The following is a 144,179-nucleotide window of genomic DNA, read 5'->3' as shown; positions in this document are numbered from 1 at the left end:
GATACTCCCTGCTATATCTCAGCCTATGATGTGTGATACTCCCTGCTGTATCTCAGCCTATGATGTGTGATACTCCCTGCTGTATCTCAGCCTATGATGTGTGATACTCCCTGCTGTATCTCAGCCTATGATGTGTGATACTCCCTGCTGTATCTCAGCCTATGATGTGTGATACTCCCTGCTGTATCTCAGCCTATGATGTGTGATACGCTCTCACACACTTGGATGCCTCCGCCCTTCATTCTTTTGATCGTGTGATGTCCGTTATTTGCAGCAGCGTGTTGCTATGACAACGCAGTGACCGCTGCGGCCAGTGATTTCCCTCTTCAAGTCGATGATTTCTCGCCTGGATAATTTTGGAGGATCGATCCCCGCTGTCAGCTCCTGGGGTCAGTCACAGTGCAGCGCACACAACGGCCACCAGAGGCGCCAGAGCAGAGGAGCCAACATACAGATATTCCCCCTTCTACAGCCGCTTCCCTCCTTTCCTCCCCCATTATTCCCCCTTCTACAGCCGCTTCCCTCCTTTTCTTCCCCATTATTCCTCCTTCTACAGCCACTTCCCTCCTTTCCTCCCCCATTATTCCTCCTTCTACAGCTGCTTCCCTCCTTTTCTCCCCATTATTCCTCCTTCTACAGCTGCTTCCCTCCTTTTCTCCCCATTATTCCTCCTTCTACAGCCGCTTCCCTCCTTTTCTCCCGTTATTCCTCCTTCTACAGCCGCTTCCCTCCTTTTCTTCCCCATTATTCCTCCTTCTACAGCCGCTTCCCTCCTTTTCTCCCCCATTATTCCTCCTTCTACAGCTGCTTCCCTAGTTTTCTCCCCATTATTCCTCCTTCTACAGCCGCTTCCCTCCTTTTCTCCCCCATTATTCCTCCTTCTACAGCTGCTTCCCTCCTTTTCTCCCCATTATTCCTCCTTCTGCAGCCGCTTCCCTCCTTTTCTCCCGTTATTCCTCCTTCTACAGCTGCTTCCCTCCTTTTCTCCCCATTATTCCTCCTTCTACAGCCGCTTCCCTCCTTTTCTTCCCCATTATTCCTCCTTCTACAGCCGCTTCCCTCCTTTTCTTCCCCATTATTCCCCCTTCTACAGCTGCTTCCCTCCTTTTCTTCCCCATTATTCCTCCTTCTACAGCCACTTCCCTCCTTTCCTCCCCCATTATTCCTCCTTCTACAGCTGCTTCCCTCCTTTTCTCCCCATTATTCCTCCTTCTACAGCTGCTTCCCTCCTTTTCTCCCCATTATTCCTCCTTCTACAGCCGCTTCCCTCCTTTTCTCCCGTTATTCCTCCTTCTACAGCCGCTTCCCTCCTTTTCTTCCCCATTATTCCTCCTTCTACAGCCGCTTCCCTCCTTTTCTCCCCCATTATTCCTCCTTCTACAGCTGCTTCCCTAGTTTTCTCCCCATTATTCCTCCTTCTACAGCCGCTTCCCTCCTTTTCTCCCCCATTATTCCTCCTTCTACAGCTGCTTCCCTCCTTTTCTCCCCATTATTCCTCCTTCTGCAGCCGCTTCCCTCCTTTTCTCCCGTTATTCCTCCTTCTACAGCTGCTTCCCTCCTTTTCTCCCCATTATTCCTCCTTCTACAGCCGCTTCCCTCCTTTTCTTCCCCATTATTCCTCCTTCTACAGCCGCTTCCCTCCTTTTCTTCCCCATTATTCCCCCTTCTACAGCTGCTTTCGTCCTTTTCTTCCCCATTATTCCTCCTTCTGCAGCCGCTTCCCTCCTTTTCTTCCCCATTATTCCTCCTTCTACAGCAGCTTCCCTCCTTTTCTTCCCCATTATTCCTCCTTCTACAGCCGCTTCCCTCCTTTTCTTCCCCATTATTCCCCCTTCTACAGCTGCTTTCCTCCTTTTCTTCCCCATTATTCCTCCTTCTACAGCCGCTTCCCTCCTTTTCTCCCCCATTATTCCCCCTTCTACAGCCGCTTCCCTCCTTTTCTTCCCCATTATTCCCCCTTCTACAGCTGCTTCCCTCCTTCTCTTCCCCATTATTCCTCCTTCTACAGCCGCTTCCCTCCTTTTCTTCCCCATTATTCCTCCTTCTACAGCTGCTTCCCTCCTTTTCTTCCCCATTATTCCCCCTTCTACAGCTGCTTCCCTCCTTTTCTTCCCCATTATTCCTCCTTCTACAGCTGCTTCCCTCCTTTTCTTCCCCATTATTCCTCGTTCTACAGCTGCTTCCCTCCTTTTCTTCCCCATTATTCCTCCTTCTACAGCCGCTTCCCTCCTTTTCTTCCCCATTATTCCTCCTTCTACAGCCGCTTCCCTCCTTTTCTTACCCATTATTCCTCCTTCTACAGCTGCTTCCCTCCTTTTCTTCCCCATTATTCCCCCTTCTACAGCTACTTCCCTCCTTTTCTTCCCCATTATTCCTCCTTCTACAGCCGCTTCCCTCCTTTTCTTCCCCATTATTCCTCCTTCTACAGCTGCTTCCCTCCTTTTCTTCCCCATTATTCCCCCTTCTACAGCCGCTTCCCTCCTTTTCTTCCCAATTATTCCCCCTTCTACAGCTGCTTCCCTCCTTTTCTTCCCCATTATTCCTCCTTCTATAGCCGCTTCCCTCCTTTTCTTCCCCATTATTCCTCCTTCTACAGCTGCTTCCCTCCTTTTCTTCCCCATTATTCCCCCTTCTACAGCCGCTTCCCTCCTTTTCTTCCCCATTATTCCTCCTTCTACAGCTGCTTTCGTCCTTTTCTTCCCCATTATTCCTCCTTCTGCAGCCGCTTCCCTCCTTTTCTTCCCCATTATTCCCCCTTCTACAGCAGCTTCCCTCCTTTTCTTCCCCATTATTCCTCCTTCTACAGCTGCTTCCCTCCTTTTCTTCCCCATTATTCCCCCTTCTACAGCTGCTTCCCTCCTTTTCTTCCCCATTATTCCTCCTTCTACAGCTGCTTCCCTCCTTTTCTTCCCCATTATTCCTCCTTCTACAGCCGCTTCCCTCCTTTTCTTCCCCATTATTCCTCCTTCTACAGCTGCTTCCCTCCTTTTCTTCCCCATTATTCCCCCTTCTACAGCTGCTTCCCTCCTTTTCTTCCCCATTATTCCTCCTTCTACAGCCGCTTCCCTCCTTTTCTTCCCCATTATTCCTCCTTCTACAGCTGCTTCCCTCCTTTTCTTCCCCATTATTCCCCCTTCTACAGCCGCTTCCCTCCTTTTCTTCCCCATTATTCCCCCTTCTACAGCTGCTTCCCTCCTTTTCTTCCCCATTATTCCTCCTTCTATAGCCGCTTCCCTCCTTTTCTTCCCCATTATTCCTCCTTCTACAGCTGCTTCCCTCCTTTTCTTCCCCATTATTCCCCCTTCTACAGCCGCTTCCCTCCTTTTCTTCCCCATTATTCCTCCTTCTACAGCTGCTTTCGTCCTTTTCTTCCCCATTATTCCTCCTTCTGCAGCCGCTTCCCTCCTTTTCTTCCCCATTATTCCCCCTTCTACAGCAGCTTCCCTCCCTTTCTTCCCCATTATTCCTCCTTCTACAGCCGCTTCCCTCCTTTTCTTCCCCATTATTCCCCCTTCTACAGCTGCTTCCCTCCTTTTCTTCCCCATTATTCCTCCTTCTACAGCTGCTTCCCTCCTTTTCTTCCCCATTATTCCCCCTTCTACAGCTGCTTCCTTCCTTTTCTTCCCCATTATTCCTCCTTCTACAGCCGCTTCCCTCCTTTTCTTCCCCATTATTCCTCCTTCTACAGCTGCTTCCCTCCTTTTCTTCCCCATTATTCCTCCTTCTACAGCCGCTTCCCTCCTTTTCTTCCCCATTATTCCTCTTTCTACAGCAGCTTCCCTCCTTTTCTTCCCCATTATTCCTCCTTCTACAGCCGCTTCTCTCCTTTTCTTCCCCATTATTCCTCCTTCTACAGCCACTTCCCTCCTTTTCTTCCCCATTATTCCCCCTTCTACAGCTGCTTCCCTCCTTTTCTTCCCCATTATTCCTCCTTCTACAGCCGCTTCCCTCCTTTTCTTCCCCATTATTCCTCCTTCTACAGCTGCTTCCCTCCTTTTCTTCCCCATTATTCCCCCTTCAACAGCTGCTTCCCTCCTTTTCTTCCCCATTATTCCTCCTTCTACAGCCGCTTCCCTCCTTTTCTTCCCCATTATTCCTCCTTCTACAGCTGCTTCCCTCCTTTTCTTCCCCATTATTCCTCCTTCTACAGCCGCTTCCCTCCTTTTCTTCCCCATTATTCCTCCTTCTACAGCTGCTTCCCTCCTTTTCTTCCCCATTATTCCCCCTTCTACAGCTGCTTCCCTCCTTTTCTTCCCCATTATTCCTCCTTCTACAGCTGCTTCCCTCCTTTTCTTCCCCATTATTCCCCCTTCTACAGCCGCTTCCCTCCTTTTCTTCCCCATTATTCCCCCTTCTACAGCTGCTTCCCTCCTTTTCTTCCCCATTATTCCTCCTTCTACAGCCGCTTCCCTCCTTTCTTCCCCATTATTCCTCCTTCTACAGCTGCTTCCCTCCTTTTCTTCCCCATTATTCCCCCTTCTACAGCCGCTTCCCTCCTTTTCTTCCCCATTATTCCTCCTTCTACAGCCGCTTCCCTCCTTTTCTCCCCCATTATTCCCCCTTCTACAGCAGCTTCCCTCCTTTTCTTCCCCATTATTCCTCCTTCTACAGCCGCTTCCCTCCTTTTCTTCCCCATTATTCCCCCTTCTACAGCTGCTTTCCTCCTTTTCTTCCCCATTATTCCTCCTTCTACAGCCGCTTCCCTCCTTTTCTCCCCCATTATTCCCCCTTCTACAGCCGCTTCCCTCCTTTTCTTCCCCATTATTCCCCCTTCTACAGCTGCTTCCCTCCTTTTCTTCCCCATTATTCCTCCTTCTACAGCCGCTTCCCTCCTTTTCTTCCCCATTATTCCTCCTTCTACAGCTGCTTCCCTCCTTTTCTTCACCATTATTCCCCCTTCTACAGCTGCTTCCCTCCTTTTCTTCCCCATTATTCCTCCTTCTACAGCTGCTTCCCTCCTTTTCTTCCCCATTATTCCTCGTTCTACAGCTGCTTCCCTCCTTTTCTTCCCCATTATTCCTCCTTCTACAGCCGCTTCCCTCCTTTTCTTCCCCATTATTCCTCCTTCTACAGCCGCTTCCCTCCTTTTCTTACCCATTATTCCTCCTTCTACAGCTGCTTCCCTCCTTTTCTTCCCCATTATTCCCCCTTCTACAGCTACTTCCCTCCTTTTCTTCCCCATTATTCCTCCTTCTACAGCCGCTTCCCTCCTTTTCTTCCCCATTATTCCTCCTTCTACAGCTGCTTCCCTCCTTTTCTTCCCCATTATTCCCCCTTCTACAGCCGCTTCCCTCCTTTTCTTCCCCATTATTCCCCCTTCTACAGCTGCTTCCCTCCTTTTCTTCCCCATTATTCCTCCTTCTATAGCCGCTTCCCTCCTTTTCTTCCCCATTATTCCTCCTTCTACAGCTGCTTCCCTCCTTTTCTTCCCCATTATTCCCCCTTCTACAGCCGCTTCCCTCCTTTTCTTCCCCATTATTCCTCCTTCTACAGCTGCTTTCGTCCTTTTCTTCCCCATTATTCCTCCTTCTGCAGCCGCTTCCCTCCTTTTCTTCCCCATTATTCCCCCTTCTACAGCAGCTTCCCTCCTTTTCTTCCCCATTATTCCTCCTTCTACAGCCGCTTCCCTCCTTTTCTTCCCCATTATTCCCCCTTCTACAGCTGCTTCCCTCCTTTTCTTCCCCATTATTCCTCCTTCTACAGCTGCTTCCCTCCTTTTCTTCCCCATTATTCCTCCTTCTACAGCCGCTTCCCTCCTTTTCTTCCCCATTATTCCTCCTTCTACAGCTGCTTCCCTCCTTTTCTTCCCCATTATTCCCCCTTCTACAGCTGCTTCCCTCCTTTTCTTCCCCATTATTCCTCCTTCTACAGCCGCTTCCCTCCTTTTCTTCCCTATTATTCCTCCTTCTACAGCTGCTTCCCTCCTTTTCTTCCCCATTATTCCCCCTTCTACAGCCGCTTCCCTCCTTTTCTTCCCCATTATTCCCCCTTCTACAGCTGCTTCCCTCCTTTTCTTCCCCATTATTCCTCCTTCTATAGCCGCTTCCCTCCTTTTCTTCCCCATTATTCCTCCTTCTACAGCTGCTTCCCTCATTTTCTTCCCCATTATTCCCCCTTCTACAGCCGCTTCCCTCCTTTTCTTCCCCATTATTCCTCCTTCTACAGCTGCTTTCGTCCTTTTCTTCCCCATTATTCCTCCTTCTGCAGCCGCTTCCCTCCTTTTCTTCCCCATTATTCCCCCTTCTACAGCAGCTTCCCTCCTTTTCTTCCCCATTATTCCTCCTTCTACAGCCGCTTCCCTCCTTTTCTTCCCCATTATTCCCCCTTCTACAGCTGCTTCCCTCCTTTTCTTCCCCATTATTCCTCCTTCTACAGCTGCTTCCCTCCTTTTCTTCCCCATTATTCCCCCTTCTACAGCTGCTTCCTTCCTTTTCTTCCCCATTATTCCTCCTTCTACAGCCGCTTCCCTCCTTTTCTTCCCCATTATTCCTCCTTCTACAGCTGCTTCCCTCCTTTTCTTCCCCATTATTCCTCCTTCTACAGCCGCTTCCCTCCTTTTCTTCCCCATTATTCCTCTTTCTACAGCAGCTTCCCTCCTTTTCTTCCCCATTATTCCTCCTTCTACAGCCGCTTCCCTCCTTTTCTTCCCCATTATTCCTCCTTCTACAGCCACTTCCCTCCTTTTCTTCCCCATTATTCCCCCTTCTACAGCTGCTTCCCTCCTTTTCTTCCCCATTATTCCTCCTTCTACAGCCGCTTCCCTCCTTTTCTTCCCCATTATTCCTCCTTCTACAGCTGCTTCCCTCCTTTTCTTCCCCATTATTCCCCCTTCAACAGCTGCTTCCCTCCTTTTCTTCCCCATTATTCCTCCTTCTACAGCCGCTTCCCTCCTTTTCTTCCCCATTATTCCTCCTTCTACAGCTGCTTCCCTCCTTTTCTTCCCCATTATTCCTCCTTCTACAGCCGCTTCCCTCCGTTTCTTCCCCATTATTCCTCCTTCTACAGCTGCTTCCCTCCTTTTCTTCCCCATTATTCCCCCTTCTACAGCTGCTTCCCTCCTTTTCTTCCCCATTATTCCTCCTTCTACAGCTGCTTCCCTCCTTTTCTTCCCCATTATTCCCCCTTCTACAGCCGCTTCCCTCCTTTTCTTCCCCATTATTCCTCCTTCTGCAGCCGCTTCCCTCCTTTTCTTCCCCATTATTCCCCCTTCTACAGCAGCTTCCCTCCTTTTCTTCCCCATTATTCCTCCTTCTACATCCGCTTCCCTCCTTTTCTTCCCCATTATTCCCCCTTCTACAGCTGCTTCCCTCCTTTTCTTCCCCATTATACCTCCTTCTACAGCTGCTTCCCTCCTTTTCTTCCCCATTATTCCCCCTTCTACAGCTGCTTCCTTCCTTTTCTTCCCCATTATTCCTCCTTCTACAGCCGCTTCCCTCCTTTTCTTCCCCATTATTCCTCCTTCTAAAGCTGCTTCCCTCCTTTTCTTCCCCATTATTCCTCCTTCTACAGCCGCTTCCCTCCTTTTCTTCCCCATTATTCCTCCTTCTACAGCTGCTTCCCTCCTTTTCTTCCCCATTATTCCTCCTTCTACAGCTGCTTTCCTCCTTTACTCCCCCATTATTCCCCCTTCTACAGCTGCTTTCCTCCTTTTCTCCCCCATTATTCTTCCTCTGCAGCTGCTTTCCTCCTTTTCTCCCCCATTATTCTTTCTCTGCAGCTGCTTCCCTCCTTTCCTCCCCCATTATTCCCCCTTCTACAGCCACTTCCCTCCTTTCCTCCCCCATTATTCCTCCTTCTACAGCTGCTTCCCTCCTTTTCTCCCCATTATTCCTCCTTCTACAGCTGCTTCCCTCCTTTTCTCCCCATTATTCCTCCTTCTACAGCCGCTTCCCTCCTTTTCTCCCATTATTCCTCCTTCTACAGCCGCTTCCCTCCTTTTCTTCCCCATTATTCCTCCTTCTACAGCCGCTTCCCTCCTTTTCTGCCCCATTATTCCTCCTTCTACAGCTGCTTCCCTCCTTTTCTCCCCATTATTCCTCCTTCTACAGCCGCTTCCCTCCTTTTCTCCCCCATTATTCCTCCTTCTACAGCTGCTTCCCTCCTTTTCTCCCCATTATTCCTCCTTCTGCAGCCGCTTCCCTCCTTTTCTCCCGTTATTCCTCCTTCTACAGCTGCTTCCCTCCTTTTCTCCCCATTATTCCTCCTTCTACAGCCGCTTCCCTCCTTTTCTTCCCCATTATTCCTCCTTCTACAGCCGCTTCCCTCCTTTTCTCCCCCATTATTCCCCCTTCTACAGCAGCTTCCCTCCTTTTCTTCCCCATTATTCCTCCTTCTACAGCCGCTTCCCTCCTTTTCTTCCCCATTATTCCCCCTTCTACAGCTGCTTTCCTCCTTTTCTTCCCCATTATTCCTCCTTCTACAGCCGCTTCCCTCCTTTTCTCCCCCATTATTCCCCCTTCTACAGCCGCTTCCCTCCTTTTCTTCCCCATTATTCCCCCTTCTACAGCTGCTTCCCTCCTTTTCTTCCCCATTATTCCTCCTTCTACAGCCGCTTCCCTCCTTTTCTTCCCCATTATTCCTCCTTCTACAGCTGCTTCCCTCCTTTTCTTCCCCATTATTCCCCCTTCTACAGCTGCTTCCCTCCTTTTCTTCCCCATTATTCCTCCTTCTACAGCCGCTTCCCTCCTTTTCTTCCCCATTATTCCTCGTTCTACAGCTGCTTCCCTCCTTTTCTTCCCCATTATTCCTCCTTCTACAGCCGCTTCCCTCCTTTTCTTCCCCATTATTCCTCCTTCTACAGCTGCTTCCCTCCTTTTCTTCCCCATTATTCCCCCTTCTACAGCTGCTTCCCTCCTTTTCTTCCCCATTATTCCTCCTTCTACAGCCGCTTCCCTCCTTTTCTTCCCCATTATTCCTCCTTCTACAGCTGCTTCCCTCCTTTTCTTCTCCATTATTCCCCCTTCTACAGCCGCTTCCCTCCTTTTCTTCCCCATTATTCCCCCTTCTACAGCTGCTTCCCTCCTTTTCTTCCCCATTATTCCTCCTTCTATAGCCGCTTCCCTCCTTTTCTTCCCCATTATTCCTCCTTCTACAGCTGCTTCCCTCCTTTTCTTCCCCATTATTCCCCCTTCTACAGCCGCTTCCCTCCTTTTCTTCCCCATTATTCCTCCTTCTACAGCTGCTTTCGTCCTTTTCTTCCCCATTATTCCTCCTTCTGCAGCCGCTTCCCTCCTTTTCTTCCCCATTATTCCCCCTTCTACAGCAGCTTCCCTCCTTTTCTTCCCCATTATTCCTCCTTCTACAGCCGCTTCCCTCCTTTTCTTCCCCATTATTCCCCCTTCTACAGCTGCTTCCCTCCTTTTCTTCCCCATTATTCCTCCTTCTACAGCTGCTTCCCTCCTTTTCTTCCCCATTATTCCCCCTTCTACAGCTGCTTCCTTCCTTTTCTTCCCCATTATTCCTCCTTCTACAGCCGCTTCCCTCCTTTTCTTCCCCATTATTCCTCCTTCTACAGCTGCTTCCCTCCTTTTCTTCCCCATTATTCCTCCTTCTACAGCCGCTTCCCTCCTTTTCTTCCCCATTATTCCTCCTTCTACAGCAGCTTCCCTCCTTTTCTTCCCCATTATTCCTCCTTCTACAGCCGCTTCCCTCCTTTTCTTCCCCATTATTCCTCCTTCTACAGCCGCTTCCCTCCTTTTCTTCCCCATTATTCCCCCTTCTACAGCTGCTTCCCTCCTTTTCTTCCCCATTATTCCTCCTTCTACAGCCGCTTCCCTCCTTTTCTTCCCCATTATTCCTCCTTCTACAGCTGCTTCCCTCCTTTTCTTCCCCATTATTCCCCCTTCTACAGCTGCTTCCCTCCTTTTCTTCCCCATTATTCCTCCTTCTACAGCCGCTTCCCTCCTTTTCTTCCCCATTATTCCTCCTTCTACAGCTGCTTCCCTCCTTTTCTTCCCCATTATTCCTCCTTCTACAGCCGCTTCCCTCCTTTTCTTCCCCATTATTCCTCCTTCTACAGCTGCTTCCCTCCGTTTCTTCCCCATTATTCCCCCTTCTACAGCTGCTTCCCTCCTTTTCTTCCCCATTATTCCTCCTTCTACAGCTGCTTCCCTCCTTTTCTTCCCCATTATTCCCCCTTCTACAGCCGCTTCCCTCCTTTTCTTCCCCATTATTCCCCCTTCTACAGCTGCTTCCCTCCTTTTCTTCCCCATTATTCCTCCTTCTACAGCCGCTTCCCTCCTTTTCTTCCCCATTATTCCTCCTTCTACAGCTGCTTCCCTCCTTTTCTTCCCCATTATTCCCCCTTCTACAGCCGCTTCCCTCCTTTTCTTCCCCATTATTCCTCCTTCTACAGCTGCTTCCCTCCTTTTCTTCCCCATTATTCCTCCTTCTACAGCTGCTTTCCTCCTTTTCTTCCCCATTATTCCTCCTTCTGCAGCCGCTTCCCTCCTTTTCTTCCCCATTATTCCCCCTTCTACAGCAGCTTCCCTCCTTTTCTTCCCCATTATTCCTCCTTCTACAGCCGCTTCCCTCCTTTTCTTCCCCATTATTCCCCCTTCTACAGCTGCTTCCCTCCTTTTCTTCCCCATTATTCCTCCTTCTACAGCTGCTTCCCTCCTTTTCTTCCCCATTATTCCCCCTTCTACAGCTGCTTCCTTCCTTTTCTTCCCCATTATTCCTCCTTCTACAGCCGCTTCCCTCCTTTTCTTCCCCATTATTCCTCCTTCTACAGCTGCTTCCCTCCTTTTCTTCCCCATTATTCCTCCTTCTACAGCCGCTTCCCTCCTTTTCTTCCCCATTATTCCTCCTTCTACAGCTGCTTCCCTCCTTTTCTTCCCCATTATTCCTCCTTCTACAGCTGCTTTTCTCCTTTCCTCCCCCATTATTCCCCCTTCTACAGCTGCTTTCCTCCTTTTCTCCCCCATTATTCTTCCTCTGCAGCTGCTTTCCTCCTTTTCTCCCCCATTATTCTTTCTCTGCAGCTGCTTTCCTCCTTTCCTCCCCCATTATTCTTCCTCTGCAACTGCTTTCCTCATTTTCTCCCCCATTATTCCTCCTTCTTCAGCCGCTTTCCTCCTTTTCTCCCCCATTATTCCTCCTTCTCCAGCTGCTTCTTTCCTTTTCTCCTTCGTTATTCCTCCTTCTACAGCTGCTTCCCTCCTTTTCTCCCGTTATTCCTCCTTCTACAGCCGCTTCCCTCCTTTTCTTCCCCATTATTCCCCCTTCTACAGCTGCTTCCCTCCTTTTCTTCCCCATTATTCCTCCTTCTACAGCCGCTTCCCTCCTTTTCTTCCCCATTATTCCTCCTTCTACAGCCGCTTCCCTCCTTTTCTTCCCCATTATTCCTCCTTCTACAGCTGCTTCCCTCCTTTTCTTCCCCATTATTCCCCCTTCTACAGCCGCTTCCCTCCTTTTCTTCCCCATTATTCCTCCTTCTACAGCTGCTTTCCTCCTTTTCTTCCCCATTATTCCTCCTTCTGCAGCCGCTTCCCTCCTTTTCTTCCCCATTATTCCCCCTTCTACAGCAGCTTCCCTCCTTTTCTTCCCCATTATTCCTCCTTCTACAGCCGCTTCCCTCCTTTTCTTCCCCTTTATTCCCCCTTCTACAGCTGCTTCCCTCCTTTTCTTCCCCATTATTCCTCCTTCTACAGCTGCTTCCCTCCTTTTCTTCCCCATTATTCCCCCTTCTACAGCTGCTTCCCTCCTTTTCTTCCCCATTATTCCTCCTTCTACAGCCACTTCCCTCCTTTTCTTCCCCATTATTCCTCCTACAGCTGCTTCCCTCCTTTTCTTCCCCATTATTCCTCCTTCTACAGCCGCTTCCCTCCTTTTCTTCCCCATTATTCCTCCTTCTACAGCTGCTTCCCTCCTTTTCTTCCCCATTATTCCTCCTTCTACAGCTGCTTTCCTCCTTTCCTCCCCCATTATTCCCCCTTCTACAGCTGCTTTCCTCCTTTTCTCCCCCATTATTCTTCCTCTGCAGCTGCTTTCCTTTTCTCCCCCATTATTCTTTCTCTGCAGCTGCTTTCCTCCTTTCCTCCCCCATTATTCTTCCTCTGCAGCTGCTTTTCTCATTTTCTCCCCCATTATTCCTCCTTCTTCAGCCGCTTTCCTCCTTTTCTCCCCCATTATTCCTCCTTCTACAGCTGCTTCTTTCCTTTTCTCCTTCGTTATTCCTCCTTCTACAGCTGCTTCCCTCCTTTTCTCCCGTTATTCCTCCTTCTACAGCTGCTTCTTTCCTTTTCTCCCCCGTTATTCCTCCTTCTACAGCTGCTTCCCTCCTTTTCTCCTCCATTCTTCCTCCTTCTACAGCTGCTTCCCTCCTTTTCTCCCGTTATTCCTCCTTCTACAGCTGCTTCTCTCCTTTTCTCCCCCGTTATTCCTCCTTCTACAGCTGCTTCCCTCCTTTTCTCCCGTTATTCCTCCTTCTACAGGCGCTTCCCTCATTTTCTCCCGTTATTCCTCCTTCTACAGGCGCTTCCCTCCTTTTCTCCCCATTATTCCTCCTTCTACAGCCGCTTCCCTCCTTTTCTACCCCATTACTCCTCTTTCTTCAGCCGCTTTCCTCCTTTTCTCCCCCATTATTCCTCCTTCTGCAGTTGTTTCCCTCATTTTCTCCCCCATTATTCTTCCTCTGCAGCTGCTTTCCTCCTTTTCTCCCCATTATTCCTCCTTCTGCAGCTGCTTTCCTCCTTTTCTCCCCCATTATTCTTTCTCTGCAGCTGCTTTCCTCCTTTTCTCCCCCATCATTCTTTCTCTGCAGCTGCTTTCCTCCTTTTCTCCCCCATTATTCCTCCTTCTGCAGCTGCTTTCCTCCTTTTCTCCCCCATTATTCTTTCTCTGCAGCTGCTTTCCTCCTTTTCTCCCCCATTATTCTTTCTCTGCAGCTGCTTTCCTCCTCTCCTCCAGGACAGCACGAGGCGCTTATTACAGATCAGCTATAAGGAGAGGCGCTGATCCAGCAGTAATCTGACAGCTCAACTGTGCGAGTCCCGGTGCCGGTGCTTTATGGATCCTCATAGTCTGTGCTCAGCGCAAGTGCGGTGACTTCTGCACCGCAGGTTGTAAAGGCGCTGTCGAGGGACAAAAGACAGCAACCTGTCGCCTCAGTGACGGCAATGCTGCCCTACGGCCAGACATTACTGTATCAGAGATGACCTGGGTGTAGTATACAGGCAGCATTGAATGGAGAAATGAATGTTATAATGATGCTACACCCACTCCACAGAGCTGGGGTTAGAGGGGGCAAACTGGGCACATGCCTAGAGCCCCTATCAACTCAGGGGGTCCTTTGCTTTTCCTCCCGTCAATGAAATGAGCAGATACTCAGCTGTCTGGAGACTGTTTTCAGTCTGAAGACTCCATCAACTCCCAGAGAGTTTGTTAACAGTGCAGCACAGCGCTGAGGCAGGAGAAGAGGCGGAGGTGAACCGATGCAGCAGGAGAAGAGGCAGAGGTGAACCGGTGCAGCAGGAGTAGGGGCGGAGGTGAACCGATGCAGCAGGAGAAGAGGCAGAGGTGAACCAATGCAGCAGGAGAAGAGGACGAGGTGAACCAATGCAGCAGGAGAAGAGGACGAGGTGAACTGATACAGCAGGAGTAGAGGCGGAGCTGAACCGATACATCAGGAGTAGAGGCGGAGGTGAACCGGTGCAGCAGGAGAAGAGGCAGAGGTGAACCAATGCAGCAGGAGAAGAGGACGAGGTGAACCAATGCAGCAGGAGAAGAGGACGAGGTGAACTGATACAGCAGGAGTAGAGGCGGAGCTGAACCGATACATCAGGAGTAGAGGCGGAGGTGAACCGATGCAGCAGGAGAAGAGGCAGAGGTGAACCAATGCAGCAGGAGAAGAGGACGAGGTGAACCAATGCAGCAGGAGAAGAGGACGAGGTGAACTGATACAGCAGGAGTAGAGGCGGAGCTGAACCGATACATCAGGAGTAGAGGCGGAGGTGAACCGGTGCAGCAGGAGAAGAGGCAGAGGTGAACCGGTGCAGCAAGAGAAGAGGCGGAGGTGAAACGGTGCAGCAAGAGAAGAGGCGGAGGTGAACCGGTGTAGCAGGAGAAGAGGCAGAGGTGAACCGATGCAGCAGGAGAAGAGGCAGAGGTGAGCCGGTGCAGCAGGAGTGTAGCATCGGCGTCTCTGCCCTCTGACAGGCAGAGACGCCGTCCCCCTTACCGCCGCGCTCCAGCCCCGGCGTCTGCGTGCTCTCCTCCTGCTGCTGCTGCCGGCGCGCGCAGCTTCTCGGGCACTGTGCTTAGGGCACGAGCACTCCCTCCCCTCTTAAAGGGGCCGCGCGCGCCGCCCTAAGGAGTCCCCGGCCAATGGCCGGAAGACCTCCCATATAAAGGGCACCTCCTCCAATATGGAGGTGCCCGTGCAAGGTTGTTGCTTTGTGTGCTAAACTCTGCTTCAGCCCTCAGGTCTCGCTGTCAGCCTGACTTCCAGTCCAGTCCGCCAGCCTGACTTCCAGTCCAGTCCGCCAGCCTGACTACCAGTCCAGTCCGCCAGCCTGACTACCAGTCCAGTCCGCCAGCCTGACTACCAGTCCAGTTCCCAAGCCTGACTACCATTTCAGTAAGCCAGCTTGACTACCTCTCCAGCCCGACAGTCTGCTTGCTGCTCAGTCCGCCAGTCTGTCTATGGGCTTGGCCAGTCCACCTATCCGGAGCCTCTACCTGCTACCTGTCTCCACCAGCCTGTATACTCTCCAGCCCGACGGTCTGCCTACGGTCTAACCCGCCAGTCTGTCTATGGGCTAGGCTAATCTGCCTACCCAGAGAACTTGCCTGTTACCTGCCGTGTTTACCAGCCTGCCTACCTGGAGGCTCCTGCATGTTACCTGCCAGCTACCCGTGGTGCCTGCCAGTCCATCTACCTGGATCAGCCGTCAGCCTGCCTGCCGTGCACATCTGCTGTACCGGTCAGTCCCTGCCATCTGACCCGTGGGAGTCACCTGCTCTCATACAAGGTCGGTCCCTGAGTGGCACCTGGTCCCTCTGCTCGGTCTCTCCCTGGTTCACGGAGTCGATTGAGCCGCCGTGCAACCTTGGTCGGTCCGAGTTGATACTTAGTTACGCCCCTCTGGCCCCTCCTTGCACCGCAGCACAGAGGTTCCACCACCCGGATCCGTAACAGCTTGCACGGGCCATGGAACCCGGTGGTCCCCAGGCTCCTTCGCTAGCTGACCTGTACCAGGAGGTTTCTCGTCAGAGATCCCAACAGGAAACCATCCTGACCTACCTGCGGAATGTCAACTCCCGCCTGGACACGCTGTCCATCCCACCTGTGTCTGCCTCGAGCCGAGCGACACCCGCTCCGGCGGCGCCCCAGCTTACCAGTGCTGTGGCATCCAGCTCTGTACCCCGGCTCTCTGCACCTCCTCATTTTGGGGGTGACTCCGTCTTATGTCAGGGTTTCCTGAACCAGTGCACACTGCACTTTGAACTCCTGGCACATCAGTTTCCCTCCGACCGGGCCAAGGTGGCATTCATCATGTCTCACCTCACCGGGGAAGCATTGGCATGGCTAATCCCTCTATGGGAGAGAGGGGATCCCCTGGTGTCCGATGTTCCGGCCTTCCTCACTGCCTTCCGGAGGGTCTTCGATGAGCCCGGACGAAGGACTTCTACTGCCTCCTCACTGCTCCGTCTCCGCCAAGGGAGTCTCACCGTGAGCCTGTATGCCATACAGTTCCGTACACTCACATCTGAGCTGGCCTAGAACAACCAGGCCCTGGTGTCCACCTTCTGGGAGGGTCTTTCCGGACGGATCAAGGACGAGCTAGCCAGCCGGGACATTCCTACCACCCTGGATGACCTGGTGTCACTAGCTACCCAGATTGACATCCGTTTCTTGGAACGAGTTAAGGAGACTACCCGGGAGAGAAGATTTCCTCGTCTTGCTCCTGTTTTCCAGAAACCTGCCTCCCAACCAGCAACTTCCTGGGCACGCTTGCACGAACCCATGCAGATTGACCAGACCAAGATGGTCAAGTTTGGCCAAGAGACACGCCGAGCCTAGGGGAGCTGTTTCTACTGTGGTAGTAAGGAGCACCTGATCCGCTCCTGTCCGGTGAGGCCGGGAAACTCCAGTGTCTAGGACCGCTTGGAGGGGTCGTCCTAGACAAGAGTAAAACCTCTCCATCATTGACTCTATCCGTTTGTATTTCCAGTGGCAAGACACGCTTCTTTGAGACAGCCTTCCTGGATTCTGGATCCGCCGGGAATCTTATCTCACAGGCGGTAGTGGAGCAGTATCAGATTCCTACTATACGTCTGGCTGAACCATTGTCGGTCGCCTCTGTGGACGGGAGACTTCTTCCAGTCCACATCCTCCTCGTCACTGAGCCCGTAATCCTTCAGGTGGGAATGCTGCACTCTGAGAAGATCTCCTTTCACGTGCTGTCCAGCCTCTCTCACGCTGTCCTGCTTGGTCTGCCCTGGCTTCAGAAACATGGGCCCGTCCTGAATTGGAGATCCGGTGAAGTGCTTCGCTGCGGTCAGAAATGCCATGAGTCCTGCCTGGTTCCGGTCCGCTTAGCTCGACCTCCGTCTACCCTGGCTAATCTACCTGGTCTACCGGCACCTTACTGGTCCTATGCAGACGTCTTCGACAAGAAGGAAGCAGAGACACTGCCACCTCATAGACCATATGATTGCCCTATCGACCTGGTACCCGGTGCCTCTCCACCTCGTGGGCGTATCTACCCCTTGTCGCTGATTGAAACTCGGGCCATGTCGGAATACATCGAAGAAAATCTTGCTAGAGGATTCATCCAGAAATCTACCTCCCCGGCTGGAGCAGGATTTTTCTTCGTAAAGGAAAAGGATGGTTCACTGCGTCCCTGTATTCATGATAGGGGACTCAAACTGATTACCATCAAAAATAAGTATCCGATGCCGCTCATCTCTGAACTGTTCGACCGCCTTAAAGGCGCGAAGATCTTCACCAATCTTGATCTTCGCGGGGCGACAACTTGATTCGGATCCACCAGGGAGACGAGTGGAAGACGGCATTCAATACCCAGGACGGCCACTACGAATACCGTGTGATGCCCTTCGGTCTCTGTAATGCTCCAGCCGTCTTCCAAGAGCAAGTTAATGACATTTTCCGTGATCTCTTATACTCATGCGTGGTGGTATACCTGGATGACATCTTGGTCTTCTCTCCGGATCTACCCACACACTGGAGGGATGTTCGTCAGGTTCTGCTTAGGCTCAGGCAGAACCACTTATACGCAAAATTTGAGTTATGCCTCTTCGACCAAACCTCTCTTCCGTTCCTGGGCTATATTATTTCTAAGACTGGTCTACGGATGGACCCCGAGAAGGTCTCTGCAGTCTTGAAGTGGCCCCGGCCGGAGGTGTTGAAGGCAATTCAGCGATTCCTGGGCTTCACTAACTATTACCACCTCTTCATCCCACATTTCTCTTCCCGGACTGCTCCCATCTCTGCGCTCACCTGTAAGGGAGCAAATCCTAAGGAATGGACATCCGAAGCGGAGGAGGCCTTCCTCTCCTTAAAACAAGCCTTCTCTTCTGCCCCAGTGCTGCACCGTCCGGATTGCAACAAACAGTTCTTTCTGGAGGTTGATGCTTCCTCTTCCGGAGCCAGAGCGGTGCTCACCCAGAAATCTCCGCCCGGGAGAACGGTAACCTGCGGCTTCTTCTCCAACTTCTTCTCTTCGTCCGAGCGCAACTACTCCATTGGAGACCGAGAACTGCTGGCCATCAAATTGGCGCTGGAGGAGTGGCGTTACCTGCTAGAGGGAGCTCTGCACCCGGTGGTCATCTACACTGACCACAAAAACCTGGCATATCTACAAAATGCCCAAAGACTCAATACGCGTCAGGCCCGGTGGTCTTTGTTCTTCGCCCGTTTCAACTTCACTCTACATTACCGCCCTGCGGACAAGAACATTAAAGCCGACACTTTGTCCCGATCCTTCCTGTCCACCGACCAAGAGGAGGAGCATATGCATATCATCGATCCCTCCAAAGTGATGAATGTAGCTCCGTTGGACCTGTCTCGTCTCCCACCCGGTAAGACGTTTGAACCGGTTCCAGATCGTAAGAAGGTTCTTCACTGGGGTCAATCTTCTAAACTAGCCGGCCACGTTGGCCAGAAGAAGACCTTACTGATCATTACCCGGCATTACTGGTGGCCTTCCCTGCGCAAGGATGTTGTAGACTTCATCACGGCCTGTTCATCCTATGCCCGCAACAAGGTTCCCAGACATCTTCCAGCCGGCCGGCTCCTGCCTCTGCCTGTACCTGCTGCCCCGTGGCAACACATTGCTATGGACTTTATTACTTATCTCCCTGTTTCTGCCGGTTGTACTGTCAATTGGGTGGTCGCTGACCGTTTCTCTAAAATGGCCCCCTTTATCCCTCTGCCTGGTTTCCTATCTGCATCTGTGCTGGCTAAGGAATTCATCCATCACATCTTTCGTCTCCACGGCCTACCCCTCCACATCGTGTCTGATCGAGGGCTCCAGTTCACTTCGCACTTCTGTAGAGCGACCTGTAAGCTGCTGGATGTCTCCCTAGATTTCTCCTCTGCTTATCATCCTCAGTCCAATGGCCAAGTGGAACGTATCAACCAAATCCTTACTAGCTTCCTCCGGCACTTCGTCAACGCTCACCATAACGATTGGGTAGAGCTTCTTCCATGGGCAGAATTCTCTTATAACAACCATGAGGGCGAATCTTCTTCCAAATCCCTTTTCTTTGTGGTCTATGGTCTACACCCCCGGATTCCGCTTCTCGTCTCCGCTTCAGTGGACAATCCTGCCGTGGAGTCTCTGGTCAGCGAATTTTCTACCATCTGGGAGGACACTAGATCTGCACTTCTTCAAACCTCCGAGCGGATGAGGAGACATGCCGATAAGAGACGTCTCGATCCACCTCAATTCCGCCTGGGAGACAGGGTCTGGCTCTCCTCCAAACATGTTTGTCTCAAAATACCCTCCTATAAGTTGGGCCCGCGGTTCAACGGTCCGTTTGAAGTCCTCAAGCAAATCAATCCAGTGGCCTACAAGTTAAAACTCCCGGCCACCTTACGGATTCCCAACTCCTTCCACGTATCTCTCCTCAAACCTGTTCTTAATTCTTTTTCCGACGATCCAGGTACAATCCCTGCTCCGGTCTCCACTGAGGACGTCTATGAGGTAGAGAACATTCTGGCCACCAAGAGGGTAAAAGGAAAACACTTTTTTTCTGGTGGATTGGAAGGGGTTTGGCCCAGAAGAGAGAACTTGGGAACCCAGGGAGAACATCCATGCCCTGCTTCTCCTTAAAAAATGTTTTACAGGCCTAAAAGAGAGGGGGCGTAAAGGGGGGGTACTGTAGCATCGGCGTCTCTGCCCTCTGACAGGCAGAGACGCCGTCCCCCTTACCGCCGTGCTCCAGCCCCGGTGTCTGCGTGCTCTCCTGCTGCTGCTGCCGGCACGCGCAGCTTCCCGGGCACTGTGCTTAGGGCGCGCGCGCTCCCTCCCCTCTTAAAGGGGCCGTGCGCCGCCCTAAAGAGTGCCCGGCCATATAAAGGGCACCTCCTCCAATATGGAGGTGCCCGTGCAAGGTTGTTGCTTTGTGTGCTAAACTCTGCTTCAGCCCTCAGGTCCCGCTGTCAGCCTGACTTCCAGTCCAGTCCACCAGCCTGATTACCAGTCCAGTCCGCCAGCCTACCAGTTCAGTCCGCCAGGCTGACTACCAGTCCAGTCCGCCAGCCTGACTACCAGTTCAGTCCGCCAGCCTGACTACCTCTCCAGCCCGACAGTCTGCTTGCTGCTCAGTCCGCCAGTCTGTCTATGTGCTTGGCCAGTCCACCTATCCGGAGCCTCTACCTGCTACCTGTCTCCGCCAACCTGTATACTCTCCAGCCCGACGGTCTGCCTTCGGTCTAACCCGCCAGTCTGTCTATGGGCTAGGTTAATCTGCCTACCCGGAGAACTTGCCTGTTACCTGCCGTGTTTACCAGCCTGCCTATCTGGAGGCTCCTGCCTGTTACCTACCAGCTACCTGTGGTGCCTGCCAGTCCATCTACCCGGATCACCGGTCAGCCTGCCTGCTCATCTGCTGTACCGGTCAGTCCCTGCCATCTGACCCGTGGGAGTCACCTGCTCTCATACAAGGTCGATCCCAGAGTGGCACCTGGTCCCTCTGCTCGGTCTCTCCCTGGTTCACGGAGTCGATTGAGACGCCGTGCGACCTTGGTCAGTCCGAGTTGATACCTAGTTACGCCCCTCTGGCCCCTCCTTGCACCGCAGCACAGAGGTTCCACCACCCGGATCCGTAACAAGGAGAAGAGGTAGAGGTGAACCGATGCAGCAGGAGAAGAGGCAGAGCTGGACCGGTGCAGCAGGAGAAGAGGCCAAGGTGAACCAGTGGAGCAGGATAAGAGGCAGAGGTGAGCCGGTGCAGCAGAAGAAGAGGCCGAGGTGAACCGATGCAGCAGGAGAAGAGGCAGAGGTGAACCGATGCAGCAGGAGAGGAGGCAGAGGTGAACCGGTGCAGCGGGAGAAGAGGCCGAGGTGAACCGGTGCAGCGGGAGAAGAGGCCGAGGTGAACCGGTGCAGCGGGAGAAGAGGCCGAGGTGAACCGGTGCAGCGGGAGAAGAGGTTGAGGTGAACCGGTGCAGCGGGAGAAGAGGCTGAGGTGAACCGGTGCAGCGGAAGAAGAGGCTGAGGTGAACCAGTGCAGCGGGAGAAGAGGCCGAGGTGAACCGGTGCAGCGGGAGAAGAGGGAGAGGTGAACCGATGCAGCGGGAGAAGAGGCAGAGGTGAACCGGTGCAGCGGGAGAAGAGGGAGATGTGGACCGATGCTGCAGGCGAAGAGGCAGAGGTGAACCGATGCAGCAAGAGAAGAAGCAGAGGTGAACCGGTGCAGCAGGAGAATAGGCAGAGCTGAACCGGTGCAGCAGGAGAATAGGCAGAGGTGAACCGATCCAGCAGGAGAATAGGCAGAGCTGAACCGCTGCAGCAGGAGAATAGGCAGAGCTGAACTGCTGCAGCAGGAGAATAGGCAGAGGTGAATTGGTGTTGCATGACAAGAGGTGTGTCAGTGCAACAGGTACAGAAGAAGATGTGCTGATGCAGCAGAAGAAAAAGAGGCAGCAGTGCACCCGCAGAACAATGGAATAAGCAGAGGTGCGGCAGCACAGCAAGAGCAGATAGGCACCAGTGCAGCAGAAGGAATGGAGAGGGCATAGGTGCACCAGTGCAGCGAGATCATAATAATAATAACCCCCCGCACCTGAATATAATAATATAACCCCCCATGCTTTCCTTATAATATTAATTGTGCCTCCTGTGCTTCCAATATAATAATACCTCCCCCCACATTGTGCCTCTATTTAATAATGACCTTAAGCAGGGGTGTACATAGAAATCACAGGGCACCATCGCAAAAGTCCTATCCGGTCCCAGAGACACAGACATCCCAAATCTATAAGTCACAGGAGGGATATTGCAGCACTTACACAGTAATGTCGCTTCTACTGAAGCCCCTAAGTGTTCTCACCCACTATGATACCATGGCCCTAATTATTATTATTATTTATATAGAGCCATTGATGCCATGGTGCTGTACATAAGGGGTTACATACCAGATACAGATATCACTTACAGTAACTAACAATGATAGACGGGTACAGAGGGAGGAGGACCCTGCCCCTGCGGGCTTACATTCTACAGATACATTGTATATTATTATTATTTATATAGCGCCATTGACTCCATGGTGCTGTACATGAGAAGGGGTTACATACCAGATACAGATATCACTTACAGTAACTAACAATGATAGACGGGTACAGAGGGAGGAGGACCCTGCCCCTGCGGGCTTACATTCTACAGATACATTGTATATTATTATTATTTATATAGCGCCATTGATTCCATGGTGCTGTACATGAGAAGGGGTTACATACCAGATACAGATATCACTTACAGTAACTAACAATGATAGACGGGTACAGAGGGAGGAGGACCCTGCCCCTGGGGGCTTACATTCTACAGATACATTGTATATTATTATTATTTATATAGCGCCATTGATGCCATGGTGCTGTACATGAGAAGGGATTACATACCAGATACAGATATCACTTACAGTAAAGAACTAACAATGATAGACGGGTACAGAGGGAGGAGGATCCTGCCCCTGGGGGCTTACATTCTACAGATACATTGTATATTATTATTATTTATATAGCGCCATTGATTCCATGGTGCTGTACATGAGAAGGGGTTACATACCAGATACAGATATCACTTACAGTAAAGAACAAACAATGATGGACGGGTACAGAGGGAGGAGGACCCTGCCCCTGCGGGCTTACATTCTACAGATACATTGTATATTATTATTATTTATATAGCTCCATTGATTCCATGGTGCTGTACATGAGAAGGGGTTACATACCAGATACAGATATCACTTACAGTAAAGAACAAACAATGATGGACGGGTACAGAGGGAGGAGGACCCTGCCCCTGCGGGCTTACATTCTACAGATACATTGTATATTATTATTATTATTTATATAGCGCCATTGACTCCATGGTGCTGTACATGAGAAGGGGTTACATACCAGATACAGATATCACTTACAGTAAAGAACTAACAATGATAGACGGGTACAGAGGGAGGAGGACCCTGCCCCTGCGGGCTTACATTCTACAGATACATTGTATATTATTATTATTTATATAGCGCCATTGATGCCATGGTGCTGTACATGAGAAGGGATTACATACCAGATACAGATATCACTTACAGTAAAGAACTAACAATGATAGACGGGTACAGAGGGAGGAGGATCCTGCCCCTGGGGGCTTACATTCTACAGATACATTGTATATTATTATTATTTATATAGCGCCATTGATTCCATGGTGCTGTACATGAGAAGGGGTTACATACCAGATACAGATATCACTTACAGTAAAGAACAAACAATGATAGACGAGTACAGAGGGAGGAGGATCCTGCCCCTGGGGGCTTACATTCTACAGATACATTGTATATTATTATTATTTATATAGCGCCATTGATTCCATGGTGCTGTACATGAGAAGGGGTTACATACCAGATACAGATATCACTTACAGTAAAGAACAAACAATGATAGACGGGTACAGAGGGAGGAGGATCCTGCCCCTGGGGGCTTACATTCTACAGATACATTGTATATTATTATTATTTATATAGCGCCATTGATTCCATGGTGCTGTACATGAGAAGGGGTTACATACCAGATACAGATATCACTTACAGTAAAGAACTAACAATGATAGACGGGTACAGAGGGAGGAAGACCTTGCCCCTGCGGGCTTACATTCTACAGATACATTGTATATTATTATTATTATTATTTATATAGCGCCATTGATGCCATGGTGCTGTACATGAGAAGGGATTACATACCAGATACAGATATCACTTACAGTAAAGAACTAACAATGATAGACGGGTACAGAGGGAGGAGGACCCTGCCCCTGGGGGCTTACATTCTACAGATACATTGTATATTATTATTATTTATATAGCGCCATTGACTCCATGGTGCTGTACATGAGAAGGGGTTACATACCAGATACAGATATCACTTACAGTAAAGAACTAACAATGATAGACGGGTACAGAGGGAGGAGGACCCTGCCCCTGCGGGCTTACAGTCTACAGATACATTGTATATTATTATTATTATTATTTATATAGCGCCATTGATGCCATGGTGCTGTACATGAGAAGGGGTTACATACCAGATACAGATATCACTTACAGTAAAGAACTAACAATGATAGACGGGTACAGAGGGAGGAGGACCCTGCCCCTGCGGGCTTACATTCTACAGATACATTGTATATTATTATTATTTATATAGCGCCATTGATTCCATGGTGCTGTACATGAGAAGGGGTTACATACCAGATACAGATATCACTTACAGTAAAGAACAAAAAATGATGGACGGGTACAGAGGGAGGAGGACCCTGCCCCTGCGGGCTTACATTCTACAGATACATTGTATATTATTATTATTTATATAGCGCCATTGATTCCATGGTGCTGTACATGAGAAGGGGTTACATACCAGATACAGATATCACTTACACTAAAGAACTAACAATGATAGACGGGTACAGAGGGAGGAGGACCCTGCCCCTGCGGGCTTACATTCTACAGATACATTGTATATTATTATTATTTATATAGCGCCATTGATTCCATGGTGCTGTACATGAGAAGGGGTTACATACCAGATACAGATATCTCTTACAGTAAAGAACTAACAATGATAGACGGGTACAGAGGGAGGAGGACCCTGCCCCTGCAGGCTTACAGTCTACAGATACATTGTATATTATTATTTATATAGTGCCATTGATTCCATGGTGCTGTACATGAGAAGGGGTTACATACCAGATACAGATATCACTTACACTAAAGAACTAACAATGATAGACGGGTACAAAGGGAGGAGGACCCTGCCCCTGCGGGCTTAGATTCTACAGATACATTGTATATTATTATTATTTATATAGCGCCATTGATTCCATGGTGCTGTACATGAGAAGGGGTTACATACCAGATACAGATATCACTTACAGTAAAGAACTAACAATGATAGACGGGTAGAGAGGGAGGAGGACCCTGCCCCTGCAGGCTTACAGTCTACAGATACATTGTATATTATTATTATTATTTATATAGCGCCATTGACTCCATGGTGCTGTACATGAGAAGGGGTTACATACCAGATACAGATATCACTTACAGTAAAGAACTAACAATGATAGACGGGTACAGAGGGAGGAGGACCCTGCCCCTGCGGGCTTAGATTCTACAGATACATTGTATATTATTATTATTTATATAGCTCCATTGATTCCATGGTGCTGTACATGAGGAGGGGTTACATACCAGATACAGATATCACTTACATTAAAGAACTAACAATGATAGACGGGTACAGAGGGAGGAGGACCCTGCCCCTGCGGGCTTACATTCTACAGATACATTGTATATTATTATTATTTATATAGCTCCATTGATTCCATGGTGCTGTACATGAGAAGGGGTTACATACCAGATACACATATCACTTACAGTAAAGAACTAACAATGATAGACGGGTACAGAGGGAGGAGGACCCTGCCCCTGCGGGCTTACATTCTACAGATACATTGTATATTATTATTATTTATATAGCACCATTGATTCCATGGTGCTGTACATGAGAAGGGGTTACATACCAGATACAGATATCACTTACAGTAAAGAACTAACAATGATAGACGGGTACAGAGGGAGGAGGACCCTGCCCCTGCGGGCTTAGATTCTACAGATACATTGTATATTATTATTATTTATATAGCGCCATTGATTCCATGGTGCTGTACATGAGAAGGGGTTACATACCAGATACAGATATCACTTACAGTAAAGAGCTAACAATGATAGACGGGTACAGAGGGAGGAGGACCCTGCCCCTGCGGGCTTACATTCTACAGATACATTGTATATTATTATTATTTATATAGCGCCATTGATTCCATGGTGCTGTACATGAGAAGGGGTTACATACCAGATACAGATATCACTTACAGTAAAGAACTAACAATGATAGACGGGTACAGAGGGAGGAGGACCCTGCCCCTGCGGGCTTACAGTCTACAGATACATTGTATATTATTATTATTATTTATATAGCGCCATTGACTCCATGGTGCTGTACATGAGAAGGGGTTACATACCAGATACAGATATCACTTACAGTAAAGAACTAACAATGATAGACGGGTACAGAGGGAGGAGGACCCTGCCCCTGCGGGCTTAGATTCTACAGATACATTGTATATTATTATTATTTATATAGCTCCATTGATTCCATGGTGCTGTACATGAGAAGGGGTTACATACCAGATACAGATATCACTTACAGTAAAGAACTAACAATGATAGACGGGTACAGAGGGAGGAGGACCCTGCCCCTGCGGGCTTACATTCTACAGATACATTGTATATTATTATTATTTATATAGCGCCATTGATTCCATGGTGCTGTACATGAGAAGGGGTTACATACCAGATAAAGATATCACTTACAGTAAAGAACTAACAATGATAGACGGGTACAGAGGGAGGAGGACCCTGCTCCTGCGGGCTTACATTCTACAGATACATTGTATATTATTATTATTTATATAGCGCCATTGATTCCATGGTGCTGTACATGAGAAGGGGTTACATACCAGATACAGATATCACTTACACTAAAGAACTAACAATGATAGACGGGTACAGAGGGAGGAGGACCCTGCCCCTGCGGGCTTACATTCTACAGATACATTGTATATTATTATTATTTATATAGCTCCATTGATTCCATGGCGCTGTACATGAGAAGGGGTTACATACCAGATACAGATATCACTTACAGTAAAGAACTAACAATGATAGACGGGTACAGAGGGAGGAGGACCCTGCCCCTGTGGGCTTACATTCTACAAATACATTGTATATTATTATTATTTATATAGCTCCATTGATTCCATGGTGCTGTACATGAGAAGGGGTTACATACCAGATACAGATATCACTTACAGTAAAGAACTAACAATGATAGACGGGTACAGAGGGAGGAGGACCCTGCCCCTGGGGGCTTACATTCTACAGATACATTGTATATTATTATTATTTATATAGCGCCATTGATTCCATGGTGCTGTACATGAGAAGGGGTTACATACCAGATACAGATATCACTTACAGTAAAGAACTAACAATGATAGACGGGTACAGAGGGAGGAGGACCCTGCCCCTGCTGGCTTACATTCTACAGATACATTGTATATTATTATTATTTATATAGCTCCATTGATTCCATGGTGCTGTACATGAGAAGGGGTTACATACCAGATACAGATATCACTTACAGTAAGTAACAATGATAGACGGGTACAGAGGGAGGAGGACCCTGCCCCTGCGGGCTTACATTCTACAGATACATTGTATATTATTATTATTTATATAGCGCCATTGATTCCATGGTGCTGTACATGAGAAGAGGTTACATACCAGATACAGATATCACTTACAGTAAAGAACTAACAATGATAGACGGGTACAGAGGGAGGAGGACCCTGCCCCTGGGGGCTTACATTCTACAGATACATTGTATATTATTATTATTTATATAGCGCCATTGATTCCATGGTGCTGTACATGAGAAGAGGTTACATACCAGATACAGATATCACTTAGAGTAAAGAACTAACAATGATAGACGGGTACAGGGGGAGGAGGACCTGCCCCTGTGGGCTTACATTCTACAGATACATTGTATATTATTATTATTTATATAGAGCCATTGATTCCATGGTGCTGTACATGAGAAGAGGTTACATACCAGATACAGATATCACTTACAGTAAAGAACTAACAATGATAGACGGGTACAGAGGGAGGAGGACCCTGCCCCTGGGGGCTTTCATTCTACAGATACATTGTATATTATTATTATTTATATAGCGCCATTGATTCCATGGTGCTGTACATGAGAAGAGGTTACATACCAGATACAGATATCACTTACAGTAAAGAACTAACAATGATAGACGGGTACAGAGGGAGGAGGACCCTGCCCCTGCGGGCTTACATTCTACAGATACATTGTATATTATTATTATTTATATAGCTCCATTGATTCCATGGTGCTGTACATGAGAAGGGGTTACATACCAGATACAGATATCACTTACAGTAACTAACAATGATAGACGGGTACAGAGGGAGGAAGACCCTGCCCCTGGGGGCTTACATTCTACAGATACATTGTATATTATTATTATTATTTATATAGCGCCATTGACTCCATGGTGCTGTACATGAGAAGGGGTTACATACCAGATACAGATATCACTTACAGTAAAGAACTAACAATGATAGACGGGTACAGAGGGAGGAGGACCCGGCCCCTGCGGGCTTACATTCTACAGATACATTGTATATTATTATTATTTATATAGCTCCATTGATTCCATGGTGCTGTACATGAGAAGGGGTTACATACCAGATACAGATATCACTTACAGTAAAGAACTAACAATGATAGACGGGTACAGAGGGAGGAGGACCCTGCCCCTGGGCGCTTACATTCTACAGGAACGGGGAAGGAGACAGTAGAGTAGAGACTAATAGAGTGTGATGCTCCAAAAAACAGACCCCACACAGAATGATATCCCCACTCTCCTACAACTACACTGTATGGTGGCCCCGCAAACCCCATACAATATGACGACACTACAGCACCCATACAGTATGGTGTCCCCCACAGCCCCCCATAGAGTATGATGGCCCTCACAGCCCCCCATACAGTATGATGTTATTACAGCCCCCAAACAGTATGATGTCCACACAGCCATCACACAGTATGATGTCCCCCACAGCTCCCCATACAGTATGATGTTATTACAGCCCCCAAACAGTATGATGTCCACACAGCCCTCACACAGTATGATGTCCCCCCACAGCTCCCCATAGAGTATGATGTCCCCTCAGCCTCCCATACAGTATGATGTCCCCACAGCCCCCACACAGTATAATGTCCCGCACAGCACCCCATACAGTATGACGTCCCCACAGCCCTCACACAGTATGATGTCCCCCACAGCCCCCCATAGAATATGATGTCCCCTCAGCTCCCACACAGTATGATGCCTCCCACAGCCCTCCATAGAATATGATGTCCCCACAGCTCCCACACAGTATGATGTCCCCCACAGCCCCCCATACAGTATGACGTTCCCACAGCCCTCACACAGTATGATGTCCCCCACAGCCCCCCATACACTATGATGTTCACACAGCCCCGACACAGTATGATGTACCCACAGCCCCCACACAGTATGATGTCCCCACAGCCCCCACACAGTATGATGTCCCCCACACAGTATAATTTCACCCACAGCCCCTCATACACTATGATGTTCACACAGCCCCCACACAGTGTAATGTCAACCACAGCCCCTTATACAGTATGATGTTCACACAGCCCCCGCACAGTGTGATGTCTCCCAGCCCCCACACAGTATAATGGTCCCCACAGCCCCCCATACAGTATGATGTTATTACAGCCCCCAAACAGTATGATGCCCCCACACAGTATGATGTCCCCCACAGCCTTCAGGGAGCAGCCGCTCTGTACAGCCAGCGCCTGCCTCAGGGGACGGCCGCCCTGTACAGCCAGCGCCTGCCTCAGGGGACGGCCGCCCTGTACAGCCAGCGCCTGCCTCAGGGGACGGCTGCTTCTAAGCAGTCACCATCCCGGGGAATAACTAGAAAAGAGAAAATGTAAAAAATGTATAAAAAACATTACAAACATATAAAAGTTTCATCTCTTTTCCCAAATCAAAAATAAAGAAATGTATAAAATGAATCATCACATATAGACCGGACGGTGAGCGCCCCACGGACTGAAAAACAAAAAAGGTACAGGTCGCAGAAAATGGAGGTAAAAAACATAGTCTAGCTCCCAGCAACAGTCAGGGAACAGCGCCCCCTCTGTACAGAGCAAGAATGAAAAAGAAAACTAGGCAGGGGCGGGGCTACTCGGGGGAGGAGCTACTAGGGGAGGGGCTATTAGTAGAGGACTCTCCCTGCTTTCCCCTCCCCGCCTGTGGACAGTGCACAGCTGCTGTGACAGGGAGGGAGCGCTTTACTGCTGACACCACCTGACACATTATAAGCAGAGAAGGACTTCACAGCCTGGCACAGGCCGCCAGTACTAAAGATGGCGACGGCCGCGCTGCACGCACCACGTACTGGCAGCAGGAGTGGGCGGAGCTTACATGAACGCGCGTACAGAACGCGCCTCCGGGGTTGGCAGGAAGAGGGAGCGCGCCCGCGGACGGTGCCAAACGGTTGAGAGAGCGCGCACCGGGGAACGGGAAGGGAGAAAGGTGAGAAAAGCTGAGAGCGGATCTGCGCCTCCATCACACGCTGCATGTGCGCCCGCCCCCCTGTCCGCGCAGTGGTACATCCCGTTATGTCTGCACCCCCCCATCACCCTGCGTCCCGGTGTGTGCCCCCTAGCAAGGGTTATTGGTACAGTCCACAGAGCCATCACCTGCCGCACACGGCGGAGACCGCACAGCCTGGACATACGTGTGTGTGATATATACTGTGTGTGCGATATATACTGTGTGTGCGATATATACTGTGTGTACATACGGTATATAGTGTGTGTGCGATATATACTGTGTGCGCGATATATACTGTGTATACATACGGTATATAGTGTGTGTGTGATATATACTGTGTGTGCGATATATACTGTGTGTACATACGGTATATAGTGTGTGTGCGATATATACTGTGTATACATACGGTATATAGTGTGTGTGTGATATATACTGTGTGTACATACGGTATATAGTGTGTGTGCGATATATACTGTGTATACATACGGTATATAGTGTGTGTGTGTATATATATATAGTGTATACCTGATGTATAGTGTGTGTATAGTGTGTGTATATATGTGTGTGTGTGTGCGTGTGCGCGATATATACTGTGTATACATACGGTATATAGTGTGTGTGTGTGTATATATACTGTGTGTACATACGGTATATAGTGTGTGTGTGTATATATACTGTGTGTACATACGGTATATAGTGTGTGTGCGATATATACTGTGTGCGCGATATATACTGTGTATACATACGGTATATAGTGTGTGTGTGTATATATACTGTGTACATACGGTATATAGTGTGTGCGCGATATATACTGTGTATACATACGGTATATAGTGTGTGTGTGTATATATACTGTGTGTACATACGGTATATAGTGTGTGTGCGATATATACTGTGTGCGCGATATATACTGTGTATACATACGGTATATAGTGTGTGTGTGATATATACTGTGTGTGCGATATATACTGTGTGTACATACGGTATATAGTGTGTGTGTGTGTATATATATATAGTGTATACCTGATGTATAGTGTGTGTGTATAGTGTGTGTATATATGTGTGTGTGTGTGCGTGTGCGCGATATATACTGTGTATACATACGGTATATAGTGTGTGTGTGTGTATGTATATATATATATATATATATATATACTGTATACCTGATGTATAGTGTGTGCGATGTGTGTGTATATATAAAATATATATATACACAGTACAGACCAAAAGTTTGGACACACCTTCTCATTTGAAGATTTTTCTGTATTTTCATGACTATGAACATTGTACATTCACACTGAAGGCATCAAAACTATGAATTACCACATGTGGAATTATATACTTAACAAAAAAGTGTGAAACAACTGAAAATATGTCTTATATTCTAGGTTCTTCACAGTAGCCACCTTTTGCTTTGATGACTGCTCTGCACACTCTTGGCATTCTCTTGATGAGCTTCAAGAGGTAGTCACCGGAAATGGTCTTCACTTCACAGGTGTGCCCTGTCAGGTTTAATAAGTGGGATTTCTTGCCTTATAAATGGGGTTGGGACCATCAGTTGTGTTGTGCAGAAGTCTGGTGGATACACAGCTGATAGTCCTACTGAATAGACTGTTAGAATTTGTATTATGGCAAGAAAGAAGCAGCTAAGTAAAGAAAAACGAGTGGCCATCATTACTTTAAGATATGAAGGTCCGTCAGTCCGAAAAATTGGGAAAACTTTGAAAGTGTCCCCAAGTGCAGTTGTAAAAACCATCAAGTGCTACAAAGAAACTGGCTCACAAGAGGACCGCCCCAGGAAAGGAAGACCAAGAGTCACCTCTGCTTCTGAGGATAAGTTTATCCGAGTCACCAGCCTCAGAAATCGCAGGTTAACAGCAGCTCAGATTAGAGACCAGGTCAATGCCACACAGAGTTCTAGCAGCAGACACATCTCTACAACAACTGTTAAGAGGAGACTTTGTGCAGCAGGCCTTCATGGTAAAATAGCTGCTAGGAAACCACTGCTAAGGACAGGCAACAAGCAGAAGAGACTTGTTTGGGCTAAAGAACACAAGGAATGGACATTAGACCAGTGGAAATCTGGGCTTTAGTCTGATGAGTCCAAATTTGAGATCTTTGGTTCCAACCACCGTGTCTTTGTGTGACGCAGAAAAGGTGAACGGATGGACTCTACATGCCTGGTTCCCACCGTGAAGCATGGAGGGGGAGGTGTGATGGTGGGGGGGGCTTTGCTGGTGACACTGTTGGGGATTTATTCAAAATTGAAGGCATACTGAACCAGCATGGCTACCACAGCATCTTGCAGCGGCATGCTATTCCATCCGGTTTGCGTTTAGTTGGACCATCATTTATTTTTCAACAGGACAATGACCCCAAACACACCTCCAGACTGTGTAAGGGCTATTTGACCAAGAAGGAGAGTGATGGGGTGCTACGCCAGATGACCTGGCCTCCACAGTCACCAGACCTGAACCCAATCGAGATGGTTTGGGGTGAGCTGGACCGCAGAGTGAAGGCAAAAGGGCCAACAAGTGCTAAGCATCTCTGGGAACTCCTTCAAGATTGTTGGAAGACCATTTCCGGTGACTACCTCTTGAAGCTCATCAAGAGAATGCCAAGAGTGTGCAAAGCCGTCATCAAAGCAAAAGGTGGCTACTGTGAAGAACCTAGAATATAAGACATATTTTCAGTTGTTTCACACTTTTTTGTTAAGTATATAATTCCACATGTGGTAATTCATAGTTTTGATGCCTTCAGTGTGAATGTACAATTTCCATAGTCATGAAAATACAGAAATATCTTTAAATGAGAAGGTGTGTCCAAACTTTTGGTCTGTACTGTATATAGAGTCATGACACACGGAGGGATCTATTATATAGAGTCATTACACACGGAGTGATCTATTATATAGAGTCATTACACGCGGAGGGATCTATTATATAGAGTCATTACACGCGGAGGGATCTATTATATAGAGTCATTACACGCGGAGGGATCTATTATATAGAGTCATTACACGCGGAGGGATCTGTTATATAGAGTCATTACACGTGGAGGGATCTGTTATATAGAGTCATTACACACAGAGGGATCTATTATATAGAGTCATTGCACGCGGAGGGATCTGTCATATAGAGTCATTGCACGCGGAGGGATCTGTCATATAGAGCCATTGCACGCGGAGGGATCTGTCATATAGAGCCATTGCACGCGGAGGGATCTGTCATATAGAGCCGTTACACGCGGAGGGATCTATTTAACGTGTTTATTTCTGTTAATGTTGATGATTATGGCTTACAGCCAATGAGAACACAAAAGTCATTATCTCAGTAAATTAGAATAATTAACAAAAAACGCCTGCAAAGGCTTCCGATGCGTTTAGAAAGGTCCCTTAGTCTGTTTCAGTAGGCTCCACAATCATGGGGAAGACTGCTGACTTGACAGATGTCCAAAAGGCAGTCATTGACACACTCCACATGGAGGGTAAGCCACAAAAGGTCATTGCTAAAGAAGCTGGCTTTTTTAGGATGCATCAGTGTCAGCAAGAACTATCCTTGGACATTTGAATGAAATGAAACGCTATGGGAGGAGACCCTGGAGGACCCCACTTCTGACACAAAGACATAAAAAAGCTAGACAGCAGTCTGCCAAAACGTACTTGAGTAAGCCAAACTCCTTCTGGGAAAGCGTCTTGTGGACAGATGAGACCAAGATAAAGCTTTTTGGTAAAGCACATCATTCTACTATTTACCAAAAACAAAATGAGATCTACAAAAGTACACAGTACCTAGAGTCAGATATGGTGGAGGGTCAGATGTTTTGAGGTTGTTTTGCTGGCACTGGGGGCCTTGACTGTGTATAAAACATCATGAAGATTACCAAAGGATTTTGGGTGGCAATGTAGTGCCCCGTGTTATAAAGCTGGGTGTGCGTCCTAGGTCATGGGTCTTCCAGCAGGACAATGACACCAAACATACTTCAAGAATCCCCCAGAAATGGATGGAAACAAAGCGCTGGAGAGTTCTGAAGTGGCAGCAATGAGTCCGGATCTAAATCCCATTGATCACCTGTGGAGAGATCTTACAATTGCTGCTGGGAGAAGACGTCTTCACATATGAGAGACCTGGAGCAAATTGTAAGAAGAGTCCAAGATCCCGGCTGAGGAGTAAGAAGCTGATGGTTATAGGAAGTGATTGACTGCAGCTATTTATTCCAAAAGACGCAACCAAATATTAAGTTGAAGGTGCCAACAAGCTTTGCCAATTTTTGGGGTTTTGTGTGAAATTATGTCTTTTTTTTTTCTTCTGTTTTTTTTGTGTTGTTCCAATACACAGAGGAAATAAATCTGTATAACAAAGCATGTGAAATTGCAATAATTTTCTGGGAGAAATATTATTTAAATATTAATACATTAATTAAAGGGGTTGAACAAATATGTCAAAGATACACAGCCGGGGGTAGGTCGTGCAGATCCCACCGCTGCCACCTGTTTGTCAAGGAGATGCAACTCCGCTGCCGTCAGGGCAATTATGCGATTGTCTGATGAGTGATGGACGAGGCCGCGGCTGCTTCCACTACTAGGCCAGTTATTGGGAACTCACTGTGAGCGTATGGTACATACACCTCCAATTCTAACGCATGGAATATATGTATATACCCCAGTGCAGTCATTGCCAGCTCCGTAATAACAAAAATATGAACCACTAATAGTTGCTGCCACCAGTCGTTTATACTGGCCGATTGGACACCCGTTACAGATAGCGTATAGCTTCAGGGGTGCGGTTCATAGAACACGAGGAGCAAAGCTATTACATTTAATATAATTAATCCAGAAATATAGGCAGTGTTTTAATAAAAATATACATTTTGATACAAAATGTGAAATAAACAATAAAAAAAATATACAGTTTAAATAAAAAGGAATAACGAAAGAGAAGTACTAAACCTGATGTTGCAGGAATGGCTCAGAGCTTAGCGGAGGGAAGATTAGGAAAATGGAACACTGTCACAGAGAACTGTGTCTTCCCGAATGAACATAGACTCAAACCCAAATACTGTTTTTTATTAACTCAAGGCTACGCCCACACACCTCCCCTTGGTGGCTCGTATTTGGGCTGGTTGTGGGATGTGCTGGATCTTTCACAATTTTATGAGAAACCCAGCTTACAGGATATCTTCGCCCCCGGAGGTCCCAGGTGGTAGATATTGTCATGTTTATCGTGTTTTTACCTTTGTATACAGGTGAAACATGGCATGATTCACATCATCTGTCTTACCCATTATTAAGTTGGAGGTGTTAAAATGGCCTTACGGTGATTCGAGTGAATACACTGTTTGTCCCTTCATGACAACCCAAAAATATTCGATGCAGACCCCAATATTCATCACTGGCTCCAAAAAGCCTAGGAGCTGTGCTTTGATCAGAGGAAGCTCCTTGGTTTGAAAGTATACCTCCCTGCCTCTGTAAAAGAATTTCAGTGTTGTTGTTTTTTTCCCAGAGGATATCTCCTGATGTAATTACCTGGCCACTGCAGAAGGCCCCTACTTCAATGGAGATGGCCATGTCGGCTCTCTTACTTACCCTGTTTTAATTAGTTTCTCTCTTCCTTCTTTAAAATTAGTTTCTCTCTTCCCCAGCCGCAATTAATCCCATATGTTCAATGTGAGGGTGATATCACCTGTCAGGGATTCACAGAGATGACACCGGGGATATCACACAATATCTCACCGCTGTCGTCACTTTGTCAGGATTGAGCAGGGATTCGCGAGCACACGACCCTGATTACTCACTACATAGGTATCGGCAAGCGCCCTGTGAGCGTATGGCGTACACCCCTCCAGATCCCAACCCCAGTACGGTCACTGCCAGCTTCACGGTAACCCTCTTATTATTACTCGCTGCCACCACCGACCGAGTTTGAAATCTAATACAGGCCTGCTCGTACGCCTGCGTTCTGGTAGCGTATATGGCTTTTTGGGGGAGGGAACGATTACAGGACAAAAGAAACAGGACTATTAAATTTTATATTTAATCCAAAAGGGAGGCAATGTTAGGAAAAATATACAAGATTTTACAAATGGAGACAAAATATATATGCAGTTGCACAAAATAATAAGGATTAAAGGAGAACTTGCTATAAGATCGCAGAGACGATTCAGCTTAGCTGAAGGGGGAGACGCCCCACTTTGATTTGACCGTTATCGAACGGGATCCTTTGCTCATAGAATTTATACCCCCCGGCAATGAATACTGACCCATCCTCAGTGGGGTCTTTTATGCCGAAGGGGGAGACCTGCCCACACACCCCCTGGGATGACATCATGTGGGCTGGACTCCATCCTTCACAATTTTAAAATAGCTGGCTTCTGCAATATCTTATCGCTGGTTTATCATAGAATATTGCAAGTGACGTCATATTTTCCGTTATGAATTTAGCTTTCTTTAGAGACCACACATGGCGTAGCTGCGATTTGTTATTCTGGTACTGTTGCGTTACAGCTCCCAGAGGGGCTCACAGCTACGGGAAAATAAGCATATTGTTCTTTGGCTGACACTGCCACTAAAAATATAGGTCCCATTATTATCGGACGTATGGAACTTGAGATATTTCATATTCCGTATCGGCGCTGGCTTGGCTGCATATTGCAGCTGGGAATTGTTCTGGTTATTGCGAGTGTGTTTGAAGCCTAAACGAGCTTTCCTCCTCACCCAGGTGTAAATTATCGCAGGCCTGCGTCAGTGGAAACTACCCTCGCATTTTAATTGGGTTGGTAGCATCCTTTGTGCTAGCATTCGCTTACAAGGCACTTCTAATGTGTGTGTTAATTTGCATACAGACAGATAGTGGATTGTCAGCTCTTCTCCTCTGACCAATACTACAGGGGAGGGGGGATGAAGAGGGGTTTTGGGAGGGAGATATTCTTAATATTTTTCTGACATCTCCCCTTTGTGGAGATGTCTTTATGCATTTTAAGTTTTCACAATGACAAAATATATCTCGTGAAATGTTTAGAAATTGTTGTCATTTTCCTACAAAGCCTCCTCATTTCAGGGGCTCAAAAGTAATTGGACAAATTCACTTTACCATAAATAAAATGCTCGTGTTTAACAGTCTGGAGGCCAAGGCCTTCACCATCGCTGGTCTCCTCCGGTGTGAGGCTTTGCAGCAATCACGGCCTGAAGTCTGGAGGCCACTGCCGTCACCATCGTTAGTGTCCTCCCGTGTGAGGCTTTTCAGCAATGACGGCCTGAAGTCTGGAGGCTATGGACGTAGTCATCGCTGGGGTCCAGCAGTGTGAGGCTTTGCAGCAATCATGGCCTGAAGCCTGGTGGCCATAGACGTCGCCATTGCTGGGGTCCAGCAGTGTGAGGCTTTGCAGCAATGACGGCCTGAAGTCTGGAGGCCATGGACATCACCATCGCTGGTGTCCTCCGTTGTGAGGCTTTGCAGCAATGACGGCCTGAAGTCTGGAGGCCATGGACATCACCATCGCTGGTGTCCTCCGGTGTGAGGCTTTGCAGCAATGACGGCCTGAAGCCTGGTGGCCATAGACATCACCATCGCTGGTGTCCTCCGGTGTGAGGCTTTGCAGCAATGACGGCCTGAAGTCTGGAGGCCATGGACATCACCATCGCTGATGTCCTCCGGTGTGAGGCTTTGCAGCAATGACGGCCTGAAGCCTGGAGGCCATGGACATCACCATCGCTGGTGTCCTCCGGTGTGAGGCTTTGCCGCCTTTACTGCAGTGACTTCAGTTCTCGCTTGTTTGTGACTCTTTCTACCTTCAGTTTTGTTTTCAGCCTGTGAAATGCGTCTCGATGGGCTGAGATCTGGTGATGACTCGGCCATTGCAGAATATTCCTCTTCTTTTCTTTCGCAGGATGTTTTGGGTCATTGTCCGTCTGTCCTGTGAAGCATCGTCCAATCAAGCTTGCTGCATATGGTTGAATCTGAGCAGACAGTATCGCCCTGTACACAAAGGATTCACCGGCAGCTTCTGTCTTCAGTCACATCATCAATAACCACTAGTGACCGGGTACCATTGGGAGCCATGCATGCCCGCACAATCACACCGCCTCCGCCATGTGTTACAGAGGACGTGCCGAGGATCAGGAGCCGCTCCAAAGCCTTCTCCAGACTTTCTTCTTCCATCGTTCTGGTACAGGTTGATCTTAGTTTTGCTTTTCCAGAACTGGGCGTTCTTGAGATGTTCTTGGCAAAGTCTAATCCGACCTTTTCTATTTTCCGGCTGATTAATGGTTTGCACCTTGTGGTGAACCCTCGGTATTTGCTCTCATGACTTCTTCTCTTTATGGTGGACTTAGATACTGAGACTCCATCTTCCTGAGGAGTGTTCTTCACTTGGGGGATGTTGTGAAGGGGTTTTTCTTCCACCATGGGAAGGATTCTGCGACCATCCACCACTGTTATCTTCTGAGTTTGTCCAGGGAAGCTCACCAGTGCGTTTTGTTTTTTTTTGCCGAATATACCAAACTGTTGATTTGGCTGCTCCTAACATTTCTGCTCTCTCTGATGGATTACTTCTCTTTTTGGCCTAATGTTCTGTTTCTCTTCCATTGAGAACTCCTTTTACCGCATGTTGTGGGTTCACAGCAACAGCTTCCAAATCCAAATGCCTCACCTGGAATCAGCTCCAGACCTTTTACCTGCTTTAATTGATTACGAATTAACAAGGGAAAAGCCCATGCAGCCCATTAAAGACCTGAGATAATTGTCCAATTACTTTTGGTCCATATTAAGGAGTTGTAATTCCTTTTCTGTGTGTATATATAGTGTACTTTTGATGTGTATATAGTGTGTGCCTTGTAAGACCGGTGTCGGCAGAGGTTCACATACTTTTCTTGAATAGCTGTCAGAGGTGAGGAGATGCTGATACTGAAGAATGATATCAGCCGCACTCTTTCTGTCGCTATAATTGCTTCATATAGAAATTACTTTACTTTTGTAATCGGCACAAAACCCGCGATATCCGGTGTGAGGACAGAGGCGAAGAAAGGAGAGGTCCCCACCGTCCAGGGACTTATCGCACAGCCGCTGTGCACACAATGTAGGAGGATGAGGAGAAGTAGGCGCCATGCGTGGTCTTGTCTACCATGTTGTGTCATCTCAAGGGCTGTCTGTGCTGGTGGTGGGCTCAGGACAGAGGCATCCGCAGAGAAGGTGACGATGACAGTGACCCCCCCACACACGCGCACACACACACCGCGGCTCTTACTTATTCCATGTTTGTAACGTTTTATAAATCTTGCATCTGATGTAATTACCAGGAGGAAGTGACAAAAGAGGAAACGTCTCATCCCACAGCCCCCAGCAACACCAGTACAACATGCCCTGTGCACCAGTCACTACCAGAGCTGCAGTCACCATTCTCCTGTGCGGCCTCATATCCTCAGCTCTGCTGTCCTCTACCCAACACTGCAGAACCAAGCTGTATTATAGTTATATTCTTGTACATAGGAGCAGTATTATAGTAGTTATATTCTTGTATATGGGAGCGGTATTATAGTAGTTATATTCTTGTACATAGGGGGCAGTGTTATAGTAGTTATATTCTTGTACATAGGAGCAGTATTATAGTAGTTATATTCTTGTACATAGGAGTAGTATTATAGTAGTTATATTCTTGTACATAGGAGCAGTATTATAGTAGTTATATTCTTGTACATAGGGGGCAGTGTTATAGTAGTTATATTCTTGTACATAGGAGCAGTATTATAGTAGTTATATTCTTGTACATAGGAGCAGTATTATAGTAGTTATATTCTTGTACATAGGGGGCAGTGTTATAGTAGTTATATTCTTGTACATAGGAGCAGTATTATAGTAGTTATATTCTTGTACATAGGAGTAGTATTATAGTAGTTATATTCTTGTACATAGGGGGCAGTATTATAGTAGTTATATTCTTGTACATAGGGGGCAGTGTTATAGTAGTTATATTCTTGTACATAGGAGCAGTATTATAGTTATATTCTTGTACATAGGAGCAGTATTATAGTAGTTATATCCTTGTACATAGGAGCAGTATTATAGTAGTTATATTCTTGTACATAGGGGGCAGTATTATAGTAGTTATATCCTTGTACATAGCGGCAGTATTATAGTAGTTATATTCTTGTACATAGGGAGCAGTATTATAGTAGTTATATTCTTGTACATAGGAGCAGTATTATAGTAGTTATATTCTTGTACATAGGGGGCAGTATTATAGTAGTTATATCCTTGTACATAGCGGCAGTATTATAGTAGTTATATTCTTGTACATAGGGGGCAGTATTATAGTAGTTATATTCTTGTACATAGGAGCAGTATTATAGTAGTTATATTCTTGTACATAGGGGGCAGTATTATAGTAGTTATATCCTTGTACATAGCGGCAGTATTATAGTAGTTATATTCTTGTACATAGTGGCAGCATTATAGTAGTTATATTCTTGTACATAGGGGCAGTATTATAGTAGTTATATTCTTGTACATAGGGGCAGTATTATAGTAGTTATATTCTTGTACATAGGAGCAGTATTATAGTAGTTATATTCTTGTACATAGGGGCAGTATTATAGTAGTTATATTCTTGTACATAGGAGCAGTATTATAGTAGTTATATTCTTGTACATAGGGAGCAGTATTATAGTAGTTATATTCTTGTACATAGGAGCAGTATTATAGTAGTTATATTCTTGTACATAGGGGGCAGTATTATAGTAGTTATATTCTTGTACATAGGAGCAGTATTATAGTAGTTATATTCTTGTACATAGGGGGCAGTATTATAGTAGTTATATTCTTGTATATAGGGGGCAGTATTATAGTAGTTATATTCTTGTACATAGGAGCAGTATTATAGTAGTTATATTCTTGTACATAGGGGGCAGTATTATAGTAGGTATGTTCTTGTACATAGGGGGCAGTATTATAGTAGTTATATTCTTGTACATAGGAGCAGTATTATAGTAGTTATATTCTTGTACATAGGGGCAGTATTATAGTAGTTATATTCTTGCATATAGGAGCAGTATTATAGTAGTTATATTCTTGTGCATAGGAGCAGTATTATAGTAGTTATATTCTTGTACATAGGAGCAGTATTATAGTAGGTATGTTCTTGTACATAGGGGGCAGTATTATAGTAGTTATATTCTTGTACATAGGAGCAGTATTATAGTAGTTATATTCTTGTACATAGGGGCAGTATTATAGTAGTTATATTCTTGCATATAGGAGCAGTATTATAGTAGTTATATTCTTGTGCATAGGAGCAGTATTATAGTAGTTATATTCTTGTACATAGGGGGCAGTATTATAGTAGTTATATTCTTGTACATAGGGGGCAGTATTATAGTAGTTATATTCTTGTACATAGGAGCAGTATTATAGTAGTTATATTCTTGTATATAGGGAGCAGTATTATAGTAGTTATATTCTTGTACATAGGAGCAGTATTATAGTAGTTATATTCTTGTATATAGGGACAGTATTATAGTAGTTATATTCTTGTACATAGGAGCAGTGTTATATTCTTGTACATAGGGGGCAGTATTATAGTAGTTATATTCTTGTACATAGGGGACAGTATTATAGTAGTTATATTCTTGTACATAGGGGGCTGTATTATAGGAGTTATATTATTGTACATAGGGGGCTGTATTATAGGAGTTATATTCTTGTACATAGGAGCAGTATTATAGTAGTTATATTCTTGTATATATGGAGCAGTATTATAGTAGTTATATTCTTGTATATAGGAGCAGTATTATAGTAGTTATATTCTTGTATATAGGGAGCAGTATTATAGTAGTTATATTCTTGTACATAGAGAGCAGTATTATAGTAGTTATATTCTTGTACATAGGGGGCAGTATTATAGTAGTTATATTCTTGTACATAGGGAGCAGTATTATAGTAGTTATATTCTTGTACATAGGGAGCAGTATTATAGTAGTTATATTCTTGTACATAGGAGCAGTATTATAGTAGTTATATTCTTGTACATAGGAGCAGTATTATAGTAGTTATATTCTTGTACATAGGGGGCAGTATTATGGTAGATATATTCTTGTACATAGGGGGCAGTATTATAGTAGTTATATTCTTGTACATAGCAGCAGTATTTCAGTAGTTATATTCTTGTACATAGGTAGCAGTATTATAGTAGTTATATTCTTGTACATAGGGGGCAGTATTATAGTAGTTATATTCTTGTACATAGGAGTAGTATTATAGTAGTTATATTCTTGTACATAGGCGGCAGTATTATAGTAGTTATATTCTTGTACATAGGGGGCAGTATTATAGTAGTTATATTCTTGTACATAGGGAGCAGTATTATAGTAGTTATATTCTTGTACATAGGGAGCAGTATTATAGTAGTTATATTCTTGTACATGGGGGCAGTATTATAGTAGTTATATTCTTGTACATAGGGGGCAGTATTATAGTAGTTATATTCTTGTACATAGGAGCAGTATTATAGTAGTTATATTCTTGTTCATAGGAGCAGCATTATAGTAGTTATATTCTTGTACATATGGGGCAGTATTATAGTAGTTATATTCTTGTACATATGGGGCAGTATTATAGTAGTTATATTCTTGTACATAGGAGCAGTATTATAGTAGTTATATTCTTGTACATAGGGGGCAGTATTATAGTAGTTATATTCTTGTACATAGGAGCAGTATTATAGTAGTTATATTCTTGTACATAGGAGCAGTATTATAGTAGTTATATTCTTGTACATAGGGGGCAGTATTATGGTAGATATATTCTTGTACATAGGGGGCAGTATTATAGTAGTTATATTCTTGTACATAGCAGCAGTATTTCAGTAGTTATATTCTTGTACATAGGTAGCAGTATTATAGTAGTTTTATTCTTGTACATAGGGGGCAGTATTATAGTAGTTATATTCTTGTACATAGGAGTAGTATTATAGTAGTTATATTCTTGTACATAGGAGCAGTATTATAGTAGTTATATTCTTGTACATATGGGGCAGTATTATAGTAGTTATATTCTTGTACATAGGAGCAGTATTATAGTAGTTATATTCTTGTACATAGGAGCAGTATTATAGTAGTTATATTCTTGTACATAGGGGGCAGTATTATGGTAGATATATTCTTGTACATAGGGGGCAGTATTATAGTAGTTATATTCTTGTACATAGCAGCAGTATTTCAGTAGTTATATTCTTGTACATAGGTGGCAGTATTATAGTAGTTATATTCTTGTACATAGGGGGCAGTATTATAGTAGTTATATTCTTGTACATAGGAGTAGTATTATAGTAGTTATATTCTTGTACATAGGCGGCAGTATTATAGTAGTTATATTCTTGTACATAGGGGGCAGTATTATAGTAGTTATATTCTTGTACATAGGGAGCAGTATTATAGTAGTTATATTCTTGTACATAGGGAGCAGTATTATAGTAGTTATATTCTTGTACATGGGGGCAGTATTATAGTAGTTATATTCTTGTACATAGGGGGCAGTATTATAGTAGTTATATTCTTGTACATAGGAGCAGTATTATAGTAGTTATATTCTTGTTCATAGGAGCAGCATTATAGTAGTTATATTCTTGTACATAGGAGCAGTATTATAGTAGTTATATTCTTGTACATAGGGGGCAGTATTATAGTAGTTATATTCTTGTACATAGGGAGCAGTATTATAGCAGTTATATTCTTGTATATAGGAGCAGTATTATAGTAGTTATATTCTTGTACATAGGAGCAGTATTATAGTAGTTATATTCTTGTACATAGGGAGCAGTATTATAGCACTTATATTCTTGTATATAGGAGCAGTATTATAGTGGTTATATTCTTGTACATAGGAGCAGTATTATAGTAGTTATTCTTGTACAAAGGAGCAGTATTAGAGTAGTTATATTCTTGTACATAGGAGCTGTATTATAGTAGTTATATTCTTGTACATAGGGAGCAGTATTATAGTAGTTATATTCTTGTACATAGGGAGCAGTATTATAGTAGTTTTATTCTTGTACATAGGGGGCAGTATTATAGTAGTTATATTCTTGTACATAGGGAGCAGTATTGTAGTTATATTCTTGTACATAGGAGCAGTATTATAGTAGTTATATTCTTGTACATAGGAGCAGTATTATAGTAGTTATATTCTTGTACATAGGAGCAGTATTATAGTAGTTATATTCTTGTACATAGGGAGCAGTATTATAGTAGTTTTATTCTTGTACATAGGGGGCAGTATTATAGTAGTTATATTCTTGTACATAGGGAGCAGTATTATAGTAGTTATATTCTTGTACATAGGGAGCAGTATTATAGTAGTTTTATTCTTGTACATAGGAGCAGTATTATAGTAGTTTTATTCTTGTACATAGGGGGCAGTATAATAGTAGTTATATTCTTGTATATAGGAGCAGTATTATAGTAGTTATATTCTTGTACATAGGAGCAGTATTATAGTAGTTATATTCTTGTACATAGGGAGCAGTATTATAGTAGTTTTATTCTTGTACATAGGAGCAGTATTATAGTAGTTTTATTCTTGTACATAGGGGGCAGTATTATAGTAGTTATAGTCTTGTACATAGGGAGCAGTATTATAGTAGTTATATTCTTTACATAGGGAGCAGTATTATAGTAGTTTTATTCTTGTACATAGGGGGCAGTATTATAGTTATATTCTTGTACATAGGGGGCAGTATTATAGTAGTTATATTCTTGTACATAGGGAGCAGTATTATAGTAGTTTTATTCTTGTACATAGGAGCAGTATTATAGTAGTTTTATTCTTGTACATAGGGGGCAGTATTATAGTAGTTATATTCTTGTACATAGGAGCAGTATTATAGTAGTTATATTCTTGTACATAGGGGGCAGTATTATAGTAGTTATATTCTTGTACATAGGGGACTGTATTATAGTAGTTATATTCTTGTACATAGGGGGCAGTATTATAGTAGTTATATTCTTGTACATAGGAGCAGTATTATAGTAGTTATTTTCTTGTACATAAGGAGCAGTATTATAGTAGTTTTATTCTTGTACATAGGGGGCAGTATTATAGTAGTTATATTCTTGTACATAGGAGCAGTATTATAGTAGTTATATTCTTGTACATAGGGGGCAGTATTATAGTAGTTATATTCTTGTACATAGGGGACTGTATTATAGTAGTTATATTCTTGTACATAGGGGGCAGTATTATAGTAGTTATATTCTTGCACATAGGGGGCAGTAGCATGATGGTTATATTGTACATTCTGGCATTGTTATAGTAGAAATCTTCCTTTTAGATGGTAATGTCTGTTCCATATTCGGTGGGTTATGTTTCTGATCCATCTTTGTATCTGTAGTCAGTGTAATTGCGGTGTAATTAGTAGGTTTGTTATATGACGCAGTGACTGACGTGATGTCGCTGTTTAGTAATATTATTACATTTGTTGGCATGAGTTGAAGTTGGTAGTGGAGCCTGTGTAGGAGATGCTCTGTGACTGTCTCTGGTGCAGGGACAGGGTCATTCTCTCTCTGTGACTGTCTCTGGTGCAGGGACGGGGTCAATCTCTCTCTGTGACTGCCTCTGGTGCAGGGACAGGGTCATTCTCGCTCTGTGACTGTCTCTGGTGCAGGGACGGGGTTATTCTCTCTCTGTGACTGCCTCTGGTGCAGGGATGGGGTTATTCTCTCTCTGTGACTGCCTCTGGTGCAGGGACGGGGTCAATCTCTCTCTGTGACTGCCTCTGGTGCATTGACGGGGTCAATCTCTCTCTGTGACTGTCTCTGGTGCAGGGACGGGGTCATTCTCTCTCTGTGACTTTCTCTGGTGCAGGGATGGGGCTATTCTCTCTCTGTGACTGTCTCTTGTGCAGGGATAGGGTTATTCTCTCTCTGTGACTGTCTCTTGTGCAGGGATGGGGTTATTCTCTCTCTGTGACTGTCTCTTGTGCAGGGATGGGGTTATTCTCTCTCTGTGACTGCCTCTGGTGCAGGGACTGGGTCAATCTGTCTCTGGTGCAGGGATGGGGTCATTCTCTCTCTGTGACTGTCTCTGGTGCAGGGATGGGGTCATTCTCTCTCTGTAACTGCCTCTGGTGCAGGGATGGGGTTATTCTCTCTCTGTGACTGCCTCTGGTGCAGGGACGGGGTCAATCTCTCTCTGTGACTGCCTCTGGTGCAGGGACGGGGTCATTCTCTCTCTGTGACTGTCTCTGGTGCAGGGACAGGGTCATTCTCTCTCTGTGACTGCCTCTGGTGCAGGGACGGGGTCAATCTCTCTCTGTGACTGTCTCTGGTGCAGGGATGGGGTTATTCTCTCTCTGTGACTGTCTCTGGTGCAGGGATGGGGTTATTCTCTCTCTGTGACTGTCTCTGGTGCAGGGATGGGGTTATTCTCTCTCTGTGACTCTCTGGTGCAGGGATGGGTTTATTCTCTTTCTGTGACTGTCTCTGGTGCAGGGATGGGGTCATTCTTTCTCTGTGACTGTCTCTGGTGCAGGGATGGGGTCATTCTCTCTCTGTGACTCTCTGGTGCAGGGATGGGGTTATTCTCTCTCTGTGACTGTCTCTGGTGCAGGGATGGGGTCATTCTCTCTCTGTGACTCTCTGGTGCAGGGACGGGGTCTTTCTCTGTGACTCTCTGGTGCAGGGATGGGGTTATACTGTCTCTGGTGCAGGGATGGGGTTATTCTCTCTCTGTGACTCTCTAGTGCAGGGATGGGGTTATTCTCTCTCTGTGACTGTCTCTGGTGCAGGGATGGGGTTATTCTCTCTCTGTGACTGTCTCTGGTGCCGGGACGGGGTCATTCTCTCTCTCTGTGACTGTCTCTGGTGCAGGGATGGGGTTATTCTCTCTCTGTGACTCTCTGGTGCAGGGATGGGATTATTCTCTCTCTGTGACTCTCTGGTGCAGGGATGGGGTCATTCTCTCTCTGTGACTCTCTGGTGCAGGGATGGGGTTATTCTCTCTCTGTGACTGTCTCTGGTGCAGGGATGGGGTTATTCTCTCTCTGTGACTGCCTCTGGTGCAGGGACAGAGTCAATCTCTCTCTGTGACTGTCTCTGGTGCAGGGATGGGGCCATTCTTTCTCTGTGACTCTCTGGTGCAGGGATGGGGTTATTCTTTCTCTGTGACTGTCTCTGGTGCAGGGATGGGGTTATTCTTTCTCTGTGACTCTCTGGTGCAGGGATGGGGTTATTCTCTCTGTGTGACTGTCTCTGGTGCAGGGATGGGGTTATTCTCTCTCTGTGACTGTCTCTGGTGCAGGGATGGGGTCATTCTTTCTCTGTGACTGTCTCTGGTGCAGGGATGGGGTCATTCTCTCTCTGTGACTCTCTGGTGCAGGGATGGGATTATTCTCTCTCTGTGACTGTCTTTGGTGCAGGGATGGGGTTATTCTCTCTCTGTGACTGTCTCTGGTGCAGGGATGGGGTCATTCTCTCTCTGTGACTCTCTGGTGCAGGGACGGGGTCTTTCTCTGTGACTCTCTGGTGCAGGGATGGGGTTATACTGTCTCTGGTGCAGGGATGGGGTTATTCTCTCTCTGTGACTCTCTAGTGCAGGGATGGGGTTATTCTCTCTCTGTGACTGTCTCTGGTGCAGGGATGGGGTTATTCTCTCTCTGTGACTCTCTGGTGCAGGGATGGGGTTATTCTCTCTCTGTGACTCTCTGGTGCAGGGATGGGGTCATTCTCTCTCTGTGACTGTCTCTGGTGCAGGGATGGAGTTATTCTCTCTCTGTGACTGCCTCTGGTGCAGGGACGGAGTCAATCTCTCTCTGTGACTGTCTCTGGTGCAGGGATGGGGTTATTCTTTCTCTGTGACTGTCTCTGGTGCAGGGATGGGGTTATTCTCTCTCTGTGACTGTCTCTGGTGCAGGGATGGGGTCATTCTCTGTCTGTGACTCTCTGGTGCCGGAACGGGGTCTTTCTCTCTCTGTGACTCTCTGGTGCAGGGATGGGGTTATTCTCTCTCTGTGACTGTCTCTGGTGCAGGGACGGGGTCATTCTCTCTCTGTGACTCTCTGGTGCAGGGACGGGGTCAATCTCTCTCTGTGACTGTCTCTGGTGCAGGGATGGGGTTATTCTCTCTCTGTGACAGTCTCTGGTGCAGGGATGGGGTCATTCTCTCTCTGTGACTCTCTGGTGCAGGGATGGGGTTATTCTCTCTCTGTGACTGTCTCTGGTGCAGGGATGGGGTTATTCTCTCTCTGTGACTGCCTCTGGTGCAGGGACAGAGTCAATCTCTCTCTGTGACTGTCTCTGGTGCAGGGATGGGGCCATTCTTTCTCTGACTCTCTGGTGCAGGGATGGGGTTATTCTTTCTCTGTGACTGTCTCTGGTGCAGGGATGGGGTTATTCTTTCTCTGTGACTGTCTCTGGTGCAGGGATGGGGTTATTCTTTCTCTGTGACTCTCTGGTGCAGGGATGGGGTTATTCTCTCTGTGTGACTGTCTCTGGTGCAGGGATGGGGTTATTCTCTCTCTGTGACTGTCTCTGGTGCAGGGATGGGGTCATTCTTTCTCTGTGACTGTCTCTGGTGCAGGGATGGGGTCATTCTCTCTCTGTGACTCTCTGGTGCAGGAATGGGATTATTCTCTCTCTGTGACTGTCTTTGGTGCAGGGATGGGGTTATTCTCTCTCTGTGACTGTCTCTGGTGCAGGGATGGGGTCATTCTCTCTCTGTGACTCTCTGGTGCAGGGACGGGGTCTTTCTCTGTGACTCTCTGGTGCAGGGATGGGGTTATACTGTCTCTGGTGCAGGGATGGGGTTATTCTCTCTCTGTGACTCTCTAGTGCAGGGATGGGGTTATTCTCTCTCTGTGACTGTCTCTGGTGCAGGGATGGGGTTATTCTCTCTCTCTGTGACTCTCTGGTGCAGGGATGGGGTTATTCTCTCTCTGTGACTCTCTGGTGCATGGATGGGGTCATTCTCTCTCTGTGACTGTCTCTGGTGCAGGGATGGGGTTATTCTCTCTCTGTGACTGCCTCTGGTGCAGGGACGGAGTCAATCTCTCTCTGTGACTGTCTCTGGTGCAGGGATGGGGTTATTCTTTCTCTGTGACTGTCTCTGGTGCAGGGATGGGGTCATTCTCTCTCTGTGACTGCCTCTGGTGCAGGGATGGGGTTATTCTCTCTCTGTGACTCTCTGGTGCAGGGATGGGGTTATTCTCTCTCTGTGACTGTCTCTGGTGCAGGGATGGGGTCATTCTCTGTCTGTGACTCTCTGGTGCCGGAACGGGGTCTTTCTCTCTCTGTGACTCTCTGGTGCAGGGATGGGGTTATTCTCTCTCTGTGACTGTCTCTGGTGCAGGGACGGGGTCATTCTCTCTCTGTGACTCTCTGGTGCAGGGACGGGGTCAATCTCTCTCTGTGACAGTCTCTGGTGCAGGGACGGGGTCATTCTCTCTCTGTGACTCTCTGGTGCAGGGATGGGGTTATTCTCTCTCTGTGACAGTCTCTGGTGCAGGGATGGGGTCATTCTCTCTCTGTGACTGTCTCTGGTGCAGGGATGTGGTTATTCTCTCTCTGTGACTGTCTCTGGTGCAGGAATGGGGTTATTCTCTCTCTGTGACTGTCTCTGGTGCAGGGACGGGGTCAATCTCTCTCTGTGACTGCCTCTGGTGCAGGGATGGGGTTATTCTCTCTCTGTGACTGTCTCTGGTGCACGGATGGGGTTATTCTCGTTAGTGATCCCCAATCTGTCGCTTTATCCATCTAGTTCACCATACCTCGCAGAGAACAGTGCAGAGTCTGAGCGTCCCTGGATCAGTGTGATTGTTGTCAGGACACATGAAGGGCTGAACCCGGCCGTCATCACTAGATAAACATCAGTGGAAAAAAACGGCTCATTTTCCATTGCATCCTCCTTCCATTATCAGAGGTGCTGGTGTCTTGGCAGAGCACTGCGACACTTTGCGGCTGGTAACGAATGTAGAGACGCACCTACATGGGTGATCTTATTCATACCGCACAGCCCTATGAAATCCGGGTAACTGATCAGGGCTGGCGTGTCATCTCAGGTTTGTGATGTCATCGGAGGAGGGATCAGGAGTGTGAGTAAGGAGAGCGAGACAGATGAGCGAGGAGAGGGGGGAGCGCGAGACGGGTGAGCGAGGAAAGGGGGAGCGCGAGAAACATGAGTGAGGAGGCGGGGGGAGAGCAAGACAGGTAAGCGAGGAGGCGGGGGGAGAGGAAGACAGGTGAGCGAGGAGGCGGGGGAGAGCAAGACAGGTGAGCGAGGAGAGGGGGAGAGCAAGATAGGTGATCGAGGGGATCAGGAGGAGTGTGCGATGTCATCGGAGGAGGGATCAGGAGTGTGCGATGTCATCGGAGGAGGGATCAGGAGTGTTTGATGTCATCGGAGGAGGGATCAGGAGTGTGCGATGTGACTGTTGTGTGTGTGACGGGGAGGTTATACTCATTAATATCACTGATGGAGGAGGGTTTCGATCTCATATCCACAGCCCCTGTGATTTATATACTGTATACTCTGCCGCTGTCTTAACTTGTAACTCTAATTACTCCACAGCATGATTGAGGAGAGCGGCAGACGGAGGAGGACGATGGCGGAGAAGCGCCAACTCTTCATGGAGATGAGTAAGTGCAGGCGCCCCATCTGGAGACTATCAGTTCTGTCTCGCCCCCCCCCCCTTGTACTCTGCCCCCTGGAGGCCGGTCATGTCTCGTCTTATCCTGTACTCTGCCAGCTGGAGGCCGGTCCTGTCTCGTCTTATCCTGTATTCTGCCCGCTGGAGGCCGGTCCTGTCGCTGACATCTGCCCTGTCCTTTCCTAGGGGCGCAGAACTTTGACGTGATTCGTCTGTCCACCTACCGGACGGCGTGCAAGCTGCGATTCGTGCAGAAGAGGTGTAACCGTGAGTACCAGTAACCCCGAGGCGCTGAGCGAGGCCTGTACCGGCCTAATTCCTCTCCAGTCTCGCGCTCCCCCCTCTCCTCGCTCACCTGTCTCGCGCTCCCCCCGCTCCCCCCTCTCCTCGCTCACCTGTCTTGCGCTCCCCCCTCTCCTCGCTCACCTGTCTCGCGCTCCCCCCTCACCTGTCTCGCGCTCCCCCCTCACCTGTCTCGCGCTCCCCCCTCACCTGTCTCGCGCTCCCCCCTCACCTGTCTCGCGCTCCCCCCTCACCTGTCTCGCGCTCCCCCCTCACCTGTCTCGCGCTCCCCCCTCACCTGTCTCGCGCTCCCCCCTCACCTGTCTCGCGCTCCCCCCTCACCTGTCTCGCGCTCCCCCCTCACCTGTCTCGCGCTCCCCCCTCACCTGTCTCGCGCTCCCCCCTCACCTGTCTCGCGCTCTCCTCGCTCACCTGTCTCGCGCTCCCCCCTCTCCTCGCTCACCTGTCTCGCGCTCCCCCCTCTCCTCGCTCACCTGTCTCGCGCTCCCCCCTCTCCTCGCTCACCTGTCTCGCGCTCCCCCCTCTCCTCGCTCACCTGTCTCGCGCTCCCCCCTCTCCTCGCTCACCTGTCTCGCGCTCACCTGTCTCGCGCTCCCCCCTCTCCTCGCTCACCTGTCTCGCGCTCCCCCCTCTCCTCGCTCACCTGTCTCGCGCTCCCCCCTCTCCTCGCTCACCTGTCTCGCGCTCCCCCCTCTCCTCGCTCACCTGTCTCGCGCTCCCCCCTCTCCTCGCTCACCTGTCTCGCGCTCCCCCCTCTCCTCGCTCACCTGTCTCGCGCTCCCCCCTCTCCTCGCTCACCTGTCTCGCGCTCCCCCCTCTCCTCGCTCACCTGTCTCGCGCTCCCCCCTCTCCTCGCTCACCTGTCTCGCGCTCCCCCCTCTCCTCGCTCACCTGTCTCGCGCTCCCCCCTCTCCTCGCTCACCTGTCTCGCGCTCCCCCCTCTCCTCGCTCACCTGTCTCGCGCTCCCCCCTCTCCTCGCTCACCTGTCTCGCGCTCCCCCCTCTCCTCGCTCACCTGTCTCGCGCTCCCCCCTCTCCTCGCTCACCTGTCTCGCGCTCCCCCCTCTCCTCGCTCACCTGTCTCGCGCTCCCCCCTCTCCTCGCTCACCTGTCTCGCGCTCCCCCCTCTCCTCGCTCACCTGTCTCGCGCTCCCCCCTCTCCTCGCTCACCTGTCTCGCGCTCCCCCCTCTCCTCGCTCACCTGTCTCGCGCTCCCCCCTCTCCTCGCTCACCTGTCTCGCGCTCCCCCCTCTCCTCGCTCACCTGTCTCGCGCTCCCCCCTCTCCTCGCTCACCTGTCGCGCGCTCCCCCCTCTCCTCGCTCACCTGTCGCGCGCTCCTCGCTCTCGTGTCGCGCGCTCCTCGCTCTCGTGTCGCGCGCTCCTCGCTCTCGTGTCGCGCGCTCCTCGCTCTCGTGTCGCGCGCTCCTCGCTCTCGTGTCGCGCGCTCCTCGCTCTCGTGTCGCGCGCTCCTCGCTCTCGTGTCGCGCCCTCCTCGCTCTCGTGTCGCGCCCTCCTCGCTCTCGTGTCGCGCCCTCCTCGCTCTCGTGTCGCGCCCTCCTCGCTCTCGTGTCGCGCCCTCCTCGCTCTCGTGTCGCGCCCTCCTCGCTCTCGTGTCGCGCCCTCCTCGCTCTCGTGTCGCGCCCTCCTCGCTCTCGTGTCGCGCCCTCCTCGCTCTCGTGTCGCGCCCTCCTCGCTCTCGTGTCGCGCCCTCCTCGCTCTCGTGTCGCGCCCTCCTCGCTCTCGTGTCGCGCCCTCCTCGCTCTCGTGTCGCGCCCTCCTCGCTCTCGTGTCGCGCCCTCCTCGCTCTCGTGTCGCGCCCTCCTCGCTCTCGTGTCGCGCCCTCCTCGCTCTCGTGTCGCGCCCTCCTCGCTCTCGTGTCGCGCCCTCCTCGCTCTCCTGTCGCGCCCTCCTCGCTCTCCTGTCGCGCCCTCCTCGCTCCCCTGACGCGCGCTCCTCGCTCCCCTGACGCGCGCTCCTCGCTCCCCTGACGCGCGCTTCATCCTCCCTCACCTCCTCGCTCACCGTTCTCACTCTTCCCCCGTCTCGCAGTTCACCTGGTTGATATCTGGAACATGATCGAGGCATTTCGGGATAACGGTCTGAACACGCTGGATCACATGGCGGAGATGAACGTGTCACGGCTGGAGACCATAATATCCTCCATCTACTACCAGCTGAACAAGCGGCTCCCGTCCACCCACCAGATCAGCGTCGATCAGTCGATCAGCCTGCTGCTCAACTTCATGATCGCTGCCTACGACAGGTCAGTCACTGGGTCACACGATGGTCCGAAGCGTCCAGCGATTCGCCGCGTACATGAGTGACATGCGCGAGTGTGCGGAGTGCCAGAGTCTTAGACTCACGGTAACGCCGAACTTCACAGCTTAACTCCTGAAATGCCAAGTTACAACTGCAGCATCTAAAGGGGTTAGACAGAGGGAGGCCTCCAGGAGAGGGTACAGGGGTAGTGCTGGGGAATGTGATCGGGTGGGGACGGCTGTAATCTGGGATCTTACCCCATGGGATCTGACTTCGTGGGATCCATCCCGGCCGGTGACGCTCTCGTGCTCTGTTGCAGTGAAGGACACGGGAAGCTGACGGTTTTCTCGGTGAAGGCGATCCTGGCGACCATGTGTGGCGGGAAGATCCTGGACAAGTTGAGATGTGAGTGCGCGGGAGCGTGCAGCTCACCCCTATGTAGTGGTGCCCTCTGGTGGCAGCTCAGGGTATGACTACTGGCTGTTGCAGGTCCTGTGACCGCCGCTCCGCTATTCTCTGCCAACCTCCTCAGATTGTGCTGATCCTGAGCTACATCCGATTCACTACTCCAGTCACAGCCAGAGCTGCACTCGCAATTCTGCAGCCTCAGTCGCACGGCACTGAACTCTTCATATCCCACAATGCAGTGTAAGCAGGGAAAGTTCTGGATGAAGTAGGAAGTGGCAGAAGCCAGAGAGCTGTCAGGACACCGGCAGAACTGGGAATGCAGCTCTGAATACAACTGGAGTATTATACATAATCCAAAGGCAAAATTGTAGGTGCAGCTCTGGTGGTGAATGGGGTAAAATGTACGTCTTCAGAATGTTCTGCAGCTTTGATTATGACTAGAGAAATGGACGATAGGGGAGCAGAATAGTAAGTGCAGCTCTGGTAGTGACTAGAGTAGAAGTCGTGATTGCAGAAGTGCAGCTCTGACTGCAATATAAAGCTGATACAGGAGCAGAATTAAGTGCAGCGCTGACTGTGTGTGGACTCAAAGACTTGATTGCAGAATTATAGCTGCAGCTCTGGCTGTGAATGAAGTAGAAGGTACTTGAAGCAGGGAGCGCAGCTCTTGCAGAGATGAGAATCACTGCAGAATTGTAGATGCAGCTGTGAATGACTGGAGTAGAATGCAGGATGTACAAGCAGAATTTAAAGTGCAGCTCTGGCTGTGAATGGAGTAAAAGGCAAGATGTGCAGCTCTGGCAGGGACTGCAGGAGGCATGGTGTAACTCATGATCAGTACATGATGAGTCCAGGAGGAGGCGCTGCCAATACTTCTCATGTAGGAGCCACAATCCAGCCAGGACTGAGATCTGTCGGACTACAAGTCCAAGCATGTCCCTGCAGCCACAGTCACTGTTGATCTCATCTTGATGGGTGAGAGTCTCCAGCCAGCACCGCCTGGGACTTGTAGTTCCCCTCCCCGCTGTGTAGTGTCACTGACCTCTCACCTGCTATTTTATCTCCCATTAGACTCCAGAGCGCCCTCTGCTGGACGCGGCGCCGCCAGGTTGGTGCGTAGAGTCGCTAATAACCCGCTACTAACCTCACCCATCACTGCTCCGTAACCACGTAACACGGGAGACCCCCCGACGTCAGTGGCCCCGCACACGGGAGACCCCCGAACCTTGAGCTCAGGGAAATAATCCTATAAACACTGGAGCAGCCCGATAATCCGGCAACAGAGATACAGACACTGAAAATCTGGCAATATACAGTCATGAGCGAAAGTATTGGCACCCCTGAAATTGTTCCAGAAAATGAAGTGTTTCTCCCAGAAAAAATTCATAATTCCACATGTTTTGTTATACTCAGGTTTATTTCCCTAGTGTGTATTGGAACAACACAAAAAAACTGAGAAAAAAGGCAGGAAGGACATAATTTCACACAAAACATCAAAAATGGGCCAGACAAAATTGTGGGCAACTCTCCAAAATTGTGGGTAAACAACTTTGTTTCCAGCATGTGATGCTCGTTCACACTCACCTGAGGCAAGTAACAGGTGTGGACAATATGAAAATCACACCTGACACCAAATAAAAAGGGGAGAAGTTGACTCAATCTTTTGCATTGTGTGTCTGTGTGTGCCACTCTAAGCATGGAGGACACAACGAGGAGAAGAGAACTGTCTGAGGACATGAGAACCAAACTTGTTGGACAATATCAACAATCTCAAGGTTACAAGTCCATCTCCAGAGAACTTGATGTTCCTTTGTCCACAGTGCGCAACATAATCAAGAAGTTTACAACCCATAGCACTGTAGCTAATCTACCTGGACGTGGACGGTAGAGAAAAATTGATGAAATGTTGTGACGCAGGACAGTCCGGATGGTGGATAAGCAGCACCAATCAAGTTCCAAAGAAATTCAAGCTGTCCTGCAGGCTCAGGATGCATCAGTGTCGGCGCGAACTATCCGTTCACATGTGGATGATATGAAACGGTATGGCAGGAGACCCCGGAGGACCCCACTGCTGACACAGAGACATAGAAAAGCTAGACTGCAGTTTGCCAAAATGTAGGTGAGTAAGCCAAAATCCTTCTGAGAAAGCTTATCGTGGATAGATGAGACCAAGATAAAGCTTTTTGGTAAAGCACATCTGTGAAAACCCGGGGTCTTCCGTGGGCAACACAGGGTGAGGGTAAAACAGCGTGGCAAGACTTTACTGAACCACAAAGTGGACAATAAACACATAGGACAGTCCCAGCAAATACCCAAGATGGTGCAACATTACACAGTCTCACCCTTCCACTGGCCCGCCGGGGATAGAACAGCTGTGACTTTAGGACTTCCAGGGCCAACTACCTCAACCAGTGGCCCCCTGCTTCTGGCGGGCCCCCACTGAGAGGAGGTAGCTGCAAGTTTAGGAAGCTAGCAGTCCATTGAGTTACAAGGCCAGGAGACCCGAGGGTCCCACCCTAGCCTCTCCGAGAGTTTCCATTGGGCTAGATGACCGGCTGGTTCCAATATGGCTTCTACAAATGTCTCCATGGGTTCCAGGCGACCGGTGGGTCCCTCCTGGCAACCCCAAACAACATATCCATGGGGCCAGGTGACTTCATCGTCCCAACCTGGTTTCCCCAAATGTATCCATGGTCTCTCTGATGGTTAACCCCTTAATAACATCTGACGTACTAATACGCGTCTGTGCCCTGGGACTTAAGAGCCAGACCCGTATTAGTACGTCATCGCGATCGCGCGCGCACACAGGCTGTGCGGGCGCGATCGCCGCCGGGTGTCAGCTGATTGTCACAGCTGACACCCGGTACTATGTGCAGGGAGCGGTCACGCACCGCTCCCAGCACATTAACCCCCGCGATGCTGCGATCGAAGTCGATCGCGGCATTGCGGGGGCAAGGGGAGGTGATCGGCGATACTCACCTCCTCTTCCGGCTTCCAGCGCAGTCTGCAAAGGCTTCCCGGGTGTTGCCATGACGACCCGATGTCGTCATGACAACATCCGGGTCACCAGAGAGCAGGAAGATTGCTTGGACATGCGCAGTGCATCTCCAAGCAATCTTCACACTGTGCACTTCTGACAGCTTGCATGGCATAGGGATGGTGCTCCATTCCTGTGCCATGCAGGCGATCAGAAAAAAAAAAGTGAAAGTCCCAGAGTGGGACAAAGTAATAAAGTGGATAAACTGTGTGAAAGTGAAAAAAAAAAAAAAATGTGCAAAAATATTATAAAAAAATAAAAAAAATAATACACCAAAAATAAAAATATAATGTACCCATCAATAAATATTATTATAAAAAAAATAAAAAAAAAACAATAAAAGTACACATATTTGGTATCGCCGCGTCCGGAACAACCTGACCTATAAAACTGTCCCACTAGTTAACCCCTTCAGTGAACACGGTAAAAAAAACAAAAAAAAAAAAACAAGCAAAAAACAATGCTTTATCACCATACCGCCAAACAAAAAGTGGAATAACACGCGATCAAAAAGACGCATATAAATAAAAATGATACCGCTGAAAACGTCATCTCGTCCCGCAAAAAACAAGCTGCCATACACCTCCATCAGCCGAAAAATAAAAAAGTTATAGCTCTCAGAATAAAGCGATACTAAAAAATATTTTTTTCTATAAAATAGCTTTTATTGTGTATAAGCGCCAAAACATAGAAAAATGATACAAATGTGGTACCGCTGTAAACGTACTGACCCGAAGAATAAAGCTACCTCATCAATTTTACCACACGCGGAACAGAATAAAAAAAAAAAAAAAAAAAATTCCTGAATTGTTGGTTTTTGTTTATTCTGCCTCCCAAAAATCGGAATAGAAAGCGATCAAAAAATGTCACGTGCCTGAAAATGGCACCAATAACAACGTCAAGTCATCCCGCAAAAAACGAGCCGTCACATGACTGTCTGCCAAAATCTGGAAAAATTATAGCTCTCAAAATATGGCGATGCAAAAACTAGATTTTACAAAAAATGCGTCTTTTAGTGTGTGACAGCTGTCAGTCATAAAAACCCCATATGATTCTGGCATTGCTGTAATCACACCGACCCGAAGAATAAAGTCGTCTAATCACTTATACCGCACAAGGAACGGCGTCAAAAATAAACTCTTGGGTTAGGATTGGGCTAGGGTTAGGGCTGGGTTTGGGGCTAGGGTTGTGCTGGGGCTAGGGTTGTGCTGGGGCTAGGGTTGTGCTGGGGCTAGGGTTGTGCTGGGGCTAGGGTTGTGCTGGGACTAGGGTTGTGCTGGGGCTAGGGTTGTGCTGGGACTAGGGTTGTGCTGGGGCTAGGGTTGTGCTGGGGCTAGGGTTGTGCTGGGGCTAGGGTTGTGCTAGGGCTAGGGCTGGGGTTGGGATTTTTTTCAAAAGTAAGAAAAAAAGATGACGATATGGCGACTAGTGTTGAGAGCAAGTGCTCGCTACTTGAGTTTGCATCGGGTGCTCTGGTATGCATTGAGTATCGTGGGTATTTGAGTGACATGCTCGAGTCTCTGCCCCATATGCTTCGCGGCCAAAAAACTTTACGGGGATTGCCTGCCATGCACGAGCGATCCCCGCATGTTTTTTTTTGGGTGTCTAATAACCGTGAAACATGCGGAGCAGGGACTCGAGCATGTCACTCGAGCACACGCTGTACATGGTGCATACCTGAGTACCCGATGCAAACTCAAGTAGCGAGCACTTGCGCTCAAGAATAATGACAACTTATTCAATATGATGACCTAATGTAAACAAATAATGTGCCGTACCTCTGGGTTCAAAATGTTCACTATACACCTTAATAAAATCCTTGAGGGGTATAGTTTCCAAAATGGGGACACTTGTGGGGGAGCTCCACTGTTTAGGCACATCACGGGCTCTCCAAACGCGACATGGTGTCCGCTAACAAATTGAATGGAAAATCGGCTCAAATTGTTAGCGGACGCCATGTTGCGTTTGGAGAGCCCCTGTGTGCCCAAACATTGGAGCTCCCCCACAAGTGACCCCATTTTGGAAACTAGACCCCCCAAGGCACCTTTCTAGATGCATAGTGAGCACTTGGAACCCCCAGGTGCTTCACAAATTGATTCATAAAAATGAAAAAGTGAAAAAAAAAACACTTTTTCATTTTTATGAATCAATTTGTGAAGCACCTGGGGTTCCAAGTGCTCACTATGAATCTAGATAGGTGCCTTGGGGGGTCTAGTTTCCAAAATGGGGTCACTTGTGGGGGAGCTCCAATGTTTGGGCACACAGGGACTCTCTAAATGCAACATGGTATCCGCTAACAAATTGAATGGAAAATCGGCTCAAATTGTTAGCGGACACCACATTGCGTTTGGAGAGCCCCTCTGTGCCCAAACTTTGGAGCTCCCCCACAAGTGACCCCATTTTGGAAACTAGACCCCCCAAGGCACCTTTCTAGATGCATAGTGAGCACTTGGAACCCCCAGGTGCTTCACAAATTGATTCGTAAAAATGAAAAAGTGAAAAAAAAAACACTTTTTCATTTTTATGAATCAATTTGTGAAGCACCTGGGGTTCCAAGTGCTCACTATGAATCTAGATAGGTGCCTTGGGGGGTCTAGTTTCCAAAATGGGGTCACTTGTGGGGGAGCTCCAATGTTTGGGCACAGAGGGGCTCTCCAAACGCAATGTGGCGTCCGCTAACAATTTGAGCCGATTTTCCATTCAATTTGTTAGCGGATACCATGTTGCATTTAGAGAGTCCCTGTGTGCCCAAACATTGGAGCTCCCCCACAAGTGACCCCATTTTGGAAACTAGACCCCGCAAGGCACCTATCTAGATGCATAGTGAGCAGTTGGAACCCCCAGGTGCTTCACAAATTGATTCATAAAAATTAAAAAGTGTTTTTTTTTTCACTTTTTCATTGTTACGAATCAATTTGTGAAGCACCTGGGGGTTCCAAGTGCTCACTATGCATCTAGATAGGTGCCTTGGGGGGGTCTAGTTTCCAAAATGGGGTCACTTGTGGGGGAGCTCCAATGTTTGGGCACACAGGGACTCTCTAAATGCAACATGGTGTCCTCTAACAAATTTAACGGAAAATCGGCTCAAATTGTTAGCGACACCATGTTGCGTTTGGAGAGCCCCTCTGTGCCCAAACATTGGAGCTCCCCCACAAGTGACCCCATTTTGGAAACTAGACCCCCCAAGGCACCTATCTAGATGCATTGTGAGCACTTGAAACCCTCAGGTGCTTCACAAATTGATTCATACAAATGAAAAAGTGTTTTTTTTTTTCACTTTTTCATTGTTACGAATCAATTTGTGAAGCACCTGGGGGTTCCAAGTGCTCACTATGCATCTAGAAAGGTGCCTTGGGGGGTCTAGTTTCCAAAATGGGGTCACTTGTGGGGGAGCTCCAAAGTTTGGGCACACATGGGCTCTCCAAACACAACATGGCGTCCGCTAATTATTCAAGCAAATTTTACAATCAAAAAGTCAAATGGCGCTCCTTCCCTTCCGAGCCCTGCCGTACGCCCAAACAGTATTTTTTCCCCAAATATTGGGTATCTGCGTGCCCAGGGGAAATTGCACAACAAATTTTGGGGTCCATTTTTTCCTGTTACCCCTGTGAAAATAAAAAAAATTGGGTCTAAAGTAACATTTTTGTGAAAAAAGTTAAATGTTCATTTTTTTCTTCCACATTCAAAAAATTCCTGTGAAGCACCTGAAGGGTTAATAAAGTTCTTGAATGTGGTTTTGAGCACCTTGAGGGGTGCAGTTTTTAGAATGGTGTCACTTTTGGGTATTTTCTGTCATAAAGACCTCTCAAAGTGACTTCAAATGTGATGTGGTCCCTAAAAAAATGGTTTTGTAAATTTTGTTGGAAAAATGAGAAATCGCTGGTCAACTTTTAACCCTTATAGCTCCCTAACAAAAAAAAATTTTGGTTCCAAAATTGTGCTGATGTAAAGTAGACATGTGGGAAATGTTATTTATTAACTCTTTTGTGTGACATATCGCTCTGATTTCAGGGCTTAAAAATTCAAATATTGAAAATTGCAAAATTTTCAAAATTTTCGCCAAATTTCCATTTTTTTCACAAATAAACGCAAGTGATATCGAAGAAATTTTTCCACAATCATGAAGTACAATATGTCACGAAAAAACAATCTCAGAATCAGGGGGATCCCTTGAAGCGTTCCAGAGTAATTACCTCATAAAGTGACAGTGGTCACAATTGTAAAAATTGGCCCGGTCATTAACGTGCAAACCACCCGTGGGGCTTAAGGGGTTAATGGAGCAGATCCGTATCTCTCCAGTCAGGGCCGATACCCTTAGGCTGGAATCATGTAGAATCCAAATCTGTGTCTCTTTGGTAAAATCCATGCTTCCAAGCTGATGTTCTCAGAGAGTCTGTGTGTCCTCTTGTTTATCCTAGATTCTCTGTTTTAAGTCTCTTTTCAGCAGGATAGATAAACCCTTTTCTATTTACATATAAAGGTCATCAGTCACAGGTCAAAGGTAAAGGTGCGGGGCTAACTCAGGTCTCCTTGTTTGAGCTAATCAATATACATAATTGGCATACAGTGGGCTCTTCAAATCAACATCATTGTTTCAGAATCAAAGAGGAGACAACAATCAGGGTTATACAAATACTGGTCTGTTCTTATTGACCAGCCACATAAATACACATATATTCACAAGTCAACAGAATCACAATAGTGTATTTCTCTTGGATTAGCAAATCGAAACGTCTGTCTGATTAAAGATTTTAAGCTGTATCGTCACAACAACACTGATTACCGAAAACATAATGAGAAAAGAACACAGCACCTACAGTCAGATATGGTGGAGGGTCACGGTTGTTTTGCTGCCTCTGGCACTGGGTACCTTCACTGTGTGCGACGCATCATGAAATCTGAAGATTACCAAAGGATTTTGGGTGGCAACGTAGTGTCCAATGTCAGAAAGCTGGGTGTGCATCCTAGGTCATGGGTCTTCCAGCACGACAATGACCCCAAACATACTTCAAGAATCCCCCAGAAATGGATGGAAACAAAGCGCTGGAGAGTTCTGAAGTGGCAGCAATGAGTCCGGATCTAAATCCCATTGATCACCTGGGGAGAGATCTTACAATTGCTGTTGGGAGAAGACGTCTTCACATATGAGAGACCTGGAGCAAATTGTAAGAAGAGTCCGAGATCCCAGCTGAGGAGTAAGAAGCTGATGGTTATAGGAAGTGATTGACTGCAGCTATTTATTACACAGGGTGCAACCAAATATTTAGGAGGGGGGGCAACAGTTTTGTCCGGCCCATGTTGGGGGTTTTGTGTGAAATTATGTCCAGTTTGTCTTTTTTTCTCTGCTTTTTTGTGTTGTTTCAACACAAAGGAAATAAACCTGAGTATAACAAAACAGGTGTAAGTGCAGTAATTGTCCGGGAGAAATACTTCACTTTCTGGAACAATTTCAAGGGGGCCGACACTTTCAGCCATGGCTGTATATACTGATAATCCAGCAATATAGAAATGGAGACACCAATAATCTGGAAATACAGGGATGCAGACGCTGATAATCCATGATTGTAGGCTGTAGCTCTATATCACCGGATACTCAGACACTGAAAATCTGGCATCACACAGATAATTCAGCATTGCACACTGATAATCTGGCATTATACAGGTACAGACACTGATAATCCGGCATTATACAGGTACAGACACTGATAATCCGGCATGATACAGGTACAGACACTGATAATCTGACATGATACAGGTATAGACACTGATAATCCGGCATTATACAGGTACAGACACTGATAATCCGGCATTATACAGGTACAGACACTAATAATCCGGCATGATACAGGTACAGACACTGATAATCCGGCATGATACAGGTACAGACACTGATAATCCGGCATGATACAGGTACAGACACTGATAATCCGGCATGATACAGGTACAGACACTGATAATCCGGCATGATACAGGTACAGACACTGATAATCCGGCATGATACAGGTACAGACACTGATAATCCGGCATGATACAGGTACAGACACTGATAATCCGGCATGATACAGGTACAGACACTGATAATCCGGCATGATACAGGTACAGACACTGATAATCCGGCATGATACAGGTACAGACACTGATAATCCAGAATGATACAGGTACAGACACTGATAATCCGGCATGATACAGGTACAGACACTGATAATCCGGCATGATACAAGTACAGACACTGATAATCCGACATTATACAGGTACAGACACTGATAATCCGGCATGATACAGGTACAGACACTGATAATCCGGCATGATACAAGTACAGACACTGATAATCCGACATGATACAGGTACAGACACTGATAATCCGGCATGATACAGGTACAGACACTGATAATCCGGCATGATACAGGTACAGACACTGATAATCCGGCATGATACAGGTACAGACACTGATAATCCGGCATGATACAGGTACAGACACTGATAATCCGGCATGATACAGGTACAGACACTGATAATCTGGCATGATACAGGTACAGACACTGATAATCCGACATTATACAGGTACAGACACTGATAATCCGGCATGATACAGGTACAGACACTGATAATCCGGCATGATACAGGTACAGACACTGATAATCTGGCATGATACAGGTACAGACACTGATAATCCGACATTATACAGGTACAGACACTGATAATCCGGCATGATACAGGTACAGACACTGATAATCCGGCATGATACAGGTACAGACACTGATAATCCGGCATGATACAGGTACAGACTTGTCTCTAGTAGATCAGTGGTAAATGACTGATGATCTCTGCGGCTGTCGCCCGCGGTCATGTGACTGGCCGCAGTTTTACGATCAGGTGCACACACAGGTGGCAGAGCCGTCCTGCGCTCGGGTTGAGCTCTTTGCTTGTGTCGTGTCTGTGACTTCCTCCGGGGGCTCTGGCCCCTGGAGGGGGCTGCAGTCCGAGGGCTCTGGCCCCTGGGGGGGGGGGGGGGGGGGCTGCAGTCTGGGGCTCCCGCCCCTGGGGGGGTGCAGTCCGGGGGCTCCGGCCCCAGGTGGGGGGGCTGCAGTTTGCGGGCTCCGGCCCCTGGGGGGGGGAGTCTGCAGTCCGGGGGCTGCACCACCTCTCCACTAGGTGCTCTCAATGTAGTTAGTGTCCACTTTCTACCTCTAGGGGGCGTCCCGGTGGTCCACTGCGGGGACTACTAATCGTGAACTGATTCTACTCCACTCACATCCATGCACTCGAAGCATCGCCCCCATAGATAACCACTAGATACAATTAACACTTTCCCCCGTTCCTCTGTTCTGTGCCGACCTCGTGTCCTGATGTCAGGCCATGTGCTCCAGTCACAGCCAGAGCTGCAAGGCTCTGCCCTCTTAACTCCACGTCAATGTTATCCAGGTCTAATACCACTGATACTAATCCTAAAAGAGCACATCTGCTCCAGTCACAGCCAAAGCTGCACCGCATCCTTCCTTTCCCTCATGCACATCCTGAGTGGCATCACGCCTTGTCATCCAGGTAGTGATAAACACCCGCAGGTCACCGCCAGGCGAGCAGGGGGCATCTTCATTGTGACTGCAGCTTTGGCTGTGACTGGAGTAGAAGACGTGATGTAAATCAGGAACAATGGAGCTTTAGTTGTGACTGGAGGAGGCGTCAGATGATTGAACGCCTTACTGACCCCCGGTGACCCGGATGGGGGTGTACTAACTGCCGCAGTGGGAGGAGCTTGCACATGACCCCACCTCCTCTCTTGTGTCCTCAGACATCTTCTCCCAAGTGTCCGACTCCAGCGGCTCCATGGCCTTCGCCAAGTTCGACCAGTTCCTGAGGGAGGTGCTAAAGCTGCCGACCACCGTGTTTGAGGGTCCGTCCTTCGGGTACACAGAGCACTCGGCGCGGTCCTGCTTCCCTCCGCAGGTAAGGGGCGCAGAACTTGGGGGGCCAGAGCTGTGCGGGTACTATGGCCACTGAGCAGGAGCGGAGGACGTCACTACTGTTATTATAGCATTTATTCTTAATTATGCCAGACGTATATTTTCAGTAGGTCGGGAGAGATAGGCCATTGTTATGAGCCTTAACTTTGACTCTTGAGTTAATGTTTGGTGCAGAATATTGTGTTACTATGTTTGGAGGACAGGGACGCAGGGTCATTGAACAATTGATGTTTGGTAATATGTTGATTACCAATTGTATCAGTCCATGCAACTTGTTGACCTGCAAGCAGTGAAGGACAAACTATGCAGCTTGATTAAATACTCGAACAATGAGAGTTGACCTCATCCCACCTTCCCCCTGTCCTGTGGATTATGGCCTGAAGGATAGTCGTGAACTATAAAAGAGGGATCTGCCTGTTCCCCAGAGAGCGACTCTACAGGACAGCTGCCAGGACACCATGGCGCCATCAAGAGGGACACAAATTTTACATTCTACAATATGTCAGCTTAGGGGTCCACGAAGAACACAGATCTGCTCCATTGACCATCACTGAACCCATGGAGATGAAGACAGGTTGGGACCCTCCGGTCACCTGGTCACATACCCCAATGGACGGTCAGCATCCTAAGCTTGTCGCTAGCTCCTCTCTGTGGCTGCCCACCAAAAGCGGGGTGCCACTGGTGGGGGTAGTCTGCCGTGGAAGCCCCGAAGTCGTAGCTGCTATAATCCCGGAGAGTTAGCAGAAGGGTGAGATTCTGTAATTTGCTCGGATTATACTATATGTTATAATCTGTTGGTAGTTCAATAAAGTATCGCCACACTGTTTACCCTCACCCTGTGTTGTCTGAGTAGTATTACGCCCATGGGGAAGGGGAGCGGGCTTTCAGTGGGACAAGCTCTGGTCCATGTTGTCTCGGACCAGCGGGCGACAGTACCCACTGACCCTCGTGTCTCCACATACTGGTGGCAGCGGTGGGACACTACTCAGCTAATCTGGGGGAGCTGCAGGGGACTGGTGTTAGCACACACCGGCCCAGGGCTCCACAACCAGGGAGGCGTGTAGACAGACCCAGCAGACCATAGGTGAGGCATACACAGCGGGTTTCTGATGCTACCATGTCCAACTCCACCAGCCCGGCCTTGGAAGGAGGACCGGAGAGGCTATACAGCAGCAACAAGAAACGGCAACTTCAGGAGCTGTGCCAGCTTCAACGGATTGAATACCAGGTCACCGACACTTGGTCAGATTTGATACAGGAACCACGGGATGCAGAGGACACCATGTGTGGACACAATGGATAAGAGTCGGTTCTCATCGACTACGTGCGTAGTTACCCTGGTCAAGCTGAGGACCAGGAGAAGGATGACCAGAATCCTATCACGTCTGGCTAATTAAGATGGGGGAGCAATGTGACGACACAGCATTTAATCTCGATTATCTAGACGTCTGTTTTCAGTAGGTCAAAAGATATAGCCTATTGTTATACGAGTCTGAATGTTGACTCTTGAAATTGATATTTGTAAATTGTTGAATGGCTGCTGTTTACCTCTTACATCAGCTCCTACAGTTTACTGTGTTACTATCTTTGGAGGTGCATATATACGGGGGTGTGCGTATACGGGGGGGGGGCTCATGGCGTGTATACGTCTGTGAGTATTTCCTCCGCTATCAGTCAGTGAATTTCTCTCTTGTCTTGCAGAAGAAGATCGCCCTGAACATGTTCTTAGACACCATCATGGCCGACCCCCCTCCTCAGTGCCTCGTCTGGTTACCTCTGATGCATCGGCTGGCCCATGTAGAGAACGGTGAGTGAGGCCCGACCAGTGCTGACAATACTCTGTGCTGCTCTAAGTAGGGGAGCAACTACTTTTATGGCTGCGACCCCCAACTTTGCCCCCTCTGCGCTGGCTATATCCCTCGGCTCTGCCCCCTCTGCGGCTGCTGGCTACGTCCCCCGGCTCTGCCCCCTCTGCGGCATCCAATTCTGCCCCCTCTGTGGTGTCTGGTGGACCCTCATTACGCCCCCTCATGCTCCACGGCAGACCCTCGCACTGGCTTCGCTCCCCGTTAACCCCTTGTCTCCCTGCCCGCAGTCTTCCATCCGGTGGAGTGCTCGTACTGCCGCTGTGAGAGTATGATGGGTTTCCGCTATCGCTGCCAGCAGTGCCACCATTACCAGCTGTGCCAGAGCTGCTTCTGGAGGGGCCACGCCAGCGCGCCGCACAGCAACCAGCACCAGATGAAGGAGCACTCGTCCTGGGTGAGTCCTCTGTGCAGGGCCGGGGCCACATGTCACTCTGGGGCCCCTGATCTGTGGCCCCTCCCTGGTGTCTGCAGAAAGGGGTTAACTAACGTGAAAGGTTAGTGGGGTATATGGGGCATTTCCAGGCTTCCTCCCCCGGCCCACCCTGCCCCACCGCTCAGTCATCCGCTCGCTCCGGTCCTGGCCTCCAGGCTGCACTGATTCTTCTCACAGCTGCAGATATGTTACAGTGTATCTGAATGTTCCAATTCCCTGAAGACAAAAACAGAAGTAGAAAATGGCAACTAAAGGGGAGAAAGTCCAGTCTCTGCTGAGCTGGTGTGATGAAGCAGAGATGCAGTGTAAAGCATGGGGAACGCATGTGACACCGAAGCTGGAGGTCAGAGTTTTCATTATCATTCTACGAAAGTGACCCGCCGTATACCGGGAACACTTCCCAACACCCGCCGTATACCGGGAACACCCCCACAAGATCTGCCGTATACCAGGAACACCCCACAAGATCTGCCGTATACTGGGAACACCCCCCAAAACCCACCGTATACCGGGAACACCCGCCGTATACCAGGAACACCCCACAAGATCTGCCGTATACCAGGAACACCCCACAAGATCTGCCGTATACCAGGAACACCCCACAAGATCTGCCGTATACCAGGAACACCCCACAAGATCTGCCGTATACCAGGAACACCCCACAAGATCTGCCGTATACCGGGAACACCCCCCAAAACCCACCGTATACCGGGAACACCCCCCAACACCCGCCGTATACCGGGAACACCTCCCAACACCCGCCGTATACCAGGAACACCCCCAACACACGCTATATACCGGGAACACCCCCCAACACCCGCCGTATACCGGGAACACCTCCCAACACCCGCCGTATACCAGGAACACCCCACAAGATCTGCCGTATACTAGGAACACCCCACAAGACCTGCCTGTGAAGACCCGGGGTCTTCCATGGGGGTAACGCTACTCAGACCATACAGGGTGAGGGTAAAACAGCGCGGCAATACTTTATCAAAACCCAATCGGACAATAAACACATAGAACAGTCCCAGCAAATACCCAAGATGGTGCAAATTACACAGTCTCACCCTTCCTTCTCCGCCTGCCTGGGATAGAACAGCCGCGACTTTGGGACTTCCAGGGCCGACTACGTCAACCAGTGGCCCCTCACTTCTGGCAGGCCCCCACAGAGAGAAGGTAGCGGCAAGCTTAGGAAACTAAACGTCCATCGAGGTACAAGGCCAGGAGACCCGAGGATCTCAACCTGGCCTCTCCGAGAGTTTCCATGGGGCCACATGACCGGTGGGTCCCAGTCTGGCTGCTCCGAATGTCTCCATGGGTTCCAGGTGACTGGGGGGTCCCATCTGGCAACCCCAAACAACATATCCATGGGGCCAGGTGACTTCTTTGTCCCAACCTGGTTTTCCCAAATGTTTCCATGGTCTCTCTGATGGTTAATGGAGCAGATGCGTATCTCTCCAGTCAGGGTCGATACCCTTAGGCCGGAATCATGTAGAATCCAAATCTGTGTCTCTTTGGATGTCATGCAATCCTACTACTGTCCTGAAGGATGCCTCTCATTCTCCTTGTAAAGTATTTCTGATGCTCCTTGATTCTGTCTCCAGCACTACAGACATCCCTGTTTATATTTACATCTGTGTAAGGTCATCAGTCACAGGTAATGGGTTAGGGAGGGTATTACTCAAATGGCTCAGCTCTCATTGTTTGAGCTAATCTATTTACATAGTTGGTATCACAGGGGCTATTGTAAATCAACTTTCAGCTGACTTGTTTGTTACTATGCTAATTACATATTACACTAACATAGTTCACCTAACCAATAGGAGACAGCAATCAGGATTATACAAATACTGGTCTGTCCTTTAAAAATTCACAAAAATATAGAAGTCAGTTTAAACACAATAGTGTATTTCTCTTGGCTTAACTAATCTAATTGTCTGGCTAATTAAGATTTTAAGCTGTATCGTCACACTGTTGTATACCGGAAACACGCCACAAGACCCTCCCTATACAGGGAAGACCCCACAAGACCTGCCATATACAGGAAACTCCCCACAAGACCTGCTGTATACCGTAAACACCCCACAAGACCCACTGTATACTGGGAACACCCCACAAGACCCGCCATACACCGGGAACACCCCACAAGACCCGCCATATACCGAAAACACCCCACAAGACCTGCTGTATACCGGAAACACCCCACAAGACCCGCTGTATACCAGAAACACACCACAAGACCCGCCGTATACCAGGAACACCCCACAAGACCCGCCGTATACCGGGAACACCCCACAAGACCCGCTGTATACCGGGAACACCCCACAAGACCCGCTGTATACCGGAAACACACCACAAGACCCGCCATACACCGGAAACACCCCACAAGACCTGCTGTATACCGGAAACACCCCACAAGACCCGCCATATACCGGAAACACCCCACAAGACCCGCTGTATACCGGAAACGCACCACAAGACCCGCCATACACCGGAAACACCCCACAAGACCTGCTGTATACCGGAAACACCCCACAAGACCCGCTGTATACCGGAAACACACCACAAGACCCGCCATACACCGGAAACACCCCACAAGACCTGCTGTATACCGGGAACACCCCACAAGACCCGCCATATACCGGAAACACCCCACAAGACCCGCTGTATACCGGAAACACACCACAAGACCCGCCATACACCGGAAACACCCCACAAGACCTGCTGTATACCGGAAACACCCCACAAGACCCGCCGTATACTGGGAACACCCCACAAGACTCGCCGTATACTGGGAACAGCCCACAAGATCCGCTGTATACCGGAAACACCCCACAAGACCTGCCGTATACTGGGAACTCCCCACAAGACTTGCCGTATACCGGGAACACCCCACAAGACCCGCCGTATACCGGGAACACCCCACAAGACCCGCTGTATACCAGAAACATCCCACAAGACCCGCCATATACCGGAAATACCCCACAAGACCCGCCGTATACTGGAAATACCCCACAAGACCTGCCGTATACCGGAAACACCCCACAAGACCTGCCATATACCGGGAACACCCCACAAGACCCGCTGTATACCGGAAACACCCCACAAGACCCGCTGTATACCGGAAACACCCCACAAGACCCGCCGTATACCGGAAACACCCCCAGAAGACCACCTCTCTGCGGTGGGGTCCCCGTGTCCCTCGGCCCGCTCTTCGGTGGTGTCCCCCTGTTCCTCGGCCCGCTCTGTGGTGGGGTCCCCCTGTCCCTCGGTCCGCTCTGCGGTTGGGTCCCCCTGTCCCTCGGTCCGCTCTGCGGTTGAGTCCCCCTGTCCCTCGGTCTGCTCTGCGGTGGGGTCCCTCAGCCCGCTCTGCGGTGGGGTCCCCCTGTCCCTTGGCCCTCTCTGCGGTGGGGTCCCCCTGTCCCTCGGCCCTCTCTGCAGTGGGGTCCCCCTGTCCCTCGGCCTTCTCTGCGGTGGGGTCCCTCGGCCCTCTCTGCGGTGGGGTACCCCTGTCCCTTGGCCCTCGCTGCGGTGGGGTCCCCCTGTCCCTCGGCCCTCTCTGCGGTGGGGTCCCCCTGTCCCTTGGCCCTCTCTGCGGTGGGGTCCCTCGGCCCTCTCTGCGGTGGGGTCCCTCGGCCCTCTCTGCGGTGGGGTCCCCCTGTCCCTCGGCCCTCTCTGCGGTGGGGTCCCCCTGTCCCTCGGCCTTCTCTGCGGTGGGGTCCCTCTCCCTGCTCTGCGGTGGGGTCCCCCTGTCCCTCGGCCCTCTCTGCGGTGGGGTCCCCCTGTCCCTCGGCCTTCTCTGCGGTGGGGTCCCTCGGCCCTCTCTGCGGTGGGGTCCCCCTGTCCCTCGGCCTTCTCTGCGGTGGGGTCCCTCGGCCCTCTCTGCGGTGGGGTCCCCCTGTCCCTCGGCCTTCTCTGCGGTGGGGTCCCTCGGCCTGCTCTGCGGTGGGGTCCCCCTGTCCCTCGGCCTGCTCTGCGGTGGGGTCCCCCTGTCCCTCGGCCCGCTCTGCGGTGGCGTCCCTCGGCCCTCTCTGCGGTGGGGTCCCCCTATCCCTCGGCCCTCTTTCCGGTGGAGCTCCTGTCCTTCCACCTAGTAGCAGCTGGTGTTAGTGGTAGGTGATGGCAGTGTCTGGTGGGGGTAGTAGTTCTCCGCATATTGAGGTTTATTGTGACATTTCCTTTTGTGTTTTTTCTGTCTCCAGAAGTCGCCGGCGAAAAAGTTAAGTCACGCGATCAGTAAATCTTTTGGCTGCGTCCCCACGAGAGAACTGCCACATCCGGTGTTCCCGGAGCACCCCGAGAAACCGCTGGACCTCTCCCACATAGTGTGAGTACAGGACGTGGCACTGATAGCGGGGGGCTCTCGTTACCCCCCTCCTCCCCAGGTCAAGAGAATCCCACACTTTATATTACAGTGTAATTATATCCCAAGATGTGTTGTTTCCAGCTGTGTACTCAAAACGAGGAGTGTACAGGGTCCGAACAGCGAAATCACTGCAAGGAGCTGCCACAGTGCAGAAACCACTGTATGAGGAAGATACCCTGCACTGATCCTGCAGAGCTGCGCTCACTATTCTGCTGGTGTAGTCACTGTGTACATACATTACATTACTGATCCTGAGTTACATCCTGTATTATACCCCAGAGCTGCGCTCACTATTCTGCTGGTGCAGTCACTGTGTACATACATTACATTACTGATCCTGAGTTACATCCTGTATTATACTCCAGAGCTGCACTCACTATTCTGCTGGTGCAGTCACTGTGTACATACATTACATTACTGATCCTGAGTTACATCCTGTATTATACCCCAGAGCTGCACTCACTATTCTGCTGGTGCAGTCACTGTGTACATACATTACATTACTGATCCTGAGTTACCTCCTGTATTATACTCCAGAGCTGCACTCACTATTCTGCTGGTGCAGTCACTGTGTACATACATTACATTACTGATCCTGAGTTACATCCTGTATTATCCTCCAGAGCTGCACTCACTATTCTGCTGGTGCAGTCACTGTGTACATACATTACATTACTGATCCTGAGTTACATCCTGTATTATACTCCAGAGCTGCACTCACTATTCTGCTGGTGCAGTCACTGTGTACATAAATTACATTACTGATCCTGAGTTACATCCTGTATTATACTCCAGAGCTGCACTCACTATTCTGCTGGTGCAGTCACTGTGTACATACATTACATTACTGATCCTGAGTTACCTCCTGTATTATTCTCCAGAGCTGCGCTCACTATTCTGCTGGTGTAGTCACTGTGTACATACATTACATTGCTGATCCTGAGTTACATCCTGTATTATACTCCAGAGCTGCACTCACTATTCTGCTGGTGCAGTCACTGTGTACATACATTACATTACTGATCCTGAGTTGCATCCTGTATTATACTCCAGAGCTGCACTCACTATTCTGCTGGTGCAGTCACTGTGTACATACATTACATTACTGATCCGGAGTTACATCCTGTATTATACTCCAGAGCTGCACTCACTATTCTGCTGGTGCAGTCACTGTGTACATACATTACATTACTGATCCTGAGTTACATCCTGTGTTATACTCCAGAGCTGCACTCACTATTCTGCTGGTGCAGTCACTGTGTACATACATTACTGATCCTGAGTTACATCCTGTATTATACTCCAGAGCTGCACTCTCTATTCTGCTGGTGCAGTCACTGTGTACATACATTACATTACTGATCCTGAGTTACATCCTGTATTATACTCCAGAGCTGCACTCTCTATTCTGCTGGTGCAGTCACTGTGTACATACATTACTGATCCTGAGTTACATCCTGTATTATACTCCAGAGCTGCACTCACTATTCTGCTGGTGCAGTCACTGTGTACATCCATTACTGATCCTGAGTTACATCCTGTATTATACTCCAGAGCTGCACTCACTATTCTGCTGGTGCAGTCACTGTGTACTTACGTTACATTACTGATCCTGAGTTACATCCTGTATTATACTCCAGAGCTGCACTCACTATTCTGCTGGTGCAGTCACTGCGTACATACATTACATTACTGATCCTGAGTTACCTCCTGTATTATACCCCAGAGCTGCACTCACTATTCTGCTGGTGTAGTCACTGTGTACATACATTACATTACTGATCCTGAGTTACATCCTGTATTATACTCCAGAGCTGCACTCACTATTCTGCTGGTGCAGTCACTGTGTACATACATTACATTACTGATCCTGAGTTGCATCCTGTATTATACTCCAGAGCTGCACTCACTATTCTGCTGGTGCAGTCACTGTGTACATACATTACATTACTGATCCTGAGTTACATCCTGTATTATACTCCAGAGCTGCACTCACTATTCTGCTGGTGCAGTCACTGTGTACATACATTACATTACTGATCCTGAGTTACATCCTGTGTTATACTCCAGAGCTGCACTCACTATTCTGCTGGTGCAGTCACTGTGTACATACATTACTGATCCTGAGTTACATCCTGTATTATACTCCAGAGCTGCACTCTCTATTCTGCTGGTGCAGTCACTGTGTACATACATTACATTACTGATCCTGAGTTACATCCTGTATTATACTCCAGAGCTGCACTCTCTATTCTGCTGGTGCAGTCACTGTGTACATACATTACTGATCCTGAGTTACATCCTGTATTATACTCCAGAGCTGCACTCACTATTCTGCTGGTGCAGTCACTGTGTACATCCATTACTGATCCTGAGTTACATCCTGTATTATACCCCAGAGCTGCACTCACTATTCTGCTGGTGCAGTCACTGTGTACATACATTACATTACTGATCCTGAGTTACCTCCTGTATTATACCCCAGAGCTGCACTCACTATTCTGCTGGTGCAGTCACTGTGTACATACATTACATTACTGATCCTGAGTTACCTCCTGTATTATACTCCAGAGCTGCACTCACTATTCTGCTGGTGCAGTCACTGTGTACATACATTACATTACTGATCCTGAGTTACCTCCTGTATTATACCCCAGAGCTGCACTCACTATTCTGCTGGTGCAGTCACTGTGTACATACATTACATTACTGATCCTGAGTTACATCCTGTATTATACTCCAGAGCTGCACTCACTATTCTGCTGGTGCAGTCACTGTGTACATACATTACATTACTGATCCTGAGTTACCTCCTGTATTATACTCCAGAGCTGCACTCACTATTCTGCTGGTGCAGTCACTGTGTACATACATTACATTACTGATCCTGAGTTACCTCCTGTATTATACCCCAGAGCTGCACTCACTATTCTGCTGGTGCAGTCACTGTGTACATACATTACATTACTGATCCTGAGTTACATCCTGTATTATACTCCAGAGCTGCACTCACTATTCTGCTGGTGCAGTTACTGTGTACATACATTACATTACTGATCCTGAGTTACATCCTGTATTATACCCCAGAGCAGCACTCACTATTCTGCTGGTGGAGTCACTGTGTACATACATTACATTACTGATCCTGAGTTACATCCTGTATTATACTCCAGAGCTGCACTCACTATTCTGCTGGTGCAGTCACTGTGTACATACAATACATTACTGATCCCGAGTTACCTCCTGTATTATACTCCAGAGCTGCACTCACTATTCTGCTGGTGCAGTCACTGTGTACATACATTACATTACTGATCCTGAGTTACCTCCTGTATTATACTCCAGAGCTGCACTCACTATTCTGCTGGTGCAGTCACTGCGTACATACATTACATTACTGATCCTGAGTTACCTCCTGTATTATACCCCAGAGCTGCACTCACTATTCTTCTGGTGCAGTCACTGTGTACATACATTACATTACTGATCCTGAGTTACATCCTGTATTATACTCCAGAGCTGCACTCACTATTCTGCTGGTGCAGTCACTGTGTACATACATTACATTACTGATCCTGAGTTACATCCTGTATTATACCCCAGAGCTGCGCTCTCTATTCTGCTGGTGCAGTCGCTGTATACATATATTACATTACTGATCCTGAGTTACATCCTGTATTATACTCCAGAGCTGCGCTCACTATTCTGCTGGTGCAGTCGCTGTGTACATACATTACATTACTGATCCTTAGTTACATCCTGTATTATCCTCCAGAGCTGCGCTCACTATTCTGCTGGTGCAGTCGCTGTGTACATACATTACATTACTGATCCTGAGTTACATCCTGTGTTATACTCCAGAGCTGCACTCACTATTCTGCTGGTGCAGTCACTGTGTACTTACATTACATTACTGATCCTGAGTTACATCCTGTATTATACTCCAGAGCTGCACTCACTATTCTGCTGGTGCAGTCACTGTGTACATACATTACATTACTGATCCTGAGTTACATCCTGTATTATACTCCAGAGCTGCGCTCACTATTCTGCTGGTGCAGTCACTGTGTACATACATTACATTACTGATCCTGAGTTACCTCCTGTATTATACTCCAGAGCTGCACTCACTATTCTGCTGGTGCAGTCACTGTGTACATAAATTACATTACTGATCCTGAGTTACCTCCTGTATTATACCCCAGAGCTGCACTCACTATTCTGCTGGTACAGTCACTGTGTACATACATTACATTACTGATCCTGAGTTACATCCTGTATTATACTCCAGAGCTGCACTCACTATTCTGCTGGTGCAGTCACTGTGTACATACATTACATTACTGATCCTGAGTTACCTCCTGTATTATACTCCAGAGCTGCACTCACTATTCTGCTGGTGCAGTCACTGTGTACATACATTACATTACTGATCCTGAGTTACCTCCTGTATTATACCCCAGAGCTGCACTCACTATTCTGCTGGTGCAGTCACTGTGTACATACATTACATTACTGATCCTGAGTTACATCCTGTATTATACTCCAGAGCTGCACTCACTATTCTGCTGGTGCAGTCACTGTGTACATACATTACATTACTGATCCTGAGTTACATCCTGTATTATACCCCAGAGCAGCACTCACTATTCTGCTGGTGGAGTCACTGTGTACATACATTACATTACTGATCCTGAGTTACATCCTGTATTATACTCCAGAGCTGCACTCACTATTCTGCTGGTGCAGTCACTGTGTACATACAATACATTACTGATCCCGAGTTACCTCCTGTATTATACTCCAGAGCTGCACTCACTATTCTGCTGGTGCAGTCACTGCGTACATACATTACATTACTGATCCTGAGTTACCTCCTGTATTATACCCCAGAGCTGCACTCACTATTCTGCTGGTGCAGTCACTGTGTACATACATTACATTACTGATCCTGAGTTACATCCTGTATTATACTCCAGAGCTGCACTCACTATTCTGCTGGTGCAGTCACTGTGTACATACAATACATTACTGATCCCGAGTTACCTCCTGTATTATACTCCAGAGCTGCACTCACTATTCTGCTGGTGCAGTCACTGCGTACATACATTACATTACTGATCCTGAGTTACCTCCTGTATTATCCTCCAGAGCTGCACTCACTATTCTGCTGGTGCAGTCACTGTGTACATACATTACATTACTGATCCTGAGTTACATCCTCTATTATACTCCAGAGCTGCACTCACTATTCTGCTGGTGCAGTCACTGTGTACATACATTACATTACTGATCCTGAATTACATCCTCTATTATACTCCAGAGCTGCACTCACTATTCTGCTGGTACAGTCACTGTGTACATACATTACATTACTAATCCTGAGTTACATCCTGTATTATACTCCAGAGCTGCACTCACTATTCTGCTGGTGCAGTCACTGTGTACATACATTACATTACTAACCTTGAGTTACATCCTGTATTATACTCCAGAGCTGCACTCACTATTCTGCTGGTGCAGTCACTGTGTACATACATTACATTACTGATCCTGAGTTACATCCTCTATTATACTCCAGAGCTGCACTCACTATTCTGCTGGTGCAGTCACTGTGTACATACATTACATTACTGATCCAGAGTTACCTCCTGTATTATAATGCAGAGCTGCACTCACTATTCTGCTGGTGCAGTCACTGCGTACATAAATTACATTACTGATCCTGAGTTACCTCCTGTATTATACCCCAGAGCTGCACTCACTATTCTGCTGGTGCAGTCACTGTGTACATACATTATATTACTGATCCTGAGTTACATCCTGTATTATACCCCAGAGCTGCACTCACTATTCTGCTGGTGCAGTCACTGTGTACATACATTACATTACTGATCCTGAGTTACATCCTGTATTATACTCCAGAGCTGCACTCACTATTCTGCTGGTGGAGTCACTGTGTACATAAATTACATTACTGATCCTGAGTTACATCCTGTATTATACCCCAGAGCTGCACTCACTATTCTGCTGGTGCAGTCACTGTGTACGTACATTACATTACTGATCCTGAGTTACCTCCTGTATTATACTCCAGAGCTGCACTCACTATTCTGCTGGTGCAGTCACTGTGTACGTACATTACTTTACTGATCCTGAGTTACATCCTGTATTATACCCCAGAGCTGCACTCACTATTCTGCTGGTGCAGTCACTGTGTACATACGTTACATTACTAATCCTGAGTTACATCCTGTATTATACCCCAGAGCTGCACTCACTATTCTGCTGGTGGAGTCACTGTGTGCATACATTACATTACTGATCCTGAGTTACATCCTCTATTATACTCCAGAGCTGCACTCACTATTCTGCTGGTGCAGTCACTGTGTACATACATTACATTACTGATCCTGAGTTACATCCTGTATTATACTCCAGAGCTGCACTCACTATTCTGCTGGTGCAGTCACTGTGTACATACATTACATTACTGATCCTGAGTTACATCCTGTATTATACTCCAGAGCTGCACTCACTATTCTCCTGGTGCAGTCACTGTGTACATATATTACATTACTGATCCAGAGTTACCTCCTGTATTATACTCCAGAGCTGCACTCACTATTCTGCTGGTGCAGTCACTGTGTACATACATTACATTACTGATCCTGAGTTACCTCCTGTATTATACTCCAGAGCTGCACTCACTATTCTGCTGGTGCAGTCACTGCGTACATAAATTACATTACTGATCCTGAGTTACCTCCTGTATTATACCCCAGAGCTGCACTCACTATTCTGCTGGTGCAGTCACTGTGTACATACATTATATTACTGATCCTGAGTTACATCCTGTATTATACTCCAGAGCTGCACTCACTATTCTGCTGGTGGAGTCACTGTGTACATAAATTACATTACTGATCCTGAGTTACTTCCTGTATTATACCCCAGAGCTGCACTCACTATTCTGCTGGTGCAGTCACTGTGTACGTACATTACATTACTGATCCTGAGTTACCTCCTGTATTATACTCCAGAGCTGCACTCACTATTCTGCTGGTGCAGTCACTGTGTACGTACATTACTTTACTGATCCTGAGTTACATCCTGTATTATACTCCAGAGCTGCACTCACTATTCTGCTGGTGGAGTCACTGTGTGCATACATTACATTACTGATCCTGAGTTACATCCTGTATTATACTCCAGAGCTGCACTCACTATTCTGCTGGTGCAGTCACTGTGTACATACATTACATTACTGATCCCGAGTTACATCCTGTATTATACTCCAGAGCTGCACTCACTATTCTGCTGGTGCAGTCACTGTGTACATACATTACATTACTGATCCTGAGTTACATCCTGTATTATACTCCAGAGCTGCACTCACTATTCTGCTGGTGCAGTCACTGTGTACATACATTACATTACTGATCCTGAGTTACATCCTGTATTATACCCCAGAGCTGCACTCACTATTCTGCTGGTGCAGTCACTGTGTACATACATTACATTACTGATCCTGAGTTACATCCTGTATTATACTCCAGAGCTGCACTCACTATTCTGCTGGTGCAGTCACTGTGCACATACATTACATTACTGATCCTGAGTTACCTCCTGTATTATACTCCAGAGCTGCACTCACTATTCTGCTGGTGCAGTCACTGTGTACATACATTACATTACTGATCCTGAGTTACCTCCTGTATTATACTCCAGAGCTGCACTCACTATTCTGCTGGTGCAGTCACTGTGTACATACATTACATTACTGATCCTGAGTTACCTTCTGTATTATACTCCAGAGCTGCACTCACTATTCTGCTGGTGCAGTCACTGAGTACATACATTACACTACTGATCCCGAGTTATATCCTGTATTATACTCCAGAGCAGCACTCACTATTCTGCTGGTGCAGTCACTGTGTACATACATTACATTACTGATCCTGAGTTACATCCTGTATTAAACTCCAGAGCTGCACTCACTATTCTGCTGGTGCAGTCACTGTGTTCATACATTACATTACTGATCCTGAGTTACATCCTGTATTATACTCCAGAGCTGCACTCACTATTCTGCTGGTGCAGTCACTGTGTACATACATTACATTACTGATCCTGAGTTACCTCCTGTATTATACTCCAGAGCTGCACTCACTATTCTGCTGGTGCAGTCACTGTGTACATACATTACATTACTGATCCTGAGTTACCTTCTGTATTATACTCCAGAGCTGCACTCACTATTCTGCTGGTGCAGTCACTGAGTACATACATTACACTACTGATCCCGAGTTATATCCTGTATTATACTCCAGAGGAGCACTCACTATTCTGCTGGTGCAGTCACTGTGTACATACATTACACTACCGATCCTGAGTTACCTCCTGTATTATACTCCAGAGCTGCAATCACTATTCTGCTGGTGCAGTCACTGTGTTCATACATTACATTACTGATCCTGAGTTACATCCTGTATTATACTCCAGAGCTGCACTCACTATTCTGCTGGTGCAGTCACTGTGTACATACATTACATTACTGATCCTGAGTTACATCCTGTATTATACTCCAGAGCTGCGCTCACTATTCTGCTGGTGCAGTCACTGTGTACATACATTACATTACTGATCCTGAGTTACATACTGTTTTATGCCCCAGAGCAGCACTCACTATTTTGCTGGTGCAGTCACTGTGCACATACATTACATTACTGATCCTGAGTTACCTCCTGTATTATACTCCAGAGCTGCACTCACTATTCTGCTGGTGCAGTCACTGTGTACATACATTACATTACTGATCCTGAGTTACATCCTGTATTATACTCCAGAGCTGCACTCACTATTCTGCTGGTGCAGTCACTGTGTACATACATTACATTACTGATCCTGAGTTACCTCCTGTATTATACTCCAGAGCTGCACTCACTATTCTGCTGGTGCAGTCACTGTATACATACATTACATTACTGATCCTGAGTTACATCCTGTATTATACCCCAGAGCAGCACTCACTATTCTGCTGGTGCAGTCACTGTGCACATACATTACATTACTGATCCTGAGTTACATCCTGTATTATACTCCAGAGCTGCACTCACTATTCTGCTGGTGCAGTCACTGTGTACATACATTACATTACTGATCCTGAGTTACATCCTGTATTATACCCCAGAGCTGCACTCACTATTCTGCTGGTGCAGTCACTGTGTACATACATTACTGATCCTGAGTTACATCCTGTATTATACTCCAGAGCTGCACTCACTATTCTGCTGGTGCAGTCACTGTATACATACATTACATTACTTATCCTGAGTTACATCCTGTATTATACTCCAGAGCTGCACTCACTATTCTGCTGGTGCAGTCACTGTGTACATACATTACATTACTGATCCTGAGTTACCTCCTGTATTATACTCCAGAGCTGCACTCACTATTATGCTGGTGCAGTCACTGTGTACATACATTACATTACTGATCCTGAGTTACCTCCTGTATTATACTCCAGAGCTGCTCTCACTATTCTGCTGGTGCAGTCACTGTGTACATACATTACATTACTGATCCTGAGTTACCTCCTGTATTATACTCCAGAGCTGCACTCACTATTATGCTGGTGCAGTCACTGTGTACATACATTACATTACTGATCCTGAGTTACCTCCTGTATTATACTCCAGAGCTGCTCTCACTATTCTGCTGGTGCAGTCACTGTGTACATACATTACATTACTGATCCTGAGTTACATCCTGTATTATACTCCAGAGCTGCACTCACTATTCTGCTGGTGCAGTCACTGTGTACATATATTACATTACTGATCCTGAGTTACCTCCTGTATTATACTCCAGAGCTGCACTCACTATTCTGCTGGTGCAGTCACTGTGTACATACATTACATTACTGATCCTGAGTTACCTCCTGTATTATACTCCAGAGCTGCACTCACTATTCTGCTGGTGCAGTCACTGTGTACATACATTACATTACTGATCCTGAGTTACCTCCTGTATTATACTCCAGAGCTGCACTCACTATTCTGCTGGTGCAGTCACTGAGTACATACATTACACTACTGATCCCGAGTTATATCCTGTATTATACTCCAGAGCAGCACTCACTATTCTGCTGGTGCAGTCACTGTGTACATACATTACACTACCGATCCTGAGTTACCTCCTGTATTATACTCCAGAGCTGCAATCACTATTCTGCTGGTGCAGTCACTGTGTTCATACATTACATTACTGATCCTGAGTTACATCCTGTATTATACTCCAGAGCTGCACTCACTATTCTGCTGGTGCAGTCACTGTGTACATACATTACATTACTGATCCTGAGTTACATCCTGTATTATACTCCAGAGCTGCGCTCACTATTCTGCTGGTGCAGTCACTGTGTACATACATTACATTACTGATCCTGAGTTACCTCCTGTATTATACTCCAGAGCTGCACTCACTATTCTGCTGGTGCAGTCACTGTGTACATACATTACATTACTGATCCTGAGTTACCTCCTGTATTATACTCCAGAGCTGCACTCACTATTCTGCTGGTGCAGTCACTGAGTACATACATTACACTACTGATCCCGAGTTATATCCTGTATTATACTCCAGAGCAGCACTCACTATTCTGCTGGTGCAGTCACTGTGTACATACATTACACTACCGATCCTGAGTTACCTCCTGTATTATACTCCAGAGCTGCAATCACTATTCTGCTGGTGCAGTCACTGTGTTCATACATTACATTACTGATCCTGAGTTACATCCTGTATTATACTCCAGAGCTGCACTCACTATTCTGCTGGTGCAGTCACTGTGTACATACATTACATTACTGATCCTGAGTTACATCCTGTATTATACTCCAGAGCTGCGCTCACTATTCTGCTGGTGCAGTCACTGTGTACATACATTACATTACTGATCCTGAGTTACATACTGTTTTATGCCCCAGAGCAGCACTCACTATTTTGCTGGTGCAGTCACTGTGCACATACATTACATTACTGATTCTGAGTTACATCCTGTATTATACTCCAGAGCTGCACTCACTATTCTGCTGGTGCAGTCACTGTGTACATACATTACATTACTGATCCTGAGTTACATCCTGTATTATACTCCAGAGCTGCACTCACTATTCTGCTGGTGCAGTCACTGTGTACATACATTACATTACTGATCCTGAGTTACATCCTCTATTATACTCCAGAGCTGCACTCACTATTCTGCTGGTGCAGTCACTGTGTACATATATTACATTACTGATCCTGAGTTACCTCCTGCATTATACTCCAGAGCTGCACTCACTATTCTGCTGGTGCAGTCACTGTGTACATACATTACATTACTGATCCTGAGTTACATCCTGTATTATACCCCAGAGCTCCGCTCACTATTCTGCTGGTGCAGTCACTGTGTACATACATTACATTACTGATCCTGAGTTACATCCTGTATTATACTCCAGAGCTGCGCTCACTATTCTGCTGGTGCAGTCACTGTGTACATACATTACATTACTGATCCTGAGTTACCTCCTGTATTATACTCCAGAGCTGCACTCACTATTCTGCTGGTGCAGTCACTGTGTACATACATTACATTACTGATCCTGAGTTACATCCTGTATTATACTCCAGAGCTGCACTCACTATTCTGCTGGTGCAGTCACTGTGTACATACATTACATTACTGATCCTGAGTTACATCCTGTATTATACTCCAGAGCTGCACTCACTATTCTGCTGGTGCAGTCACTGTGTACATACATTACATTACTGATCCTGAGTTACCTCCTGTATTATACTCCAGAGCTGCACTCACTATTCTGCTGGTGCAGTCACTGTGTACATACATTACATTACTGATCCTGAGTTACATCCTCTATTATACTCCAGAGCTGCACTCACTATTCTGCTGGTGCAGTCACTGTGTACATACATTACATTACTGATCCTGAGTTACATCCTGTATTATACTCCAGAGCTGCACTCACTATTCTGCTGGTGCAGTCACTGTGTACATACATTACATTACTGATCCTGAGTTACATCCTGTATTATACTCCAGAGCTGCACTCACTATTCTGCTGGTGCAGTCACTGTGTACATATATTACATTACTGATCCTGAGTTACCTCCTGTATTATACTCCAGAGCTGCACTCACTATTCTGCTGGTGCAGTCACTGTGTACATACATTACATTACTGATCCTGAGTTACCTCCTGTATTATACTCCAGAGCTGCACTCACTATTCTGCTGGTGCAGTCACTGTGTACATACATTACATTACTGATCCTGAGTTACATCCCGTATTATACCCCAGAGCTGCACTCACTATTCTGCTGGTGCAGTCACTGTGTACATACATTACATTACTGATCCTGAGTTACATCCTATATTATACTCCAGAGCTGCACTCACTATTCTGCTCTGCAGTATATACAGTCTGCCCCTCCGGGTCAGTGCAGGTTGAGCTTGGTGCTGCCATGTTGGTGGACGTGGGGTTAGGGGGTCTGTAGGGGCTACGTGCGGTCGCTCTGCCCCCGGTGCTCAGTGGTGTGGCGGCTGGTTTGGATGGATGATTATAAATGCTGCTCTGGTCTGGCGGGTGCAGGTATAATGGACGGCTTATAATACCCAGCGCTCTCATTATCCGCCTGCGTTATGATCAGTGTGATTACCACAGAACATCTGCGTCTCCTGACGAGCCGCTCACATCCCGGCCCATAATAACGGAGCAGTGCGGCGTCTCCTCGCTTGCTGGAGCAGCGGCTCCGGCTCATCATCCCTCATCTGTGGGGTCAGGATAGAACAGCGCGCACCTCATATCTGCCGCCTGGAGGCATCCATTATCCCTCATCTGTGGGGTCAGGATAGAGCAGCGCGCACCTCATATCTGCCGCCTGGAGGCATCCATTATCCCTCATCTGTGGGGTCAGGATAGAGCAGCGCGCACCTCATATCTGCCGCCTGGAGGCATCCATTATCCCTCATCTGTGGGGTCAGGATAGAGCAGCGCGCACCTCATATCTGCCGCCTGGAGGCATCCATTATCCCTCATCTGTGGGGTCAGGATAGAGCAGCGCGCACCTCATATCTGCCGCCTGGAGGCATCCATTATCCCTCATCTGTGGGGTCAGGATAGAGCAGCGCGCACCTCATATCTGCCGCCTGGAGGCGTCCATTATCCCTCATCTGTGGGGTCAGGATTGAACAGCGCGCACCTCATATCTGCCGCCTGGAGGCATCCATTATCCCTCATCTGTGGGGTCAGGATAGAACAGCGCGCACCTCATATCTGCCGCCTGGAGGCATCCATTATCCCTCATCTGTGGGGTCAGGATAGAACAGCGCGCACCTCATATCTGCCGCCTGGAGGCATCCATCATCCCTCATCTGTGGGGTCAGGATAGAACAGCGCGCACCTCATATCTGCCGCCTGGAGGCATCCATTATCCCTCATCTGTGGGGTCAGGATAGAGCAGCGCGCACCTCATATCTGCCGCCTGGAGGCATCCATTATCCCTCATCTGTGGGGTCAGGATAGAACAGCGCGCACCTCATATCTGCCGCCTGGAGGCATCCATTATCCCTCATCTGTGGGGTCAGGATAGAACAGCGCGCACCTCATATCTGCCGCCTGGAGGCATCCATTATCCCTCATCTGTGGAGTCAGGATAGAACAGCGCGCACCTCATATCTGCCGCCTGGAGGCATCCATTATCCCTCATCTATGGGGTCAGGATAGAGCAGCGCGCACCTCATATCTGCCGCCTGGAGGCATCCATTATCCCTCATCTGTGGGGTCAGGATAGAGCAGCGCGCACCTCATATCTGCCGCCTGGAGGCATCCATTATCCCTCATCTGTGGGGTCAGGATAGAGCAGCGCGCACCTCATATCTGCCGCCTGGAGGCATCCATTATCCCTCATCTGTGGGGTCAGGATAGAGCAGCGCGCACCTCATATCTGCCGCCTGGAGGCGTCCATTATCCCTCATCTGTGGGGTCAGGATTGAACAGCACGCACCTCATATCTGCCGCCTGGAGGCATCCATTATCCCTCATCTGTGGGGTCAGGATAGAACAGCGCGCACCTCATATCTGCCGCCTGGAGGCATCCATTATCCCTCATCTGTGGGGTCAGGATAGAACAGCGCGCACCTCATATCTGCCGCCTGGAGGCATCCATTATCCCTCATCTGTGGGGTCAGGATAGAGCAGCGCGCACCTCATATCTGCCGCCTGGAGGCATCCATTATCCCTCATCTGTGGGGTCAGGATAGAGCAGCGCGCACCTCATATCTGCCGCCTGGAGGCATCCATTATCCCTCATCTGTGGGGTCAGGATAGAACAGCGCGCACCTCATATCTGCCGCCTGGAGGCATCCATTATCCCTCATCTGTGGGGTCAGGATAGAACAGCGCGCACCTCATACCTGCCGCCTGGAGGCATCCATTATCCCTCATCTGTGGGGTCAGGATAGAGCAGCGCGCACCTCATATCTGCCGCCTGGAGGCATCCATTATCCCTCATCTGTGGGGTCAGGATAGAGCAGCGCGCACCTCATATCTGCCGCCTGGAGGCATCCATTATCCCTCATCTGTGGGGTCAGGATAGAGCAGCGCGCACCTCATATCTGCCGCCTGGAGGCATCCATTATCCCTCATCTGTGGGGTCAGGATAGAACAGCGCGCACCTCATATCTGCCGCCTGGAGACATCCATCATCCCTCATCTGTGGGGTCAGGATAGAACAGCGCGCACCTCATATCTGCCGCCTGGAGGCATCCATTATCCCTCATCTGTGGGGTCAGGATAGATCAGCGCGCACCTCATATCTGCCGCCTGGAGGCATCCATCATCCCTCATCTGTGGGGTCAGGATAGAGCAGCGCGCACCTCATATCTGCCGCCTGGAGGCATCCATTATCCCTCATCTGTGGGGTCAGGATAGAGCAGCGCGCACCTCATATCTGCCGCCTGGAGGCATCCATTATCCCTCATCTGTGGGGTCAGGATAGAGCAGCGCGCACCTCATATCTGCCGCCTGGAGGCATCCATCATCCCTCATCTGTGGGGTCAGGATAGAGCAGCGCGCACCTCATATCTGCCGCCTGGAGGCATCCATTATCCCTCATCTGTGGGGTCAGGATAGAGCAGCGCGCACCTCATATCTGCCGCCTGGAGGCATCCATTATCCCTCATCTGTGGGGTCAGGATAGAGCAGCGCTCACCTCATATCTGCCGCCTGGAGGCATCCATTATCCCTCATCTGTGGGGTCAGGATAGATCAGCGCGCACCTCATATCTGCCGCCTGGAGGCATCCATTAGCCCTCATCTGTGGGGTCAGGATAGATCAGCGCGCACCTCATATCTGCCGCCTGGAGGCATCCATTATCCCTCATCTGTGGGGTCAGGATAGAGCAGCGCGCACCTCATATATGCCGCCTGGAGGCATCCATCATCCCTCATCTGTGGGGTCAGGATAGAGCAGCGCGCACCTCATATCTGCCGCCTGGAGGCATCCATTATCCCTCATCTGTGGGGTCAGGATAGAGCAGCGCGCACCTCATATCTGCCGCCTGGAGGCATCCATTATCCCTCATCTGTGGGGTCAGGATAGATCAGCGCGCACCTCATATCTGCCGCCTGGAGGCATCCATCATCCCTCATCTGTGGGGTCAGGATAGAGCAGCGCGCACCTCATATCTGCCGCCTGGAGGCATCCATCATCCCTCATCTGTGGGGTCAGGATAGATCAGCGCGCACCTCATATCTGCCGCCTGGAGGCATCCATCATCCCTCATCTGTGGGGTCAGGATAGAGCAGCGCGCACCTCATATCTGCCGCCTGGAGGCATCCATTATCCCTCATCTGTGGGGTCAGGATAGAGCAGCGCGCACCTCATATCTGCCGCCTGGAGGCATCCATTATCCCTCATCTGTGGGGTCAGGATTGAACAGCGCGCACCTCATATCTGCCGCCTGGAGGCATCCATCATCCCTCATCTGTGGGGTCAGGATAGAGCAGCGCGCACCTCATATCTGCCGCCTGGAGGCATCCATCATCCCTCATCTGTGGGGTCAGGATAGATCAGCGCGCACCTCATATCTGCCGCCTGGAGGCATCCATTATCCCTCATCTGTGGGGTCAGGATAGAACAGCGCGCACCTCATATCTGCCGCCTGGAGGCATCCATTATCCCTCATCTGTCGGGTCAGGATAGAACAGCGCGCACCTCATATCTGCCGCCTGGAGGCATCCATTATCCCTCATCTGTGGGGTCAGGATAGAGCAGCGCGCACCTCATATCTGCCGCCTGGAGGCATCCATTATCCCTCATCTGTGGGGTCAGGATTGAACAGCGCGCACCTCATATCTGCCGCCTGGAGGCATCCATCATCCCTCATCTGTGGGGTCAGGATAGAGCAGCGCGCACCTCATATCTGCCGCCTGGAGGCATCCATTATCCCTCATCTGTGGGGTCAGGATAGAGCAGCGCGCACCTCATATCTGCCGCCTGGAGGCATCCATTATCCCTCATCTGTGGGGTCAGGATTGAACAGCGCGCACCTCATATCTGCCGCCTGGAGGCATCCATCATCCCTCATCTGTGGGGTCAGGATAGAGCAGCGCGCACCTCATATCTGCCGCCTGGAGGCATCCATCATCCCTCATCTGTGGGGTCAGGATAGATCAGCGCGCACCTCATATCTGCCGCCTGGAGGCATCCATTATCCCTCATCTGTGGGGTCAGGATAGAACAGCGCGCACCTCATATCTGCCGCCTGGAGGCATCCATTATCCCTCATCTGTGGGGTCAGGATAGAACAGCGCGCACCTCATACCTGCCGCCTGGAGGCATCCATTATCCCTCATCTGTGGGGTCAGGATAGAGCAGCGCGCACCTCATATCTGCCGCCTGGAGGCATCCATTATCCCTCATCTGTGGGGTCAGGATAGAACAGCGCGCACCTCATATCTGCCGCCTGGAGGCATCCATCATCCCTCATCTGTGGGGTCAGGATAGAACAGCGCGCACCTCATATCTGCCGCCTGGAGGCATCCGTGTGGGTAAGAAGAGCTCACAAGTCTAAAAGTGACCCCTGAAGTGTCACCATCATCATCATCAGTGCCATCTATAAGATGCGGTCTCAGAGGCTGTATGGACAGAACATGAAAGAGACGTGATGAGCATAGGAAGCCGAACGTAGAGGGCATAAGAAGGGTCAGTAATGGGCATAGGATGGGGGCAGTAAGGCATAAGAAGGGGACGGTAATGGGCATAAGCTGGGGGCTGTAATAGGCATAAGATGGGGGCTGTAATAGGCATAAGAAGGGTCAGTAATGGGCATAGGATGGGGGCAGTAATGGGTATAAGAAGGGGACGGTAATGGGCAAAGGATGGGGGCTGTAATGGGTATAAGAAGGGGACGGTAATGGGCATAAGATGGGGGCTGTAATGGGTATAAGAAGGGGACGGTAATGGGCATAAGATGGGGGCTGTAATGGGTATAAGAAGGGGACGGTAATGGGCATAAGATGGGGGCTGTAATGGGTATAAGAAGGGGACGGTAATGGGCATAAGATGGGGGCTGTAATGGGCATAAGAAGGGGACGGTAATGGGCATAAGATGGGGGCTGTAATGGGTATAAGAAGGGGACGGTAATGGGCATAAGATGGGGGCTGTAATAGGCATAAGAAGGGGACGGTAATGGGTATAAGATGGGGGCTGTAATGGGTATAAGAAGGGGATGGTAACGGGCATAAGATGGGGGCTGTAATGGGCATAAGAAGGGGACGGTAATGGGCATAAGATGGGGGCTGTAATGGGTATAAGAAGGGGACGGTAATGGGCATAAGATGGGGGCTGTAATGGGTATAAGAAGGGGACAGTAATGGGCATAAGATGGGGGCTGTAATGGGTATAAGAAGGGGACGGTAATGGGCATAAGATGGGGGCTGTAATGGGCATAAGAAGGGGAAGGGTAATGGCCAAAAGATGGGGGCTGTAATAGGCATAGGATGGGGGCTGTAATAGGCATAAGATGGGGGCTGTAATAGGCATAAGAAGGTGACGGTAATGGGCACTGGATGGGGGCTGTAATGGGCACAGGATGGGGGCTGTAATGGGCACAGGATGGGGGCTGTAATGGGCATAGGATGCAGGGCTGTGGAGTCGGTAAGCCAAACCTCCGACTCCTGAATTTCCATGACACCGACACCCTCATACACCGACCCCCCTTATACACCGACCCCCCTCATACCCCGACCCCCCTCATACCCCGACCCCCTCATACACCGACCCCCTCATACTTGGCTCATGTGTAAGTGATGAATTTCCCGCAGCACAGATTCATCTCAGTAAAGTCCAGACCCTGAGATCAGGAATAGGACGGACATTTATAGGACATTTCATAACTTTCCCAAATTCTTATTTCATAACTTTCCCAAACTGCATTGAACGACTGCACCCAATTTATTATATTTTAGGAGTCGGATTCGGTCCATTTTATACCGACTCCACCAAAATGGGCTCCGGCTCCTCCTCCACGACTCCGACTCCACAGCCCTGTTTCCATCCCCTGACATCATAACCTTTTGAAAATCTCAGCTATCAGGACCCCTCTCATTAATTGTTGGATGGAACCTCTGTTTCCACACCGTCGCAGGTTGTATGTGTAGATGTTAATGACGGGGGTCCTCCTGTGAATAGTGGGGTCGTCGGCCCATCTGTCTTCTAAGTATAGATGGTAGGTTGTTCACGACCCGTCAGACTCTCGTCAGTCTATCATTAGTGACTCGCCGCACACGTGGACCATCGGCAGGACCGGATTTGTTGACCTTGACCTATTTGTAGATAATCTGGCAGATTCCCTTGTACATATAGACCCCTATGGGACCCCCAGCACAGTGCCATATACGCACCTATATACAGCAGATCCCAGTCCAACCCCTAATAATCTATTGCAGAAAAAATGCCTCCCCACAGTGTAACACGCCGGGAGCATTATGGAGGGTTTAGTGTTGGCCAGTGGAAGAATTGTGAGGGCAGCGTTGTTTGTGACTGGATTAGCACAAGGTACATGAAGCCGTGGGCGCACAAACTTACTATTCCTGCTTCCACTGTTACGTTGTAATTTATGGCCGGCCGGTCAGTGACCAGCGGAGAGATAAGACCATCCCTGTATATGGCGGTCACAGTAAACATCAGCGGGAGACACTACACGGCTTGTAGCACCTAGCGGCCAAGTGATGCCCCTTCCCTAACAAACCTCTGTCTAAGGGCGCTGGGACTTCTGCTGTGATCTGGGAGGGGGCGCTGCCTGGTATTGTGGGGTCAGGGTGAGTAGGATATCGCTTACACATTGCACCAGATCCGCTCCTGTCACCAGTGCTCCGCACAACACCCTGAGCCCCCATCACGTGCTGCAGTAAGAGGACGGGCGTCTGTAAAATATTACCTGAGCCGGGAGACTTTGACTGGAGGCGTCACACCGACCGTGGAGGAAACCATGAGACGGGGACGTGAGACGGGGCGAGACCTCCGAGGAGGAAGAGACAGCCGGCCACACGTCACTCATTGTGTCCTGTGCTCATGGGGTTAATTCAAAGTCTGGAGGTATAATCTCTATATACAGTGTGTGTGATGATGAGCGTCTCTATATACAGTGTGTGATGACGAGCGTCTCTATATACAGTGTGTGTGATGACGAGCGTCTCTATATACAGTGTGTGTGATGACGAGCGTCTCTATATACAGTGTGTGTGATGACGAGCGTCTCTATATACAGTGTGTGTGATGACGAGCGTCTCTATATACAGTGTGTGTGATGACGAGCGTCTATATACAGTGTGTGTGATGACGAGCGTCTCTATATACAGTGTGTGTGATGACGAGCGTCTCTATATACAGTGTGTGTGATGACGAGCGTCTCTATATACAGTGTGTGTGATGACGAGCGTCTCTATATACAGTGTGTGTGATGACGAGCGTCTCTATATACAGTGTGTGTGATGACGAGCGTCTCTATATACAGTGTGTGTGATGACGAGCGTCTCTATATACAGTGTGTGTGATGACGAGCGTCTCTATATACAGTGTGTGTGATGACGAGCGTCTCTATATACAGTGTGTGTGATGACGAGCGTCTCTATATACAGTGTGTGTGATGACGAGAGTCTCTATATACAGTGTCTGTGATGGCAAGCGCCTCTATATACAGTGTGTGTGATGGCAAGCCCCTCTATATACAGTGTGTGATGACGAGCGTCTCTATATACAGTGTGTGTGATGACGAGCGTCTCTATATACAGTGTGTGTGATGACGAGAGTCTCTATATACAGTGTCTGTGATGGCAAGCGCCTCTATATACAGTGTGTGTGATGGCAAGCGCCTCTATATACAGTGTGTGTGATGACGAGCGTCTCTATATACAGTGTGTGTGATGGCGAGCGTCTATATACAGTGTGTGTGATGACGAGCGTCTATATACAGTGTGTGTGATGACGAGCGTCTATATACAGTGTGTGTGATGACGAGCGTCTCTATATACAGTGTGTGTGATGACGAGCGTCTATATATACAGTGTGTGTGATGATGAGCGTCTCTATATACAGTGTGTGTGATGACGAGCGTCTCTATATACAGTGTGTGTGATGACGAGAGTCTCTATATACAGTGTGTGTGATGGCGAGCGTCTCTATATACAGTATGTGTGATGACGAGAGTCTCTATATACAGTGTGTGTGATGACGAGAGTCTCTATATACAGTGTGTGTGATGACGAACGTCTCTATATACAGTGTGTGTGATGACGAACGTCTCTATATACAGTGTGTGATGACGAGCGTCTCTATATACAGTGTGTGTGATGACGAGCGTCTCTATATACAGTGTGTGTGATGACGAGCGTCTCTATATACAGTGTGTGATGACGAGCGTCTCTATATACAGTGTGTGTGATGACGAGCGTCTCTATATACAGTGTGTGTGATGACGAGCGTCTCTATATACAGTGTGTGTGATGACGAGCGTCTCTATATACAGTGTGTGTGATGACGAGCGTCTCTATATACAGTGTGTGTGATGACGAGCATCTCTATATACAGTGTGTGTGATGACGAGCGTCTCTATATACAGTGTGTGTGATGGCAAGCGCCTCTATATACAGTGTGTGTGATGGCAAGCGCCTCTATATACAGTGTGTGTGATGGCAAGCGCCTCTATATACAGTGTGTGTGATGACGAGCGTCTCTATATGCAGTGTGTGTGATGACGAGCGTCTCTATATACAGTGTGTGATGACGAGCGTCTCTATATACAGTCTGTGTGATGATGAGTCTCTATATACAGTGTGTGTGATGACGAGCGTCTCTATATACAGTGTGTGTGATGACGAGCGTCTCTATATACACTGTGTGTGATGACGAGAGTCTCTATATACAGTGTGAGTCTCTATATACAGTGTGTGTGATGACGAGCGTCTCTATATACAGTGTGTGTGATGACGAGCGTCTCTATATACAGTGTGTGATGACGAGCGTCTCTATATACAGTCTGTGTGATGATGAGTCTCTATATACAGTGTGTGTGATGACGAGCGTCTCTATATACAGTCTGTGTGATGACGAGCGTCTCTATATACACTGTGTGTGATGGCGAGCGTCTCTATATACAGTGTGAGTCTCTATATACAGTGTGTGTGATGACGAGCGTCTCTATATACAGTGTGTGTGATGACGAGCGTCTCTATATACAGTGTGTGTGATGACGAGCGTCTCTATATACAGTGTGTGTGATGACGAGCGTCTCTATATACAGTGTCTGTGATGGCAAGCGCCTCTATATACAGTGTGTGTGATGACGAGCGTCTCTATATACAGTGTGTGTGATGACGAGCGTCTCTATATACAGTGTGTGTGATGACGAGCGTCTCTATATACAGTGTGTGTGATGACGAGCGTCTCTATATACAGTGTGTGTGATGACGAGCGTCTCTATATACAGTGTGTGTGATGACGAGCGTCTATATACAGTGTGTGTGATGACGAGAGTCTCTATATACAGTGTGTGTGATGACGAGCGTCTCTATATACAGTGTGTGATGACGAGAGTCTCTATATACAGTGTGTGATGACGAGAGTCTCTATATACAGTGTGTGTGATGGCGAGCGTCTCTATATACAGTGTGTGTGATGACGAGTCTCTATATACACTGTGTGTGATGGCGAGCGTCTCTATATACAGTGTGAGTCTCTATATACAGTGTGTGTGATGACGAGCGTCTCTATATACAGTGTGTGTGATGACGAGCGTCTCTATATACAGTGTGTGTGATGACGAGCGTCTCTATATACAGTGTGTGTGATGACGAGTCTCTATATACACTGTGTGTGATGGCGAGCGTCTCTATATACAGTGTGAGTCTCTATATACAGTGTGTGTGATGACGAGCGTCTCTATATACAGTGTGTGTGATGGCAAGCGCCTCTATATACAGTGTGTGTGATGACGAGCGTCTCTATATACAGTGTGTGTGATGACGAGCGTCTCTATATACAGTGTGTGATGACGAGCGTCTCTATATACAGTGTGTGTGATGACGAACGTCTCTATATACAGTGTGTGTGATGACGAGAGTCTCTATATACAGTGTGTGTGATGATGAGTCTCTATATAGTGTGTGTGATGACGAGCGTCTCTATATACAGTGTGTGTGATGACGAGCGTCTCTATATACAGTGTGTGTGATGACGAGCGTCTCTATATACAGTGTGTGTGATGACGAGAGTCTCTATATACAGTGTGTGTGATGACGAGCGTCTCTATATACAGTCTGTGTGATGATGAGTCTCTATATACAGTGTGTGTGATGACGAGCGTCTCTATATACAGTGTGTGTGATGACGAGCGTCTCTATATACACTGTGTGTGATGGCGAGCGTCTCTATATACAGTGTGAGTCTCTATATACAGTGTGTGTGATGACGAGCGTCTCTATATACAGTGTGTGTGATGACGAGCGTCTCTATATACAGTGTGTGTGATGACGAGCGTCTCTATATACAGTGTGTGTGATGACGAGCGTCTCTATATACAGTGTCTGTGATGGCAAGCGCCTCTATATACAGTGTGTGTGATGACGAGCGTCTCTATATACAGTGTGTGTGATGACGAGCGTCTCTATATACAGTGTGTGTGATGACGAGCGTCTCTATATACAGTGTGTGTGATGACGAGCGTCTATATACAGTGTGTGTGATGACGAGAGTCTCTATATACAGTGTGTGTGATGACGAGCGTCTCTATATACAGTGTGTGATGACGAGAGTCTCTATATACAGTGTGTGATGACGAGAGTCTCTATATACAGTGTGTGTGATGGCGAGCGTCTCTATATACAGTGTGTGTGATGGCGAGCGTCTCTATATACAGTGTGTGTGATGACGAGTCTCTATATACACTGTGTGTGATGGCGAGCGTCTCTATATACAGTGTGAGTCTCTATATACAGTGTGTGTGATGACGAGCGTCTCTATATACAGTGTGTGTGATGACGAGCGTCTCTATATACAGTGTGTGTGATGACGAGCGTCTCTATATACAGTGTGTGTGATGACGAGCGTCTCTATATACAGTGTGTGTGATGACGAGCGTCTCTATATACAGTGTGTGTGATGACGAGAGTCTCTATATACAGTGTGTGTGATGGCGAGCGTCTCTATATACAGTGTGTGTGATGACGAGCGTCTCTATATACAGTGTGTGTGATGACGAGAGTCTCTATATACAGTGTGTGTGATGGCAAGCGCCTCTATATACAGTGTGTGTGATGACGAGCGTCTCTATATACAGTGTGTGTGATGGCGAGCGTCTCTATATACAGTGTGTGTGATGACGAGCGTCTATATACAGTGTGTGTGATGACGAGCGTCTCTATATACAGTGTGTGTGATGGCGAGAGTCTCTATATACAGTGTGTGTGATGACGAGCGTCTCTATATACAGTGTGTGTGATGATGAGTCTCTATATACAGTGTGTGTGATGATGAGTCTCTATATACAGTGTGTGTGATGACGAGCGTCTCTATATACAGTGTGTGTGATGACGAGCGTCTCTATATACAGTGTGTGTGATGACGAGCGTCTCTATATACAGTGCGTGTGATGACGAGCGTCTCTATATACAGTGTGTGTGATGACGAGCGTCTCTATATACAGTGTGTGTGATGACGAGCGTCTCTATATACAGTGCGTGTGATGACGAGAGTCTCTATATACAGTGTGTGTGATGGCGAGCGTCTCTATATACAGTGTGTGTGATGACGAGCGTCTCTATATACAGTGTGTGTGATGACGAGCGTCTCTATATACAGTGTGTGTGATGGCGAGCGTCTCTATATACGGTATGTGTGATGACGAGCGTCTCTATATACAGTATGTGTGATGACGAGCGTCTCTATATACAGTGTGTGTGATGGCGAGCGTCTCTATATACAGTATGTGTGATGACGAGCGTCTCTATATACAGTATGTGTGATGACGAGCGTCTCTATATACAGTGTTTGTGATGGCGAGCGTCTCTATATACAGTGTGTGTGATGACGAGAGTCTCTATATACAGTGTGTGTGATGGCGAGCGTCTCTATATACAGTATGTGTGATGACGAGAGTCTATATACAGTGTGTGTGATGACGAGAGTCTCTATATACAGTGTGTGTGATGACGATCGTCTCTATATACAGTGTGTGTAATGACGAACGTCTCTATATACAGTGTGTGTGATGACGAACGTCTCTATATACAGTGTGTGATGACGAGAGTCTCTATATACAGTGTGTGTGATGACGAACGTCTCTATATACAGTGTGTGATGACGAACGTCTCTATATACAGTGTGTGTGATGACGAGCGTCTCTATATACAGTGTGTGTGATGACGAGCGTCTCTATATACACTGTGTGTGATGGCGAGCGTCTCTATATACAGTGTGTGCCTATATATACAGTGTGTGTGATGACGAGCGTCTCTATATACAGTGTGTGTGATGACGAGCGTCTCTATATACAGTGTGTGTGATGACGAGTCTCTATATACAGTGTGTGTGATGACGAGCGTCTCTATATACAGTGTGTGTGATGACGAGCGTCTCTATATACAGTGTGTGTGATGACGAGCGTCTCTATATACAGTGTGTGTGATGACGAGCGTCTCTATATACAGTGTGTGTGATGACGAGCGTCTCTATATACAGTGTGTGTGATGACGAGAGTCTCTATATACAGTGTCTGTGATGGCAAGCGCCTCTATATACAGTGTGTGTGATGGCAAGCGCCTCTATATACAGTGTGTGATGACGAGCGTCTCTATATACAGTGTGTGATGACGAGTCTCTATATACAGTGTGTGTGATGACGAGCGTCTCTATATACAGTGTGTGTGATGACGAGCGTCTCTATATACAGTGTGTGATGACGATCGTCTCTATATACAGTGTGTGTGATGACGAACGTCTCTATATACAGTGTGTGATGACGAGAGTCTCTATATACAGTGTGTGTGATGCGAGAGTCTCTATATACAGTCTGTGTGATGACGAGTGTCTCTATATACAGTGTGTGTGATGGCGAGCGTCTCTATATACAGTGTGTGTGATGACGAGCGTCTCTATATACAGTGTGTGTGATGACGAGCGTCTCTATATACAGTGTGTGTGATGACGAGAGTCTCTATATACAGTGTGTGTGATGACGAGCGTCTCTATATACAGTGTGTGTGATGACGAGCGTCTCTATATACAGTGTGTGTGATGACGAGAGTCTCTATATACAGTGTGTGTGATGGCGAGCGTCTCTATATACAGTGTGTGTGATGACGAGCGTCTCTATATACAGTGTGTGTGATGCGAGAGTCTCTATATACAGTGTGTGTGATGGCGAGAGTCTCTATATACAGTGTGTGTAATGCGAGAGTCTCTATATACAGTGTGTGTGATGACGAGCGTCTCTATATACAGTGTGTGTGATGACGAGCGTCTCTATATACAGTGTGCGATGACGAGCGTCTCTATATACAGTGTGTGTGATGACGAGCGTCTCTATATACAGTGTGTGTGATGATGAGTCTCTATATACAGTGTGTGTGATGACGAGCGTCTATATACAGTGTGTGTGATGACGAGCCTCTATATACAGTGTGTGTGATGACGAGCGTCTCTATATACAGTGTGTGTGATGACGAGTGTCTCTATATACAGTGTGTGTGATGACAAGCGTCTCTATATACAGTGTGTGTGATGACGAGCGTCTCTATATACAGTGCGTGTGATGACGAGCGTCTCTATATACAGTGCGTGTGATGACGAGAGTCTCTATATACAGTGCGTGTGATGACTAGAGTCTCTATATACAGTGCGTGTGATGGCGAGAGTCTCTATATACAGTGCGTGTGATGGCGAGTGCCTCTATATACAGTGTGTGTGATGACGAGCGTCTCTATATACAGTGTGTGTGATGACGAGAGTCTCTATATACAGTGTGTGTGATGGCGAGAGTCTCTATATACAGTGTGTGTGATGGCGAGAGTCTCTATATACAGTGTGTGTGATGACGAGCATCTCTATATACAGTGTGTGTGATGGCGAGAGTCTCTATATACAGTGTGTGTGATGGCGAGAGTCTCTATATACAGTGTGTGTGATGACGAGCGCCTCTATATACAGTGTGTGTGATGACGAGCGTCTCTATATACAGTGTGTGTGATGACGAGCGTCTCTATATACAGTGTGTGTGATGACGAGCGTCTCTATATACAGTGTGTGTGATGACGAGAGTCTCTATATACAGTGTGTGTGATGACGAGCGTCTCTATATACAGTGTGTGTGATGACGAGCGTCTCTATATACAGTGTGTGTGATGACGAGCGTCTCTATATACAGTGTGTGTGATGACGAGCGTCTCTATATACAGTGTGTGTGATGACGAGCGTCTCTATATACAGTGTGTGTGATGACGAGCGTCTCTATATACAGTGTGTGTGATGACGAGCGTCTCTATATACAGTGTGTGTGATGACGAGCGTCTCTATATACAGTGCGTGTGATGACGAGCGTCTCTATATACAGTGCGTGTGATGACGAGAGTCTCTATATACAGTGCGTGTGATGACTAGAGTCTCTATATACAGTGCGTGTGATGGCGAGAGTCTCTATATACAGTGCGTGTGATGGCGAGCGTCTCTATATACAGTGTGTGTGATGACGAGCGTCTCTATATACAGTGTGTGTGATGGCGAGAGTCTCTATATACAGTGTGTGTGATGGCGAGAGTCTCTATATACAGTGTGTGTGATGGCGAGAGTCTCTATATACAGTGTGTGTGATGACGAGAGTCTCTATATACAGTGTGTGTGATGACGAGCGTCTCTATATACAGTGTGTGTGATGACGAGCGTCTCTATATACAGTGTGTGTGATGACGAGCGTCTCTATATACAGTGTGTGTCTCTATATACAGTGTGTGTGATGACGAGCGTCTCTATATACAGTGTGTGTGATGGCGAGAGTCTCTATATACGGTGTGTGTGATGACGAGCGTCTCTATATACAGTGTGTGTGATGATGAGTCTATATACAGTGTGTGTGATGACGAGAGTCTCTATATACAGTCTGTGTGATGATGAGTCTCTATATACAGTGTGTGTGATGGCGAGAGTCTCTATATACAGTGTGTGTGATGACGAGCGTCTCTATATACAGTGTGTGTGATGACGAGCGTCTATATACAGTGTGTGTGATGACGAGCGTCTCTATATACAGTGTGTGTGATGACGAGCGTCTCTATATACAGTGTGTGTGATGACGAGCGTCTCTATATACAGTGTGTGTGATGACGAGCGTCTCTATATACAGTGTGTGTGATGACGAGCGTCTCTATATACAGTGTGTGTGATGACGAGCGTCTCTATATACAGTGTGTGTGATGACGAGCTTCTCTATATACAGTGTGTGTGATGACGAGCGTCTTTATATACAGTGTGTGTGATGACGAGAGTCTCTATATACAGTGTGTGTGATGACGAGTCTCTATATACAGTGTGTGATGGCGAGCATCTCTATATACAGTGTGTGTGATGACGAGAGTCTCTATATACGGTGTGTGTGATGACGAGAGTCTCTATATACGGTGTGTGTGATGACGAGCTTCTCTATATACGGTGTGTGTGATGACGAGCGTCTCTATATACGGTGTGTGTGATGACGAGAGTCTCTATATACAGTGTGTGTGATGACGAGAGTCTCTATATACAGTGTGTGTGATGACGAGAGTCTCTATATACAGTGTGTGTGATGACGAGCGTCTCTATATACAGTGTGTGTGATGACGAGAGTCTCTATATACAGTGTGTGTGATGACGAGCGTCCCGGCGTACAGGGATGTGGGGTGACCAGCGTCCCGGCGTACAGGAATGTGGGGTGACCAGCGTCCCGGCGTACAGGGATGTGGGGTGACGAGCGTCCCGGCGTACAGGAATGTGGGGTGACGAGCGTCCCGGCGTACAGGAATGTGGGGTGATGAGCGTCCCGGCGTACAGGGATGCGGTATGGCGAGCGTCCTGGCGTACAGGGATGTGGGATGACGAGCGTCCCGGCGTACAGGAATGTGGGGTGATGAGCGTCCCGGCGTACAGGAATGTGGGGTGATGAGCGTCCCGGCGTACAGGAATGTGGGGTGATGAACGTCCCGGCGTACAGGGATGTGGGGTGACGAGCGTCCCGGCGTACAGGAATGTGGGATGGCGAGCGTCCTGGCGTACAGGGATGTGGGATGACGAGCGTCCCGGCGTACAGGAATGTGGGGTGATGAGCGTCCCGGCGTACAGGAATGTGGGGTGACGAGCGTCCCGGCGTACAGGAATGTGGGGTGACGAGCGTCCCGGCGTACAGGAATGTGGGGTGACGAGCGTCCCGACGTACAGGAATGTGGGGTGACCAGCGTGTACAGCGGGGGCCGATGGTTCTCTGTTCCAGGGTCAGCCGTCTGTCACACTGGCGGGATTCCCTGAGATGCCCCACGTTTTCAGCAGCTGCTGCCATTGCCATGTACCTGGTCGGGGCTGTCCACATCCTTCGTACCCACGACGTTTCAGCGTCCCGTGCCCGCGCCGTGTGCTCACATCAGTTACTTTCCCGCCATGTTTTGGTGCTTTGTACATTTCTGTTGTGTGTATTTGTTGTGAGTTTTTTCTTCTGTGACTTTGTTTCGTGGTCGGTGAAGCTGTGCCCGCGTCATGTGTAGCTTTAGGTTTATTGTGCCATGCGTCTCTGTGGGGTCGGGCACTTCTGCTGCTTTGTTGTTTTATTTGTGTTGTGCGATCCATTTTATCACGAAGCGGGGTTGTGTTGCATCGTTCTCTGTATTTGGGTTGTGCGCCTGTTCTGCGTTTTACCTTTTACACATCGGCCAGAATAAAACACGCGGATTGTGTGTCAGCTCCGGCGTTGCCTTTTCTGCCTTCATGTTGCATGTGATGCGCCGCGCTGCTTCCTACATGCCTGATCCTCGGGTGTGTGCTGCATTTTATGTATTTGGCTCTTGCATCTATTTTACGTCTTTCTGTTGGGTTTTGCGCTTGTGTTGTGCTCCCCCACAAACTTAAAAAAGTTGTCCACTACTTGGACAACTCCTTCTCATCCCCCCACGCTTGGCCCCGATAAAATCATAAAGCTTATACTCCCCTCCCGTGCTTGCGCCGTTCCAGTCAGCACTCGCGGTCCCAGGGATCCCGTGCGGTTGTTGTGACATGTGACGCCGGCGCCCAATCAGCGCTGTCCTTGTCGAATTGAACATGAAGAGGAAGTCCGAGATCAGCTGCAGCCCGGACTTCCTCTTCAGGTTCAGTTCTGGTTCGGAGACAGTGACGCCAGTGCTGATTAGGCGCCGGTGTTACAACTACTGCATGGGAGCCCCAGGACCGCGAGTGCTGACACCACTGGAATGGCGCCGGCACAGGAGGTGAGTTTAGTTTTTTTTATTTAATCTAGGCCAAACCTTTAGATCAAGAAGGGGTTGTTCTAGTAGGGTCAAGAGGCCAATGGTCACTGGAAGAGTTGCAGAGATTCACAGCTCAGGGGGGAGAATCTGTCCACAGGAAGACTATTAGGCTGGCGTCACACTGGCGTATAAACAATCGGTTCGATGTTGATCCAGAAAAAGTAAGACGAGTGTCACGCAAGTACAATGAGATTTTTGTCACCTAGCATCTGTATGACATCCGTGTGCAATGCGTTTTTAACATCAACTTTTACGTAATTCTCTCATTTAAAGCTAGTTTACAAAGTAATAAAGCAATTTTATATACATATATAGACTCATGTGGCACTAAAGGGTGTTTAGCCTTATTTAACCTATTAAATAATGAATTAAAAAAAAAATGGCGTGCGGTCCCCCTTTATTTTTATTTTTAATAACCAGCTAAGGGAAAGCAGACAGCTGCGAACTGGTATTATTATTCTGGGAAGGGGCCAATATCCATGGACCTTCCCAGCTTATTAATAACAGCTCACAGCTGCCTGCGTAGTCTTAACTGGTTATTAAAAAGGGGGACCCCAAAAAAATGAAAAATGATGTGGGGCCCCCTATTTTTAATAACCAGCAAAGGCTAAACAGACAGCTGCGGGCTGATATTAATAGGCTGGGAAGGGACATGAATATTGACCCCTTCCCAGACTAATAACACAACAACACTCAGCTGCCCGTGAAATAGCGCATCCATTAGATGTTTTTGGGGATGATGTCAGCTGTGTAATGTTCGCTGACATCAAACCCAGGGGTCAGTAATGGAGAGGTGTCTGTCAGACACCCCAATTACTAACCCCATAGTCAAAATAAATAAATACACTGGAACGCACTGAGAGAAGCGGGCGGCTGGGGGCTGGTGTTATTAGGCTGGGGGGGCAATATACATGGCCCTTTCCCAGCCTATTAATATTGGCCCCCAGCTGTCTGCTTAGCCTTTGGTGGTTATTAAAAATAGAGGGGGCTCCACATCATTTTTTGGGTGGATACCCCCTTTTAATAACCAGGCAAAGCAGACAGCTGTGAGCTGATATTAATAGGCTGGGAAGCGCCATGGTTATTGTCTCCTTCCTAGAATAATAACAACAGTCCCCAGCTGTCTGCTTTCCCTCAGCTGGATATTAAAAATAAGGGGGACACCACGCCAATTTTAAAACTACACATGCACTGCACTGTTTATACAGTATATCTCACTGACCTATTTCTGTCCATCCTATTCTGACTGTTCTGACTGTGAATTTACTGTACTTGGCAGATGCAATGTCGGGTTTCCTTTGTGGTGTGTGCATAAAAATTGGACGGCACGCACATGGTCCGTGTGCTGTGCGATTTTTTTTTTTTTTTTTTCTCACACCCATTGACTTGCATAGGCTAGTCGAATCCGAGCTGAGAAAAAACTCGCAGATGAGCGCTGAACATTGGTCGGAGTGCAGTGCGATGTTTTCTCACATTGCACTTGTCCGATTTATATGCTAATGTGAGCGAGCCCTAAGTCATATACTCCACAAATCTGGCCTTTTATGGAAGAGCGGCAAGAAGAAAGACATTTTTGAAAGCCTTAAGAAGTCCCTTTTGCAGTATTTAAAAATCCATGTAGGGGACACAGCGAGCATGTGGGAGAAGGGGCTCTGGGCAGATGGGCTAATATGCAAAACACTATGTGTGGCAGAAAAGTACATAGAAACCTAGAATGTTAGAGTTAGAAGGGACCTCCAGGGTCCTCGTGTCCAACCCCCTGCTCAATGCAGGATTCACTAAGCCATCTCACACAGATGTCTGTCCGGCACCTGTTTGAAGACTTCCATTAACTACACTGCAAATCACCCTGAAAACACCATCCCCACCGTCACACATGGTGGTGGCACCATCCTGCTGTGGGGAGGCTTTTCTTCAGCAGGGGCAGGGGAGCTGGTCCGACCTGATGGGAAGATGGATGGAGCTAAATACAGGACAATCCTGGAGGAAAACCTGTTGGAGGCTGCAAAAGACTTGAGACACTATATAGGTGACCTCGGCTGTTTGTATGTATTGGTGGTCTTGGCTGTCTGTATATAGGTGGTCTTGTGCCTGGTGCATATAGGTGGTCTCGGCGTGCAGTATATAGGTGGTCTCGGCTCTTTGTATTAAGGTGGTCTCCGCTCTCTGTATACAGGTGGTCTCTGCTCTCTGTATATAGGTGGTCTTGTGCCTGGTGCATATAGGTGGTCTCGGCACGCAGTATACAGGTGGTCTCGGCTCTCTGTTTTAAGGTGGTCTTGGCTCTGTGTATTAAAGTGGTCTCTGCTCTCTGTATTAAGGTGGTCTCGGCTCTCTGTATTAAGGTGGTCTCGGCTCTCTGTATATAGGTGGTCTCGGCTCTCTGTATATAGGTGGTCTCGGCTCTTTGTATTAAGGTGGTCTCGGCTCTCTGTATATAGGTGGTCTTGTGCCTGGTGCATATAGGTGGTCTCAGCGCGCAGTATACATGTGGTCTCGGCTCTCTGTATTAAGGTGGTCTCGGCTCTCTGTATTAAGGTGGTCTCGGCTCTCTGTATTTAGGTGATCTCGGCTCTCTGTATTAAGGTGGTCTCAGCTCTCTGTATATAGGTGGTCTCGGCTCTTTGTATTAAGGTGGTCTCGGCTCTCTGTATATAGGTGGTCTTGTGCCTGGTGCATATAGGTGGTCTCAGCGCGCAGTATACATGTGGTCTCGGCTCTCTGTATTAAGGTGGTCTCGGCTCTCTGTATATAGGTGGTCTCGGCTCTCTGTATACAGGTGGTCTCTGATCTCTGTATACAGGTGGTCTCTGCTCTCTGTATATAGATGGTCTTGGCTCTGTGTATATAGGTGGTGTGGAGACACAGTGGTCTCCCGTTGACAGACTACTACTCAGACAACACAGGGGGAGGGTAAAACAGTGTGGCAATACTTTGTTGAACCACAAAACGGACAATAAACAGAACAGTCCCAGCAAATACACAAGATGGTGCAACATTACAGTCCTCGCCTTTCCGCTGACTTGCCGGAATTAAAGCCGCTGCACATCGGGGCTTCCAGGGCCAACTACCCCCACCAGTGGCCCCCGGCTTTTGGCGGGCCCCCACAGAGAGGAGGTAACAACAAGCTTAAGAAGCTGACAGTCCATTGAGGTACGTGGCCAGGTGATTGGAGGGTCCCAACCTGGCTTCTCTGAACATATCCATGGGTTCCAGGTGACCGGATGGTCCAAACATGGTACCCCAAACATCTCCATGGGTCCAGGTGACCCAAGGGAACAACCTGGTTTCCCCAAAGGTATCCTTGGGGGTCAGCATTTAATCGATCTGCATAGTTCGTCCTTCTCTGTTTTGCTGGTCAACAAGCCACAGGGCTCACACAATGGTCAATTAACATATTTAGCAAACATCCATTGTTCAATGACCCTGGGTCCCTGTTTTGCAAAGTTAGCAGACAATAATTTGCAGCAAATATTAACTCAAGTGTCAACATTATACAAATGATAGTTTCTTGACGAACCAAAGAAAAACACATAAATTCAAAGGTCAACATAAAAATAATAGTGCACGTCTCCTGGCCTATTGAATTTACGTCTGAATAATTAAGATTAAATGCTGTGTCGTCACAGGTGGTCTCAGCTGTCTGTCTACAGGTGGTCTCGGCTCTGTGTGTACAGGCGGTCTCGGCTCTGTGTGTACAGGCGATCTCGGCTCTGTGTGTACAGGCGGTCTCGGCTCTGTGTACAGGCGGTCTCGGCTCTGTGTGTACAGGCGGTCTCGGCTCTGTGTGTACAGGCGGTCTCGGCTCTGTGTGTACAGGCGGTCTCGGCTCTGTGTGTACAGGCGGTCTCGGCTCTCTGTTTACAGGTGTTCTTGGCTCTCTGTGTACAGGCGGTCTCGGCTCTCTGTGTGTACAGGCGGTCTCGGCTCTCTGTGTGTACAGGCGGTCTCGGCTCTCTGTGTGTACAGGCGGTCTCGGCTCTCTGTGTGTACAGGCGGTCTCGGCTCTCTGTGTGTACAGGCGGTCTCGGCTCTCTGTGTACAGGCGGTCTCGGCTCTGTGTATAGGTAATCTCGGCTCTGTGTACAGGTGGTTTTGGCTCTGTGTGTACAGGCAGTCTCTGCTCTCTGTGTACAGGTGGTCTCGGCTCTGTGTACAGGTGGTCTCTGCTCTCTGTGTACAGGTGGTCTCTGCTCTCTGTGTACAGGTGGTCTCGGCTCTCTGTGTACAGGTGGTCTCGGCTCTCTGTGTACAGGTGGTCTCGGCTCTCTGTGTACAGGTGGTCTCGGCTCTCTGTGTACAGGCGGTCTCTGCTCTCTATATGCTGGTGGTCTCAGCTCTGTGTGTACCGGTGGTCTCGGCTCTCTGTGTACAGGTGGTCTGGGCTCTCTATATACTGGTGGTCTGGGCTCTCTGTGTACAGGTGGTCTCGGCTCTCTGTGTACAGGTGGTCTCGGCTCTCTATATACTGGTGGTCTCGGCTCTCTGTGTACAGGTGGTCTTGGCTCTGTGTGTACAGGCGGTCTCTGCTCTCTGTGTACAGGCGGTCTCGGCTCTCTGTGTACAGGCGGTCTCGGCTCTGTGTGTACAGGCGGTCTCGGCTCTCTGTGTGTACAGGTGGTCTCGGCTCTCTGTGTGCAGGGGTCTCGGCTCTCTGTGTACAGGTGGTCTCGGCTCTCTGTGTACAGGCGGTCTCGGCTCTCTGTGTACAGGCGGTCTCGGCTCTCTATATACTGGTGGTCTCGGCTCTCTATATACTGGTGGTCTCGGCTCTGTTTGTACGGGTGGTCTCGGCTCTGTGTGTACAGGTGGTCTCTGCTCTCTGTGTACAGGCGGTCTCGGCTCTGTGTGTACCGGTGGTCTCGGCTCTCTATATACTGGTGGTCTCAGCTCTGTGTGTACTGGTGGTCTCGGCTCTCTATATACTGGTGGTCTCGGCTCTCTGTGTACAGGCGGTCTTGGCTCTCTGTGTACAGGTGGTCTCGGCTCTCTGTGTACAGGTGGTCTCGGCTCTGTTTGTACAGGTGGTCTCGGCTCTGTGTGTACAGGCGGTCTCTGCTCTCTGTGTACAGGCGGTCTCTGCTCTCTGTGTACAGGCGGTCTCGGCTCTGTGTGTACAGGCGGTCTCGGCTCTCTGTGTGTACAGGTGGTCTCGGCTCTCTGTGTGCAGGGGTCTCGGCTCTCTGTGTACAGGTGGTCTCGGCTCTCTGTGTACAGGCGGTCTCGGCTCTCTGTGTACAGGCGGTCTCGGCTCTATATACTGGTGGTCTCGGCTCTCTATATACTGGTGGTCTCGGCTCTGTTTGTACGGGTGGTCTCGGCTCTGTGTGTACAGGTGGTCTCTGCTCTCTGTGTACAGGCGGTCTCGGCTCTGTGTGTACCGGTGGTCTCGGCTCTCTATATACTGGTGGTCTCGGCTCTCTGTGTACAGGCGGTCTTGGCTCTCTGTGTACAGGTGGTCTCGGCTCTGTTTGTACAGGTGGTCTCGGCTCTGTGTGTACAGGCGGTCTCGGCTCTGTGTGTACAGGTGGTCTCGGCTCTGTTTGTACAGGTGGTCTCGGCTCTGTGTGTACAGGCGGTCTCGGCTCTGTGTGTACCGGTGGTCTCGGCTCTCTATATACTGGTGGTCTCGGCTCTGTTTGTACAGGTGGTCTCGGCTCTGTGTACAGGTGGTCTCGGCTCTGTTTGTACAGGTGGTCTCGGCTCTGTGTGTACAGGCGGTCTCGGCTCTGTGTGTACCGGTGGTCTCGGCTCTCTATATACTGGTGGTCTCGGCTCTGTGTGTACCGGTGGTCTCGGCTCCTCCTGTCAGTGATGCTGGTTTTCTCTCTCTTCTCCTGATGGAGGCTCTGTGGTCACATGACCGGTGGTTTCCGTAGAGACGCTGCTGCTGTATTGTAGGATGCTGAGATCAGGGAGCGGCGACTCCTCACAGCCGCCAGGTCAGTGCCCCCCAACACCCGCCTGTGAGGTCCTGTGCCTCATTATTAACCCTGCGTGCGCCTCATGATGTATGTGCCTCATTATTAACCCTGCGTGCGCCTCATGATGTATGTGCCTCCTGTCATTAACCCTGCGTGTGCCTCATTATGTGTGTTCCTCCTGTCATTAACCCTGCGTGTGCCTCATGATGTATGTGCCTCCTGTTATTAACCCTGTGTGTACCGGTGATGTGCTGTGTAATGTCGGCTGCATGGAGGAGGCTCCATATACGATATTCTGCCCGTGTCCCCCATCTTCGTGCTGCGGGGCGCAAACTTGTATTTATTGACGTCTGGTGTCACCAGGTGCAGGATGCAAGAGGTTAATCCAGGGACCGCCGCCTTCTGTGCCTCCGAGTCGGGGGATACGCGGCTCATCTGCTTCTCTGCCCGTCGCTCGCACTTCATTACTGGTGAACATTTCTTGGGCTCAGAACTTTGGGGTCTATTCTTCTCATATTTTGGTATGTCGGGGGTCCGGAGGCGGGGCTGACCCCCCCCCTAGTGTGTGCGTCTGAGGCGGGGCTGACCCCCCCCCTCCTGGTGTGTGGGTTGGAGGCGGGGCTGACCCTCCCCTGGTGTGTGGGTTGGAGGCGGGGCTGACCCCCCCCTGGTGTGTGGGTCGGAGGTGGGCTGACCCCCCCCGGTGTGTGGGTCGGAGGCGGGGCTGACCCCCCCCCCCTGGTGTGTGGGTCGGAGGCGGGGCTGACCCCCCCTGGTGTGTGGGTCGGAGGCGGGGCTGACCCCCCTGGTGTGTGGGTCGGAGGGGGGCTGACCCCCCTGGTGTGTGGGTCAGAGGCGGGGCTGCCCCCCCTGGTGTGTGGGTCGGAGGGGGGCTGACCCCCCTGGTGTGTGGGTCAGAGGCGGGGCTGCCCCCCCCTGGTGTGTGGGTTGGAGGGGGGCTGACCCCCCCCTGGTGTGTGGGTTGGAGGCGGGGCTGACCCCCCCCTGGTGTGTGGGTCAGAGGCAGGGCTGCCCCCCCCCCCCGGTGTGTGGGTCGGAGGGGGGCTGACCCCCCTGGTGTGTGGGTCAGAGGCGGGGCTGTCCCCCCCCCCCTAGTGTGTGGGTTGGAGGCGGGGCTGACCCCCCCCTGGTGTGTGGGTTGGAGGCGGGGCTGACACCCCCCCCCCTGGTGTGTGGGTCGTAGGCGGGGCTGCCCCCCCCTGGTGTGTGGGTCGTAGGCGGGGCTGACCCCCCCTGGTGTGTGGGTCGGAGGCGGGGCTGACCCCCCTGGTGTGTGGGTTGGAGGCGGGGCTGACCCCCCCCCCCCCCCTGGTGTGTGGGGGCTTGAGGCGATCCTAATTTTCCCCACCAGTGTGTGCGCCAGAGGCAGGGCTGACCCTAGTGTGCATGTGTGGGCCGGAGGCAGGGTTGACTTCCCCGCCCTCGGTTAGTGGGGATTGAAGCCCCTTATTCCCCTCCCGGTGTCTTTGTGTGGGCTGGAGACGGGGCTGACCACCCCTGGCGTGTTGTGGGCTGAAGGCGGGGCTGACCACCCCTGGCGTGTTGTGGGCTGGAGGCGGGGCTGACCACCCCTGGCGTGTTGTGGACTGGAGGCGGGGCTGACCACCCCTGGCGTGTTGTGGGCTGGAGGCGGGGCTGACCACCCCTGGCGTGTTGTTGGCCGGAGGCGAGGGCTGACCTCTCCCCCTGGCGTGTTGAGGGCCGGAGGCGGGGGCTGACCTCTCCCCCTGGCGTGTTGTGGGCTGGAGGCGAGGGCTGACCCCTCCCCCTGGCGTGTTGTGGGGCCGGAGGCGAGGGCTGACCCCTCCCCCTGGCGTGTTGTGGGCTGGAGGCGGGGGCTGACCTCTCCCCCTGGTGTGTTGTGGGCCGGAGGCGGGGGCTGACCTCTCCCTCTGACGTGTTGTGAGGCCGGAGGCGGGTGCTGACCCCTCTTCCTTGCGTGTTGTGGGCCGGAGGCGGGTGCTGACCCCTCTTCCTTGTGTGTTGTGGGGCTGGAGGCGGGGGCTGACCTCTCCCCCTCGCGTGTTGTGGGGCTGGAGGCGGGGGCTGACCTCTCCCCCTCGCGTGTTGTGGGGCTGGAGGCGGGGGCTGACCTCTCCCCCTCGCGCGTTGTGGCCCCGGAGGCGGGGGCTGACCCCTCCCGTGTTGTGGGGCCGGAGGCGGGGGGCTGACCTCTCCCCATCGCGTGTTGTGGGGCCGGCTGGTCTGGTGTCAAACTGATGAAAGATGGCGGACAGAAAAGTGCAAATGTCATGGAGAGAGCAGAAGGAGGAGCTGGAGAGGTTTCTGTACATTTTTTTCTGGGGTCTGCCCCCTGGCACCTCAGGATTATTCCCTATGACTGTGTATGATGTGGGGGACAGGAGGTCGGGGTCTTAGCCGCTGACCCCTGTAGGATGATTTGTGGATGTGGTTTGGCTTCAGGACTGACGTGTCCACCGGCATCATACGAGCTCGTTCCTATTGCCCCAAACCAACAGCACCTCCGGACATGCGGGGCTGCGACTCTGGTCATTAGACGGGCGATTGGGTGGGGGATGTGCCCCTGAGATACATGGGTACCCATGATGCATTCCTGTAGCTTCAAAAGTAACGGCTGCCACACTGTTCCCTTCCAACCGATGCCCCACACCGCCTTTCACCAGGAATCGATGGAGTTTTGCAGCGGCATTTTTGGCCACTCACTTTTTGCAGGTGATTCACAGCCGTTTTTGTCTCTGTGCCTGCCGCCGCCCCCTGTGTGCCAGCCACCGCCGCCCCCTGTGTGCCCGCCGCCGCCCCCTGTGTGCCCCCGCTGCCAAGTCTCTGTGTAAATCAACAGCGCCCCTTCTGATCATAGAAAGCGCGGTGGTCGTTCGCAGAGGCGGTGTAAGAAGTTTGAATAATGTGGAGGGGGCCGTGCAGGTGACGCGCCTCGGACTTCTCTCGTGCTGCACCACTCTTTCCTGCCCCTCGCCTGCCCCCTGCTGTCACCGCTGTGCATCTTCTCCCACTCACCTTTGCACTAGGACGATTGTGATAACGAGCCTCTTCTCACAGATGAGGGTGGAGGCCGCAGGACACGAGGCTGGAGATGATAACGCTCCTCACTCCATGTGCTGCCGGCTGCCTGAGAAGTGGAGCGCAGTGTAATGCGGCCCGAGAGGCAAGAGCGGCGCACGTCTCCTGCCGCCATGATGGCAGTGGTCACATGAAGCCGGCGGAGAATGATGGAACCATTTGTATGATTATGCATTATTTAAAGGGGAACACCGTAAATATCGCCTGGTCCCCGTCCTGCTCGGTCTCTTCCTGTACAGAACGCTTTGCATCTCCTCTATATTATCTCCATGATCTGCACAGAAATTTTTTTTCTCAGACTCCGCCTCCTTGACTTCTGAGCCATTTGATTACTAAGCTCCTCCCCCTAAATAACTGACCTGATCATGTGACTGCAGTCTCACTTTATGGTGCTGTGATATACTGGATTTTAAGTTTCTGTAACTTTTTTTTACATTTCTCCTTTCAGCCCAGCTCGCCCTCTATCCAACATGAACGACGCTATGGTCACGCACATCTCGTCCGGAGCCCCGACGCCAACTAAGAGGTAGGAGAATGCATGGAGGGGGCGCCACCATCTGCAGGTGGGAGATGGGGGGGCGCCATTGTACATAGGAGTATGTATGTGTATATATATATATATATATATTAGTGGGAGGTGTCCTGTATACATCATTACTACAGTGGGTATAAAAAAATCTACACACCCCTGGTATTGTCAGGTACACCAAATATTACTGTAAGGGTGTGTAGATTTATGCAATCACATTGTTACCTCTTTATTTTTTAGCACAGGTGTTATCTCTGTTATCAGCCGTCTAACATGGGCAACTACCTGATTATGGTGTTCGTCCATTAGATGGAGGACAGGAGTGAAGTACGGACCCCCTACTTGATGTTTGTGAAAGGGTTAACTTTTATAGGCTAAAGACGTGTCCTGACCTGATAGTTTACACATCGGTGGGTTTGTTACAGTTGTATCCGCCGTACCCCGACTTCTGCTGGGCCGATAGGCGTGGGCCGACCTCTGCTGGGCCGATAGGCGTGGGCCGACCTCTGCTGGGCCGATAGGCGTGGGCCGACCTCTGCTGGGCCGATAGGCGTGGGCCGACCTCTGCTGGGCCGATAGGCGTGGGCCGACCTCTGCTGGGCCAATAGGCGTGGGCCGACCTCTGCTGGGTCGATAGGCGTGGGCCGACCTCTGCTGGGCCGATAGGCGTGGGCCGACCTCTGCTGGGCCAACCTCTGTGGGGCCGATCGGCATGGGCCGACCTCTGTGGGGCCGACCTCTGCTGGGCCGATCGGCGTGGGCTTCCGCTGTCCTCTCCTATGTGGAGCCTCCTCTGTCCTCTCCTCTGTGGAGCCTCCTCTGTCCATTCCTCTGTCCTCTCCTCTGTCCATTCCTTTGTCCTCTCCTCTGTGGAGCCTCCTCTGTCCTCTCCTCTGTGGAGCCTCCTCTGTCCTCTCCTCTGTCCTCTCCTCTGTCCTCTCCTCTGTGCAGCCTCCTCTGTCCTCTCCTCTGTGGAGCCTCCTCTGTCCTCTCCTCTGTGGAGCCTCCTCTGTCCTCTCCTCTGTGGAGCCTCCTCTGTCCTCTCCTCTGTGGAGCCTCCTCTGTCCTCTCCTCACTGTGGAGCCTCCTCTGTCCATTCCTCTGTCCTCTCCTCTGTGGAGCCTCCTCTGTCCTTCCCTCTGTCCTCTCCTCTGTGGAGCCTCCTCTGTCCTGTCCTCTGTGGAGCCTCCTCTGTCCTCTCCTATGTGGAGCCTCCTCTGTCCTCTCCTCTCTGTGGAGCCTCCTCTGTCCTCTCCTCTCTGTGGAGCCTCCTCTGTCCTTTCCTCTGTCCTCTCCTCTGTGGAGCCTCCTCTGTCCATTCCTCTGTCCTCTCCTCTGTGGAGCCTCCTCTGTCCTCTCCTCTCTGTGGAGCCTCCTCTGTCCATTCCTCTGTCCTCTCCTCTCTGTGGAGCCTCCTCTGTCCTTTCCTCTGTCCTCTCCTCTGTGGAGCCTCCTCTGTCCTCTCCTCTCTGTGGAGCCTCCTCTTTCCATTCCTCTGTCCTCTCCTCTGTGGAGCCTCCTCTGTCCTCTCCTCTGTGGAGCCTCCTCTGTCCTCTCCTCTGTGGAGCCTCCTCTGTCCTCTCCTTTCTGTGGAGCCTCCTCTGTCCTCACCTTTCTGTGGAGCCTCCTCTGTCCTCTCCTCTCTGTGGAGCCTCCTCTGTCCTCTCCTCTCTGTGGAGCCTCCTCTGTCCTCTCCTCTCTGTGGAGCCTCCTCTGTCCTCTCCTCTCTGGGGAGCCTCCTCTGTCCTCTCCTCTCTGGGGAGCCTCCTCTGTCCTCTCCTCTCTGGGGAGCCTCCTCTGTCCTCTCCTCTCTGGGGAGCCTCCTCTGTTCTCTCCTCTCTGGGGAGCCTCCTCTGTTCTCTCCTCTCTGGGGAGCCTCCTCTGTCCTCTCCTCTCTGGGGAGCCTCCTCTGTCCTCTCCTCTCTGGGGAGCCTCCTCTGTCCTCTCCTCTCTGGGGAGCCTCCTCTGTCCTCTCCTCTCTGGGGAGCCTCCTCTGTCCTCTCCTCTGTGGAGCCTCCTCTGTCCTCTCCTCTCTGGGGAGCCTCCTCTGTCCTCTCCTCTGTGGAGCCTCCTCTGTCCTCTCCTCTCTGTGGAGCCTCCTCTGTCCTCTCCTCTCTGTGGAGCCTCCTCTGTCCTCTCCTCTCTGTGGAGCCTCCTCTGTCCTCTCCTCTGTGGAGCCTCCTCTGTCCTCTCCTCTCTGGGGAGCCTCCTCTGTCCTCTCCTCTCTGGGGAGCCTCCTCTGTCCTCTCCTCTCTGTGGAGCCACCTCTGTCCTCTCCTCTGTGGAGCCTCCTCTGTCCTCTCCTCTCTGTGGAGCCACCTCTGTCCTCTCCTCTGTGGAGCCTCCTCTGTCCTCTCCTCTGTGGAGCCTCTTCTGTCCTCTCCTCTCTGTGGAGCCTCCTCTGTCCTCTCCTCTGTGGAGCCACCTCTGTCCTCTCCTCTGTGGAGCCACCTCTGTCCTCTCCTCTGTGGAGCCTCCTCTGTCCTCTCCTCTGTGGAGCCTCCTCTGTCCTCTCCTCTCTGTGGAGCCACCTCTGTCCTCTCCTCTCTGTGGAGCCACCTCTGTCCTCTCCTCTCTGTGGAGCCACCTCTGTCCTCTCCTCTCTGTGGAGCCTCCTCTGTCCTCTCCTCTCTGGGGAGCCTCCTCTGTCCTCTCCTCTCTGGGGAGCCTCCTCTGTCCTCTCCTCTCTGGGGAGCCTCCTCTGTCCTCTCCTCTCTGGGGAGCCTTCTCTGTCCTCTCCTCTCTGGGGAGCCTCCTCTGTCCTCTCCTCTCTGGGGAGCCTCCTCTGTCCTCTCCTCTCTGGGGAGCCTTCTCTGTCCTCTCCTCTCTGGGGAGCCTCCTCTGTAGTGTTGCATTGTGGGAGATGCAGTGCAGCACTGTGTTAGTGACTCCCGGAGGCCCATGTGCGGGGTCCCCCGTGATGAGGCCGGTCAGGGTGCAGTGTCTGCATTGTATGCAGCAGCCAGTGCTGCCGATGGCAGGAGGTGATGTCATTGGTCCATTGTACGCTCAGGTCTTCCACATTGCATGCCATTGTATTATCCGCTGTCATGTGGCCCCCGGGGGCCCTCATCTCACTCATCCTTCTAATATTGTCCCCCAGGTCACAGCACATCATGGACACTGGCAGCCGCCTACCGGACGAGCATGCCCTGATAGCGGACTATGTGGCGCGGCTCCGCAGCGGCACACGGTTAGTGAGAGGCGGCGCCCGGCCGCTGCGTCTGCAGAGCATCACTTGTGTGTGCTACATTGCAAACAATATTTAAAGGGGCAGTGACCGGTCATTGTTAGTATCACCCATCTGGCAGGAATCTCACCCGTCACAGGGCGGGGCCTCCCCATCGCTGGCGCCATGTCTTGCCCACATCATGTATCAGTCACGTTTATTTTTGCATGTCTGTTCTCGCCCCCATCGTTTCACCAAATGTACCACAAGTCACATTCGGAGCTGAACTCGCCTTCTGACGTTGGCCACGGACTGCTGCACTGCATCATGGGAGATGTAGCTTTTGCTGCTCTCATTTGGCCAGGCAGAATTGTAGACGAAGCTCTAGCTGTGACTGGAGGATTCCTTTTCACCCCCTGTGAAGACCCGGGGTCTTCCGTGGGCGTGAGCAGATCCTTATCTTTCCGCTCAGATACCCTTAGGATGGAATCATGTAGAATCCAAATCTGTGTCTCTTTGGGTGATGACCAAGCTGATGGTCTGAGAGAGTCTGATCTTTGATTCTCCTTGTAAAGTCTCTTTCCAATCTCTGTTTCAAGTCTGACTGCTACAGAAGCACATGCCCCTTAAAATAGTTACAGTTGTCCTTGCAAGTATATATTCACAGGTAAGGGGTTAGGGAGGGCATTACTTGCAGGGCTCAGCTATCATTGTTTGAGCTAATCCATTTACATAGTTGGCATACAGTGGGCTCTTTAAATCAACATCATGGTTTCAGAATCAAAGAGGAGGCAACAATCAGGGTTATACAAATACTGGTCTGTTCTTCATGACCAGCCACATAAATACACAAAGATAATAGTGTATTTCTCTTGGATTAACAAATCTAAACGTCTGGCTGATTAAGATTATAGGCTGAATCGTCACACCACCGTACGCGGATTGTCTGGGCAGCAGTACCAGTCTGACCCCTGGTGTATTCACAAGTGTCTGCACCTTCTAGAATCAAATACACAATGAGACCGTGACGAAAGACTGCAGAGCTGCGGGGTGCGTCACAGTGTATAACGGTGCCGCCTCGTCCGGGGCCTGGCAGGGTACGATGTGCTCCCCTGATGCCGGTCTCCATCCTCACCAGGGCACGTGGCTGCGCCCATTAACTGCTGGAGGGTGGTGGTGTCCCCACGTGTCCTCTCTGCCCATGTACGACCCCAGATGGCTCCTCTGCGAGGGTCTCTGTGGCGCCCCTCTGACGTCTCTGTTACACTTCAAATATGGAGTGTTGATTGGGAGGGATGATGGGAGTGACACCTGGTATATGAGACTGTCAGCTACTGAGGATGATGGGAGTGATTGTGTTTCTGTCCGCAGTGTGTTGGACAGTCCCAGTCGGCTAGACGAGGAGCATCGTCTCATCGCTCGGTACGCCGCCAGACTCGCCGCCGAGGCCGGGAACTCTGTGAGTAACTGACCGCTGCAGTCGTCTCCATGTGTAGTGACCTTATACTCCAGCCACCTCCAGGGCTGCATCAAATGCAAAGTTCCTCCGTGCTGAGTCCTCTATTCTACTCCTATTTCCATCATGTCTTCTGCTCCAGTCACATCCAGAGCTGCACTCCTAACTCAAATCTAATACCCGTAGCCCCAGGGGCAGAAAGAAAATTCCCCTAATTACCAAACTGATTAGAACTTCACTATTAATAAGAATAAATTAAATTCCCTTACGTAACAAGACAAAAATTTGTCTGTAATTAGTGCAGCTTAAAAGCCGGCCTCGCCATGTTTCACCCAAATACGGGCTTCATCAGGGGATGGGGCACCGAGCTCATGATGAAGCTGCTATTTGGGTGAAACATGGGGAGTCTGTTCTGAGTCGTGTACGGTGCTAAACCTTTCAGGTCCATGATGGGTCAGGTTCATACAGCGCCGCTGACTGTTGTGTTACCCCACCATAGGGGCCGGCCAGCCCTCCGAGCTCGTCACCAGTCACATCAGAGATTTAGGATCTGATCCTGGGGGGAGGACGCACTAATTAATCCTGCAGCTAGACTTGTACCTGCAGCTCTGGATGTGATTAGAGGATCAGCCATGTTATCATCTCCTCGACAGCCGCGACCGCCCACTGAGCTCAGCTTTAACTTCGATGCCAACAAGCAGCAGCGGCAGCTGATTGCCGAGCTGGAGAACAAGAACAGGTGAGTGCAGCATGTGGTGTGAGCGGAGAACAGGAGAGAGCCACACGGGGGGTGAGGGGAGAACAGGCAAGAGCAGCACGGGGGGGTGGGGGGAGAACAGGCGAGAGCAGCACGGGGGGTGAGGGGAGAACAGGCGAGAGCAGCACGGGGGGTGAGGGGAGAACAGGCGAGAGCAGCACGGGGGGTGAGCGGACAACAGGTGAGAGCAGCACGGGGGGTGAGCGGAGAACAGGCGAGAGCAGCATGGGGGGTGAGGGGAGAACAGGCGAGAGCAGCACGGGGGGTGAGCGGAGAACAGGCGAGAGCAGCACGGGGGGTGAGGGGAGAACAGGCCAGAGCAGCACGGGGGGTGAGGGGAGAACAGGTGAGAGCAGCACGGGGGGGTGAGCGGAGAACAGGCGAGAGCAGCACGGGGGGTGAGGGGAGAACAGGTGAGAGCAGCACGGGGGGTGAGCGGAGAACAGGCGATAGCAGCACGGGGGGTGAGGGGAGAACAGGCGACAGCAGCACGGGGGGTGAGCGGAGAACAGGCGACAGCAGCACGGGGGGTGAGCGGAGAACAGGCGAGAGCAGCATGGGGGGTGAGCGGAGAACAGGCGAGAGCAGCACGGGGGGTGAGGGGAGAACAGGCGAGAGCAGCACGGGGGGTGAGCGGAGAACAGGCGAGAGCCACACGGGGGGTGAGGGGAGAACAGGCGTTAGCAGCACGGGGGGGGAGGGGAGAACAGGCGAGAGCAGCACGGGGGGTGAGGGGAGAACAGGCGAGAGCAGCACGGGGGGTGAGGGGAGAACAGGCGAGAGCAGCACGGGGGGTGAGGGGAGAACAGGCGAGAGCAGCACGGGGGGTGAGGGGAGAACAGGCGAGAGCAGCACGGGGGGTGAGGGGAGAACAGGCGAGAGCAGCACGGGGGGTGAGGGGAGAACAGGCGAGAGCAGCACGGGGGGTGAGGGGAGAACAGGCGAGAGCAGCACGGGGGGTGAGGGGAGAACAGGCGAGAGCCGCACGGGGGGTGAGGGGAGAACAGGCGAGAGCCGCACGGGGTGTGAGCGGAGAACAGGCGAGAGCCGCACGGGGGGTGAGGGGAGAACAGGCGAGAGCCGCACGGGGGGTGAGGGGAGAACAGGCGAGAGCCGCACGGGGGGTGAGGGGAGAACAGGCGAGAGCAACACGGGGGGTGAGGGGAGAACAGGCGAGAGCAGCACGGGGGGTGAGGGGAGAACAGGCGAGAGCAGCACGGGGGGTGAGGGGAGAACAGGCGAGAGCAGCACGGGGGGTGAGGGGAGAACAGGCGAGAGCAGCACGGGGGGTGAGGGGAGAACAGGCGAGAGCAACACGGGGGTGAGGGGAGAACAGGCGAGAGCAGCACGGGGGGTGAGGGGAGAACAGGCGAGAGCAGCACGGGGGGTGAGGGGAGAACAGGCGAGAGCAGCACGGGGGGTGAGGGGAGAACAGGCGAGAGCAGCACGGGGGGTGAGGGGAGAACAGGCGAGAGCAGCACGGGGGGTGAGCGGAGAACAGGCGAGAGCAGCACGGGGGGTGAGCGGAGAACAGGCGAGAGCCGCATGGGGGTTGAGGGGAGAACGGGCGAGAGCAGCACGGAGGGTTGAGGGGAGAACGGGCGAGAGCAGCACGGGGGGTGATGGGAGAACGGACGAGAGCAGCACGGGGGGTGATGGGAGAACGGGCGAGAGCAGCACGGGGGGTGAGGGGAGAACGGGCCAGAGCAGCACGGGGGGTGAGGGGAGAACAGGCGAGAGCAGCACGGGGGGTGAGCGGAGAACAGGCGAGAGCAGCACGGGGGGTGAGCGGAGAACAGGCGAGAGCAGCACGGGGGTTGAGGGGAGAACAGGCGAGAGCAGCACGGAGGGTTGAGGGGAGAACGGGCGAGAGCAGCACGGGGGGTGATGGGAGAACGGGCGAGAGCAGCACGGGGGGTGATGGGAGAACGGGCGAGAGCAGCACGGGGGGTGAGGGGAGAACAGGCCAGAGCAGCTCGGGGGGTGAGCGGAGAACAGGCGAGAGCAGCACGGGGGGTGAGGGGAGAACAGGCGAGAGCCGCACGGGGTGTGAGCGGAGAACAGGCGAGAGCCGCATGGGGGTTGAGGGGAGAACAGGCGAGAGCCGCACGGGGTGTGAGCGGAGAACAGGCGAGAGCCGCATGGGGGTTGAGGGGAGAACAGGCGAGAGCCGCACGGGGTGTGAGCGGAGAACAGGCGAGAGCCGCATGGGGGTTGAGGGGAGAACAGGCGAGAGCCGCACGGGGTGTGAGCGGAGAACAGGCGAGAGCCGCATGGGGGTTGAGGGGAGAACAGGCGAGAGCAGCATGAGGGTTGAGGGAGATTGGGCGAGAGCAGCATGAGGGTTGAGGGGAGAACGGGCGAGAGCAGCACGGGGGGTGATGGGAGAACAGGCCAGAGCAGCACGGGGGGTGAGCGGAGAACAGGCGAGAGCAGCACGGGGGGTGAGGGGAGAACAGGCGAGAGCAGCACGGGGGGTGAGGGGAGAACAGTCGAGAGCAGCACGGGGGGTGAGGGGAGAACAGGCGAGAGCAGCACGGGAGGTGAGGGGAGAACAGGCGAGAGCAGCACGGGGGGTGAGGGGAGAACAGGCGAGAGCCGCACGGGGTGTGAGCGGAGAACAGGCGAGAGCCGCACGGGGGTTTAGGGGAGAACAGGCGAGAGCAGCATGAGGGTTGAGGGGAGAACGGGCGAGAGCAGCATGAGGGTTGAGGGGAGAACGGGCGAGAGCAGCACGGGGGGTGATGGGAGAACAGGCCAGAGCAGCACGGGGGGTGAGCGGAGAACAGGCGAGAGCAGCACGGGGGGTGAGGGGAGAACAGGCGAGAGCAGCACGGGGGGTGAGGGGAGAACAGGCGAGAGCAGCACGGGGGGTGAGGGGAGAACAGGCGAGAGCAGCACGGGGGGTGAGGGGAGAACAGGCGAGAGCAGCACGGGGGGTGAGGGGAGAACAGGCGAGAGCAGCACGGGGGGTGAGCGGAGAACAGGCGAGAGCAGCACGGGGGGTGAGCGGAGAACAGGCGAGAGCCGCATGGGGGTTGAGGGGAGAACGGGCGAGAGCCGCATGGGGGTTGAGGGGAGAACGGGCGAGAGCAGCACGGGGGGTGAGCGGAGAACAGGCGAGAGCCGCATGGGGGTTGAGGGGAGAACAGGCGAGAGCCGCATGGGGGTTGAGGGGAGAACAGGCGAGAGCCGCATGGGGGTTGAGGGGAGAACAGGCCAGAGCAGCACGGGGGGTGAGCGGAGAACAGGCGAGAGCAGCACGGGGGGTGAGGGGAGAACAGGCGAGAGCAGCACGGGGGGTGAGGGGAGAACAGGCGAGAGCAGCACGGGGGGTGAGGGGAGAACAGGCGAGAGCAGCACGGGGGGTGAGGGGAGAACAGGCCAGAGCAGCACGGGGGGTGAGGGGAGAACAGGCGAGAGCAGCACGGGGGGTGAGCGGAGAACAGGCGAGAGCAGCACGGGGGGTGAGCGGAGAACAGGCGAGAGCCGCATGGGGGTTGAGGGGAGAACAGGCGAGAGCAGCACGGAGGGTTGAGGGGAGAACGGGCGAGAGCAGCACGGGGGGTGATGGGAGAACGGACGAGAGCAGCACGGGGGGTGATGGGAGAACGGGCGAGAGCAGCACGGGGGGTGAGGGGAGAACAGGCCAGAGCAGCACGGGGGGTGAGGGGAGAACAGGCGAGAGCAGCACGGGGGGTGAGCGGAGAACAGGCGAGAGCAGCACGGGGGGTGAGCGGAGAACAGGCGAGAGCAGCACGGGGGTTGAGGGGAGAACAGGCGAGAGCAGCACGGAGGGTTGAGGGGAGAACGGGCGAGAGCAGCACGGGGGGTGATGGGAGAACGGGCGAGAGCAGCACGGGGGGTGATGGGAGAACGGGCGAGAGCAGCACGGGGGGTGAGGGGAGAACAGGCCAGAGCAGCTCGGGGGGTGAGCGGAGAACAGGCGAGAGCAGCACGGGGGGTGAGGGGAGAACAGGCGAGAGCCGCATGGGGGTTGAGGGGAGAACAGGCGAGAGCCGCACGGGGTGTGAGCGGAGAACAGGCGAGAGCCGCATGGGGGTTGAGGGGAGAACAGGCGAGAGCCGCACGGGGTGTGAGCGGAGAGCAGGCGAGAGCCGCATGGGGGTTGAGGGGAGAACAGGCGAGAGCCGCACGGGGTGTGAGCGGAGAACAGGCGAGAGCCGCATGGGGGTTGAGGGGAGAACAGGCGAGAGCAGCATGAGGGTTGAGGGGAGAACGGGCGAGAGCAGCATGAGGGTTGAGGGGAGAACGGGCGAGAGCAGCACGGGGGGTGATGGGAGAACAGGCCAGAGCAGCACGGGGGGTGAGCGGAGAACAGGCGAGAGCAGCACGGGGGGTGAGGGGAGAACAGGCGAGAGCAGCACGGGGGGTGAGGGGAGAACAGTCGAGAGCAGCACGGGGGGTGAGGGGAGAACAGGCGAGAGCAGCACGGGAGGTGAGGGGAGAACAGGCGAAAGCAGCACGGGGGGTGAGGGGAGAACAGGCGAGAGCCGCACGGGGTGTGAGCGGAGAACAGGCGAGAGCCGCACGGGGGTTGAGGGGAGAACAGGCGAGAGCAGCATGAGGGTTGAGGGGAGAACGGGCGAGAGCAGCATGAGGGTTGAGGGGAGAACGGGCGAGAGCAGCACGGGGGGTGATGGGAGAACAGGCCAGAGCAGCACGGGGGGTGAGCGGAGAACAGGCGAGAGCAGCACGGGGGGTGAGGGGAGAACAGGCGAGAGCAGCACGGGGGGTGAGGGGAGAACAGGCGAGAGCAGCACGGGGGGTGAGGGGAGAACAGGCGAGAGCAGCACGGGGGGTGAGGGGAGAACAGGCGAGAGCAGCACGGGGGGTGAGCGGAGAACAGGCGAGAGCAGCACGGGGGGTGAGCGGAGAACAGGCGAGAGCCGCACGGGGGTTGAGGGGAGAACAGGCGAGAGCCGCATCGGGGTTGAGGGGAGAACGGGCGAGAGCAGCACGGGGGGTGAGCGGAGAACAGGCGAGAGCCGCATGGGGGTTGAGGGGAGAACAGGCGAGAGCCGCATGGGGGTTGAGGGGAGAACAGGCCAGAGCACCACGGGGGGTGAGCGGAGAACAGGCGAGAGCAGCACGGGGGGTGAGGGGAGAACAGGCGAGAGCAGCACGGGGGGTGAGGGGAGAACAGGCGAGAGCAGCACGGGGGGTGAGGGGAGAACAGGCGAGAGCAGCACGGGGGGTGAGGGGAGAACAGGCGAGAGCAGCACGGGGGGTGAGGGGAGAACAGGCGAGAGCAGCACGGGGGGTGAGGGGAGAACAGGCGAGAGCAGCACGGGGGGTGAGGGGAGAACAGGCGAGAGCAGCACGGGGGGTGAGCGGAGAACAGGCGAGAGCAGCACGGGGGGTGAGCGGAGAACAGGCGAGAGCCGCATGGGGGTTGAGGGGAGAACGGGCGAGAGCCGCATGGGGGTTGAGGGGAGAACGGGCGAGAGCAGCACGGGGGGTGATGGGAGAACGGGCGAGAGCAGCACGGGGGGTGAGGGGAGAACAGGCCAGAGCAGCTCGGGGGGTGAGCGGAGAACAGGCGAGGGCAGCACGGGGGGTGAGGGGAGAAAAGGCGAGGGCAGCACGGGGGGTGAGGGGAGAACAGGCGAGAGCAGCACGGGGGGTGAGGGGAGAACAGGCGAGAGCAGCACGGGGGGTGAGCGGAGAACAGGGGAGAGCAGCACGGGGGGTGAGCGGAGAACATGCGAGAGCAGCACGGGGGGTGAGCGGAGAACATGCGAGAGCAGAACGGGGGGCGCTGTGCGGGGGTGAGGGTTTACTCAGTAATGGACGTCTCTCATTACAGGGAGATCCTGCAGGAGATTCAGCGGCTGCGTCTGGAGCACGAGCAGGCGTCACAGCCCACCCCCGAGAAAGCGCAGCAGAACCCCACCCTGCTGGCCGAGCTAAGGCTGCTCCGGTGAGTGGGGGAGGGGCACTGTCACCTGACGAATCATTACTTGCCGCCGTCTGTGAGTCCCACACCTACCGCGCCATTTTATTTGTAGCCACGCCCCTTTTCACCAATGGAGGGGCTTATATTAACCCATTATTTGTCTATTAGCCTGTAATAGATAGATAGAAAATGATTAACCACTTATGTGCCAGCACAGACTGAGCATGATCCCGGGGGGCTGATATCTGTGGTCCGATGATCTCTTTTTCTGCATGGTCGGGTGAGTTCTCCAGCACTAACGTGTCCGTCCTGTCCACAGGCAGAGGAAGGATGAGCTGGAGCAGAGAATGTCAGCTCTGCAGGAGAGCCGGCGGGAGCTCATGGTGCAGCTGGAGGGGCTGATGAAGCTGCTGAAGGTAAGGACGCTCCGCCTCCCGAATATCACGTCACATGACAGGCGGCGGTGATGACATCACAGCGCGGGGGCGGGGTCAGACGGGTATTTAGGATGGGGAGAGACCAACATTCATTAGGACCGACCCTGATAATGAGGGACTCCATGGCATACAGTGATGGAGACGGGGGGCACTGGAAGGCCGCCGATGTGACTGTTGGGGGCTGAGGACTCGCACCTATGATGTGTATTGCCTCAAAGTGTTTTCTTCCTGCTGCCCCCGACTGCAGTGCATCATGGTCCAGATTACATGTATATGTGATTTATCCTTTATCTCGTAATATAATGGGGGCATTTAAGGGGGTCCCTGAGACGGATGCACATCATCTCTGCACCCGGTCTCTCTGCTCCCACTGGATATAGTGCAGGCGCTGCTGGTGTTCATGTACGCTCTATCGTATTCGCTGCATCCCCACCTCCGTCATACACTGCTTCTGGGGTCTCACATTACTTAGGATTCCAGATACATCACTTCGTCCCCTGGTATATGGCTCTCTACCTCGCTGTATACTACGATCACACACACTGCCCCCGGTGTCTCACGTCATGAGGACGCCGGCAGATTCTCTGTATGATCCTATATCTAGCGGTATATAGATCGACAGCAGAGGGAAGCCATCTGTGTATTGTACAGTGCTTGAGAACTAGATCCAGTGATCTATTCCTACATAGATTCCCTGATTATACCAGTTATGTACATCCCGCATCGTGTGATCTGCTTCTCCTCTCATTATGTACATCCCGCATCGTGCGATCTGCTCCTCCTCTCGTTATGTACATCCCGCATCGTGCGATCTGCTCCTCCTCTCGTTATGTACATCGTGCGATCTGCTCCTCCTCCTCTCGGTATGTACATCCCTCATCGTGTGATTTGCTCCTCCTCCTCTCGGTATGTACGTCCCGCATCGTGTGATCTGCTCCTCCTCTCATTATGTACATCCCGCATCGTGCGATCTGCTCCTCCTCTCGTTATGTACATACCGCATCGTGCGATCTGCTCCTCCTCTCGTTATGTACATCGTGCGATCTGCTCCTCCTCCTCTCGGTATGTACATCCCTCATCGTGTGATTTGCTCCTCCTCCTCTCGGTATGTACGTCCCGCATCGTGTGATCTGCTCCTCCTCTCATTATGTACATCCCGCATCGTGCGATCTGCTCCTCTCGTTATGTACATCCCGCATCGTGCGATCTGCTCCTCCTCTCGTTATGTACATCGTGCGATCTGCTCCTCCTCCTCTCGGTATGTACATCCCTCATCGTGTGATTTGCTCCTCCTCCTCTCGGTATGTACGTCCCGCATCGTGTGATCTGCTCCTCCTCTCGGTATGTAGATCCCTCATCGTGTGATTTGCTCCTCCTCCTCTCGGTATGTACATTCCGCATCGTACGATCTGCTCCTCCTCCTCTCGGTATGTACATCCTGCATCATGCGATCTGCTCCTCCTCCTCTCGGTATGTACATCCTGCATCATGCGATCTGCTCCTCCTCCTCTCGGTATGTACATCCCGCATCGTACGATCTGCTCCTCCTCCTCTCGGTATGTACATCCCGCATCATGCGATCTGCTCCTCCTCCTCTCGTTATGTACATCGTGCGATCTGCTCCTCCTCCTCTCGGTATGTACATCCCGCATCATGCGATCTGCTCCTCCTCCTCTCGGTATGTACATCCAGCTTCGTGCGATCTGCTCCTCCTCCTCTCGGTATGTACATCCCGCATCATGCGATCTGCTCCTCCTCCTCTCGGTATGTACATCCCGCATCGTACGATCTGCTCCTCCTCCTCTCTGTATGTACATCCCGCATCATGCGATCTGCTCCTCCTCCTCTCCGTATGTACATCCCGCATCGTGCGATCTGCTCCTCCTCCTCTCGATATGTACATCCCGCATCGTGTGATTTTCTCCTCCTCCTCTCGGTATGTACGTCCCGCATCGTGTGATCTGCTCCTCCTCTCATTATGTACATCCCGCATCGTGCGATCTGCTCCTCCTCTCGTTATGTACATCCCGCATCGTACGATCTGCTCCTCCTCCTCTCGGTATGTACATCCCGCATCATGCGATCTGCTCCTCCTCCTCTCGGTATGTACATCCCGCATTGTACGATCTGCTCCTCCTCCTCTCGGTATGTACATCCCGCATCATGCGATCTGCTCCTCCTCCTCTCGGTATGTACATCCCGCATCATGCGATCTGCTCCTCCTCCTCTCGGTATGTACATCCCGCATCGTGTGATCTGCTCCTCCTCCTCTCGGTATGTACATCCCGCATCGTGCGATCTGCTCCTCCTCCTCTCGGTATGTACATCCCGCATCGTGCGATCTGCTCCTCCTCCTCTCGGTATGTACATCCCGCATCGTGCGACTTATGTGGGATTTATGCGGGACTCAATTATATCGGTCATTGAATCCCTGCTTTTTTATCTGGTTCAGGTGATCTACTCCATCACTGATCCCGTCAGTATATCCCTGATTACATATTTCCTAGATTGTAATCTACTTCAGAATTGGATTTCTTCTTTTATATTGATCATTGCTTACATCCTCCGATAGTGTGATCTGTTCCAAAGCTAATCCTCCTTTATCATCCTCAGACCTGCTCAACATCAGATCCCCTTATGTTGTATGATCTGGTCCACACCCAATCCCTTATTCTACTGTCGCGTGATCTGATCCACACCTGATCCCCCATATTATATTGTTTAATCAGATCCATATCTGATCCCCTTATTATATCATCATGTGATTTGCTCCACTCAAAATCCTGATCACCCTTATATCGTTTGATCTGATGCCCTTATTATATTGTCCTGTGGTCTACCCCAGACCTATTCCTCTTATATCGTCCTCCACACCCTATCTCTTTACTGTGGTGTGATCTGATCCACACCAGATTCCCCTTATACTGTTGTGTAATCTGCTCAACGAAAGATCCACTGATTATATTGCCTATTCCTTTTCTATTGTCCTGTCATCTGCTCCATACCTGATCCCTTTACTCTACTGTGGTGTGATCTGATCCACACCAGATCACCTTAATATACTATTGTGTGATCTGTTCCTTAAAAGATCCAGTTATTATATTGCCTGTTCTTCTATTGTCGTTTGATCCACACCAGATCCCCTTATACTCCTCTCTTGTGATCTACTCCACACCGGATCCCATTATCCTCCTGTCCTGTGATCTGTTCCACACCAGATCCCCTTCTCCTATCCTGTGATCTGCTCCCCCCGGATCCCCTTATCCTCCTATCGTGTGATCTGCTCCACACCGGTTCCCCTCTTATCCTCCTGTCGTGTGGTCTGCTCCACACCAGATCCCCTTATTCTCCTTTCATGTGATCTGCTCCACACCGGATCCCCTTATCCTCCTGTCCGGTAATCTGCTCCACAGTGGATCCTCTTCTCCTCCTGTCCTGTGATCTGCTCCACACCGGGTCCCCTTCTCCTCCTGTCCTGTGATCTGCTCCACACTGGATCCTCTTCTCCTCCTGTCCTGTGATCTGCTCCACACTGGATCCTCTTCTCCTCCTGTCCTGTGATCTGCTCCACACTGGATCCCCTTCTCCTCCTGTCCTGTGATCTGCTCCACACCGGATCCCCTTCTTCTCCTGTACTGTGATCTGCTCCACACCGGATCCCCTTCTCCTCCTGTCCTGTGATCTGCTCCACACCGGATCCCCTTCTCCTGTCCTGTGATCTGCTCCACACCGGATCCCCTTCTCCTCCTGTCCTGTGATCTGTTCCACACTGGATCCCCTTCTCCTCCTGTCCTGTGATCTGCTCCACACCGGATCCTCTTCTCCTCCTGTCCTGTGATCTGCTCCACACCGGATCCCCTTGTCCTCCTGTCCTGTGATCTGCTCCACACCGGATCCCCTTCTCCTGTCCTGTGATCTGCTCCACACCGGATCCCCTTCTCCTCCTGTCCTGTGATCTGCTCCACACCGGATCCTCTTCTCCTCCTGTCCTGTGATCTGCTCCACACTGGATCCTCTTCTCCTCCTGTCCTGTGATCTGCTCCACACTGGATCCTCTTCTCCTCCTGTCCTGTGATCTGCTCCACACTGGATCCCCTTCTCCTCCTGTCCTGTGATCTGCTCCACACCGGATCCCCTTCTCCTGTCCTGTGATCTGCTCCACACCGGATCCCCTTCTCCTCCTGTCCTGTGATCTGCTCCACACTGGATCCCCTTCTCCTCCTGTCCTGTGATCTGCTCCACACCGGATCCTCTTCTCCTCCTGTCCTGTGATCTGCTCCACACCGGATCCCCTTCTCCTCCTGTCCTGTGATCTGCTCCACACCGGATCCTCTTCTCCTCCTGTCCTGTGATCTGCTCCACACTGGATCCTCTTCTCCTCCTGTCCTGTGATCTGCTCCACACTGGATCCTCTTCTCCTCCTGTCCTGTGATCTGCTCCACACTGGATCCCCTTCTCCTCCTATCCTGTGATCTGCTCCACACCGGATCCCCTTCTCCTCCTGTCCTGTGATCTGCTCCACACCGGATCCCCTTCTCCTCCTGTCCTGTGATTTGCTCCACACTGGATCCTCTTCTCCTCCTGTCCTGTGATCTGCTCCACACTGGATCCCCTTCTCCTCCTGTCCTGTGATCTGCTCCACACTGGATCCCCTTCTCCTCCTGTCCTGTGATCTGCTCCACACTGGATCCTCTTCTCCTCCTGTCCTGTGATCTGCTCCACACTGGATCCTCTTCTCCTCCTGTCCTGTGATCTGCTCCACACTGGATCCTCTTCTCCTCCTGTTCTGTGATCTGCTCCACACTGGATCCCCTTCTCCTGTCCTGTGATCTGCTCCACACCGGATCCCCTTCTCCTGTCCTGTGATCTGCTCCACACTGGATCCCCTTCTCCTCCTGTCCTGTGATCTGCTCCACACCGGATCCCCTTCTCCTCCTGTCCTGTGATCTGCTCCACACTGGATCCTCTTCTCCTGTCCTGTGATCTGCTCCACACTGGATCCCCTTCTCCTCCTGTCCTGTGATCTGCTCCACACTGGATCCCCTTCTCCTCCTGTCCTGTGATCTGCTCCACACTGGATCCCCTTCTCCTGTTCTGTGGTCTGCTCCACACCGGATCCCCTTCTCCTCCTGTTCTGTGATCTGCTCCACACTGGATCCTCTTCTCCTCCTGTCCTGTGATCTGCTCCACACTGGATCCCCTTCTCCTCCTGTCCTGTGATCTGCTCCACACTGGATCCCCTTCTCCTCCTGTCCTGTGATCTGCTCCACACTGGATCCCCTTCTCCTCCTGTCCTGTGATCTGCTCCACACCGGATCCCCTTCTCCTCCTGTCCTGTGATCTGCTCCACACTGGATCCTCTTCTCCTCTTGTCCTGTGATCTGCTCCACACTGGATCCCCTTCTCCTCCTGTCCTGTGATCTGCTCCACACTGGATCCCCTTCTCCTCCTGTCCTGTTATCTGCTCCACACCGGATCCCCTTCTCCTGTCCTGTGATCTGCTCCACACCGGATCCCCTTCTCCTCCTGTCCTGTGATCTGCTCCACACCGGATCCTCTTCTCCTCCTGTCCTGTGATCTGCTCCACACTGGATCCCCTTCTCCTCCTGTCCTGTGATCTGCTCCACACCGGATCCCCTTCTCCTCCTGTCCTGTGATCTGCTCCACACTGGATCCTCTTCTCCTCCTGTCCTGTGATCTGCTCCACACTGGATCCCCTTCTCCTCCTGTCCTGTGATCTGCTCCACACTGGATCCCCTTCTCCTCCTGTCCTGTGATCTGCTCCACACTGGATCCCCTTCTCCTCCTGTCCTGTGATCTGCTCCACACCGGATCCCCTTCTCCTCCTGTCCTGTGATCTGCTCCACACCGGATCCCCTTCTCCTCCTGTCCTGTGATTTGCTCCACACTGGATCCTCTTCTCCTCCTGTCCTGTGATCTGCTCCACACTGGATCCTCTTCTCCTCCTGTCCTGTGATCTGCTCCACACTGGATCCTCTTCTCCTCCTGTTCTGTGATCTGCTCCACACTGGATCCCCTTCTCCTGTCCTGTGATCTGCTCCACACCGGATCCCCTTCTCCTGTCCTGTGATCTGCTCCACACTGGATCCCCTTCTCCTCCTGTCCTGTGATCTGCTCCACACCGGATCCCCTTCTCCTCCTGTCCTGTGATCTGCTCCACACTGGATCCTCTTCTCCTGTCCTGTGATCTGCTCCACACTGGATCCCCTTCTCCTCCTGTCCTGTGATCTGCTCCACACTGGATCCCCTTCTCCTCCTGTCCTGTGATCTGCTCCACACTGGATCCCCTTCTCCTGTTCTGTGGTCTGCTCCACACCGGATCCCCTTCTCCTCCTGTTCTGTGATCTGCTCCACACTGGATCCTCTTCTCCTCCTGTCCTGTGATCTGCTCCACACTGGATCCCCTTCTCCTCCTGTCCTGTGATCTGCTCCACACTGGATCCCCTTCTCCTCCTGTCCTGTGATCTGCTCCACACTGGATCCCCTTCTCCTCCTGTCCTGTGATCTGCTCCACACCGGATCCCCTTCTCCTCCTGTCCTGTGATCTGCTCCACACTGGATCCTCTTCTCCTCTTGTCCTGTGATCTGCTCCACACTGGATCCCCTTCTCCTCCTGTCCTGTGATCTGCTCCACACTGGATCCCCTTCTCCTCCTGTCCTGTTATCTGCTCCACACCGGATCCCCTTCTCCTGTCCTGTGATCTGCTCCACACCGGATCCCCTTCTCCTCCTGTCCTGTGATCTGCTCCACACCGGATCCTCTTCTCCTCCTGTCCTGTGATCTGCTCCACACTGGATCCCCTTCTCCTCCTGTCCTGTGATCTGCTCCACACCGGATCCCCTTCTCCTCCTGTCCTGTGATCTGCTCCACACTGGATCCTCTTCTCCTCCTGTCCTGTGATCTGCTCCACACTGGATCCCCTTCTCCTCCTGTCCTGTGATCTGCTCCACACTGGATCCCCTTCTCCTCCTGTCCTGTGATCTGCTCCACACTGGATCCCCTTCTCCTCCTGTCCTGTGATCTGCTCCACACTGGATCCCCTTCTCCTCCTGTTCTGTGATCTGCTCCACACTGGATCCTCTTCTCCTCCTGTCCTGTGATCTGCTCCACACTGGATCCCCTTCTCCTCCTGTCCTGTGATCTGCTCCACACTGGATCCCCTTCTCCTCCTGTCCTGTGATCTGCTCCACACCGGATCCCCTTCTCCTCCTGTTCTGTGGTTTCGCCCGTGTTCTTGTCCCTGTGACGCTGATTGTGTTTCTTGTCTTTGTTGCTGCAGGAGGAGGAGCAGAAGCAGCAGGCGGTAAGTGACCGCACGGGCAGTGCTGCGCCATCTGCAGTGCTGCGCCATCTGTGCTCCGCATGTCTCCGCACTCACTGCATGCGCCGCAGCCAACGTGGCCGCAGCACGTTTTATATCCTCCTCCGGTCACATCCAAAGCTTCCTCCGCTGTGGTGCATTGTGGAAGTTGTAGCTGGAAGCGGGCAGCACCTCCCAGTATACGCATCCCAGAGTGCAGTACATTACAGGGTTACAGCATTACAGACATGTGAATGCAGCTCTGGATGTGACTAGAGAATTTCTCCTAATCTCCTTTAACATCGCATTACTATCACATTGGCACTGCCTGGCACTGCTAATGAGGGGCACAGACTCCGGGAGGCTGCTCTTACCTTACCTGGGGGGCTGCTCTTACCTAACCCGGGGGGCTGCTCTTACCTTACCTGGGGAAGGGGCTGTTCTTACCTAACCCGGGGGGCTGCTCTTACCTTACCTGGGGAAGGGGCTGTTCTTACCTAACCCGGGGGGCTGCTCTTACCTAACCCGGGGGCTGCTCTTACCTTACCTGGGGGGGCTGCTCTTACCTAACCCGGGGGGCTGCTCTTACCTTACTTGGGGAAGGGGCTGTTCTTACCTAACCCGGGGGGCTGCTCTTACCTAACCCGGGGGCTGCTCTTACCTTACCTGGGGAAGGGGCTGTTCTTACCTAACTCGGGGGGCTGCTCTTACCTTACCTGGGGAAGGGGCTGTTCTTACCTTACCCAGAGGGCTGCTCTTACCTTACCTGGGGAAGGGGCTGTTCTTACCTAACTCGGGGGGCTGCTCTTACCTTACATGGGGAAGGGCCTGTTCTTACCTAACCCGGGGGGCTGCTCTTACCTAACCCGGGGGGCTGCTCTTACCTTACCTGGGGAAGGGGCTGTTCTTACGTAACCTGGGGGGGCTGCTCTTACCTTACCTGGGGAAGGGGCTGTTCTTACCTAACCCGGGGTGCTGCTCTTACCTTACCTGGGGGGGGGCTGCTCTTACCTAACCCGGGGGGCTGCTCTTACCTTACCTGGGGAAGGGGCTGTTCTTACCTTACCTGGGGGAGGCTGCTCTTACCTTACATGGGGGGGGCTGCTCTTACCTTACCTGGGGGGAAGGAGCTGTTCTTGCCTAACCCGGGGGGCTGCTCTTACCTTACCTGGGGGGAAGGAGCTGTTCTTGCCTAACCCGAGGGGCTGCTCTTAACTTACCTGGGGAAGGGGCTGCTCTTACCTAACCCGGAGGGGGGGGGCTGCTCTTACCTTACCTGGGGAAGGGGCTGTTCTTACCTTACCCAGAGGGCTGCTCTTACCTTACCTGGGGAAGGGGCTGTTCTTACCTAACTTGGGGGGCTGCTCTTACCTTACCTGGGGAAGGGACTGTTCTTACCTAACCCGGGGGGCTGCTCTTACCTTACCTGGGGAAGGGGCTGTTCTTACCGAACCTGGGGGGGCTGCTCTTACCTTACCTGGGGAAGGGACTGTTCTTACCTAACCCGGGGGGCTGCTCTTACCTAACCCGGGGGGCTGCTCTTACCTTACCTGGGGAAGGGGCTGTTCTTACCTAACCTGGGGGGGCTGCTCTTACCTTACCTGGGGAAGGGGCTGTTCTTACCTAACCCGGGGGGCTGCTCTTACCTTACCTGGGGGGGGGCTGCTCTTACCTAACCTGGGGGGCTGCTCTTACCTTACCTGGGGAAGGGGCTGTTCTTACCTTACCTGGGGGGGGCTGCTCTTACCTTACATGGGGGGGTGCTGTTCTTACCTAACCCGGGGGGGCTGCTCTTACCTTACCTGGGGGGAAGGAGCTGTTCTTGCCTAACCCAGGGGGCTGCTCTTACCTTACCTGGGGGGAAGGAGCTGTTCTTGCCTAACCCGGGGGGCTGCTCTTACCTTACCTGGGGAAGGGGCTGCTCTTACCTAACCCGGGGGGGGGGGGCTGCTCTTACCTTACCTGGGGAAGGGGCTGTTCTTACCTAACCCGGGGGGGGGGGCTGCTCTTACCTAACCGGGGGGGGGCTGCTCTTACCAAACTCGGGGGGGGGGGGGGGGGGCTGGTCTTACCTAACTCCGGGGGGGGGGGGCGGGCTGCTCTTGCCTAACCCGGGGGGCTGCTGTTACCTTACCTGGGAGGGGGGCTGCTGTTACCTTACCTGAGGGGGGGCTGCTCTTACCTGGGGGGGGCTGTTCTTACCTAACCCGGGGTGGGGGGGGCTGCTCTTACCTAACCCGGGGGACTGCTCTTACCTTACCTGGGGGGCTGCTCTTACCTTACCTGGGGAGGGCTGCTCTTACTTTACCTGGGGAGGGCTGCTTTTACCTTACCTGGGGGGCTACTCTTCCCTTACCTGGGGAGGGCTGCTTTTACCTTACCTGGGGGGGCTGCTCTTCCCTTACCTGGGGGGGCTGCTCTTCCCTTACCTCGGGGGGCTGCTCTTACCTTACTCGGGGGGCTGCTCTTACCTTACCTGGGGGGGCGGGCTGCTTTTACCTTACATGGGGGGCTGCTCTTACTTTATTATATCAATTGTCTAAGGCCGCGTATTGTGTGATGAATGCAGTATATGTCGGGGTTAATATACAGATGAGCCTTCAAGCAATATCCTATCCCAGTCCTGCTCTACGAATATAGTGATGACAAAGGAACGTAACCCTCCATGCTTTACACTGCTGGCTCCACTCACATGATTGCAGAGCAGAGAAGATTGCACAGATGTTAGGGCCCTGTCAGGTTATATTCCTCATTATAAGAAACACATCTGGAATTGCTAAATGTTACCAGAGAAAACAAAGCTCCGGGAGCGTGAGTGCACCACGTGGCCCCGCGCACACCCTGCTGGACGGGCCCCGCGCACACCCGGCTGGATGGGCCACGTGGCCCCGCGCACACCCTGCTGGACGGGCTCCGCGCACACCCGGCTGGATGGGCCACGTGGCCCCGCGCACACCCGGCTGGACGGGCCCCGCGCACACCCGGCTGGATGGGCCACGTGGCCCCGGTCACACCCGGCTGGACGGGCCCCGCGCACACCCGGCTGGACGGGCCACGTGACCCCGCGCACACCCGACACGATGGGGCAGCAGCAACTGTGGAGGTGATGGTGGATGTGCGGTCAATTATCCAGGGATCTGCAGAAAGTATAATACCATAACACATCAGTCATCTGATAAGACATGCAGGTCTCCACGGTGCCACTAGGTGGCGCTCCTCACATGTGAACTCGCCCTGCAGAGCGACACAATAACGAGAGGAAATGTCCATTGTGGAGGCGGCTGTAATAAAGAGTCACAGCTGTACGTAATATTATATAATGCCAGACATAGGAGGACTCCCCGGTCATCCTTATACCAGAGAGAGGAGGACTCCCCGGTCATCCTTATACCAGAGAGAGGAGGACTCCCCGGTCATCCTTATACCAGAGAGAGGAGGACTCCCCGGTCATCCTTATACCAGAGAGAGGAGGACTCCCCAGTCATCCTTATACCAGAGAGAGGAGGACTCCCCGGTCATCCTTATACCAGAGAGAGGAGGACTCCCCGGTCATCCTTATACCAGAGAGAGGAGGACTCCCCGGTCATCCTTATACCAGAGAGAGGAGGACTCCCCGGTCATCCTTATACCAGAGAGAGGAGGACTCCCCGGTCATCCTTATACCAGAGAGAGGAGGACTCCCCGGTCATCCTTATACCAGAGAGAGGAGGACTCCCCGGTCATCCTTATACCAGAGAGAGGAGGACTCCCCGGTCATCCTTATACCAGAGAGAGGAGGACTCCCCGGTCATCCTTATACCAGAGAGAGGAGGACTCCCCGGTCATCCTTATACCAGAGAGAGGAGGACTCCCCGGTCATCCTTATACCAGAGAGAGGAGGACTCCCCGGTCATCCTTATACCAGAGAGAGGAGGACTCCCCGGTCATCCTTATACCAGAGAGAGGAGGACTCCCCGGTCATCCTTATACCAGAGAGAGGAGGACTCCCCGGTCATCCTTATACCAGAGAGAGGAGGACTCCCCGGTCATCCTTATACCAGAGAGAGGAGGACTCCCCGGTCATCCTTATACCAGAGAGAGGAGGACTCCCCGGTCATCCTTATACCAGAGAGAGGAGGACTCCCCGGTCATCCTTATACCAGAGAGAGGAGGACTCCCCGGTCATCCTTATACCAGAGAGAGGAGGACTCCCCGGTCATCCTTATACCAGAGAGAGGAGGACTCCCCGGTCATCCTTATACCAGAGAGAGGAGGACTCCCCGGTCATCCTTATACCAGAGAGAGGAGGACTCCCCGGTCATCCTTATACCAGAGAGAGGAGGACTCCCCGGTCATCCTTATACCAGAGAGAGGAGGACTCCCCGGTCATCCTTATACCAGAGAGAGGAGGACTCCCCGGTCATCCTTATACCAGAGAGAGGACGACTCCCCGGTCTTCCTTCAACCCTCCTTACACCGCACAGTGGAGGACTCCCCGGCCATCCTTCTACCCTCATTACTCCGCACAGTGGAGGACTCCCCGGCCATCCTTCCACCCTCCTTACACCGCACAGTGAAGGACTCCCCGGCCATCCTTCCACCCTCCTTACACCGCACAGTGGAGGACTCCCCGGCCATCCTTCCACCCTCCTTACACCGCACAGTGGAGGACTCCCCGGCCATCCTTCCACCCTCCTTACACCGCACAGTGAAGGACTCCCCGGCCATCCTTCCACCCTCCTTACACCGCACAGTGAAGGACTCCCCGGCCATCCTTCCACCCTCCTTACACCGCACAGTGAAGGACTCCCCGGCCATCCTTCCACCCTCCTTACACCGCACAGTGAAGGACTCCCCGGCCATCCTTCCACCCTCCTTACACCGGACAGTGGAGGACTCCCCGGCCATCCTTCCACCCTCCTTACACCGCACAGTGGAGGACTCCCCGGCCATCCTTCCACCCTCCTTACACCGCACAGTGAAGGACTCCCCGGCCATCCTTCTACCCTCCTTACACCGCACAGTGAAGGACTCCCCGGCCATCCTTCCACCCTCCTTACACCGCACAGTGAAGGACTCCCCGGCCATCCTTCCACCCTCCTTACACCGCACAGTGGAGGACTCCCCGGCCATCCTTCCACCCTCCTTACACCGCACAGTGAAGGACTCCCCGGCCATCCTTCTACCCTCCTTACACCGCACAGTGGAGGACTCGCCGGCCATCCTTCCACCCTCCTTACACCGCACAGTGAAGGACTCCCCGGCCATCCTTCCACCCTCCTTACACCGCACAGTGGAGGACTCGCCGGCCATCCTTCTCCCCTCCTTACACCGCACAGTGAAGGACTCCCCGGTCATCCTTCCACCCTCCTTACACCGCACAGTGAAGGACTCTCCGGCCATCCTTCTACCCTCCTTACACCGTATAGTGGAGGACTCCCCGGCCATCCTTCCACCCTCCTTACACCGCACAGTGGAGGACTCCCCGGCCATCCTTCCACCCTCCTTCTACTCCATTCTCATCCTCGTGTCTCGCTCCTGGTTCTCCGCCTGTTTCTCCGCAGTTTGCTGGGCAGCTTTCCAGCCTTTTCCTGGCCGTCTGTGTGTTTTCGTTGTTATCGGCTTGTGCTGTCATTATTACAGATCTGTTTACCGTTCCCGCCGTCTGTCTGTATGGCGCAGGTCATGTGATGACGTTCCTGTTCTCTGTGGGCTCGCGGAGAGTGGTCCACATCACATGGCTGCCATACTCCTAGTCCTGACTGGTGACTTGTGATCCCCCGGGCATGTCAGTCCTCACATAGTCCCGGAGGTCTCGCGGACTCCTCCTCTAGTGTTTGTTCCTGACCCCTGTAGCTCTTCCCCTGCACACAACGTTGTAGTGTCCATATGTCCCAGCTTCTTCTGTGTTGTAGGCACAGGCGGCCGGCTCTCCTCGTTCTTCTCCAAGTCATGGTGCCAACCGCTCCATGCCTATGCCAGTGCGCTCCACGTCAGCCGGCTCCACCCCGACTCACGGACCTCAGGACTCCATAGCCGGGCTGGGAGATGTACAGGACACGTTTACACACGGTGAGTGGCCGTATATAATGGGGAGTGGAGGGAGTGGTCTCCACCTCATGAGGAGGGGGCTATATGCAGCCGGCCGCTCGTGGCCACCACCATTGATCTGACGGCTGACTTGTGATGTCCACTTCTCAGGTACCAGAAGAAATCTGCGCAGCGATCTGCTGGTGGCGGCTGACTCCATCACAAACACAATGTCTTCCCTGGTGAAGGAGCTACACTCAGGTGAGTGGACGTCTCCCCGGAGTGACCGGCCCGTGCTCCACGTCCATAGTTTACCCGCATGTTCTCGAGTGCCCGTGACGCTGTACACATCAGTGCCTCCCTCCCTTATAGCTGAAGATGGAGCTGACGAAGAGGAGAAGATGGAGAATGGGAAGGACAGAGGTAACGGGGGTCTGTGTGACGGGCCCATAACATGACAGCCCACCCCACCGCCTCTCCTGCATGTGGAGCTCTCCCTCCTATGCCTGGCATGTGCCGCAGCCTCCTCTCATGTCCTGTGCGTGCGGCAGCCTCCTCTCCTGTGTGTGCGGCAGCCTCCTCTCCTGTCCTGTGCGTGCGGCAGCCTCCTCTCCTGTCCTGTGTGTGCAGCAGCCTCCTCTCCTGTCCTGTGTGTGCGGCAGCCTCCTCTCATGTCCTGTGCGTGCGGCAGCCTCCTCTCCTGTCCTGTGTGTGCGGCAGCCTCCTCTCCTGTCCTGTGCGTGCGGCAGCCTCCTCTCCTGTCCTGTGTGTGCGGCAGCCTCCTCTCATGTCCTGTGCGTGCGGCAGCCTCCTCTCATGTCCTGTGCGTGCGGCAGCCTCCTCTCCTGTCCTGTGTGTGCGGCAGCCTCCTCTCCTCTCCTGTGCGTGCGGCAGCCTCCTCTCCTGTCCTGTGTGTGCGGTAGCCTCCTCTCATGTCCTGTGCATGCCGCAGCCTCCTCTCATGTCCTGTGCGTGCGGCAGCCTCCTCTCATGTCCTGTGCGTGCGGCAGCCTCCTCTCATGTCCTGTGCGTGCGGCAGCCTCCTCTCCTGTCCTGTGTGTGCGGCAGCCTCCTCCCCTCTCCTGTGCGTGCGGCAGCCTCCTCTCCTGTCCTGTGTGTGCGGCAGCCTCCTCTCCTCTCCTGTGCGTGCGGCAGCCTCCTCTCCTGTGTGTGCGGCAGCCTCCTCTCCTGTCCTGTGTGTGCGGCAGCCTCCTCTCATGTCCTGTGCGTGCGGCAGCCTCCTCTCCTGTCCTGTGTGTGCGGCAGCCTCCTCTCCTGTCCTGTGCGTGCGGCAGCCTCCTCTCCTGTCCTGTGTGTGCGGCAGCCTCCTCTCATGTCCTGTGCGTGCGGCAGCCTCCTCTCATGTCCTGTGCGTGCGGCAGCCTCCTCTCCTGTCCTGTGTGTGCTGCAGCCTCCTCTCCTCTCCTGTGCGTGCGGCAGCCTCCTCTCCTGTCCTGTGTGTGCGGTAGCCTCCTCTCATGTCCTGTGCATGCCGCAGCCTCCTCTCATGCCTGTGCGTGCGGCAGCCTCCTCTCATGTCCTGTGCGTGCGGCAGCCTCCTCTCATGTCCTGTGCGTGCGGCAGCCTCCTCTCCTGTCCTGTGTGTGCGGCAGCCTCCTCCCCTCTCCTGTGCGTGCGGCAGCCTCCTCTCCTGTCCTGTGTGTGCGGCAGCCTCCTCTCCTCTCCTGTGCGTGCGGCAGCCTCCTCTCCTGTGTGTGCGGCAGCCTCCTCTCCTGTCCTGTGTGTGCGGCAGCCTCCTCTCATGTCCTGTGCGTGCGGCAGCCTCCTCTCCTGTCCTGTGTGTGCGGCAGCCTCCTCTCCTGTCCTGTGCGTGCGGCAGCCTCCTCTCCTGTCCTGTGTGTGCGGCAGCCTCCTCTCCTCTCCTGTGCGTGCGGCAGCCTCCTCTCCTGTCCTGTGCGTGCGGCAGCCTCCTCTCATGTCTTGTGTGTGCGGTAGCCTCCTCTCATGTCCTGTGCGTGCGGCAGCCTCCTCTCCTGTCCTGTGCGTGCGGCAGCCTCCTCTCCTGTCCTGTGCGTGCGGCAGCCTCCTCTCCTGTCCTGTGTGTGCGGCAGCCTCCTCTCCTCTCCTGTGCGTGCGGCAGCCTCCTCTCCTGTCTGTAACATACCTGGTGGCGTCCTTGCATAGTGGTCCATCTCCCACTGTGCAAGAGTGCGCACTTGATCTCCAGTCCAGTCTGCTAGCCTGGCTTCCCTCCATGCTGTCTGCTTGCCTCTGTTTCTGCTGCTTAAGGGTGGCGCCCGATCACTTCCTGCTTCTTTTAGCTGCTGCGGGCACACCCCTTGTGCGTCCTCAGTATATTGCTGTCTGTCACCTGGTATTTAACCCAGCTCCTCCCTGGAATCCAGGCCTGAGCATTGTGTTCTGTCAGTTGGTGTCCGGTCACTGATGTGCCAGGTCCTGTCTATGTTTCCTGCTTTGCGGTATCAGTTCCCGTGTCTGAACTGTGTCCTGTCTGAACTATCTTCTAGCCTGTTGTCTTCTGCCTATCCTGGAGGCTGTATTTCCAGGCCAGTGTGAACACGCTCTTAGCCTGTTCTTTCCGCCTTCTAGGGGCCGCATACCTAGACCCATTCCTGTATCTTGCCTGTTCCTGTCTGAACTCGCTCCTAGCCTGTTCGTTCCGCCTTCTAGGGGCCGCATACCTAGACCCGCTCCTGTATCTTGCTGCTGTGTCTGTTCTTGTCTGAATACTCTCCTAGCCTGTTACCTGTTTTTCTCTATGTCCGTACCTTCCCTTTTCCTGCAGAATCTGATCCCTTACCCAACTCCTACTCGTTGTCTCTGTCCTCCCGTTTGTGAGTTTAGAGTCCACTCGCTACTTCATTGCAAGTATCCTGTGTGTACCTGGTTCTGCCTTTCCCTTCCAGTTTGTTCCGTGTGAACAGAGCCCCGTCCCCTCTGCTCTGCCTTGCTTACCGCTCCGGCGGTTCTTGCCCGCTCAGCCCTGTCCACCGCGTCTGCGGTTTCGCTTTGCTCGGCCCTGTCCACCGCGTCTGCGGTTTCGCTTTGCTCAGCCCTGTCCACCGCGTCTGCGGTTTCGCTTTGCTCAGCCCTGTCCACCGCATCTGCGGTTTCGCTTTGCTCAGCCCTGTCCACCGCGTCTGCGGTTTCGCTTTGCTCAGCCCTGTCCACCGCATCTGCGGTTTCGCTTTGCTCAGCCCTGTCCACCGCGTCTGCGGTTTCGCTTTGCTCAGCCCTGTCCACCGCATCTGCGGTTTCGCTTTGCTCAGCCCTGTCCACCGCATCTGCGGTTTCGCTTTGCTCGGCCCTGTCCACCGCGTCTGCGGTTTCGCTTTGTCCACCGCATCTGCGGTTTCGCTTTACTCTGTTTGTTTACCGCATCTGCGGCTCTGAATTTGTCTCCCAGTCTGTACTGGACCCTACCCAGCCTGCGCTCTAGTCTGCCTGTTCCTGTATTCCCCGGTGTGGGTCAACAGCCGTGTCCGAAGTCTGACCTGGAGTAGACCCAGGTCCCTCTGCTCGGTTCCTCCCTGGTGCACTGGCGTCGTATGCCGTCGTGCGACCTTGGTCGGATCGGGCAGATACTTAGTTACGCCCCTCCAGGCACTCTCCGGTTCATGGCACAGTGGAATCACTACATAAACACGCACACGCCAGTCAGTCCGGGCGTGTGATTTACACTGTCCTGTGCGTGCGGCAGCCTCCTCTCCTGTCCTGTGCGTTCGGCAGCCTCCTCTCATATCCTGTGTGTGCGGCAGCCTCCTCTCATATCCTGTGTGTGCGGCAGCCTCCTCTCATGTCCTGTGTGTGCGGCAGCCTCCTCTCATATCCTGTGTGTGCGGCAGCCTCCTCTCATATCCTGTGTGTGCGGCAGCCTCCTCTCATATCCTGTGTGTGCGGCAGCCTCCTCTCATATCCTGTGTGTGCGGCAGCCTCCTCTCATATCCTGTGTGTGCGGCAGCCTCCTCTCATATCCTGTGTGTGCGGCAGCCTCCTCTCATATCCTGTGTGTGCGGCAGCCTCCTCTCATATCCTGTGTGTGCGGCAGCCTCCTCTCATGTCCTGTGTGTGCGGCAGCCTCCTCTCATGTCCTGTGTGTGCGGCAGCCTCCTCTCATGTCCTGTGCGTGCGGCAGCCTCCTGTCCTGTGCGTGCGGCAGCCTCCTCTCGTGTCCTGTGTGTGCGGCAGCCTCCTCTCGTGTCCTGTGTGTGCGGCAGCCTCCTCTCCTGTCCTGTGTGTGCGGCAGCCTCCTCTCCTGTCCTGTGTGTACGGCAGCCTCCTCTCATATCCTGTGTGTGCGGCAGCCTCCTCTCATATCCTGTGTGTGCGGCAGCCTCCTCTCCTGTCCTGTGCGTGCGGCAGCCTCCTCTCATATCCTGTGTGTGCGGCAGCCTCCTCTCATATCCTGTGTGTGCGGCAGCCTCCTCTCATGTCCTGTGTGTGCGGCAGCCTCCTCTCATGTCCTGTGTGTGCGGCAGCCTCCTCTCATGTCCTGTGTGTGCGGCAGCCTCCTCTCATGTCCTGTGTGTGCGGCAGCCTCCTCTCATGTCCTGTGTGTGCGGCAGCCTCCTCTCATGTCCTGTGTGTGCGGCAGCCTCCTCTCATGTCCTGTGTGTGCGGCAGCCTCCTCTCATGTCCTGTGCGTGCGGCAGCCTCCTCTCATGTCCTGTGCGTGCGCCAGCCTCCTCTCATGCCCTGTGCGTGCGGCAGCCTCCTCTCATATCCTGTGCGTGCGGCAGCCTCCTCTCATGTCCTGTGCGTGCGGCAGCCTCCTCTCATGTCCTGTGCGTGCGGCAGCCTCCTCTCCTGTCCTGTGCGTGCGGCAGCCTCCTCTCATGTCCTGTGCGTGCGGCAGCCTCCTCTCATGTCCTGTGCGTGCGGCAGCCTCCTCTCATGTCCTGTGCGTGCGGCAGCCTCCTCTCATGTCCTGTGTGTACGGCAGCCTCCTCTCTTGTCCTGTGTGTGCGGCAGCCTCCTCTCTTGTCCTGTGTGTGCGGCAGCCTCCTCTCTTGTCCTGTGTGTGCGGCAGCCTCCTCTCCTGTCCTGTGCGTGCGGCAGCCTCCTCTCCTGTCCTGTGCGTGCGGCAGCCTCCTCTCCTGTCCTGTGCGTGCGGCAGCCTCCTCTCCTGTCCTGTGCGTGCGGCAGCCTCCTCTCCTGTCCTGTGCGTGCGGCAGCCTCCTCTCCTGTCCTGTGCGTGCGGCAGCCTCCTCTCCTGTCCTGAGCGTGCGGCAGCGTCCTCTCATGTCCTGTGTGTGCGGCAGCCTCCTCTCATGTCCTGTGTGTGCGGCAGCCTCCTCTCCTGTCCTGTGCGTGCGGCAGCCTCCTATCCTGTTTGTCTGCCTCAGCGGCCCCCCTCTCCCGTCTGTCGACCTCAGCGGCCCCCCTCTCCCGTCTGTCGGCCTCAGCGGCCCCCCTCTCCCGTCTGTCGGCCTCAGCGGCCCCCCTCTCCCGTCTGTCGGCCTCAGCGGCCCCCCTCTCCCGTCTGTCGGCCTCAGCGGCCCCCCTCTCCCGTCTGTCGACCTCAGCGGCCCCCCTCTCCCATCTGTCGGCCTCAGCGGCCCCCCTCTCCCGTCTGTCGGCCTCAGCGGCCCCCCTCTCCCGTCTGTCGGCCTCAGCGGCCCCCCTCTCCCGTCTGTCGGCCTCAGCGGCCCCCCTCTCCCGTCTGTCGGCCTCAGCGGCCCCCCTCTCCCGTCTGTCGGCCTCAGCGGCCCCCCCTTTCCCATCTGTCGGCCTCAGCGGCCCCCCTCTCCCGTCTGTCGGCCTCAGCGAACCCCTCTCCTGTCTGTTGGCCTCAGCGGCCCCCCTCTCCCGTCTGTCGGCCTCTGCAGCCCCTCTCCCGCCTGTCGGCCTCAGCGGCTCCCCTCTCCCGCCTGTCGGCCTCAGCGGCCCCCCCTTTCCCGCCTGTCGGCCTCAGCGGCTCCCCTCTCCCGTCTGTCGACCTCCGGCCCCCCTCTCCCGTCTGTCGACCTCTGCGGCCCCTCTCCCGCCTGTCGGCCTCAGCGGCTCCCCTCTCCCGCCTGTCGGCCTCAGCGGCCCCCCTCTTCCGCCTGTCGGCCTCAGCGGCCCCCTCTCCCGTCTGTCGGCCTCAGCGGCCCCCCCTTTCCCTTCTGTCGGCCACAGCGGCCCCCCCTTTCCCGTCTGTCGGCCACAGCGGCCCCCCTCTCCCGTCTGTCGGCCTCTGCGGCCCCTCTCCCGTCTGTCGGCCTCTGCGGCCCCTCTCCCCCCTGTCGGCCTCAGCGGCCCCCCCTTTCCCGTCTGTCGGCCTCAGCGGCCCCCCTCTCCCGTCTGTCGGCCTCTGCGGCCCCTCTCCCGTCTGTCGGCCTCAGCTGCCCCCCTCTCCCGTCTGTCGGCCTCAGCGGCTCCCGCCTGTCGGCCTCAGCGGCCCCCCTCTCCCGCCTGTCGGCCTCAGCGGCCCCCCTCTCCCGCCTGTCGGCCTCAGCGGCCCCTCTCCCGCCTGTCGGCCTCAGCGGCCCCTCTCCCGCCTGTCGGCCTCAGCGGCCCCCCTCTCCCGCCTGTCGGCCTCAGCGGCCCCTCTCCCGCCTGTCGGCCTCAGCGGCCCCCCTCTCCCGTCTGTCGGCCTCAGCGGCCCCCCTCTCCCGCCTGTCGGCCTCAGCGGCCCCTCTCCCGCCTGTCGGCCTCAGCGGCCCCCCTCTCCCGTCTGTCGGCCTCAGCGGCCCCCCCTCTCCCGTCTGTTGGCCTCAGCGGCCCCTCTCCCGCCTGTCGGCCTCAGTGGCCCCCCTCTCCCGTCTATCGGCCTCAGCGGCCCCCCTCTCCCGTCTGTCGGCCTCAGCGGCCCCCCTCTCCCGTCTGTCGGCCTCAGCGGCCCCTCTCCCGCCTGTCGGCCTCAGTGGCCCCCCTCTCCCGCCTGTCGGCCTCAGCGGCCCCCCTCTCCCGCCTGTCGGCCTCAGCGGCCCCCTGTCATGTGATGCAGATCTCTCACCGCTTCTGTGTGTCGTCTCTCCTCATTCTGTGTTTTGGGTTCCAGGCTAAGCGTCCATCACAGAAGATCGCGGTGGTTGAAGTAAGTGTCGCCAGGCTCCTCCCCCACAGCGAGGCTCCTCCCCTGCAGCGAGGCTCCTCCCCCGCAGTAACTGCAGCTCTCTCCCTGTTCCAGGCACAGAGCGCCCCCTATATCCATGTACTTTATGAAAACACAGAAGCCGCATTTCCACAGCCAGCGGAGACGTGACTGCGGGAAGCCCGGACACTGCATGCTCGGCTGTACATACTACATGCGTGCAGCGGGCCGTGCACCATCACGTCAGGCGCGGGCAGCAGAGCGTGTGCGTGTGTCTGCTGGTCGTGGGTGAAGAGGCTGAGACACTGTGACTGCGCGGCTGCAGCGCCCTCCAGACACAGACCGACTCCCGGCCCTAGCGGGTCCCACATGTGGAGCGAGCACGTGCAGAGGATCCTGTCCTGCGGCGTCATGTGCTGCGCGCTCCGCACAGAGGCGCCGGCACAGCTCATGTCCCAATGTTTACAGATAATAAATGTCTCTGTCCGTCTGTGGGCTCATAACTCCCATCATCCCTCCGGGCACACAGCCTTCTATCTATAATGTCACCAATTGGTACCAGTCACATGACGTGTGCTATGATGTCACCGCACAGTAGCGGTCACATTATGTCTTTTCTGCTGACATCAGAAGGTCACATAAAATCTTAATGTGTCTGGTATATAATGGCATCAGTCATGTGACTTATTCAGTGATGTCATCGGTCAGGAGCATGATGGATAATGTCATCATTTAGAATGAGTCTTAGAGGACAAGTGATGATGTCGTGTCACCTGTCTGATGATGACACTGCTAGTGATGATGTCTTTTTTGGGCAGGTTGTCGGTCATGTAGGACTATGTTCACCCCGACGCACGTGGGAGATATTCAGCTCTGATGTCTATAGAGCAGTGGGGGAAATAAGTATTTGATACACTGCCAATTTTGCAAGTTTTCCCACCTACAAAGAATGGAGAGGTCTAAGATTTCTGTCTCTCACAGACCTGTAACTTCTTCTTTAAGAGGCTCCTCTGTCCTCCACTCATTACCTGTAGTACTGGCTCCTCTGTCCTCCACTCATTACCTGTAGCACTGGCTCCTCTGTCCTCCACTCATTACCTGTAGCACTGGCTCCTCTGTCCTCCGCTCATTACCTGTAGTGCTGGCTCCTCTGTCCTCCGCTCATTACCTGTAGTGCTGGCTCCTCTGTCCTCCGCTCATTACCTGTAGTACTG

The 144,179-nt window shown here is 51.3% G+C and overlaps 1 protein-coding gene across 8 annotated transcripts; it reads left to right on the top strand.

Moving 5' to 3' along the window:
- The first annotated feature begins 29,814 nt into the window (after positions 1 to 29,814).
- DTNB (dystrobrevin beta) lies at positions 29,815 to 143,455 on the top strand. Of its 8 annotated transcripts, none has more exons than XM_073673663.1 (21): positions 29,815 to 29,969; positions 50,537 to 50,604; positions 50,802 to 50,882; positions 52,969 to 53,182; positions 53,498 to 53,583; positions 64,413 to 64,567; positions 66,289 to 66,391; positions 66,680 to 66,846; positions 71,091 to 71,215; positions 110,815 to 110,892; positions 113,999 to 114,088; positions 115,436 to 115,523; positions 116,174 to 116,259; positions 122,108 to 122,221; positions 122,517 to 122,613; positions 129,936 to 129,959; positions 135,851 to 136,007; positions 136,137 to 136,226; positions 136,338 to 136,388; positions 142,933 to 142,968; positions 143,062 to 143,455. In XM_073673663.1, the coding sequence occupies exons 2-20, from the start codon at positions 50,538 to 50,540 to the stop codon at positions 142,935 to 142,937; spliced, it is 1,878 nt and encodes a 625-aa protein (XP_073529764.1). In that variant the 5' UTR covers positions 29,815 to 29,969; position 50,537; the 3' UTR covers positions 142,938 to 142,968; positions 143,062 to 143,455. The 8 variants fall into 8 exon arrangements, 6 of the variants coding, with proteins under 6 accessions (XP_073529764.1, XP_073529763.1, XP_073529767.1 ...); XM_073673662.1 differs by having other exon boundaries at positions 66,286 to 66,391; XM_073673666.1 differs by lacking the exon at positions 113,999 to 114,088 and having other exon boundaries at positions 66,286 to 66,391.
- The last annotated feature ends 724 nt before the right edge of the window (positions 143,456 to 144,179 follow it).

The sequence above is a fragment of the Phyllobates terribilis genome, unplaced genomic scaffold, assembly GCF_046119375.1.
Source record: "Phyllobates terribilis strain yellow unplaced genomic scaffold, ASM4611937v1 Scaffold_3__8_contigs__length_932513732, whole genome shotgun sequence".
Classification (NCBI taxonomy): domain Eukaryota; kingdom Metazoa; phylum Chordata; class Amphibia; order Anura; family Dendrobatidae; genus Phyllobates; species Phyllobates terribilis.
Note: the sequence above shows the minus strand (reverse complement) of the source record. Positions and strands in the feature narration are given on the sequence as shown.

Excerpts from the sequence above, each read along its gene's own strand:
- DTNB (XM_073673662.1), top strand. The coding sequence starts at position 50,538 with ATGATTGAGGAGAGCGGCAGACGGAGGAGGACGATGGCGGAGAAGCGC. Across the intron at positions 114,089-115,435 it reads CGGCTCCGCAGCGGCACACG|TGTGTTGGACAGTCCCAGTC; the intron begins GTTAGTGAGAGG and ends TTCTGTCCGCAG. Across the intron at positions 136,008-136,136 it reads ACAGGACACGTTTACACACG|GTACCAGAAGAAATCTGCGC; the intron begins GTGAGTGGCCGT and ends TCCACTTCTCAG.